We start from the raw sequence: 117,533 nt of genomic DNA, 5'->3' as shown, positions 1-117,533 counted from the left end.
AGAGCAAATGTTGTATGCACTTGCTTGACAGATGTGTATTAAAGTACACAACAAAAATATAAACGCAACATGTAAAGTGTTGGTCCCATGTTTCATGAGCTGAAATAAAAAATCCCAGAAATGTTCCATACGCACAAAAAGCTTATTTCTCTCAAATGTTTTGTACAAATTTGTTTAAATCTCTGTTAATAAGCATTTCTCCTTTGCTAAAATAATCCATCCACCTGACAGGTGTGGTATATCAAGATGCTGATTAAACAGCATGATCATTACACAGGTGCACCTTGTGCGCGGGACAATGAAAAGCCACTCTAAAATGTGCAGTTTTGTCACACAACACAATGCCACATATGTCTCAGGTTTTGAGGCAGCATGCGATTGGCAGGAATGTCCACTAGAGCTGTTTGCCAGAGAATTTAATGTTAATTTCTCTACCATAAGCTGCTTCCAATATCATTTTAAAGAATTTGGCAGTATGTCCAACTGGCCTCACAACCGCAGACCATGTGTAACCACGCCAGCCCAGGACCTCCACATCCAGCTTCCTCACCTTCATTATTGTTGGGAGGGGGTGAGTAATATTTCTGTCTGTAATGAAGCCCTTTTGTAGGGAAAAACTCATTCTGATTGGCTGGGCCTGGCTGCCAAGTGTGTGGGCCTATGCCATCCAAGGCCCACCCATAGCTGCACCCCTGCCCAGTCATGTGAACTGTAACTCAGTATGAGTCATATGAACTGTAACTCAGTCAAATCTTTGAAATTGTGGCATGTTGCGTATATAATTTGTGCAGTAAGAGAAAAGAGCAACATGTTGACAAGCTTTGTCAGGACCTACACAGGTCATTATTTCAACTATTTGTCTTATTTAAGCAATTTCACCTGGCACCTATCTTTTGGTTTCTGTATATTCAGTAGCCTAAATAAAATAGAAGTTCAGTCAAGGAACATATGGAAAGTTGCTTTTTAAAGTTAAAAAAACAGACACATAGCTATAGTAAGTACTGTTTTGGTAACAGATTGAGGTACTAGCAGTCTAACTTCACACATCCACCAGTCGTCTAAAACACACTTTTGGTTTTATATGTACAGACATGTTTGGATTCTCTTTGTTTGTGTGTACCTGGTTGACTGCCAGGACTTGTCTTGGCTGGACTCCTGCTGTCTGTGGTCTGCCAAGAAATGGATAAAGATGTGGAAGAGACCAATGAACCTTCAAACCCACAAGAGAAAAAGGAGCTGATGGACTTTTTGGGCACAAAAAAAGGCAAGGTCATCAAAACATTATCCCGTAGGTGGCAAACATGTAAAGCAATTCAAAATGTAGCTGGGGGTGGCATACACTAATATACACGAAGATTGTACTGTGTTGTACTGTACAGTATTGCACTGTGGGAAACTTCTAGATAAGGACATGCATATAGCTCTACGGCTCTGCCACTAAGTTTCATACCGTACTTATATTTACCCCTGAATCATGGGATGCATCCCAAATGGCACCCTATTCTGTTTTTAGTGCACTACTTCTTTTGACCTGGGCCCTGATAATGCACTATATAGGGAATAGGATGCCATTTGGTACGCTGTTGATCTTTCTCTCCACTGCCCTGGCTCAGGTACACCTGTTCCTTGTACACTCTGGGAGCCAGACATGAGGCTGAGGTCCTTTGAGACGGTGAAGACGGACCGTCAGCTGCACTGCAGTGACACGCTGGCCCAGCTCTGTACCTCCCTCTGCTTCTCCAGTGTCATGGAGTTCATGAGCAACCAGCCGTCTCACTGACCACTTCTGTCATCACCGGGGAATGAGATCATAATTAACATACATTTTATATATATATATATATAATATATATATATATAGGTAATGAAACAAAAAATATAGCTTTTTTATGTCTACCAAAAAGATCCCATTCCAGAATGTTACCAACAGTCACAGGTTCCCAAACCCACCACTTCCTGACCATGTATGGTAAAATAATAGTTCCTGCTGTTGGTGTGTCTGTCCACCAGGTGGAGGTGGTTATCCAGAGTGCTCAGTGCTTTCTGCCCAAAGTGATCTGGCACACCAAGTACAAAGTCACATGTGATGGCCATTATACAGGCAGTGATGTTTGAAGAGATGGGTACAGAGTAGACTGTTCATCAACATCACACACAGACCACGGATCTACTAAAACTCTTCACTTCTTCTGGACACTTCTTCTGGACACCAATAAACTCTGAATACTCATCATTGCACATTCTTTAATTGTGGTTAATGTTAGGATGAACATTCATGTCATGGAAAATTGTCATATCAAATATAAATAATGGAGTGAGTAAACTTGTTGTGGTTGTTGTGATTAATTAAACAGAAAATAAGTGTGTTTTGACTGATAATAATCATATTTGGGTTGTATGATTATCATTAATATAACATTTGATCAACTTGTTCAGCAGATGTTTACAAAAGCTTCTTCATTCCTATATATTTCAATATAAAATGTCTGATTATTCTAGATTACACATCACATGCACAGTATATAACATAAAACGCAACAACGTTATTTGAACTGTGGCAGGTTGAAGACTTTCTCTCTGTCGTTCTCATTTCAGCACAGTCTTTGCTGTGGTTAGCATTCTTAGTGGCAGTACATCCTCCACCCATTCATTTGGAGAGGTCATCATTCGTTCCCATAGAGCTACCTCGTCAGCATTCGAGTCCATCCAATTCACCAACGCCCCATAACTTCTGCCTGTAGGGAGAGATGGAGAGAACCTAGGCTTAGCCAATGAAGTCAATTGAATAAAATGAATGTACAGAACTTGTGTTTCTGTGGAGAAATCTAGAATATAAAATAAAATCATATAATAGAATAGAATAGTCCATTAGTACCTGTGCCAGGCCCCAATCTTATACCCCCTAGGAGGTTACTGGCCAGCTTGTCACGGTCCCACACAGTCAGCTCCACGCAGGCCTCCTTCAGGTCCTCCTGTCTGAAGCCATCGTACACCATGGTGTGGTTAAACACCGGCTCCACCGTCCTCCTCAGCACCCGAGTTTTCTGTCGACTCTTTCTGCTCGTGTCCGGGAGCACAAAGCTACAGAGGAGTCAGGCAGTCTCACAAGTCAGGCAATTGTTTCAGAAATATTACATATACTGTCATGCAGGTGAAAGAGGACCCAAAAGCGACTTAACAGAAACAGAGTTTATTCAAGTCCAAACAGAAAACGACAAATCCTGAATCCTTAACAGGAAATGTCCAAACAGGGAATAACAGAAATCCTCTAGTCTGTAGAGGGGAATAACAGGAGAAGCGGCCACAGACTGCAGGTCGCTTCGGGTAGGCGCAGGCCGTAGCTGACAGAGACACCTGCTCACACGCAGCATCTGATGAAGGCAAAAACACGACAGGACAGGGCGATACACAATCACAGCACGGTGAATTCTAAACAAGGAACCGACAGGACAGGAACGGAACACAAAGGAAGAAATAGGGACTCTAATCAGGGGAAAGGATCGGGAACAGGTGTGGGAAGACTAAATGATGATTAGGGGAATAGGAACAGCTGGGAGCAGGAACGGAACGATAGAGAGAAGAGAGAGCGAGAGAGTGAGAGAGGGAGGGGAGAGAGAGGGATAGAAAGAGGGAAAGAACCTAATAAGACCAGCAGAGGGAAACGAATAGAATGAGGAGCACAGGGACAAGACATGATAATAAATGACAAACATGACAGTACCCCCCACTCACCGAGCGCCTCCTGGCGCACTCGAGGAGGAATCCTGGCGGCAACGGAGGAAATCATCGATGAGTGAACGGTCCAGCACGTCCCGAGACGGAACCCAACTCCTCTCCTCAGGACCGTAACCCTCCCAATCCACTAAGTATTGGTGACCCCGTCCCGAGAACGCATGTCCATGATCTTATGTACCTTGTAAATAGGTGCGCTCTCGACAAGGACGGGAGGGGGGAGGGAAGACGAACGGGGGTGCGAAGAAAGGGCTTAACACAGGAGACATGGAAGACAGGATGGACGCGACGAAGATGTCGCGGAAGAAGCAGTCGCACAGCGACAGGATTGACGACCTGGGAGACACGGAACGGACCAATGAACCGCGGAGTCAACTTACGAGAAGCTGTCGTAAGAGGAAGGTTGCGAGTGGAAAGCCACACTCTCTGGCCGCAACAATACCTTGGACTCTTAATCCTGCGTTTATTGGCGGCTCTCACAGTCTTCCCCGCAGACAAAGGCAGACCGGTAATGAAGTCTAAGGCGATGTGAGACCATGGTCGAGAAGGAATGGGGAGCGGTCTGAGACGACCGGCAGGAGGAGAGTTACCCGACTTAGTCTGCGCGCAGTCCGAACAAGCAGCCACGAAACGGCGCGTGTCACGCTCCTGAGTCGGCCACCAAAAGCGCTGGCGAATAGACGCAAGAGTGCCTCGAACACCGGGATGACCAGCTAACTTGGCAGAGTGAGCCCACTGAAGAACAGCCAGACGAGTGGAAACAGGAACGAAAAGGAGGTTACTAGGACAAGCGCGCGCGACGCAGTGTGCGTGAGTGCTTGCTTAACCTGTCTTTCAATTCCCAGACTGTTAACCCGACAACACGCCCATAAGGAAGAATCCCCTCGGGATCAGTAGAAGCCACAGAAGAACTAAACAGACGGGATAAGGCATCAGGCTTGGTGTTCTTGCTACCCGGACGGTAAGAAATCACAAACTCGAAACGAGCGAAAAACAACGCCCAACGAGCTTGACGGGCATTAAGTCGTTTGGCAGAACGGATGTACTCAAGGTTCTTATGGTCTGTCCAAACGACAAAAGGAACGGTCGCCCCCTCCAACCACTGTCGCCATTCGCCTAGGGCTAAGCGGATGGCGAGCAGTTCACGGTTACCCACATCATAGTTGCGCTCAGATGGCGACAGGCGATGAGAAAAATAAGCGCAAGGATGAACCTTATCGTCAGACTGGAAGCGCTGGGATAGAATGGCTCCCACGCCTACCTCTGAAGCGTCAACCTCGACAATGAATTGTCTAGTGACGTCAGGAGTAACGAGGATAGGAGCGGACGTAAAACGTTCTTTAAGAAGATCAAAAGCTCCCTGGGCGGAACCGGACCACTTAAAACACGTCTTGACAGAAGTAAGAGCTGTGAGAGGGGCAGCAACTTGACCGAAATTACGAATGAAACGCCGATAGAAATTAGCGAAACCTAAAAGCGCTGCAACTCGACACGTGACCTTGGAACGGGCCAATCACTGACAGCTTGGACCTTAGTGGAATCCATCTGAATGCCTTCAGCGGAAATAACGGAACCGAGAAAAGTAACGGAGGAGACATGAAAAGAGCACTTCTCAGCCTTTACGTAGAGACAATTCTCTAAAAGGCGCTGTAGAACACGTCGAACGTGCTGAACATGAATCTCGAGTGACGGAGAAAAAATCAGGATATCGTCAAGATAGACAAAAACAAAGATGTTCAGCATGTCTCTCAGAACATCATTAACTAATGCCTGAAAAACAGCTGGCGCATTGGCGAGACCGAACGGCAGAACCCGGTACTCAAAATGCCCTAACGGAGTGTTAAACGCCGTTTTCCACTCGTCCCCCTCTCTGATGCGCACGAGATGGTAAGCGTTACGAAGGTCCAACTTAGTAAAGCACCTGGCTCCCTGCAGAATCTCGAAGGCTGATGACATAAGGGGAAGCGGATAACGATTCTTAACCGTTATGTCATTCAGCCCTCGATAATCCACGCAGGGGCGCAGAGTACCGTCCTTCTTCTTAACAAAAAAGAACCCCGCCCCGGCCGGAGAAGAAGAAGGCACTATGGTACCGGCGTCAAGAGACACAGACAAATAATCCTCGAGAGCCTTACGTTCGGGAGCCGACAGAGAGTATAGTCTACCTCGAGGAGGAGTGGTCCCCGGAAGGAGATCAATACTACAATCATACGACCGGTGAGGAGGAAGGGAGTTGGCTCGGGACCGACTGAAGACCGTGCGCAGATCATGATATTCCTCCGGCACTCCTTTTAAATCGCCAGGTTCCTCCTGAGAAGTAGGGACAGAAGAAACGGGAGGGATGGCAGACATTAAACACTTCACATGACAAGAAACGTTCCAGGATAGGATAGAATTACTAGACCAATTAATAGAAGGATTATGACATACTAGCCAGGGATGACCCAAAACAACAGGTGTAAACGGTGAACGGAAAATCAAAAAAGAAATAGTCTCACTGTGGTTACCAGATACTGTGAGAGTTAAAGGTAGTGTCTCAAATTTGATACTGGGAAGATGACTACCATCTAAGGCAAACATGGGCGTAGGCTTGTCTAACGGTCTGAAAGGAATGTTATGTTTCCGAACCCATGCTTCGTCCATGAAACAACCCTCAGCCCCAGAGTCAATCAAGGCACTGCATGTAGCACCCGAACCGGTCCAGCGTAGATGGACCGACATAGTAGTACAAGATCTAGATGAAGAGACCTGAGTAGTAGCGCTCACCAGTAGCCCTCCGCTTACTGATGGGCTCTGGCCTCTTACTGGACATGAATTAACAAAATGTCCAGCAACTCCGCAATAGAGGCACAGGCGGTTGGTGATCCTCCGTTCCCTCTCCTTAGTCGAGATGCGAATCCCTCCCAGCTGCATGGGCTCAGTCTCAAAGCCAGAGGAGGGAGATGGTTGCGATGCGGAGCAGGGAAACACCGTTGATGCGAGCTCTCTTCCACGAGCCCGGTGACGAAGATCTACCCGTCGTTCTATGCGGATGGCGAGAGCAATCAAAGAGTCCACATCTGAAGGAACCTCCCGGGAGAGAATCTCATCCTTAACCACTGCGTGGAGTCCCTCCAGAAAACGAGCGAGCAGCGCCGGCTCGTTCCACTCACTAGAGGCAGCAAGAGTGCGAAACTCAATAGAATAATCCGTTATGGACCGTTCACCTTGGCATAAGGAAGCCAGGGCCCTAGAAGCCTCCCTACCAAAAACTGAACGGTCAAAAACCCGAATCATCTCCTCTTTAAAGTTCTGGAACTTGTTAGAGCAATCAGCCCTTGCCTCCCAGATAGCTGTGCCCCATTCTCGAGCCCGGCCAGTAAGGAGTGAAATGACGTAAGCAACCCGAGCTCTCTCTCTAGAGTATGTGTTGGGTTGGAGAGAGAACACAATCTCACACTGCGTGAGAAAGGAGCGGCACTCAGTGGGCTGCCCGGAGTAGCAAGGTGGGTTATTAACCCTAGGTTCTGGAGGCTCGGCAGGCCAGGAAGTAACAGGTGGCACGAGACGTAGACTCTGGAACTGTCCAGAGAGGTCGGAAACCTGAGCGGCCAGGTTCTCCACGGCATGGCGAGCAGCAGACAATTCCTGCTCGTGTCTGCCGAGCATGGCTCCTTGGATCTTGACGGCAGTGTAACGAGCGTCTGAAGTCGCTGGGTCCATTCCTTGGTCGGTTCCTTCTGTCATGCAGGTGAAAGAGGACCCAAAAGCGACTTAACAGAAACAGAGTTTATTCAAGTCCAAACAGAAAACGACAAATCCTGAATCCTTAACAGGAAATGTCCAAACAGGGAATAACAGAAATCCTCTAGTCTGTAGAGGGGAATAACAGGAGAAGCGGCCACAGACTGCAGGTCGCTTCGGGTAGGCGCAGGCCGTAGCTGACAGAGACACCTGCTCACACGCAGCATCTGATGAAGGCAAAAACACGACAGGACAGGGCGATACACAATCACAGCACGGTGAATTCTAAACAAGGAACCGACAGGACAGGAACGGAACACAAAGGAAGAAATAGGGACTCTAATCAGGGGAAAGGATCGGGAACAGGTGTGGGAAGACTAAATGATGATTAGGGGAATAGGAACAGCTGGGAGCAGGAACGGAACGATAGAGAGAAGAGAGAGCGAGAGAGTGAGAGAGGGAGGGGGAGAGAGAGGGATAGAAAGAGGGAAAGAACCTAATAAGACCAGCAGAGGGAAACGAATAGAATGAGGAGCACAGGGACAAGACATGATAATAAATGACAAACATGACATATACCTACAACTATCACCAGCAAAGTAAATGTGAAAGGCTGGAAATTGAGGCTAAGGGGACATGTCTTATGATAGGCCTCCACATTTTCTGTTCTCCCCAGATGCTGTAGTTGTCCTTGATCATATTGAGCAATTCATACATTGCAAATGTTGATATTATTTACGGCATGTGTTGTACGTACCACTTGACATATGGGTTGATGGTGGCCCCTCTGATGAGGGGAAGGTTCTTGCAGTCTTTCATCCAAATATGAACCTCACCTTTGTTAGAGGGGGGATCCTTTCCTGGGCCTAGTGGTTATAATCAAGCGTGATTCAGTGAACTTGTGTACACTGTATCTTTCTGTTGCACAAAATTGATATTTGACTGTATGGTAACTAGTTACCGAAAGCAACACATTTTCTTTATAAAATATACCCTTTCTATTTAATGAATTGCTTATAGACACTGGTGATGGTTAAGACATGTGAGGCGTGCAGACTCTTACTGTGGGAGACATGAGGCAGGAAGCGTATGGCCAGTTTCATCTCCCCTCTGTAATCTGAAGGCTGCAGACTGGAGGTGGGCTGAGGAGACCAGGCCGCCAGCACAGAGAGTAACAGTGAGAACACTCTAATTTACTAAATAGCACCACCACCTTACTGGACACACTCCAAACTATACTCACACCTCCACAACCCACTGTGTATAGCATGTCATGTCACACAATTATATTTTATTTAATTTAACCTTTATTTAATTAGGCAAGTCAGTTAAGAACAAATTATTATTTACAATGACGGCCAACAATGCTAACATGCACAGCATGTCATGTCACACAATGCTAACAGGCACAGCCATTGAAATAAATAGCAAAAGCATAGAGATGGATTTCAGTCTTGGATGAATGTTTTGGCACAGTACTGAGACCATTACACAGACAAAGCAGGTGTGACGTTGTCTCACCCTGGATTTCAGAGCTAAGTAGTTCATCTGGGTGTGGTCAAAGTCCCATTTGGACAGGTCCACATCCACCTCACCCAGAAAACTGTTCCTGCCAAAGGTGTCGTGGTGCCAGACAGAGAGAATGAGGGTCTGAGTACGGAGGTGCTCCATACGAAGCCGATACTGATAAAGGAACAGGAAATACTTTTTGTTAAAAGCACTTTATGTCAGACCTGATGTACATGTAATGATACATTTCTCTATTCAACTTAAATTATATATAGTTTTTAGAAACTCTCGTACTCTGAGGAGCTCGTTGAAAATGGGGTTGAGAGTCTTCTTCTTCACAGATGTTTTCCTCTTCCCTATATTGGCTTTGTCAGGTACCAGGTAACTTTTAACATACCTACAACAAGAAACACAAGACTCATACACACAAAGCACCATGTATTTCAGCAGTGTCCAATCAATCATGGAGGAGTAAATAAGAAAGCAAAGGCTATATAAACGCAGCAAAAAAATAAACGCCCTCTCACTGTCAACTGAGTTTTTTTTCAGCAAACTTAACATCTGTAAATATTTGTATGAGCATAACAAGATTCAACAACTGAGACATAAACTGAACAAGTTCCACAGACATGTGACTAACAGAAATTCAATAACGTGTCCCTGAACAAAGGGGGGGTCAAAATAAAAAGTAACAGTCAGTATTTGGTGTGGCCACCAGCTGTATTAAGTACTGCAGTGCATCTCCTCCTAATGGACTGCACCAGACCTGCCAGTTCTTGCTATGAGATGTTACCCCACTCTTCCACCAAGGCACCTGCAAGTACCCAGACATTTCTGGGGGGAATGGCCCTAGTCCTCACCCTCCGATCCAACAGGTCCCAGACGTGCTCAATGGGATTGAGATCCGGGCTCTTCGCTGGCAATGGCAGAACACATTCCTGTCTTGCAGGAAATCACCACATAATCAGCAGTATGGCTGGTGGCACTGTCATGCTGGAGGGTAATGTCAGGATGAGCATGCAGGAAGGGTACCACATGAGGGAGGAGGATGTCTTCCCCGTAACGCACAGCATTGAGATTGCCTGCAATGACAACAAGCTCAGTCCGATGATGCTGTGACCCTCCACCTCCAAATCGATCCCGCTCCAGAGTACAGGCCTCTGTGTAACGCTCATTCCTTCGACGATAAAAGCAAATCCGACCATCACCCTCGGTGAGACAAAACCGTGACTCGTCAGTGAAGAGCACTTTTCTGCCAGTCCTGTCTGGTCCAGCGACGGTGGGTTTGTGCCCATAGGCGACGTTGTTGCCGGTGATGTCTGGTGAGGACCTGCCTTACAACAGGCCTACAATGCCTTAGTACAGCCTCTCTCTGCGTATTCCTGGTGTAACTCGGGCAGTTGTTGTTGCCATCCTGTACCTGTCCCACAGGTATGATGTTCAGAAGTACCAATCCTGTGCAGGTGTTGTTTCACGTGGTCTGCCACTGCGAGGATGATCAGCTGTCCATCTTGTCTCCCTGTGTCTTAGGCGTCTCACAATCCGGACATTGCAATTTATTGCCCTGGACACATTTGCAGTCCTCATGCCTCCTTGCAGCATGCCTAAGGCACGTTTACGCAGATGGGCAGGGACACTGGGCATCTTTCTTTTGGTATTTTTCAGAGTCAGTTGAAAGGCCTCTTTAGTGTCCTAAGTTTTCATAACTGTGACCATAATTGCCTACCGTCTGTAAGCTGTTAGTGTCTTAACGACCGTTCCACAGGTGCATGTTCATTAATTGTTTATGGTTCATTGAACAAGCATAGGAAACAGTGTATAAACCCTTTACAATGAAGATCTGTGAAATTATTTTGATTTTTACAAATTATCTTTGAAAGACAGGGTCCTGAAAACAGGGGAAGGGGCCTCGTATAATAGTTGGCACTGTACTCACGGGTCAGAGCGGCCCCTCTTAGGGTCGACGGCGGCCAGGTCTCGGCATTGAGCCACGAAGATGTGGAACTCCCTGAGCTTCTGAACGTAGTTGATGGAGAACTGGATGTTCCCCTGCACCTCCACACCTCCATAGTCCCCACTGTACATGGTCATCACACTGCCACTCAGCTAACACACACACACACACACACACACACACACACACACACACACACACACACACACACACACACACACACACACACACACACACACACACACACACACACACACACACACACACACACACACACACACACACACACACACACACACACACACACAGTTAAAACCTTCTAAACAGTTTACATAAAACCTTAGCCTTTCAGGCAGTTCTCATTAATATCATGATGTGAAAAACTATAAAATGTGTGGTTAATGGGACAATTAAGAGATTTAATAAGACTGTTAATATTGTATAATCATGATAGTTGCCAATAGAAAATGCCAGCTAAGTTTGGTTAGGCAGAACATGTGCGTGCTTTGAATGTGAACAGTGGTTGCGTGTTAGCAGAGCATGCGTGAAGTGAACATACAGAGGACACAGATGCCATGCCAGAGGAGCTGCTGAGGTTAGTCATAGATCTGCCCGTCTTCTGCCTGCCTCCATGGTAACTGTCTTCAGAGGCGGAGTCAGTTTCTCTGCAATCACTCTAGAATACAGACCGCATCGCTAGAATGCCCCGTGCACATACAGACATACAGTGTTCTTTGACCTAAAGAGCTCGCATGGAATAAAAATGTTTTGGCTTTACCTCGTTCTGTAGGAACGACGGAACAGACTTGCTCATCTTCTTCAAATGTTCAGGGTCAGAGTAGAGGGATGAGGAGGGAGAGGGGATGGTGGATGCTGAGGGAGGACAGAACAGAGAGAAGGATGAGATGCTAAAGGTTCCATAATACTCTCATAACCTTATTACAGATCACTTACTGTAGCTATTGAATTACCCAGCAATGCTAGCATTCTACAACACAGAATAAAAAGCCTGTATTCTATATTATATTTGGTATAAACTGTCTAACCCAATATCGACCCAAAGGCTAGTTACATTTCCAAGAAAAGTACAAAACAATTATTAACCATCACTGCTTCGCCTGAGGACATCAAGGGGAGCCAGTCTTCTTTCTTGTCCTGTTGGGAATTATGTAAAACATAGACAACATTACGTTTTCATCCCAACATGCATTAATTATGGTATCTGAGCCAACCTGACAGCACCACTATAATGCTGGTATAGTGGTTGAGGAGACAAGGGACATTTCTCACGTGGTGGCATGGATGCTGTGATATCCTCAAGACTTTTGGCCAGATTTTGTGAGCGGGCCTGAGCTCTTTTCAATGCCTTCTGTATAGGGTCTTGATCCTCATCATTATTGTCACCTAAAACATCAGACATTAGAGAAATAGTTGCTCATACTGTACATGTAGATGCCTTCAACAAAGACAACACATAGACATGTTAAAAAAACATTACATGTGGCCTCTTTACACTGATCATTTACAAGGAGTATATAAAACATTAAGAGCACCTTCCTAATATTGAGTTGCAACCCCTCCTGCCCCCTCCCCCCTTTTACCATCCGAACAGCCTCAATTTGTTGGGGCATGGACTCTACAAAAGTGCCATTCACCCTCCGAATGCCACACAAACACAATTCATGTCAAAATTGTCTCAAGGCTTAAACATCCTTCTTTATCCTGCCTCGTCACCTTCATCTACACTGATTGAAGTGGATTTAACAAGTGACATCAATAAGGGATCATAGATTTCAACTGGATTCACCTAGTTAGTCTATGTCATGGAAAGACCAAGTGTTCATAATGTTTTGTACACTCAGTGTATGTAGTCTGTTGTTTAAAGATAGCCAAAGTGTCTCTGGAGTTAAGTTGGAAGAGAGAAATATGTTTGAAGTTGTAGAATTTCTTTTTTTTACTGGCTATATTATATCATTACTCATAAAAGTAAACTCCGGAATGTATCCTGGAGAGGAATGACTAACTCAAACAAAGCAAAACTTGGCTACTTAGTTGCTGGCTCTATCAGAGCATGATGTGATGTCAATAAAGTTACAAAAGAGTATCGTCCAACCCACAAATGAAACACAGGCAGCTGATTCCCTGCACACACTCTATTTACAATGAAACAGATAGGACACTGCATTCTGGATGCTGCCTGAAAAACATCTATCAGAAGATTACTTCACAGGGAACCCAGATAAACAAATAACTATTATATGTTTTCATGATATTTCACAGGTCACATAACACTCGTACTAAAACAACAGGGCGCTACCGTATTGATCATCAAAACTCACGGTTTGAACTGGTCCTGGAGTTGGACCAAGTTTCAGACGCGCTACTCGATGCTATTTCAGATGCACTTAATGATGACTCCCGTCCAGTGTCAGTGCTGCCCTGGTTTGACCAGAGGGCCAGGGGCCGCTGGGTTATCTTGCTGCTCCTCCTACTGTAGCGTTCCTCTGAGTCCACAAGGGTGCTGGATCTGACAAGCCCACCACTCAGGTCAAGTTCAGCCGCAGGCGGGCCTGCTTCCGGGGCCAGAGCAGTGTGGACGCTGGTCTCTGAAAACTCCAGGTAATAGGGGTAGTCTTTAGGAACAAAGACCTGAGTGCGAGGGGTCAGAGATTCAGACTCGTCCAATGATTTTGAGGACCTCCTTGGACCAGGAGGAGCGTGCTTGTCACCACTCTGTCGTCTACCCTGTGTTCTCTTGGGCTGGACATGACTAATATCCAGTGTCTTTTCAGGGTACAACATAGAAGTTTGGGCCTGTTCCTCATTCATGTCTAATGTGTACATACTGGTGGTGCGCTGAAGTGAACTTGCACGTCCACTTCCACTTGAGTTTCCAAAACTGTCTTTTCTAGCTTTATGAGACCGAGATTCCTTTCCTGAGGTGCTTTGGGGCTTCGGGGCCTTTTTATCTTTGGTGAAGTCCCGTTCTGAGCCCCTTGTGACCTGGGGGACACCAGGGGCTCTTTGCTGCGCTGACTCTATGGTGATATGAGGTGGGAAGTTGGGTTTAGTGTCAATCATAGCTCCTGAACCCAGTTCAATCGATATAGACTTTGACTGGTGCTCTCTGTCTTTGTTCCCCCTGACTAAAGATGGTAGAGGAGATGGAGAAGATGGTGAAGAAGGTGAAGATGTTTTCTTGAGCTGGTTCTCATCCAAAGGTAGTGTAGCACTGACCTTTTGTGGCTGGCTGGGGGCAGATTTGCTGTAGAAATCAGGGTCAACACATTGCTTTAACTCCAGTATTGAGTTCTGGGCATCCATTGGCTCCATATTTTTGGGGCTTTCGAGTTCGTCAGAAGAGATCGGCCCTCTGTTATTCGAAGTGGCCTCACCCCAGAAGTTGCAGAGATTCTTAAACTGTGAGCGTTTTGCACCGAGGCTTGGGGACGACCTCTCCAGTCTCTGATCCATCGTGAAGACTGTGAAATTCTGTATTTTTCTGTCAGAGGAAAGGTTGGAATCCCCTTCATGGTCGCCGTCAGATTCGTTGCAGATTGACCTCAGGTCAAACTCAGACTTGGTGTACCTTTTATTCAGCTTTTCTATGGCTGATGATGGAATTTGAATCACGCTGGCGTCGCCTGCTTCCTTTGATTCACCCGTGTAAAATATAGGCCTGTTCTTCTCCTGCTCCCAGAAGGACTTGAGCTGCTTTATACGGTATGCTTTGCTGTCCTGTTGAGGGGGAACCTGTTTCAGGGTGTGTGGGCTATTTCCTTGATCTTTAATGGTGTGGCCTTGTTTTTTAGTGGACACACTTGACTGTACATTGACATTGCTTTGCTGAGTTTTGGGGGAAAACTGTTCACTTTCTTTTCCAACCTTGTGTCTAAACTTCTCAGAGTCTAGGCTGTTTGTAGGCTGGGAGAGTAGTTCAGGCAGTGGGCTGGGACTGGCCCTGGATGGCATTTCAGGTTGGGGTTTTGGTATGGCAGGTGAGAGCTTCACAGGCTGAGGGTTGACTGTGGGCTGGATGAGCAATTCAGGCTGAGGACTGAGTGTTGATGGGGAGAATCTCTGATGTTCTGGGCTGAGTCTGGACTGGGACAGCGTGTCAGGCTGAGGATGGAGTCTACTTAGGTAGAGTATTTCTGCCTGTGAGCTTCTTCTGTCTACTGTCATTGGGGATCTTCTGAGATCTTCTTCTGTTAAAGTCAAATTGTCCTCCTCACTTTGAGCCCCATGAGTGTAGCTATCATCCCAGGTTGGCAGTGTACGTATCTCTATAGAGGGAGCAATAACAACACTGTTTTGGGGTCTGTATACCTCCTGTTTGTAAGGGCTAACACTCGGCTGAACACTTCTCATATCTCGACTAGCAGTGCTTTGTTGAGTATCTAGGTTTAACTGTTCATCTCCTTTTTCATCCCTGAGATTCTTCCTCAAAGACCCCTCCACACCGTTCGACTCTGGGACAGAAACAGTTCTATGAGACTTCTCTGCTAGTGCTCTCTCTTTCTCTTTCTCCATTGGTTTCTGTCTTTTATCAATGATTGATCTACTGATGAGTATCTTGGGCCCAGTGTTGCCCTTCTCCCAGAAGGACTTCAGGTGGGTGATTTTGGGTGGTTGGTTCTCATCTTGGACCTCTTTCTGTTTGACTTCTTGTGTTGCGACCTGTGGTCCAACAGCCTTGGCTGGAGGGCCACTGACCTTCTTCACATTCTCTTGCCTATCTATCACATCCTCTTCTCTATCTAACATCACTTGCTTGAACTCCTTCCAATATGCTGCTCTCAGCCCCTCAGACTTGAGCTGGTATGATCTTAATGTATTCAAAGGTGACTGGTCCGTAGGTTGATCCATAGAGGATTCCGACTGAGATCCATCCTTTAGCTCTGGTGTTAAACACACTGACACTCCTCCTCCAATACTTTGCATATCCAGGCTGGGATCAACATGTAGGAGCTTTCTCTTCACCTTATGAGCTTTCCTCTCCGTCTGCTGAGACCTGCTCTCAAAGGTAGGCCGGTCATCTGTATCTGTTTTCACAGAGTTAATCACGTCTTCCTCCATGTCTGGTTGATCGCTCTCAGTCTTCAGCCAGTCGTTGCTGTCTGTGCTGCGGCTGAACCACTCTAAGACTTTAGAAATGGAGTCGCCCTGCTCCGCTGTGGGCTGGGGACTACGAGGGGCTGATTTAGAGGCAGGTTTGGGGTTTACTGTTTTTTTATGAACATGCTTATCAGGCTTATCCCCAGAGTTATGGAGATCATGATGTTTCCATTGATCTGAAGAAAGAAAAAGTTAATAAAAGTGTTATGATGCATGAAAAAATAAGCTGAAGAACTAAAGATTAGACATTTCAACAGTGGTCTAAAAATACCCTCCATTGATTGATCACGTTCATGTATAACAATACCCTTGGGCCAAGAACTTTAATGAATTTGAATTCATTTTCACACTGGTTTTAAATTGTAGTGTGGGCTCCATGAATTTTCACTTTCTGTCTTTGGACTTACCCACAGTGGTTGGAGGCAGACTAGGGTCCTCCTGTCTGATTGCGGTGTCCACATTGCGGGTTCTTATCACCTCCTTGTCCTGCATCTCAATGAGTTGAAAGGCTGCATGCTGTGAAGGCTGGTGGTGAGTAGGGGCTGTTAGTTCTGAGCCCGGAGAGAGTGGTATGGACAGAGGTTTTGAAAATGGACCATCAGACCTCTCTCTGCCCTGAGGAGGACCCTCACTGACAAACTCTCTCTGGATGAGACCATCGCTACCTTCACTCTTCTGATGACCTGTGTAGGATGTATCTGTGTGTCTGTCATTATCAGAGTGTGTGGCTGGTCTAAGGTTCAACAGTCGGAGAGGCTTTGGCTCACTCAAGGGCCTCAATGGAACTTTGGAACTCTCAGTTTCCCTAAGATGAGAAGGGGTTCTCACTAGGTGTCTGACAAGTGAGTTATCTGAGGGCTCTGCTCTCCTCTCTCTTTCATGGGCCTCTTTCGCTCTCTCAAAATCAGTATTGGCGGAGACTAGGGTTAAAGGCTTCAGTGGCTTGTGGGAGTGGTGACTCAAAGTATTCAGTTGTTGACTGGAGGGAGATACTGGAGTTGCATTGTTCTGTAACTCAGAGATGGGAGTTGGATACATTTTCTGTGACTGAACGTCCAAAGCCCCCTGGCTAGACTGGTTTGAGCCACAGCTGGAGCCATGTTGGAGACTTCCCTGAGAGGCAGGGGCGATGACCTTTGACCCAGCTGGATGACCCTGCAGCCCAGGAATGGAGACATCACTGCCCGTGAAAGAGCTCTGCGAGTGCCGGGAGAGGATGGTTATTTTCTTGGGCACGGGCCTGAATCCTAGAGAGGACTCCTCGGAGGTGGCAGAGCCTGCTGAGTTGTGACTGGTGGAGTCTGCTGTCATGAGCATGATCAGGGGAGATAAGGGCTCTGTGTGTGTGAGAACACAATGGTGGAACATGAGGAGATGTGATACTGTGATAAATTATTTCCATGTCACAGGCCTGGTTAGCATCAGTATCACCTTACTCCAGATGTATGATCTTAATTTTACCTATATTGCCACATCAAAAATAATCCAGCAGCAACAGAATTTGAACATTTAGTCCATAATGTTGCTTGGTCATGATTATGCTATTAGCTAGCCAAAAGTAGGCTAAATGAAAACTGCAATACTGTTAATATAGCCATGTGTTTTTTGTGAATTTATGCAAAATTACGAAGCTCATCTGCAGTGCAGGAACATTCTCAGCAAATTATTATCAAATTATGATCAAATTAAGATCCTACATCTGTAAAGCACTATTGTGAACCAGCCAAAAATTGTTCTCACAATATCCTGAAAGATGATGTTATTCAATTTGACTCAACCTCCTATTCTTCATTGTACCATAATGCTTTATTGTGTAAAAAGGAATATGCACTGCACTCGAACCTGCTTCAGATGCTTTCTCAGTCTCTTGATTTCCATTGGACTGTTTTTCTGTCTTCTCTACCTCTAGAATAAGGGATGCTCGATTGAAAGGATTGTGCCTTGGCTGGAATGAGAAGAGAAGAAAATATATATTTCACTATATTTCACAATACTCTAAAAGTCATACTGTGATATGATGATTGGAAAAACAGAAAAAAAATCAGAACAGCATGAAAATACTTTGTTGGTTTATTCTGTTCATGCTTCACATATATTCTCTGCAAATGAAATCTCACCTACCCTTCCCGGGGACTGCACAACTGAATTCAGCCTCTCTTTCTCTGCATCTGATACATTGAGGCTTTTGCTGCAAAGGAGACAGAATGATCACTATCAGAATATAATAGGAATTTGGGTTTATACTATAGATGAGTAGCCCTCAGAGCACCAGGATAAAATAAAAATTAAACGTTTTTAATTCACTTTTATTTAAGTAGGCAAGTCAGTTAAGAACAAATTCTTATTTACAATGACGGCCTACCCCAGCCAAACCCTCTCCTAACCCAGACAGCGCTGGGCCAATTGTGCGCCGCCCTATGGGACTCCCGATTACGGCCGGTTGTGATACAGCCCGGTATCAAACCAGGGTCTGTAGTGGCGGCTTTAGAACTGTGCCACTCGGGAGCCCAGATACACTCTACTGGATGTCAAATCAGATGGACATTGGAGACCACTGTTACACTGTGGCCTTGTAAGGAAAGGGCTTAGTATCTGCACTTCCTCATACAATTCCTGAGCACCTCTGTGACCGGCTGTTCAGTGAACAAGCCTCCTGCATAACTGATGCCTGCTCACATGTGATTCATTGTGACATCAAAGGGAGGCAGGGCTGTGGAAGAGTCGACTCACCTAGAGATCTGGCTGCTGCCCGCTGGGAGTCAGGGAGGTCAACACAGCCCATATGACCTCATGCACAGCATGCCAAACACACCAAGCTTCACTACAAGACTTATAGAAAGCTTCACTTTGTATTTACTTTAGGAAGTGATGTAAGTTATAATACAAGTGACTGGGCAGAGAATAATACTGGCACATTTACCTGTACATTAACAGCCACACATAAAATTACAGGCCTCTCTAGTTGAATTACTTGCTTCTCAAAAGAATAACTTTTTGTAGCATTCCCATACTGACTGACTCCTAGCCTCGTGAGACCACATCCTGTAAATATAATAGAGCAGATAGATTCCATGTAAGCGTGAGCACCACCTATGTTGACTCAAATTGAGATTGAGTCACACCTAAGACACACACACGTGCATCCCTGCGCCCACACACACACACACACACACACACACACACACACACACACACACACACACACACACACACACACACACACACACACACACACACACACACACACACACACACACACACACACACACACACACACACACACACACACACACACACACGCACACGCACACACACACACACACACACAGGACTCACTCTGTGCAGGCAAGTGCTATGATTGATCACTCATGCTGAACTGCTATACTGACCTGTCCTCAAGGCATGGTTATGAGACTGGGTAGAGTAATGGGGTACAGCAGAGAGAGGGATGGGTTAGGAAGGAGGATGGAGGGGTGGGAGGAGGAGTGCAGTGGAGCAGTGGATCACCTGTTCTTCTGGTGTTGTGTTGGCTGTGTTGGTGCCTCCAGGAGCCTGGCAGGTTTTGGAGGGGGGGTGATGTCTGAGACTTTACCGCAGACTGCTCTGGGTCTGGAAAGAAACCCATCTGCAGGGCAGACAGACATACAGATACAGACAGACAGACAGGGAATACAGTAAGTGCTTACAGTATACTCTCTATAAACTCAATAACCCATGTCTGCTGATGATCTGAACATACTGTACAAACCCGATAGCATAAACTTGACATATTAATACAACGTTTAGCACTTTTTAACCAGGTAGGCTAGTTGAGAACAAGTTCTCATTTGCAACTGCCACCTGGCCAAGATAAAGCGAAGCAATTCGACACATACAACAACACAGAGTTACACATGGAACAAACAAAACATACAGTCAATAATACAGTATAACAAAAGAAAACAAAAAGTCTATATACAGTGAGTGCAAATGAGGTAAGTTAAGGAAATAAATAGGCCATGGTAGCGAAGGAATTACAATATAGCAATTAAACACTGGAATGGTAGATCGGCAGAAGATGAATGTGCAAATAGAGATACTGTGGTGTAAAGGAGCAAAATAAATAAATAAATACCAGTATGGGGATGAGGTAGGTAGATAAATGGGCTGTTTACAGATAGGCTAAGTACAGGTGCAGTGATCTGTAAAATGCTCTGACAGCTGGTGCTTAAAGCTAGTGAAGGAGATGTGAGTCTTCAGCTTCAGAGATTTTTGCAATTCGTTCCAGTCATGGGCAGCAGAGAACTGGAAGGAAAAACGACCACAGGAGGAATTGGCTTTGGGAGTGACAAGTGAGATATACCTGCTGGAGCGCGTGCTACGAGTGGGTGCTGCTATGGTGACCAGTGAGCTGAGATAAGGCGGGGCTTTACCTAGCAGAGACTTGTAGATAACCTGTAGCCAGTGGGTTTGGCGACGAGTAAGAAGCAAGGGCCAACCAACGAGAGCGTACAGGTCGCAATGGTGGGTAGTGTATGGGGCTTTGGTGACAAAACGGATGGCACTGTGATAGACTGCATCCAGTTTGTTGAGTAGAGTGTTGGAGGCTATTTTAAAGATGACATCACTGAAGTCGAGGATCAGTAGGATGGTCAGTTTTACGAGGGTATGTTTGGTAGCATGAGTGAAGGATGCTTTGTTGCGATATAGGATGCTGATTCTAGATTTAATTTTGGAGATGCTTAATGTGACTCTGGAAGGAGAGTTTACAGTCTAACCAGATATTTGTAGTTGTCTACCTATTCTAAGTCAAAGCCGTCCAGAGTAGTGATGCTGGACGTGCAAGCAGGTGCGGGCAGCGATCGATTGAAAAGCATGCATTTAGTTTTACTTGCGTTTAAGAGCAGTTGGAGGCCACGGAAGAAGAGGTATATGGCATTGAAGCTCGTCTGGAGGTTAGTTAACACAGTGTCCAAGGAGGGGCCAGAAGTATACAGAATGGTGTCGTCTGCGTAGTGGTGGATCAGAGAATCACCAGCAGCAAGAGCAACATCATTGATGTATACAGAAAAGAGAGTCGGCCCGAGAATTGAAACCTGTGGTACACCCATAGAGGCTGTAAGAGGTCCAGACAACAGGCCCTCCGATTTGACACACTGAACTCTATCAGAGAAGTAGTTGGTAAACCAGGCGAGGCAATCTAAAGTATATAAATATCTCCCTCTCTAACTTTAAGCATCAGCTGTCAGAACAGCTTACCAATCACTGTACCTGTACACAGCTAGTCTGTAAATAGTACACCTCATCCCCATATTATTACTTACCCTCTTGCACTCCAGTATCTCTACTTGCACATCATCATCTGCACATATATCACTCCAGTATTAATGTTCAATTGTAATTATTTCTGCCTCAAAAGCCTATTTATTGCCTACCTCCCTACTCTTCTACATTTGTACATGTAACAGTATAACTTTAGACCGTCCCCTCGCCCATACCCGGGCGCGAATCAGGGACCCTCTGCACACATCAACAATAGTCACCCACGAAGCATCGTTACCCATCGCTCCACAAAAACCGCGGCCCTTGCAAGGGGAAACACTACTTCAAGGTCTCAGAGCAAGTGACGTCACCGATTGAAACGCTATTTAGCGTGCACCACCGCTAACTAGCTAGCTATTTCACATCCGTTACATACACACTGTACATAGATCTTTCTATTTTTCTTTTATTGTGCGTTATTGACTGTACGTTTGTTTATGTGTAACTCTTTGTTATTGTTTTTATTGTACTGCTTTGCTTTATCTTGGCCAGGTCACAGTTGTAAATGAGAACTTATCAACTGGCCTACCTGGCTAAAATAAAAAAAATAAAAAAATAACATTAAAAAAATATATATATATTTATTTTACTCTGATGTATGGCTTTTTCATTATACTGCAGTATGTGTGAACTGCACACATACTTATCTTGCGTGAGAATGACTTACTGTATGCAGCGCTCAATTAGTGTTTGAACAGTGTTTTTGACCCACCTAAAGAACCTGCTTTCCTCTGCTTCATGGAGGCCAGGATTACTTCGGAGCCATGGATCTTTTCCCGGTGTCTCAGAGACTTGGCCTCGTAAAACCACTCCCCTGTCAGGTACTTGAGCCTGCTGTCCACTGGGGCACTGGTTTTCTGCAGCTGCCTGATGGGAAAAACACACCCAGGTACATCACAGTATACAGGGTACGGTACAGTTACCCATTAAACACATTACATAAGCACAAGAGGTGGAACACAGTTCAGTCAAGGATGTGATTCTGAATAATTACCTTTAGGTAATGCCATTGATTTATTCTGGTTGAGAGACACACTATAGGTTAAACGTTGACGGGAAAGGTATATTTACCACCACATGAGTTAACAATCTAACCCAATGGAACACAATGCAGTGCTTGTGCTAAATAGTTCACATTCTTTTTGAGGAGAAAACACTTATTTAATTCAATCAATATTAAATGAGGAAAAGCTCAACAGTGATTTCTGTTTGAATTAGTTGTTGGTGAGTAAGCAAGATGTTTATTCTGGGGGATTATTTAAGATACTCTTTGAAGAGGTAGGGTTTCAGATGTTTATTCTGGGGGATTATTTAAGATACTCTTTGAAGAGGTAGAGTTTGAGATGTTTATTCTGGGGGATTATTTAAGATACTCTTTGAAGAGGTAGGGTTTCAGATGTTTATTCTGGGGGATTATTTAAGATACTCTTTGAAGAGGTAGAGTTTGAGATGTTTATTCTGGGGGATTATTTAAGATACTCTTTGAAGAGGTAGAGTTTGAGATGTTTATTCTGGGGGATTATTTAAGATACTCTTTGAAGAGGTAGGGTTTCAGATGTTTTCAGAACATGGGCAGGGACTCTGCTGCCCTAGCTTCAGGAGGAAGTTGGTCCCACCATTGGGGTGCCAGGACAGAGAAGAGTTTGACTGGGATGAGTGAGAGCTGCCATCCTGTAGGGGTGGAGCATTCTGGATAAATTTCAGGGGTTTGATGGCACAAGTGGGGAGCCCAGTCAACCTCGAGTTACAGTAGTCCAGACGGGAAATTACAAGTGCCAGGATTAGGACCTGCGCCACTTCCTGTGGGAGGTAAGGTCGTACTCTACGGATGTTGTAGAGCATGAACCTTCTACCAACTCGACTCCTCTGATGTCAAAAACTACAACCGGTATCTCTTCTTTGGGGTGGCAGGTAGCCTAGTGGTTAGAGCATTGGGCCAGTAACCGAAAGGTTGCTAGCTTGAATCCCCGAGCTGACAAGGTACAAATTTGTCGTTCTGCCCCTGAACAAGGCAGTTAACCCACTGCTCCTAGGTCGTCATTGTAAATAAGAATTTGTTCTTAATTGACTTGCCTAGTTAAATTAAATAAAAAAACCTGCAGGAGTGAGTCACTGCTTTGATGTTTGCAGAGAACAACAGGGTGTTGTCCAGGGTCACACCAAGGTTCTTTGCACTCTGGGAGGGGGACACCGTGGAGCTGTCAACTGTGATAGAGAGGTCTTTGAGCGGGAGGAGGAAGAGCTCGAGGTGGTGGGCTGACATCCAAGCTGAGATATCTGCCAGGCTCGCAGAGATGCATGTAGCCACCTGGGTGTCAGAATGGGGCTATCCTCATTCTGTGTCATCCGCATAGTAAAGATAGGAGAGACCTTGTGAGGATATTATGGAGCCGAGTGACTTGGTGTAGATAGAGAAGAGAGCCTAGAACTGAGCCCTGGGGGAAACTAGTAGTGAGAGATACGTGGTGTAGACAGAGATCCTCTCCACGTCACCTGGTAGTAGTGGCTTCCAGGTAGGATGAAATACAAAAGTGTGCAGAGCCTGAGATGCCCATCCTTGAGAGGAGGATCTGATTGTTTATGTTGTCGAAGGCAGCGGATAGATCTAGGGGGATGAGAACAGAGGAGAGAGAGTCAGATTTCGCAGAGCGGACAGCCTACGTGACACAGAGAAGACTAGTCTGGTTGAGTGACCCGTCTTGAAGCCTGTGTAAAGAAGATCGTTCTGAGAGAGATAGCGAGAGAGTTGGTCAGAGACAGCAAGGTCAAGTGTTTTGGAAAGAAAAGAAAGTAGTGATACCAGTTGTAGTTTTTGAATCAGAGTCGTCGAGTGCTGGTTTCTTGAGGAGGGGGAACGACTTGGGACATTTTGACGTCAGAGTGGATGCAGCCAGTGCTCAAGGGTGAGTTGATGAGGGAAGTGAGAAGTTCTCCAGAGATGGGGTCGAGGAATCGCAGGATTTCATCTTGAGAGAGAGTGGGAGTGAGACCAGTGGACTCAATAGGCTGAATGAATGAGGAGCTGATGTCGTCAACCTTCTTTTCAAAGTGATTGACAAAGTAGTCCACAGAAAGGGAGGAGGGAGTGTGTGGCAGATTCAGAAGGGAGGGGAGGGTGGAAAAGAGAAGGTAAACAACCCTGGTCATGTGAAAGAGGGGTGCTTCTTCACCTGCATTGCATGCTGTTTGGGGTTTTAGGCTGGGTTTCTGTACAGCACTTTGAGATATCAGCTGATGTACGAAGGGCTATATAAATAAATTTGATTTGAAATGTGATTTGGGTAGCACATTAATACATATGATTGGTGTTAATCCTTTTACACTAAGGCCATGGCTGAACACAGACAAGTCAACCATACAGAGTCAGTCTCCAGTCTTCTACTGTTAGAAATAGACTTGCCTAGCCAACTCCATTACAGAATCAAAATGAATAGGCCTTTGTTTCTCAACTTTTTTCTCACTGTGGAACTGCTTTGACAAGAAGGCTTAAGACTGAAGCTAATTTAAGACCCAGTTCTCCTTAGTTGGCACATCTGAATGTGTAATGACATGACAAGAAATTCTAAGACTGTCTGAGTATACATCAACATGACGTTGTTTATGTAGTGGATGTGCCTCAGGATTCCATGGTTAAATGCAGTGAGGTGTATCTCTGTGTTCTACCTCTGAGGGTATCTATTTCAGACCATTGAGCCCGCATTTTTCTCTCCCACGTGGTTCTGTAAAGTTGAATCGGAGGGTTAATCTAATTGCTTATCTCACATTGAGGCCTCTCTGTGGTGGAGGCTGTGTCCATATCTGGCTGAGTTGTTATTATATTACAGACAGACGAACATCACTTCACCAACCTTTTTACCTCTCCCACACAGGTGGGGGGAGGTTGACAGAGAAACCACTCTCCTCATAGAATGAAAGGGAACGAATAGGCACTAAAAAAATACAACAATATTGAATACATTACATTATCTAAAACAATATAGCGTATTTACATGCAATACACAAAGCATGTATTTGATTACATAACTATAATTTCAGCTAGAGGGTGGAGAGGCTAAGTGGGGCAACACTAATGTTTTATCAAAATATGTGGAAACTAGGAAATACACTAATGACACAGTCGTGGTTCAGAGCTGTGAGAATAGGGCTATCACAAACTCACTTGATCCTCTCCTCCTCTGCTTTCTTCAGCTCTTCATCTCTCTTCAGCACAGTCATGATCATCGACTGTTCCTCCTCCGTCAGATGGCTCAGGTCTATCATGGTGACTCAGGTTCTCTCTTGCCAGGGCTGGTGTGGAAAGGGCTTGGAGTTGGGCCCTGAGGCCTGTTGAGGCAGTCAGTGATGGGATGTGATGGGCAGCGTCTGTCTCTAAGCTCGGAACTCCAGAGGCATCGCTCAGGTAGCTGGCACCTGCAGAGTTGATAAGAATATTCAAGGTGTGAGCTCCTGGAGGCTTTGTTTTCATCTTCCCATAATTCACACATTGCTCATCATAGTAAAACAGTGCCTCTAAGCAACAACAGACACATGACCAAAGGCTTGAGTATGTGATCATAACATGGCTTTGCTCTTGGGGAAAAAATTTCAAAGCAGGTGCTTTTGTACTGATGCTACATTACAGTATAGTATATTTTGTCCTTAGGTAAGGTTGATAAAACTGTTCATGTCAAGGTTAGGCTCTATATGGAGAACGTTGACTGTAAATGAACAGTGAACAGTGAATCATGCTGGATCAAACACTAATTCAGTAAATCATGCTGGATCAAACACTAATTCAGTAACTCATGCTGGATCAAACACTAATTCAGTAAATCATGTTGGATCAAACACTAATTCGGTAAATCATGCTGGATCAAACATTAATTCAGTAAATCATGCTGGAACAAACACTAATTCAGTAAATCGTGCTGGATCAAACACAAATTCAGTAAATCATGCTGGATCAAACACTAATTCAGTAAATCATGCTGGAAAAAAACACTAATTCGGTGAATCATGCTGGATCAAACACTAATTCAGTAAATCATGCTGGATCAAACATTAATTCAGTAAATCATGCTGGATCAAACACTAATTCAGTAAATCATGCTGGGTCAAACACTAATTTGGTAAATCATGCTGGATCAAACACTAATTCAGTAAATCATGCTGGATCAAACATTAATTCAGTAAATCATGCTGGATCAAACACTAATTCGGTAAATCATGCTGGATCAAACATTAATTCAATAAATCATGCTGGAACAAACACTAATTCAGTAAATCGTGCTGGATCAAACACTAATTCAGTAAATCATGCTGGATCAAACACTAATTCGGTAAATCGTGCTGGATCAAACAATAATTCAGTAAATCATGTTGGATCTGTCATGTTTTGTCTTATATTGTCTTGTCATTTTGCTTTTCCTTCTGTTCGTTTTCCCCCTGCTGGTCTTTTTAGGTTCGTTCCCTTTTTTCTCTCTCCCTCCCTCTCTCTCTTCTCTCTATCGTTCCGTTCCTGCTCCCAGCTGTTCCTATTCCCCTAATCAATCATTTAGTCTTTCCACTCCTGTTCCCTATCTTTTCCTCTGATTAGAGTCCCTATTTCTCCCCTTGTCTTCCGTTTCTGTCCTGTCGGATCCTTGTATATTGTTCACCGTGCTGTGTCTTTGTATCGCCCTGTCGTGTCGTGTTTCCCTCAGATGCTGCGTGGTGAGCAGGTGTCTGAGTCTGCTACGGTCAAGTGCCTTCCCGAGGCAACCTACAGTTTATGATCGAGTCTCCAGTCTGTTCTCGTCATTACGAGTGGAATTGTTTTTTATGCTTTATTTACCGCTCCGATTTGTCTAGGAGTATTGCATATTTCCTTTACTGGATTAAAGACTCTGTTTTCGCCAAGTCGCTTTTGGGTCCTCATTCACCTGCATAACAGAAGGATCCGACCAAAGAATGGACCCAGCGACTACAGACGCTCGTAACACTGCCGTCGAGATCCAAGGAGCCATGCTCGGCAGACACGAGCAGGAATTGTCTGCTGCTCGTCATGCCGTGGAGAACCTGGCTGCTCAGGTTTCCGACCTCTCTGGACAGTTCCAGAGTCTTCGTCTCGTGCCACCTGTTACTTCCTGGTCTGCCGAGCCTCCGGAACCTAGGGTTAATAACCCACCTTGTTACTCCGGGCAGCCCACGGAGTGCCGCTCCTTTCTCACCCAGTGTGATATTGTGTTCTCTCTCCAACCCAACACATACTCTAGAGAGAGAGCTCGGGTTGCTTACGTCATATCACTCCTTACTGGCCGGGCTCGAGAGTGGGGCACAGCTATCTGGGAGGCAAGGGGTGATTGTTCTAACAATTACCAGAACTTTAAAGAGGAGATGATTCGGGTTTTTGACCGTTCAGTTTTTGGTAGGGAGGCTTCTAGGGCCCTGGCTTCCCTATGCCAAGGTGATCGATCCATAACGGATTACTCTATAGAGTTTCGCACTCTTGCTGCCTCTAGTGACTGGAACGAGCCGGCGCTGCTCGCTCGTTTTCTGGAGGGACTCCACGCAGTGGTTAAAGATGAGATTCTCTCCCGGGAGGTTCCTTCCAGTGTGGACTCTTTGATTGCTCTCGCCATCCGCATAGAACGACGGGTAGATCTTCGTCACCAAGCTCGTGGAAGAGAGCTCGCGTCAACGGTGTTTCCCTGCTCCGCATCGCAACCATCTCCCTCCTCTGGCTCAGAGACTGAGCCCATGCAGCTGGGAGGTATTCGCATCTCGACTAAGGAGAGGGAACGGAGGATCACCAACCGCCTGTGCCTCTTGCGGATTTGATGGACATTTTGTTCATGTCCAGTAAAAGCCAGAGCTCATCAGTAAGCGGAGGGCTACTGGTGAGCGCTACTACTCAGGTCTCTCCATCTAGATCCTGTACTACTATGTCGGTCCATCTACGCTGGACCGGTTCGGGTGCTACATGCAGTGCCTTGATAGACTCTGGGGCTGAGGGTTGTTTCATGGACGAAGCATGGGCTCGGAAACATGACATTCCTTTCAGACAGTTAGACAAGCCTACGCCCATGTTCGCCTTAGATGGTAGTCATCTTCCCAGTATCAGATTTGAGACACTACCTTTAACCCTCACAGTATCTGGTAACCACAGTGAGACTATTTCTTTTTTGATTTTTCGTTCACCTTTTACACCTGTTGTTTTGGGTCATCCCTGGCTAGTATGTCATAATCCTTCTATTAATTGGTCTAGTAATTCTATCCTATCCTGGAACGTTTCTTGTCATGTGAAGTGTTTAATGTCTGCCATCCCTCCCGTTTCTTCTGTCCCCACTTCTCAGGAGGAACCTGGCGATTTGACAGGAGTGCCGGAGGAATATCATGATCACGGTCTTCAGTCGGTCCCGAGCCAACTCCCTTCCTCCTCACCGGTCGTATGATTGTAGTATTGATCTCCTTCCGGGGACCACTCCTCCTCGGGGTAGACTATACTCTCTGTCGGCTCCCGAACGTAAGGCTCTCGAGGATTATTTGTCTGTGTCTCTTGACGCCGGTACCATAGTGCCTTCTTCCTCTCCGGCCGGGGCGGGGTTTTTTTTGTTAAGAAAAAGGACGGTACTCTGCGCCCCTGCGTGGATTATCGAGGGCTGAATGACATAACGGTTAAGAATCGTTATCCGCTTCCCCTTATGTCATCAGCCTTCGAGATTCTGCAGGGAGCCAGGTGCTTTACTAAGTTGGACCTTCGTAACGCTTACCATCTCGTGCGCATCAGAGAGGGGGACGAGTGGAAAACGGCGTTTAACACTCCGTTAGGGCATTTTGAGTACCGGGTTCTGCCGTTTGGTCTCGCCAATGCGCCAGCTGTTTTTCAGGCATTAGTTAATGATGTTCTGAGAGACATGCTGAACATCTTTGTTTTTGTCTACCTTGACGATATCCTGATTTTTTCACCGTCACTCGAGATTCATGTTCAGCACGTTCGACGTGTTCTCCAGCGCCTTTTAGAGAATTGTCTCTACGTGAAGGCTGAGAAGTGCTCTTTTCATGTCTCCTCCGTTACTTTTCTCGGTTCCGTTATTTCCGCTGAAGGCATTCAGATGGATTCCGCTAAGGTCCAAGCTGTCAGTGATTGGCCCGTTCCAAGGTCACGTGTCGAGTTGCAGCGCTTTCTAGGTTTCGCTAATTTCTATCGGCGTTTCATTCGTAATTTCGGTCAAGTTGCTGCCCCTCTCACAGCTCTTACTTCTGTCAAGACGTGTTTTAAGTGGTCCGGTTCCGCCCAGGGAGCTTTTGATCTTCTAAAAGAACGTTTTACGTCCGCTCCTATCCTCGTTACTCCTGACGTCACTAGACAATTCATTGTCGAGGTTGACGCTTCAGAGGTAGGCGTGGGAGCCATTCTATCCCAGCGCTTCCAGTCTGACGATAAGGTTCATCCTTGCGCTTATTTTTCTCATCGCCTGTCGCCATCTGAACGCAACTATGATGTGGGTAACCGCGAACTGCTCGCCATCCGCTTAGCCCTAGGCGAATGGCGACAGTGGTTGGAGGGGGCGACCGTTCCTTTTGTCGTTTGGACAGACCATAAGAACCTTGAGTACATCCGTTCTGCCAAACGACTTAATGCCCGTCAAGCTCGTTGGGCGTTGTTTTTCGCTCGTTTCGAGTTTGTGATTTCTTACCGTCCGGGTAGCAAGAACACCAAGCCTGATGCCTTATCCCGTCTTTTTAGTTCTTCTGTGGCTTCTACTGATCCCGAGGGGATTCTTCCTTATGGGCGTGTTGTCGGGTTGACAGTCTGAGGAATTGAAAGACAGGTTAAGCAAGCACTCACGCACACTTTTCGTTCCTGTTTCTACTCATCTGGCTGTTCTTCAGTGGGCTCACTCTGCCAAGTTAGCTGGTCATCCCGGCGTTCGAGGCACTCTTGCTTCTATTCGCCAGCGCTTTTGGTGGCCGACTCAGGAGCGTGACACGCGCCGTTTCGTGGCGGCTTGTTCGAACTGCGCGCAGACTAAGTCAGGCAACTCTCCTCCTGCCGGTCGTCTCAGACCGCTTCCCATTCCTTCTCGACCATGGTCTCACATCGCCCTAGACTTCATTACCGGTCTGCCTTTGTCTGCGGGGAAGACTGTGATTCTTACGGTTGTCGATAGGTTCTCTAAGGCGGCACATTTCATTCCCCTCGCTAAACTTCCTTCCGCTAAGGAGACGGCACAAATCATCATCGAGAATGTGTTCAGAATTCATGGCCTCCCGTTAGACGCCGTTTCAGACAGAGGCCCGCAATTCACGTCACAGTTTTGGAGGGAGTTCTGTCGTTTGATTGGTGCGTCCGTCAGTCTCTCTTCCGGGTTTCATCCCCAGTCTAACGGTCAAGCAGAGAGGGCCAATCAGACGATTGGTCGCATACTACGCAGCCTTTCTTTCAGAAACCCTGCGTCTTGGGCAGAACAGCTCCCCTGGGCAGAATACGCTCACAACTCGCTTCCTTCGTCTGCTACCGGGTTATCTCCGTTTCAGAGTAGTCTGGGTTACCAGCCTCCTCTGTTCTCATCCCAGCTTGCCGAGTCCAGCGTTCCCTCCGCTCAAGCGTTTGTCCAACGTTGTGAGCGCACCTGGAGGAGGGTGAGGTCTGCACTTTGCCGTTACAGGGCACAGACTGTGAGAGCCGCCAATAAACGTAGGATTAAGAGTCCAAGGTATTGTTGCGGCCAGAGAGTGTGGCTTTCCACTCGCAACCTTCCTCTTACGACAGCTTCTCGTAAGTTGACTCCGCGGTTCATTGGTCCGTTCCGTGTCTCCCAGGTCGTCAATCCTGTCGCTGTGCGACTGCTTCTTCCGCGACATCTTCGTCGCGTCCATCCTGTCTTCCATGTCTCCTGTGTCAAGCCCTTTCTTCGCACCCCCGTTCGTCTTCCCTCCCCCCTCCCGTCCTTGTCGAGAGCGCACCTATTTACAAGGTACGTAGGATCATGGACATGCGTTCTCGGGGACGGGGTCACCAATACTTAGTGGATTGGGAGGGTTACGGTCCTGAGGAGAGGAGTTGGGTTCCGTCTCGGGACGTGCTGGACCGTTCACTGATTGATGATTTCCTCCGTTGCCGCCAGGATTCCTCCTTGAGTGCGCCAGGAGGCGCTCGGTGAGTGGGGGGGTACTGTCATGTTTTGTCTTATATTGTCTTGTCATTTTGCTTTTCCTTCTGTTCGTTTTCCCCCTGCTGGTCTTTTTAGGTTCGTTCCCTTTTTTCTCTCTCCCTCCCTCTCTCTCTTCTCTCTATCGTTCCGTTCCTGCTCCCAGCTGTTCCTATTCCCCTAATCAATCATTTAGTCTTTCCACTCCTGTTCACTATCTTTTCCTCTGATTAGAGTCCCTATTTCTCCCCTTGTCTTCCGTTTCTGTCCTGTCGGATCCTTGTATATTGTTCACCGTGCTGTGTCTTTGTATCGCCCTGTCGTGTCGTGTTTCCCTCAGATGCTGCGTGGTGAGCAGGTGTCTGAGTCTGCTACGGTCAAGTGCCTTCCCGAGGCAACCTACAGTTTATGATCGAGTCTCCAGTCTGTTCTCGTCATTACGAGTGGAATTGTTTTTTATGCTTTATTTACCGCTCCGATTTGTCTAGGAGTATTGCATATTTCCTTTACTGGATTAAAGACTCTGTTTTCGCCAAGTCGCTTTTGGGTCCTCATTCACCTGCATAACAGGATCAAACACTAATTTCGTAAATCATGCTGGATCAAACACTAATTCGGTAAATCATGCTGGATCAAACACTCGTTCAGTAAATACTTTTTTTAAATTGAACTTTTATTTAATAAGGCAAGTCAGTTAATAAGAACAAATTCTTATTTACAATGACAGCCTACACTGGCCAAAACTGGAGGACGCTGGGCCAATTGTGCACCACCCTACGGGACTCCCAATCACGGCCGGTTGTGATACAGCCTGGATTCGAACCAGGGTGTCTGTAGTGACGCCTCTAGCACTGAGATGCAGTGCCTTAGACCGCTGTGCCACTTGGGAGCAGAAAACCATGTTGGATCAAACATTCTAATTCAGTAAATAATGCTAGCTCAAACCTAACTAATTTAAGTTGATGTGATTTGTCTCTGAGGTCACATGGACTAAGTGTACTCTGTATTATTTCATCTCAACTACAAAATACTCTGATGATGCAGTCAGTGGGTGGAGAGTTTAATTACTGTGCTTTAGATGTTTCTGAACACCGGGGTGATCAACGCCTTGTTAAATAAATTGCGTACAGTGAGTGAAATAAGGTAGTAATCATGATTTACAGTCATTGAGAAACAAAAGACGATGTTGAGTTGACAGTCAGCTGAAATTAGCATGAATATAATTTACCATACCTATGCTGGGTGTAATGAAGCCCCAAATAGATTAGGATATATTCCTTTGTAAACCATCTGACGAATAGGCTGTGTTCACACAGGCAGCCCAATTCTGATATTTTGTTCCATTAAGTGGTCTTCTGACCAAACACATCAGAAGTTTTTCAGAGCTGATCTGATTAGTCAAAAGTCAAATTATTGAAAACATTATCAGAATTGGGCTGCCTGTGTAAACGCAGCCACAGAATTCCATGTTGAAAACCCTAATTCAAACGTTTCTTTTTTCCTTCTCAATTAAATTCTGCTGACTTACCTTAGTTTAGATGGGTTGCCTACTTTACTTAAATCAATCAATAAAAATCTCTATAAGATTAGGGTCAACTCTGATATAAATTATGAATCATTTGTCCTCCATTACCAACAGTTAACATATTGTAGTGTCCACTGCCTTAATACAAACCCAGCAACCTTGTGAAGACTTCTGAGTGAAAATGACTTATAAATATTGGGCAAACAGCTAAAAAGCTTACAGCTAAACATTTGTCAGATAAAAAGATACATGAATATGGAAGCCTCATATGTGTGCTACCTGGGTTCTGTCCTGTCTCATGGATTTCGACATTGATGTTAGCTATTCACATTATGGTTGAATGTAAAACATTTCATCATTTCATATTGTGGGTGTGAATTGTCAGTAAATCAAAGAGATAGGCTTTAAAAAAAAGTTTTTATAGTAGCCTAAATAGTAGCAGAGAACAGTCGATAACCTATAAAATGGAAATGTTTTGTGCAATGTTATGTTTTTGCCTGCTTAATCCGTCTCATAACAATGTTAGTGTAATTGGATAATTAAATTGCATAGACACATGTCTTCTTCTCAGAAAGAGAAGCCCTAAAGCTGCAGTATCGTAGTCCTCTTTAAAATAAGTTTACATTTGTTGTATGTAGGAAAACAATAAGATCAGCCTCGGAAAGAAAAATAACATTTTATTTATATATTTTAATTGGCACCGGCACATGATGCTGGCTTGAAAAACACCATCCTAAAAAGTAGCCCACATAAAGAATAATAATTAATACACAGGTCTCTGAAGTCTAAATTCCCTGTATGATCATTTCTGACTAACCTTAGGATATGAGGCAGATCGTAATCATTTTCGTTCACAAGTGTTGCCTTCAGGACAGTGGGGATAGACAGCGATTAAAATGTCTGTGTTATGTCAATAACTTCAGTTTTATTGTTTCCCAAATGTCATTGTGGGTAAGGCTTCACAGCGCCTTCATGTTCTTCCTCATCAGACGTTAAAATCTGAAGAACAATAGATTGATATCTTACTTTGTGAATTTTTGGAGAGACAAATACAGGCCAAACAAAAAAATGTAAATAAAAAGTTTTACCTTGTTTTGGAAACTACCTCTGTCTGTAGAGAAATTCGGACATCCACTGGAGGTAGGTGGTCAGACTCAGGGAGGTGTGTGCTTCCTTCAAACGGGTTAAGTGCCCATAATGACTAGTGGTCACTGTTCAATGCCAGCAGTCAATGTTGATAGCAGCCTATACTGTAGAAACTTTAACAAGTGTATGAAGAGCAAACACCATTGAAAATAAAGTTGTCCAATAAAAATAGTGTTGTTGTATTTTCATACGGGAATCTTAAACGTATGCTAATGTAATCGTATTACACTGCGCCAATGGAAATATGTACAATTGTGTAAAAGGAACACGAACAAGGTGCTAATTTATTATCCGTGTCATGTGGCATATTCCCTGGCAGTTGTGAAATTCTTAACCTTAAGATCCAACCCACAAAGTAAAGATGATTGTTGAGATTATGGCAGTGAGTCTGTTTGTCAAGGAGGAGTGTAAGCCTGAGGCTTGATGGAGCACAGGTGTTTCAACACGCTGACCTGGACAAATGCAAATATGGATAAGTACAACACTGTAAATAGACTCCAAGTGGTTGCATACATTCTGTTGGAGTAAATTACCTTTCATCCAAATGCAGTATACAGGTATACAGTAAACTAGAATAACCACAATAGGTCAGTTTTATAGAAATTGGACACTGGGTGGCAGTCTTGTTCAGATAAAGTATACAAGGAAAGCGGCAAATCATTTTAGTGGAGGCTGAGGACATACATTATTAAAATACAGAATGCAAAAAGTCATCCAGAAGCTAAGAGAATCCACATATACTACATGACCAAACGTATGTGGACACATGCTTGTCACCATCTCATTCCAAAATCATGGGCATTAATATGGAGTTGGTCCCCCTTTTCTGCTATAACAGCCTTCACTCTCCTGGGAAGGCTTTCCCCTAGATGTTGGAACGTTGTTGTGGGGATTTGTTTCCATTCAGCCACAAGGGCATTAGTGAGGTCAGGCACTGATGTTGGGCGATTAGGCCTGGCTCGCAGTCGGTGTTCCAATTCATCCCAAAAGTGTTTGATGGGGTTGAAGTCAGGGCTCTGTGCAGGCCAGTCAAGTTCGTCCACACCGATCTTGACAAACCATTTCTGTATGGACCTTGTCTTGTGCACGGGTAATTGTCTTGCTGAAACAGGAAAGTGCCTTCCCCAAACTGTTGCCACAAAGTTGGAAGCACAGAATCATCTAGAATGTCATGGTATGCTGTAGCGTTAAGATTTCCCTTCATTGGAACTAAGGGGCCTAGCCTGAACCATGAAAAACAGCCCCAGACCATTATTCCTTTCACCAAATTTTACAGTAGGCACTATGCATTCGGTCAAGTAGCGTTCTCCTGGCATCCTCCATCCCAGATTCATCAGTATTACTGCCAGATGGGGAAGCGTGATTCATCAATCTAGAGAACACATATCCACTGATCCAGAGTCCAATGGCGGCGAGTTTTACACCACTCGGTATTGCACATAGTGATCTTAGGCTTGTGTGCGGCTGCTCGACCATGGAAACCCATTTCATGAGGCTTCCAACAAAGTTATTTTGCTGACGTTGCTTCCAAGGGCAGTTTGGAACTCGGTAGTGAGTGTTGCATCCAAGGACAGATGATTTTTAAACGCTGCACGCTTCTGCACTCGGCAATCCCATTCTGCGAGCTTGTGTGGCCTATCACTTCGCGACTGACCCGTTGTTGCTCATTGATGTTTCCACCTCACAATAACAGCACTTACAGTTGACTGGGGCAGATATTTGACGGAAAGGAGCCATGTTGAAAGTCACTGAGCTTTTCAGTAAGGCAATTCTACTGCCAATGTTTGTCTACGGAGATTGCATGGCTTGGTGCTCAGTTTTATACACCTGTCAGCAACGGGTGTGGCTGAAATAGCCAAAACAACTCATTTTAAGGGGTGTCCACATACTTGTGTGTATATAGTGTATATACTAACCGTAGTACCAAAGATGCCATCACGGTTGCAATATTCACCAACAAATTGTAATAAAAATGTTTAAGAACATCACTTTGTGGAAGCTGCTCTTTATTAAAAAAAAAAACCTGTCAATGTCTGCTACACGTTTTAATTACATAAACAAAAATATAATCCACGCAAGACAAACGCAGAAAATATCCTGAATCAAACGTAGGTAGAGTCAGATTGATTGAATTGCTTTCATATTTCATACATCTTTCACTTCCCTCTCCATTGAACAGTCAGGTTTATATACACAGAGCACCGATCAACAGTGCCCCCCTCTCACCCTGTCCCACTGGATCTTTATACAACTAATTTACATCAAAACTTTAACCCTTGTTTAGTGTCTGCAACACCCAGACACACTCTCGTCTGGCTTCCAGGGAGTCAGAGCTGAGGTGGTGCGGGTAGCATGGAAAAATATGTTCAACATGAAAGCAATTCTTTCACATTCAGAGTAAAGGCAGCCATTAAATGGTCAGTGAGTCAATGGCATGCCAAGCTTAAAGCAAAATGGATTCCACCCCAGTGTGATGCTTCAGAAACGTGGATGAAGTGTTTTTAAACTAGACAGAAAAGTTGTTCCATTGCAAAAAATCCTAGGCACAGAATTGACTATATAGATTACTGACTCATACTGGAACCCCCTACTCCACTTGCACAGGGGAGATCATGAGATTTGACCTAGTAAAACTGTTCTTATCACAAAACTTGAAGAATATTTAGTGCTCTATCATTCCGTTTATAGGTGTATTTTATATAATATCTATTTTATTTTCTCTACATCTCCAATGAAACCATCCAACATCCATGTTAAATGCTGAGGCACTCCCACAGGTACTATAGATTACACTATAGATTTTCTTCCTCAGTTTTAAAACCATAACATAAATAAATAAACACACAAGGAATGTCTACTGTAAACACAGTAAAAAAGACAAACTAAAACAGGTGTAAACGTCATTAGCATCACTACTCAGTGTCAGTTAAATAACTAGGAAATGGATCACTGATGATCGAATCAAGAGATGGAAGGATTCCTCTCCTCTTTTTCGTCTTGTCCCCCCCCCCCCTCACACTAGATTAGAACACCAAGCTGTTACACCCAACCACAGTAGTATTTCCAAATACATAATATCAAAGTTTCTCAGCACCCATAGCAGAGGATACAATGGATGAGGAACCCCTATAGGTACTTTTAAAAAACAGCAGCATCACTTGACGTCTTGGACAAATGACAGAATAACGGGTGGTGAATTATTTTCTTCCCATCGTCAGTTGGACATGGTTTCCATGGTTTTCCTCCAGTCATTGCACTGTTCGTTGTGTTCTTGACATGTCTGTATTTGGGGTGGGGAGAGGGTGAACGTTTCTCTGAAGAGTTAGACTGGCAATGAAGACAAAGCTTTGCTGCTAAGTACTTCATTTTCTGAGACACGTCATATTACATGAACTGCATCTGTGGATGGAAATCAACATACAAGGATTTATTAGAAAATAATTTTACCAGCCCGCTCATGGTGGTGCTGAAATAGTCAACTGAATAAATGCAATGAAAAGGCATCAGAATGTCCCCAGAGCAAAAGCAACTGTCACATAAGATACAGCTGATGAATCAAGATTTCAGCAATGACAACCTATATCAGCAAAGACTTACTGGTTAGTGTAATTGAAAGTTTAAAAACATCCTGAAATGCATCTGCCAATTGTTTAAGCGAGCAAGACACAAATCAACTAATCAAGCCCATATAAAGCGCAAGAGATATAGCGAGAGGAAATAAACAGCAGTGGTTGATCAGATGGAAGAAGCAGTGTGTTTGCAAATGAAGGAAGAGATGATAACAGTAAGAGAAGAGAAAAAAAGAGAAGCATTAATGTGAAGCCACGCTGCGCATGCATGTATATCCGCAAGCACACAGCATGCTGTACCTAAGAGACGCTCTACAAGAAATCCTTGAGAGAAAGCTGTGCAAATGGGTCCTGTCCGGGGGCTTTGAGAGGACTCTGGCTGGAAGGACTAGAGGCTGCAGAGGGCTATTTCAGGGAGAGGGAAAAACACACAGGAGGAGCAGAGGTCAGAGAGAGGAAGACAGTGTGTGTGTGTGAGAGAGAGGGGGAGCGATCAGATTGAATGAAAGAGAGAAGTGAAGGGTGAAAGAGAAGTTTCACCAAGATGGGAAAATAATTGGGGACTCTTGAGGAAACTGATGACAGACAGATGTCCCTCTCCTCCTGAGGAGGTAAGAGTAAACTGGAACATTGTTGTTTTCACAGGGGGTAGTACACACACACACAGAACGGATACTGTAACTATACACCACACAGCACTGAATAGACCTGAACACTGAACTCACACAACCCTCCAATAGACATTTACCATCACACACGTCTGATTATTGTACAAACACACACCTGGGCACTGGAAACAGAGCCAAAGGGGTTGGGCGGCCTCATGATGGGCTGGTTGTACATCATGTTGGGTTGGTTCATCATACCCATAGAGCCAAGCTGTTGGGGTGGCTAAAGAAAATATCATAGAGAAACATCAGGCATAATAGACATGTTACAGTAGATTGCATAGCACAGAAGGATGTATAGCACTTATTACTGTTACTCCAATTACTACTGCATGGCTATTAGTTCTCAATGCTAGCTATACTGTATGGGTATTAGCTCAGTGCTAGCTATACTGCATGGCTATAATGTTCTCATTGCTAGCTATACTGCATGGCTATAATGTTCTCATTGCTAGCTATACTGCATGGCTATAATGTTCTCATTGCTAGCTATACTGCATGGCTATTAGCTATCATTGCTAGCTATACTGCATGGCTATTAACTCTCAGTGCTAGCTATACTGCATGGCTATTAGCTATCATTGCTAGCTATACTGCATGGCTATTAACTCTCAGTGCTAGCTATACTGCATGGCTATTAACTCTCAGTGCTAGCTATACTGCATGGCTATAATGTTCTCATTGCTAGCTATGCTGTATGGCTATTCCCTCTGTAAATAATAATACATTTTATTTAGCGGACGCGTTTCAAGATCCTCAAGGGCATCTTAGATTAAAAGTAGGCCTACATAAAATACAGTATAGTACGTAAAATGTATCAATTAAAAGTATTTGTGTGTGTGTGTGGGGGGGGGGGGGGGGGGTAGATCAGAGTCAATCTCAAAGAGTTGTGATTTGAGGAGTTTTTTTAAACGACATGACTGTGTCTACATGTTGCATGTGTGGGGGAGAGTGCTAACTACTGCATAGCTAAGTCCTTCAGTACTAACTACTGCATGGCTATGTCCCTCAGTGCTAGCTACTGCATGGCTATGTCCCTCAGTGCTAACTACTGCATGGCTATTTCCCTCAGTGCTAGCTATTGCATGGCTATGTCCCTCAGTGCTAACTGCTGCATGGCTATGTCCTTCAGTGCTAACTGCTGCATGGCTATGTCCCTCAGTGCTAACTGCTGCATGGCTATGTCCCTCAGTGCTAACTGCTGCATGGCTATGTCCCTCAGTGCTAACTGCTGCATGGCTATGTCCCTCAGTGCTAACTACTGTATGGCTATGTCCCTCAGTGCTAACTACTGTATGGCTATGTTCCTCAGTGCTAACTACTGTATGGCTATGTCCCTCAGTGCATCCAGACATCTATCTGACAGATACTGACCATGCCATATCCCCCCACCATGCCTGTTGGTGTTGTGGCAGGGTAGGCCATGACTGGGGGGGTCTGTGGAGACACAAACACACCAATGAGAGCCTCCCGGGTGGCGCAGTGGTTAAAGGCGCTGTACTCCAGTGCCAGCTGTGCCATCAAAAACTCTTGAGTTCGCACCCAGGCTCTGTCGTAACCGGCCGCGACCGGGAGGTCCGTGGGGCGATGCAAAATTGGTCTAGCGTCATCCGGGTTAGGGAGGGCCTGGCCGGTAGGGATATTCTTGTCTCATCGCGTGCTAGCCAAGTTTGCAAGGTGTTTCCTCCGACACATTGGTGCGGTTGGCTTCCGGGTTGGATGCGCGCTGTGTTAAGAAGTGGCTTGAAGTGCGGCTTGGTTGGGTTGTGTATCGGAGGACGCATGACTTTCAACCTTCGTCTCTCCCGAGCCCGTACGGGAGTTGTAGCGATGAGACAAGATAGTAGCTACTAAAAACAATTGGATACCACGAAATTGGGTATAAAAATAAATACAAATATTTTTAAAAACACACCAATGAGGACACAACATCTTCTCTCACAGATAATCCAGCAGACCAATGTCAAGTCAAGACAACAACTTCTTAACATTGGTCTAAAACCAACACTAGAGTGATACAGTAGCTAGAACACTCATCACAGGCAGGTAAGAGCACCAGTACTGTAAGAGGCCAGTGTAGTGTGTATTACCATGGAGACGGGGTTCCAGGTGGTGTTTGGGGCTGCCTTGGGCTGCCAGTTGCTTCCGCCAGTCAGCCTCTTCTCCCCAGGCTGGCTCCAGTGGATGTCACTGTAGATTAAGACAGCTAATATTAGCACTGGCTCCTAACTGCTGCTGGCTATACAGAACAGTTCTTCATCTAGCACTGACCACAGAATGTTGAAGAGACTGAACAGCATGAACAGCTCACTTACTTTTTTGTTGTGCCATTTCCAATCCCGAGATCTACAAGAGATAGTAATATAAATATGAGATGTACACATCCAGAAACAGTTCATTCTACTGTTTCTCTACTGTCTACTTTCAACCGTTCGCTGCCTGCACCCGCACGCCTGACTAGCATCACCACCCTGGATGGTTCCGACCTTGAATATGTGGACATCTATAAGTACCTAGGTGTCTGGCTAGACTGTAAACTCTCCTTCCAGACTCATATCAAACATCTCCAATCGAAAATCAAATCTAGAGTCGGCTTTATATTCTGCAACAAAGCCTCCTTCACTCACGCCGCCAAACTTACCCTAGTAAAACTGACTATCCTACCGATCGTCGACTTTGGCGATGTCATCTACAAAATTGCTTCCAACACTCTACTCAGCAAAAAGCCAACACCTCTTTTGTCCGCCTTTCGTTCCAGTTCTCTGCTGCCTGTGACTGGAACGAATTGCAAAAATCGCTGAAGTTAGAGACTTTTATCTCCCTCACCAACTTCAAACATCTGCTATCTGAGCAGCTAACCGATCTCTGCAGCTGTACATAGTCTATCGGTAAATAGCCCACCCATTTTTACCTAAATCAAATCAAATTTTATTTGTCACATACACATGGTTAGCAGATGTTAATGCGAGTGTAGCGAAATGCTTGTGCTTCTAGTTCCGACAATGCAGTGATAACCAACAAGTAATCTAACTAACAATTCCAAAACTACTGTCTTATACACAGTGTAAGAGGATAAGGAACATGTACATAAGGATATATGAATGAGTGATGGTACAGAGCAGCATACAGTAGATGGTATCGAGTACAGTATATACATATGAGATGAGTGTGTAGACAAAGTAAACAAAGTGGCATAGTTAAAGTGGCTAGTGATACATGAGTTACATAAGGATGCAGTCGATGATGTAGAGTACAGTATATACATATGCATATGAGATGAATAATGTAGGGTAAGTAACATTATATAAGGTAGCATTGTTTAAAGTGGCTAGTGATATATTTACATCATTTCCCATCAATTCCCATTATTAAAATGGCTGGAGTTGGGTCAGTGTCAATGGCAGTGTGTTGGCAGCAGCCACTCAGTGTTAGTGGTGGCTGTTTAACAGTCTGATGGCCTTGAGATAGAAGCTGTTTTTCAGTCTCTCGGTCCCAGCTTTGATGCACCTGTACTGACCTCGCCTTCTGGATGATAGCGGGGTGAACAGGCAGTGGTTCGGGTGGTTGATGTCCTTGATGATCTTTATGGCCTTCCTGTAACAACGGGTAGTGTAGGTGTCCTGGAGGGCAGGTAGTTTGCCCCGGTGATGCGTTGTGCAGTCCTCACTACCCTCTGGAGAGCCTTACGGTTGAGGGCGGAGCAGTTGCCGTACCAGGCGGTGATACAGCCCGCCAGGATGCTCTCGATTGTGCATCTGTATAAGTTTGTGAGTGCTTTTGGTGACAAGCCGAATTTCTTCAGCCTCCTGAGGTTGAATAGGCGCTGCTGCGCCTTCTTCACGACGCTGTCAGTGTGAGTGGACCAATTCAGTTTGTCTGTGATGTGTATGCCGAGGAACTTAAAACTAGCTACCCTCTCCACTACTGTTCCATCGATGTGGATAGGGGGTGTTCCCTCTGCTGTTTCCTGAAGTCCACAATCATCTCCTTAGTTTTGTTGACGTTGAGTGTGAGGTTATTTTCCTGACACCACACTCCGAGGGCCCTCACCTCCTCCCTGTAGGCCGTCTCGTCGTTGTTGGTAATCAAGCCTACCACAGTTGTGTCGTCCGCAAACTTGATGATTGAGTTGGAGGCGTGCGTGGCCACGCAGTCGTGGGTGAACAGGGAGTACAGGAGAGGGCTCAGAACGCACCCTTGTGGGGCCCCCGTGTTGAGGATCAGCGGGGAGGAGATGTTGTTGCCTACCCTCACCACCTGGGGGCGGCCCGTCAGGAAGTCCAGTACCCAGTTGCACAGGGCGGGGTCGAGACCCAGGGTCTCGAGCTTGATGACGAGCTTGGAGGGTACTATGGTGTTGAATGCCGAGCTGTAGTCGATGAACAGCATTCTCACATAGGTATTCCTCTTGTCCAGGTGGGTTAGGACATCCCCATACTGTTTTTATTTATTTACTTCTCTTTTGCACACCAATATCTCTACCTGTACATGACCATCTGATCATTTATCACTCCAGTGTTAATCTGCAAAATTTTAATTATTCGCCTACCTCCTCATGCCATTTGCACACAATGTATATAGACTCTTTTTTTTCTACTGTGTTATTGACTTGTTAATTGTTTACTCCATGTGTAACTCTGTGTTGTCTGTTCACACTGCTATGCTTTATCTTGGCCAGGTCGCAGTTGCAAATGAGAACTTGTTCTCAACTAGCCTACCTGGTTAAATAAAGGTGAAATAAAAAAACTAAAATATATTTAAAAAACTGCTATAGCTGTGTGACATATTGTGTGACATATTGCGATCTAACATATGAGTCAAAATATCAATAGACACCATTTTAAGGTACACAATGATTCAATCAGGCAAAAATGAGAGTTGATCTATTTTAAATCTGAATTAAATATCCTAGTGTGACTTTGTGACACTTACTGCCCACCAGGTTGGCCAGGGAGGAGTCCAGGTCATCTCCGACCAGTTTGTCTGACAGCTGATTGATGGAGCACAGGGCCTGATTGGAGCCGATCATGGTGGGTTTCAGGATGTCTAAGGAGGACAGAGAGGTGTACATTGGTTGGATGTGAAACGCCATGTGCATCAAACAGTAAAATATTCAACACCTCACCATCAGAGTCAATGTTGTTAACGCCGGTAGCTTTGGCTCCAAAGACTGACTCGAAATCCACCTGGAGTGCTCCTGGGGGGGGGACCTGTGATGCTGTGGAGTACCCTGTAAAGAGGTCAAAGGGGAGGCTGCTCAGAACACAGCAGGTGCAGTGATGGATAAGCATTATCCATCGGTGTTAAAGTCAGACCTGTTACAGTACATCTACAGATTCTCCAGTACTCTACCTCTGAATAGACCTGCTATAGTACAGCTACAGATTCTCCAGTACTCTACCTCTGAATAGACCTGCTACAGTACAACTACAGGTTCTCTAGTACGCTACCTCTGAATAGACCTGCTATAGTACAGCTACAGGTTCTCTAGTACTCTACCTCTGAATAGACCTGCTACAGTACAGCTACAGGTTCTCTAGTACTCTACCTCTGAATAGACCTGCTATAGTACAGCTACAGGTTCTCTAGTACTCTACCTCTGAATAGACCTGCTACAGTACAGCTACAGGTTCTCTAGTACTCTACCTCTGAATAGACCTGCTACAGTACAGCTACAGGTTCTCTAGTACTCTACCTCTGAATAGACATGCTACAGTAGAGGGCTCAGTGGGGTAGGGAGCCTGGTGTGGAAGGTGCTGGGCCATGGACACTGGACCACTACAGAAGGAGTCTGACAACGTTAAAGGAGGAGCAAGAAGAATAAGAGAAGGCATTTCAAGGCACAGCAAGAAAGGCAGGCAAATTGACAGTACAGATAGAAAGGAGACAGTTAACAGAAAATAGTTAGCAGTTGTATAGGGACACTAACAGGTAACAAGTAAAACTAATTCTAACAAAGTCAAAACAGGAACTGCTGAGTACATGGTATACAAATATCCTATTGACACTAAATTCCTTAAAATCGTCAGACTACCCTAACCATAGAGTTATTATTGGGCCACTAAACACATTACATGGGTTGAGGGGCGTATGTTTGCCTATGGGCTCAGGAAACATAGGCTGAGATGGTGAGCCATCGTAGTACCTGAGATGGAGTGTTCTATCCGCACTGTGCGTTTGTAATTGGTTGAAACGGACGAGTTTGTGTCAGTAAAGGGATTATAACGATCTAGAGAATCAAAAATAATATTGGTAAGTGAAACAGATTTCAACTTATTATTAAGAGGATACTACAACAGAAAATAATACAATTATTGGTTTGAAAAATCAGAATCTAGAAGCAATAGCCTATTTTAATACACTATGAAACAATATATACCAGCAGCAGGAAAACCATCATTTGAACATAACCAACTTGGTCAGAATTAACTTAGACATGGGTTTACTAGACTGTAAAATAAATTTGAGACTCCAATGGATGAAGCGTCATATTAGACTGGGAGCCTATCAAAAGAACATAACCAGTAACTCCACCGTCACAGTGTTAGCTTGTGGTTCTATCCTTAGCACAGTCCTATAATGGAAACATGGCATGTGGAGGCCTTACATTTTAAGGTACACAACAAACATTTAACTTTAGACAGCTATGAGATGATTTACATACAGACAGAAGTAACAACAGTACAGCTTATGGGAGACTTCCTTCAAACAGTCCCAGAGAGAGACACATGAAGGGTATTTCAGGAGGAATAAAGTATCTTTACCACCAAACATTTCATGACCAGACGTCCTAGAGGAATAGCTAACACCGTCGGAGGACACGACAGGCAAGTGAGCGGCGGCATCGACAACAACTTTTGAGAGGAAAGGGTTAAGGTTTGGCATGGAGTCATCTCCAGCTTCAGCAGAGGTGAAAGGATCTAAGCAGGCAGAGGAGAGAAAGAAAGAGAATAGATAGAGAAGAGAAGAACAGGAGGATATCAGAGTCAGACGCAACAGGAAGAGAGGGAGAGCATGCAGAACAGGTCATGGTAGAAGACAGCAGACAATAGAGGGGTCCTGAGGTGGTGGCTGTTTCTCCTACCTGCCCATGCTGTGGCCACAGGAAGCCCTGTCGAACTGGCCTGCACTGCAGGGTTAAAGGTCTGCTGAATGTCAAACAGGTCACTCTCCATCTTCAGAGCACTGAGGAGAGAAGACAGCAGTGACGCAATACTTGAATCAACACTGGGAATGTAGCTGAACATTAGAATTACCAGATACACACAGACGTATAGGTTCCCTCTAACCACCTCTAAATCCTAAACTTAACCACTAGGAGGACAAAGAAATATCAGTGGTTATCAGCAACTTCTAAATAATCCACGCTAACCTCTCTGGTCAACCACATGAGTGGGTAAGCTTCACAGCTCATAAGTGAAAGTTTACCCATTGGAGCAGCTGGGTGTGGAGAAGAGGTCGATGGCCGGGGCTGTGCTGATAGTGCCCCCGGTGGTGGAGACCGGAGACGTGTCTGTGGTGGCGAAGGAAGGCCTCTTAGAGAGCTCCTTCAGCCTCTGTTCCTGGGTGGAAAGAGTCCAAGTCAAATACAGACACTACAGATGTAGAATGTAGAGCGTAGACTGGAGGTGATGGTTGTAGTTATGTACAGTACCAGTCAAAAGTTGGGACACACCTACTCATTCAAGGGTTTTTATTTTTTACTATTTTCTACATTATAGAATAATAGTGAAGGCATCAAAACTATAAAATAACACATATGGAATGATGTAGTAACCAAAAAAGTGTTAAACAAATCAGAATATATTTTAGATTCTTCAAACTAGCCACCCTTTGCCTTGATGATAGCTTTGCACACTCTTGGCATTCTCTCAACCAGCTTCATGAGGAATGATTTTCTTGAAGGAGTTCCCACATATACTGTGCACTTGTTGGCTGCTTTTATCTCACTCTGCGGTCCAACTCATCCCAAACCATCTCAATTGGGTTGAGGTCGGGCGATTATGGAAGCCAGGTCATCTGATGCAGCACTCAATCACTCTCCTTCTTGGTCAAATGGCCCTTACACAGCCTGGAGGTGTGTTGGGTCATTTTCCTGCTGAAAAATAAATGATAGTCCCACTAAGCGCAAACTAGATTGAATGGCGTATCGCTGCAGAATCCTGTGGTAGCCATGCTGGTTAACTGTGCCTTGAATTCTAAATACATCACAGACCGTGTCACCAGCAAAGCACCCCCACACCCCCTCCTCCATGCTTCACGGTGGGAACCACACATGCAGAAATAATCCGTTCACCTACTCTACATCTCACAAAGACATGGCGGTTGGAACCAAAAATCTCAAATTTGGACTCATTAGACCAAAGGACAGATTTCCACCTGTCTAATGTCCATTGCTCGTGTTTTTTGGCACAAGCAAGTCTCTTCTTATTATTGGAGTCCTTTAGTAGTGGTTTCTTTGCAGCAATTCAACCATGAAAGCCTGGTTCACACAGTCTCCTCCGAAGAGTTGATGTTGAGATGTGTCTGTTACTTGAACTCTGTGAAGCATTTATTTGGGCTGCAATTTCTGAAGCTGGTTATCTAATGAACTTATCCTCTGCAGCAGAAGTAACTCTGGGTCTTCCTTTCCTGTGGAGGTCCTCATGAGAGCCAGTTTCATCACAGAGCTTGATGGTTTTTGCGACTGCACTTGAAGAAACTTTAAAAGTTCTTGAAATGTTCCGGATTGTCTGACCTTCTAAAGTAATGATGGATTGTTGTTTCTCATTGCTTATTTGAGCTGTTCTTGTCATAATTTGGACTTGGTCTTTTACCAAATAGGGCTATCTTCTGTATACCACCCCTACCATGTCACAACAGAACTGATTGGCTAAAATGCATTAAGGAAAGAAATTCCACAAATTAACAAGGCACACCTGTTAATTGAAATGCATTCCAGGTGACTTCCTCATGAAGCTGGTTAAAATAATGCCAAGAGTGTGCAAAGCTGTCATTAAGGCAAAGGTTGGCTACTTTGAAGAATCTCAAATCTAAAATATATTTTCATTTGTTTAACCCTTTTTTGGTTACCACATGATTCCATATGTGTTATTCCATAGTTTTGATGTCTTCACTATTATTCTACAATGTAGAAAATAGTGAAAATAAAGAAAAACCCTTGAATGAGTAGGTGTGTCCAAACTTTTAAATTATACTGTATGTAGGCCATACTGGATGGACCAAACGAGGCTTTGAATTGTTCAAATCATTGTCTGCATACTGCAACATATCAGTGTCCTTCACATCTAGATGGGACAGGCAACACAAAACCATGTCCATTCTCATCAAATTCATGTTGTGATCCACGCATCATGACGGCTGTACCTTCAGTGCTTTGAGACGGGCCTGTTCCTCCTCCAGAGCAGCCTGCTTCTCCCGCTCGTCTACTTTAGTAAAAGACATCCCTGTACTGGCCAGCGAGGACACTGCGTTGGATAGAGTACTAGCCCTGAAAAAACACACAACAGTAAACACCCCTCGGCAGAATACTACAGCAACCCTGGCTGAAAACATCAATAACCATTACCATCAATAATAATTTAACCAATATTGGCTTAAGAGCTTGGTGCACAAAGCAAATCAGTTATTATACCGGCAGCCACTTCTAGGCTACCTACAAGGGGAGTATTGGACTCAGTGCCAAAGACACTCCAGTGTAAGATGTAGGATACTTCCCAAATGGCACCCTGTTTCCTATGCACTACTTTTGACCAGGGCCCATAGGGCTCTGTTCAAATGTAATGCACTATGTAGAGAATAGGGTGCCATTTGGGACGTAGCCCATCCTGTACATACCTGCTGGCAGCAGTGGAGTCTTTGACTTTCTTCCCCTCTAGAGAGGCCAGGTGCTGCTCCAGAGCTTCCAGGAGGCTACTGGGAGCCTATTGTAATGGAGAACAGCAGTTAGTTTGGGCCAGGGTTAGAAAAATGCAGTTAGACAGTACTGTACAAACACAACCATCTAAGGCAGTGATGGGCAACCTGGTTACTGTACTGTGCATACACTAGATTTTTCCTGACAACATTTTCTGAAAACGTTTAACTGGTCATGTCACGTGGTGAGGAAAAACTCAGGTCCCTAACTATACTGTCCCATATACCACTATACCTTAGTTAATGGATTCTAGCTAGCACTTAGTTTACTGGGAAGTGTTTAGCTCCTCAATATGGGACAAATAATAACTCGAAACTTCAGCTGAAAGCCACATTGGATGAGTGATTTTGAAATGTGTGTAGATGACACGGCACTTTCAACATCCTACAGTATGTGGTGTTGAATTGGCAATGTCTAAGCACACCTGGGCAGTATGTTGGATGGGATATGTGACAAAGAGAACTGTGTATACAATTTGTTTCACTCCTATAAAACACAATATCAATGAGATACAAAGTCAGAGTAGAAGCATGCAAAGACAACAGCAAAGCAAGTCACAGACACAGAAGAAGAGTGAGATGAGAATACTTACACAAACTGTGAACTAAAGGTGGAAAGATAAGGGGAAATACAGAATATAAAGGTGGTGATGGTCAGAGATCAATATCTATATTGAACTGTAACTATAATGTATTTGAAGGGTATAACACTGTTGCAGGTGCCTCATAAAACATACAATAGGGGACATAACACACAATTAGTGTAATTGTACTTTCAAGGAAACGTATGATCCTTGGTCGAGGAGGGATTTCCCATGGAAATACTGTAATATAACCAGTGTCACTGCAAAGACTGACTATAGCACAACAGGTGTGGGGGGACATCTATTCAATTTCCTGTACATTGTGTGAAATCTGAAGTACTGTAAGATACAGTCAGTTTGGACTCTTAACAGCTTAACACCTTTATTTACTGTAGATAGAGCCTAATCAAGAGGGAAAGAAGAAAAAGTGAGAAATATGCCTCAATTGGCAACATGCGCTAGAGGACTTCATGCACTGAGCAGTGCCTTATCTCTGGGAGACGTGTGCAGGGTGGAGTAAATAGTGTGGAGGGACAACAGAGCTGATTAAATAAGAGGAGTTACTACTGAGATAGAGAGACACAAAGAGAATACAGAATGAGAGAAGAAAATAGAAAGTGATAGCAAGAAATAAGGGAGAGAAAGTGAGAGCCAGAGAGAGAGAGATGGAGACAGTAGGAATCTAACTGTCTTTTCAGTAGACAAACGGATAGAGTAAGTTCGGTGTGTAGGTGTTTTGTGCAGAGAATGTGTCTAATGGGTTATACCAGCAGAAGTAAAGCCATCATTCAGTTTGGAGTGTAAAGTCTTACCTGGGAAAGGTCTGGAATGTCTCCTCGATCAATCCCCACCTGCTGTCAAATGATTATGTGCAAAGTTATAGTGGTGCTTCTAAATTAAAATGGTTTTTTTTCTACCACTATCCAATTTATGCCACCATAATTTTCTCACAAAAATGTAAACATATCAGAGGTTTTCCCCTTTAATGAATGGTATTGAATGAATGAATAGCATCAAACTCAAAGCAGGTAAAGAAGAAATCACCTCTGCCACTTTAAGGAACTCTGAGATTCGGGTCATTCGGGTCAGGAACTTCTTGTAGATATCCAGGCCCTCTTTACACTGGGTTTTCTTCATGTCAAAGTACTTCTCTGTGGAAAACAAATTACAATTAAAAATAACAGCGGGTATTAGCGCTGAAAATCTGTACACACACTAGTGATAAACTCTGTAGAGAATTTAGTCTCCATTAGTACAATTTAGTTCTGTACATATCAAAAGATCTACAGTACAAGGATCTACAAAGTACTTCTCCAGACTAAACATTTTAAAAGAGTATTGATCAGAAAATAGTGGAGTAAATCAAGTTGGAGTTGATGTTTTACCCAGCAGGTTGATGATGCCTTCGTTATATGCAGCGAAAAGCCTAATGGAATCTTTGAAGAGGAGCATGAACCCTGCATTGATCACTCCGTTTGTTAGCTCATTGGCATTAACCTGAAGAAGACATATCATTCAGTTTCACATAAGCCATAAGTTGCCCTTTTAACACATAATGACTTTGGCATTGCTGACAAACAATAAAAGAGCAGGTCAGTGAGGGGGAAAATAGCCTGTATCCATCTCAGGTTTCAGCACTGTCCATTCAGTAATCAGTATGGCTGACAATATGTTAGCCCCAGGAACCCTCTCATATTACAGTACATGAGCAGCACGGTTCTGAGGAGGTTGACCTCAGACTCACATTGAAGTCGAGGAGGGCGTCCATCTGGCTTTGTATGATAGGGATGGTCTTCAGTAGCTTCTCTGTATTCATGGTCCTCATCACCCCATCCACCCTGTTGAGATGTGTGTATGTGTAGTGTTAGATAGATATTAGAAGCACAAAGGACAGAGAGGGAGGGAATCAGTGAGAATAGCCTCAGCCAGTCAATTTCTACTGCATGTTAACAAATCGTTCCCAGAGTTACAAAAATACTGTGATTACTTGATGGGATATAAAAAGCTTTGAAAATGTTGAAAAAATGATGACATTCTGTTGTTAAAATTGACAGGAATCTTCTTAACTAAATATTTGAGCTGTCAAATTTTTTTTTTTTACACCAGCTAGCGGCTCTGTAAGGGGAAAGTGTTTATTGTAAGAAATGGTTTGAGCCTTTGAACTCCATTGACATACATTCGGGTCAGTCAAAAACAAACACACCACTTTCTTCTGTTATATGTTGGGAATTTCTTACCCTCGCTTTACTTTAGTGAAGTCAAAGGCAACCTGTCTGTATGACACAGCCTTTTCATTCAGATATCGACTGTACCTCCGGATAAATGTGGACATATCGTAGCCTGGGAGAGAGAGACCTGAGAAGTGATATAAATCTTACATTTGTCATGAAAACCTACTTGAGAATCATGCTATATTCGTTCAAACGTTATATTGTTTCCTCTTATAAGTATTTGTCACTGTAACAGTTAAGGATGAGTTTGAGAAAAGCATTTGAGAGCCAAGGCCTCATACTTTACCTTGTAAACCACTTTTGTCCAAAAAATTACTGAGGTTGAATAATGTGTTCCTTGAAGCCAAGTACTGCACAAAACGCTGTATCAAAGAAAAAGAGCGGTATCAATACATGTTCTTACATTTTCATTGATCTACAGAAATAGAATAGGACTGGAGTACCAGAGTAATTTCCAGATGATTATTAAAATTGCCTGGTTAGCAATTGATTGTCTTATTGTCTGTGACCTGAAAACTTCAACACTATAGCATTGCCATTATAGATGTAATATACTGTATATTACAGCAAATAATGGAATGAGTGATGAATGTAGCCATAGACAATGTTTTATTGAGTGGTGATTGTTAGCCCAGCTCACCTCATTACCATAGACCATAAGGTGGTGTGTGGCGATGAGCGACTTGAAGACCACCACCCAGCTTGTGCTGGTGGTCCTCTCAAACAGTGAGTCAGCCAGCTGGGGAATGTTCACATTCATCTCATTGGTGCAATGGATCAGGTCTAAAGATGAGAGACAGACAGAGAAGGAGAGAGAGAGAATGTTAGCGATGTATAGGAAGACCATGGATAATTGATGTCAAGTAGTGACTTATAGCCACTGGCCAGTAGAGGTTAAAACAACTGTGGATACAAGGCATTTCCTCTATGGGGGAGTTGAATTTTGGGGTAAAGTTAGTAAATATTCTATGAATGACAATGTTTTGAAAATCTGTGTAAACAGGGACTCAGGCACTCTGCCCTCAGCTGCAATCTCATTCAATTAGCTTTAATTCAAGGTCTGGCTTGTATCCTAATTAACTACACCCAAGACACTTAATTACTATGCTACGGTACTACAGGCTGCCTCTCTTTTTTGGCACGGTAATTCCTCAAGAGGGTCTACTGAAGTTCAATAGATGAAAGCCTGATGAATAAGTCACCATCTCTAAATCAAACCATATATTTTTGGTCAAATACACTATAGATACAAAGGTATGTGGACACCCCTTCAAATGAGTGGATTTAGCTATTTCAGCCACACCCGTTGCTGACAGATGTTTAAAATCGAGCACAAAGATATGAAATCTCCATAGAAAAGACATTAGCAGTAGAATGGCCTTACTGAAGTGCTCAGTGACTTTCAACGTGGCACCGTCATAGGATGCCACCTTCCCAACAAGTCAGTTCGCCAAATTGCTGCCTCGGTCAACTGTAAGTGCTGTTATTGTGAAGTGGAAACTAATTATTAGAATCAGGTGCGCTAGATTAGGGTCGGATTGAAAACCTACAGGACAGTAGCATTCCAGGAACAGGGTTGGAGAGCCCGGATGTAGAGATTGGGGGATGCCAGTCAAACCTGTGCAGTCTGCCCATTCCTATTCAGAGTTAGACTGAGTGATGAACAGATTGACAGTATAATAACCAGGCCTGGCTTTCTGGCCTATATTCTCATGTTTTCAAAGGAGGGGGGTCTAAGTAGGACAGCATAACCTTCCAGAGCAGCAGTTAGCATGGCTAGTTGATTATCCAGGGAAGACTGGGACTGGGGTGGGGGATGACAGTGCTGTCATGTTATAGACACTAGACAGCCTGCTAAATATTCACTGGAGTTCGCATTGATGATAGCACCTTTTTTAACTGCACCTTGATGGTGTCCTTGCAACACTGCTCAAAAAGTAGATCTAACACAAATCATTCTGTATGCAACACTGTACACGAAGACTGTAGCACAACAATTAATTGCAATTGTGTTGCAATCTCTAACGATATCTGGTATATTGTCAGGTAAAGCAGCCACACAGAGAACTCCAAAATATTACTGTGTGGACAGTGGGCCAGAAACGATGACAGTGTTATTTTAACAGCTCTTTACATAAGTCCTAGGCGGCCTACTCTTCTGTCTGTGTATGAGAGGCTGTAAGTGAGTCTAGGGTACAGTGCATTCATAAAGTATTCAGACCCCTTGACCTTTTCCACATTTTGTTGCGCTACAGCCTTATGCAAAAATGTATTATAGTTTTTTCCCCTCACCAATCTACATTTACATTTACATTTAAGTCATTTAGCAGACGCTCTTATCCAGAGCGACTTACAAATTGGATCTACACACAGTACCCCACAATAACAAATCAAAAACAGGATTTTAGAAATGTTTGCAAATGTATTAAAAATAAAAAAAACTGAAATATTACATTTACATAAGCATTGAAGACCCTTTACTCAGTACTTGAAGCACCTTTGGCAATTACAAACTTGAGTATTCTTAGGTAAGACGCTACAAGCTTGGCACACATGTATTTGGGGAGTTTTCCCATTCTTCTCTGCAGATCTTCTCAAACTCAGGTTGGATGGGGAGCTATTTTCAGGTCCTTCCACAGATGTTCAATCAGGTTCAAGTCCGGGCTCTGGCTGGGACCCTCAAGGACATTCAGAGACTTGCCCCGAAGGCAATCCTACATTGTCTTGGCTGTATGCTTAGGGTCGTTGTCCTGTCGCAAGGTGAACCTTCACCCCAGTCTGAGGTCCTGAGCAGGTTTTCATCGAGGATCTCTCTGTACTTTGCTCTGTTCATCTTTCCTGCGATCGTGACTAGTCTCCTAGTCCCTGGCGCAGAAAAACATACCCACAGCATGATGCTGTCACCACCACCATGCTTCACCGTAGGGATGGTGTCAGGTTTCCTCCAGGCGTGGCACTTGGCATTCAGGCAAAATGGTTCAATCTTGGTTTCAGCAAATCTGATAATCTTGTTTTTCATGGTCTGAGAGTCCTTTACGTGCCTTTTGGCTTCCATCTGGCCACACTACCATAAAGGCCTGATTGGTTGTCCATCTGCAAAGTTCTCCCATCTCCACAGAGGCACTCTGGAGCTTTATTAGTGTCCATTGGGTTCTTGGTCACCTCGCTGTCCAAGGCCCTTCTCCCCCGATTGCTCAGTTTGGCCGGGCGGCCAGCTCTAGGAAGAGTCTTAGTGGTTCCAAACTTCTTACATTTCAGAATGATGGAGTCCACTGTGCTCTTGGGGACCTGCAATGCTGCAGCAATGTTTTGGTACACTTCCCCAGATCTGTGCCTCGACACAAGTCTGTCTGGGAGCTCTATGGATAATTCCTTCGACCTCATGGCTTGGGTTTTTATCTGACATGCACTGTTAACTGTGGGACCTTATATAGACAGGTGTGTGCCTTTCCAAATCATGTCCAATCATGTACAATCAATTAAATTACATTTACCATAGGTAGAATAATCAAGTTCTAGAAACATCTCAAGGAGGATCAATGGAAGCAGGATGCACCTGAGCTCAATTTCGTGTGTCATAGGAAAGGTCCTGAATACTTATGCAAATAAGTTTTAAATTGTAATATCTAAAAACCTGTTTTCACTTTGTCTTTATGGGGTATTATGTGTAGATTGATGAGGGGAAAAAATGTCATACATTTTAGAATAAGGCTGTAACGTAACAAAATGTGAAAAAATTCAAGGGGTTTGAATACATTCCGAATGCACTATATTTCACATTGGATGGCTGATCGGGTTTGGGTGAGCCAACAGACTTCTGAGCCAACTTTCACTCATCCTGTCATATAATGGCTCCTGTACCTCAGGAGAGTACTGTAGGCCTAAGCTCAACTAACAGGTGTGAAACAACAGGCTGGCTGGCTGAATTAATTCACAACTTTAGCATAGATAGTCCATAGATTCAAATGTGATTAGAAGTGGGCACTTTCAGATCACACAGTTTTCCAGTTGTTCCAGAGGTCAATGTCTGCAAAAGGAACCTAGGAAAAGCAATACAATATGTAGCTAATCTACTACATTCTTCAGTTGGGGTCTGAACCAGCAACCTCCATGTCATTGTACCTGTGTCATGCAATATGCTCCTATAATCATGATAACAATGACATATGAAAGGTAACTTATTATCCATAATCTGCTTGCAGAAGAGATACAAAATCCTTGAGATTTAATCACATATAATTAAACAAATTATAGTTGGAATTAATTAATGGACATTTACTGCATTCACTGTTACTTTTGCAGTGGCAGGTGCTCTGCTTTGTAACGAGTAGCGTTTCTGAGGATGGTCACACAGATTAAAAAAAGGTCTGATGTTGCCATCAGGGTTAAATATGCAGTACCAGTCAAAAGTTTGGACACCTACTCATTCAAGAGTTTTTCCTTTTATGTTTACTATTTTATAGAATAATAGTGAAGAAATCAAAACTATGAAATAACACTTATGGAATTATGTAGTAACTGCAAAAAAAAGTGTTCAACAAATCCAAATAGACTTTGATCTCCATCACCAACTTTAAACATCTGCTATCTGAGCAGCTAACTGATTGCTGCAGCTGTACATAGTTCATCGGTAAATAGCCCACCCAATTTACCTACCTCAACCCCATACTGTTTTTATTTATTTACTTTTCTGCTCTTTTGCACACCAGTATCTCTACCTGCACATGACCATCTGATCATTTATCACTCCAGTGTTAATCTGCAAAATTGTTATTATTCGCCTACCTCCTCATGCCTTTTGCACACAATGTATATAGACTTTCTTTTTTTCTACTGTGTTATTGACTTGTTTATTGTTTACTCCATGTGTAACTCTGTGTTGTCTGTTCACACTGCTATGCTTTATCTTGGCCAGGTCACAGTTGTAAATGAGAACTTGTTCTCAACGAGCCTACCTGGTTAAATAAAGGTGAAATAAATAAAAAATATAAAAAAATGAGATTTTTCAAAGTAGCCACCCTTTGCCTTGATGACAGCATTGCACACTCTTCGCATTCTCTCAACCAGCTTCATGAGGTAGTCACCTGGAATGCATTTCAATTAACAGGATGTGCCTTGCTAAAAGTTGATCTGTGGAATTTATTTCCTCCTTAATGCGTTTGAGCCAGTCAGTTGTGTTGTGAGAAAGTAGGGGTGGTATACAGAAGATAGCTCTATTTGATCTTTATTTTTGCCTTGATGACAGCTTTTCCACATTCTTGGCATTCTCTTAACCAGCTTCACCTGGAATGCTTTTCCAACAGTCTTGATAGCAGTTCCCACATATACTGAGCACTTGTTGCCTGCTTTTCCTTCACTCTGCTGTGAACTCATCCCAAACCATCTCAATTGGATTGAGGCTGGGTGATTGTGGAGGCCAGGTCATCTGATGCAGCACTCAATCACTCTCCTTCTTGGTCAAATAGCCCTTACACAGCCTGGAGATGTGTTGGGTCATTGTCCTGTTGAAAAATAAATTATAGTCCCACTAAGCCCCAACCAGATGGGATGGCGTATCGCTGCAGAATGTTGTGGTAGGCATGCCGGTTAAGTGTGCCTTGAATTCTAAATAAATCACAGACAGTGTCACCAGCAAAGCACCCCACACCACCTCTTCCATGCTTTACGGTGGGAACCACACATGCAGAGATCATCTGTTCACCTACTCCGTCTCTCACAAAGCCATGGCGGTTGGAACCAAACATTTCAAATTTGGACTCATCAGACCAAAGGACAGATTTCCACCGGTCTAATGTCAATTGCTCGTGTTTCTTAGCCCAAGCAAGTCTCTTCTCCTTATTGGTATCCTTTAGTAGAGGTTTATTTGCAGCAATACTACCACAAAGGCCTGATTCACGCAGTCTCCTCGGAACAGTTGATGTTGAGATGTGTCTGTTACTTATGAAATATTTATTGGGCTGCAATTTCTGAGGCTGGTTACTCTAGTGAACTTATGCTCTGCAGCAGAGGTACCCCCGGTCCTCATGAGAACTAGTTTCATCATAGCACTTGATGGTTTTTGCGACTGCACTTGAAGAAACTTTCAAAGTTCTTGAAATTTTCCGGATTGACTGACCTTCATGTAAGATGGCGCCGGAGCAGAAGGCAGACATTTTACGCCTTAAAGTAATGATGGACTGTCATTTATCTTTGCTTATTTGAGCTGTTCTTGCCATAATATGGACTTGGTCTTTTACCAAATAGGGCTATCTTCTGTATACCACCCCTACCTCATCACAACACATTGGCTAAAATGCATTAAGGAAAGAAATTCCACAAATCAACTTTTAACATGACACACCTATTAATTGAAATGCATTCCAGGTGACTACCTCATGAGAGAATGCAAAGAGTGTGCAATGCTGTTATCAACGCAAAGGGTGGCTAGTTTGAAGAATCTCAAATTATTTTGTTTAACACTTCTTTGGTTACTACATGATTCCATATGTGTTATTTCATAGTTTTGATGTCTCCACTATTATTCTACAAAAACTTGTGGCAAAGAAATTCACGTTATGTCCTGAATACAAAGAGTTGTGTGTTGGATTTGCCCCAAACATCACTGAGTACCACTCTTTATATTTTCAAGCACGGTGGTGGCTGCACCATGTTATGGGTATGCTTGTCATCGGCAAGGACTAGGGAGTTTAGGATAAAAGTACATGGAAAAGAACACAGGCAGAATCCTACAGGAAAACCTTTCCAACAGACACTGGGAGAGAAATATTAACCTTCCAGCAGGACAGTAACCTAAACAACAAGGCCAAATATACACTTGAGTTGCTTACCAAGACAACATTGAATGTTCCTGAGTGGCCTAGTAACAGTTGACTTAAAATGGCTTGAATATCTATAGCAAGACTTGGAAAAATGTCTGTCAGGCAATTACCAACAACCAACTTGACAGAGCTTGAAGAATTTTAAAAGGAGAATAACATGCAAATATTGGTCAATGCAGGTGTGCAAAGCTCTTGGAGACGGACACAGAAAGACTCACAGCAAACGTAAACACAGTAAATGCTGCCAAATGTAATTCTAACATGTATTGACTTAGGGGTGTGAAATGTGAATACATATGTAAATTAGATTTCTGTACTTCATTTAATACATTTGCTAAAATGGGGTGTTGTGTGTAGATGGGTAAGACTTTTTATTTATTTAATCAGTTTTGAATTCAGGCTGTCACACAACAAAATGTGGAATAAGTCAAGAGGTATGAATACTTTCAAAATGCACTGTACATGCGTTTCCCTCAGCAGTGACAGACACACCTAGTAATGATAATAATATGGAATACACTTTGCATATTGGACTGAAAGCATTATCCTTGATACTTCCTCTAGGCCTACTGTGAAATATGAACAAGGTAGTTTCTACCTCTGAGCTGTTCAAAGGTGTTTTTTATACCCTTTCCTATGGTAAATATATCAAATAGACCTAATGAATTTACTCCCTGGAACATATATTTTCGGGGGCATTTTTGTATAGCCAAAACGTTTATGTACTGTATCATGGAGAACTGGTCAATTGTAAGATAAGATACACCGACTGATAATTACATGATAACTGTTTAGACCAGGGAGCCTAAAGCTATGCGAAATGAATTAAACCGCTATACAGACGGCTAGAAAGCTTGCTAATTTGACAGTAATGTTAATGATGAGTAGGAATACCCTGAAACTATACAAAATATATCTAATATTAAAAGTACTGTTGTTAACGTCCAGTTAAATAATGTTACGAGAATTCTCATTGTGCGATCTCGTTTTTCTACAATATAACGTTATCCTTGATAAATTTTGACAGTAACTAGCAATAACATTAGCCTATCCATTCAGCCTTTGGGCCTTGTGTAACCATCGCCATAATTCAAGAAATGCAGAACTCTGACTGGTTTTAATGAAGAATGACATATTATATCAGAAACACTTGATTACTTCGATACTTACAATCCAAATGTTTCTTTTTCGGGCCCATTATTTCATGTGTGGTGGCCTTGCATACTGTTTTCGACACAGCAGATCCAGTTACACTGTGCTGGGCTGCAGTTATCCTGTCAGTAATGCTCTGCCCCGACATCTTCGTTTATTGATGCAACAAAGAATTTGAAAAATCACAATACGTCTATAAAGTTCCAAATGAATTGAATGATATAATCTCTACGGTTGACACCTCCTGTCCACCGCCTATTTAAAAATAAAATAAAGAAAGGGGGAAAACAAAGAAAAAGACAGGGCGACGAGGCGGAAGAAAAATGATACAAAGAAATTCAAACAACGTATCCAACGCTTGACTATTTCAGTCTTATGTTGATCCAACTGACGCCTTTGATCAAATAGATTTCATAAATAAAGATGCGGCGGTAGATTTGGTGGGTTCTCTCGCTGACTCATTCTCTGCCCATCTCTCATCCCGATCTCTCGCTCACTGGATCCCTGTGTGTCTCCTGTCTTCGTATTGACACTCCTGCTGTGTTTAAAGGACTAGAAGCATTCAGGGAAATGGCGGGCCTGCTCTGCTCTCAGAAAGGTTAGGATGTATGACGTTATACGAAGCATGCCGACCTCGAATCAGATTTTACATCCATAATCCATAACATTTTATTCTGTGCAGGTGTCCACAACTGATTGTGGTCTTGGTGGGAAATTAATATGCCAGACCACAGCAGTTAGGCCTAAATCAATATTCTGCAATAATTTCATAATATTTTCAAATTATGCCCACAGTTATTTTTCTTTTTTCTTTCTTGCAACACATTTGTCCAAGTCCCACTCCCTGCATGCTGCTATTGAAGCTTTAGTGTTGATTAGGCCTAGGCTGCACTGGCTGTGTTGTTCTTCTTCTTCTTTGAGGTTAACTGGCAGACTACACTCATACGGTGTATTGCCGCCACCTACTGTACGGGGTAGTAAAAAATACCCCCAAAACAAAATCTGTTTTGTATGAACAAATTCATACCATATACCGAAAAGTAAAAACACGAACCAACGCTACTACCCTGAATTTCAAACCAAAAACTGTACTATTCAGATCCCTACACAGGCTCAGGAACCTGAGAGGGGAACCTCTTTCAGTAGTATTCAGTACTCCCTGTAACATTTCGGCTGTAAAGTCCTGGAGATCCAGAAATCTATTTGCCGCCTTCACAATGATGTCCAGCTTCTTTGATTTTTTTATTCGTTTGACTATTGCAGTTTATCACTTGCGCTATAAACCCAACAAAGTCCACCTTCTTCACAATTAGTGTGTCGGGATCCTTCTCCTGCATGGCATTCACTGCAGACTGTGGGACATCCACTACCATCTCCTCTCTACTCACTCCTTCAGCTATTTTCACTTCCTCCACATAGAAGACCTGCTGGATGGCCCTGATCCTAGCTGCTGCGACCTCCTTCATCCATGCAAGGCACTCTGGGAACATGATTCCCATCACAATTACAACAACATACTTTATCTTACTCTTCAACTACTACATATTTATTCCTTCGACAAACACTTGCCACGTGTCCAAACGTTTTATAATTGTAACACTGCAGCGGCTTCTGTACATACGGTCTCACCGCATATCTCACATACCCAAGGTTTACATCAGTTGGAAGAAATACTTCATGAAACGACAGTAAGACCGATAGGCTTCGCTCCTTCTTTCCGTTTATCAGACGATTCAAGGGAAGTGCATCTACCACTCCTGGAATGTCCACACAGCCTCTATGTCCAACGAGACACCAGAGATTACATTTAACTGGTGCCCGACTCTGAAAATCAGAGCTTTCCACATCATACGTCAACATCTTGTTTGAGCCGCAGAGCTTTCTCCTTTTGCACTTTTGAAACACACAAAATCAACATCATACCGCTCCTGGTCACTCTGAACGATTCCACTTCATCTAATTTGTCCTTCACCATCTTCGAGACTGCAAACGGGTCACCCCAAAAATATCCTTCCTTGTGAATCACTCTCCAACCATAAACTGCTGTTCATTTCCAACTTTAGCCCTTTTTACTCTACTGTTCTTCACCATCGTCCACTCATTCTCACCAACTGTACTCGCGACAAGAGAATCGCACAATACTTCCGCTTCCGCCATTGCTCATCCAGTCATCCCCCGGACTCCCTCATACTTTGCTGTGATAGATGCAGGAGTTTGTGTACACTGGCTGTGTTGAGTGTGTTCACACAGGCTGCGTTGTGTGCGATCTGATTGGTCAAAATACTAATTTGTGGAAAAATATCAGAATTGGATTTATGTCTCATATATAAATAGTTTAGAGCCCTTTCGATAACTAAATTACTGTTAAAGTTATTTGATAACTTCATGTTAGATTTATTTGAACCATTTTGCATGTCCTCTATTCTCACTGCACTAGATATGTAGCCCATTATTCATTTCTCTTATCCTGCTTGCCTTTCTTCTCTATTTTCAATGAAGACAGATGACTGATAGACCTTACCGTAAAATGCTTACTTATAGGCCCTTAATCAACAATGCAGTTTTAAGAAAAATACCAAAAAATAAATGGAAGTAACAAATAATTAAATGCAAATAGTCTGGGTAGGCATTTGATTAGCTGTTCAGGAGTCTTATGGCTTGGGGTTAGAAGCTGTTAAGAAGCCTTTTGGACCTAGACTTGGTGCTCCGGTACTCCTTGCCGTGCGGTAGCAGAGAGAACAGTCTATGACTGGAGTATTTGACAGTTTTAGTGCCTTCCTCTGACACCACCTGGTATAGAGGTCATGGATGGCAGGAAGCTTGGCCCCAGTGATGTACTGGGCCGTGCGCACTACCCTCTGTAGTGCCTTGCGGTCGGAGGCCGAACAGTTGCCATACCAGGCAGTGATGCAACCAGTCTGGATGCTCTCGATGGTGAAGCTATAGAACCTTTTGAGGATCTAAGGATCCATGCCAAATCTTTTCAGTCTCCTGAGGGGGAATAGGCTTTGTCGTGCCCTCTTCACAACTGTCGTGGTGTGTTTGGACCATGATAGTTTGTTAGTGATGTGGACACCAAGGAACTTGAAGCTCTCAACCTGCTCTCAACCTCCACTACAGCCCTGTCGATGAGAATGGGGGCGTGCTCGGTCCTCCTTTTCCTGTAGTCCACAATCATCTCCTTTGTCTTGATCATGTTGAGGGAGATGTTGTCATCCTTGCACCACATGGCTATGTCTCTGACTTCCTGCCTATAGGCTGTCTCACTTTTGTCAGTGATCAGGCCTACAACTGTTATGTCGTCTGCAAACTTAATGATGGTGTTGGAGTCGTGCCTTGTCATGCAGTCATGGGTGAGCAGGAAGTACAGGAGGGGACTGAGCATGCACCCCTGATGATCCCCCGTGTTGAGGATCAGCGTGGCAGATGTGTTTTTACCTACCTTTACCACCTGGGGAAGTCCGGTCAGGAATTCCAGGATCCAGTTGCAGAGGGATGTGTTTAGTCCCAGGTCCTTAGTTTAGTGATAAGCTTTGAGGGCACTATGGTGTTGAATGCTGAGTTGTAGTCAATGAATAGCATTCTCACGTAGGTGTTCCTTTTGTCCAGGTGGGAAAGGGCAGTGTTGAGTGCAATAGAGATTGCATCATCTGTGGATCATTTGGGGCGGTATACAAATTGGGTATAGGGTGGGTATAGGGTTTCTGGGATAATGGTGTTAATGTGAGCCATGACCATCCTTTCAAAGCACTTCTTGGCTACAGATGTGAGTGCTATGGGTCAGTAGTGTCATGTTTGTCATTTATTATCATGTCTTGTCCCTGTGCTCCCCATGCTATTCGTTTCCCTCTGCTGGTCTTATTTGGTTCTTTCCCTCCTTCTATCCCTCTCTCTCCCCCTCCCTCTCTCACTCTCTCGCTCTCTCTTCTCTCTATCGTTCCGTTCCTGCTCCCAGCTGTTCCTATTCCCCTAATCATCATTTAATCTTCCCACACCTGTTCCCGATCCTTTCCCCTGATTAGAGTCCCTATTTATTCCTTTGTGATCCGTTCCTGTCCCGTCGGTTCCTTGTATTGTATTCACCATGCTGCTGTCCTGTCGTGTTTTTGCTGTGATTGTGTATCGCCCTGTCCTGTCGTGTTTTTTTGCCTTCATCAGATGCTGCGTGTGAGCAGGTGTCTCTGTCGACTACGGCCTGCGCCTACCCGAAGCGACCTGCAGTCTGTGGCCGCTTCTCCAGTTATTTCCCCTCTACAAGTCTAGAGGATTTCTGTTATTCCCTGTTTGGACTTAAATAAACTCTGTTTCTGTTAAGTCGCTTTTGGGTCCTCTTTCACCTGCATGACAGAAGGAACCGACCAAGGAATGGACCCAGCGACTTCAGACGCTCGTTACACTGCCGTCGAGATCCAAGGAGCCATGCTCGGCAGACACGAGCAGGAATTGTCTGCTGCTCGCCATGCCGTGGAGAACCTGGCCGCTCAGGTTTCCGACCTCTCTGGACAGTTCCAGAGTCTACGTCTCGTGCCACCTGTTACTTCCTGGCCTGCCGAGCCTCCAGAACCTAGGGTTAATAACCCACCTTGCTACTCCGGGCAGCCCACTGAGTGCCGCTCCTTTCTCACGCAGTGTGAGATTGTGTTCTCTCTCCAACCCAACACATACTCTAGAGAGAGAGCTCGGGTTGCTTACGTCATTTCACTCCTTACTGGCCGGGCTCGAGAATGGGGCACAGCTATCTGGGAGGCAAGGGCTGATTGCTCTAACAAATTCCAGAACTTTAAAGAGGAGATGATTCGGGTTTTTGACCGTTCAGTTTTTGGTGGGGAGGCTTCTAGGGCCCTGGCTTCCTTATGCCAAGGTGAACGGTCCATAACGGATTATTCCATTGAGTTTCGCACTCTTGCTGCCTCTAGTGAGTGGAACGAGCCGGCGCTGCTCGCTCGTTTTCTGGAGGGACTCCACGCAGTGGTTAAGGATGAGATTCTCTCCCGGGAGGTTCCTTCAGATGTGGACTCTTTGATTGCTCTCGCCATCCGCATAGAACGACGGGTAGATCTTCGTCACCGGGCTCGTGGAAGAGAGCTCGCATCAACGGTGTTTCCCTGCTCCGCATCGCAACCATCTCCCTCCTCTGGCTTTGAGACTGAGCCCATGCAGCTGGGAGGGATTCGCATCTCGAATAAGGAGAGGGAACGGAGGATCACCAACCGCCTGTGCCTCTATTGCGGAGTTGCTGGACATTTTGTTAATTCATGTCCAGTAAAAGCCAGAGCTCATCTGTAAGCGGAGGGCTACAGGTGAGCGCAACTACTCAAGTCTCTCCATCAAGGTCCTGTACTACTTTGTCGGTCCACCTACGCTGGACCGGTTCGGGTGCTACATGTAGTGCCTTGATAGACTCTGGGGCTGAGGGTTGTTTCATGGACGAAGCATGGGTTCGGAAACATGACATTCCTTTCAGAGAGTTAGATAAGCCTACGCCCATGTTCGCCTTAGATGGTAGTCATCTTCCCAGTATCAGATTTGAGACACTACCTTTAACCCTCACAGTATCTGGTAACCACAGTGAGACTATTTCTTTTTTGATTTTCCGTTCACCGTTTACACCTGTTGTTTTGGGTCATCCCTGGCTAGTATGTCATAATCCTTCTATTAATTGGTCTAGTAATTCTATCCTATCCTGGAACGTTTCTTGTCATGTGAAGTGTTTAATGTCTGCCATCCCTCCCGTTTCTTCTGTCCCTACTTCTCAGGAGGAACCTGGCGATTTGACAGGAGTGCCGGAGGAATATCATGATCTGCGCACGGTCTTCAGTCGGTCCCGAGCCAACTCCCTTCCTCCTCACCGGTCGTATGATTGTAGTATTGATCTCCTTCCGGGGACCACTCCTCCTCGAGGTAGACTATACTCTCTGTCGGCTCCCGAACGTAAGGCTCTCGAGGATTATTTGTCTGTGTCTCTTGACGCCGGTACCATAGTGCCTTCTTCTTCTCCGGCCGGGGCGGGGTTCTTTTTGTTAAGAAGAAGGACGGTACTCTGCGCCCCTGCGTGGATTATCGAGGGCTGAATGACATAACGGTTAAGAATCGTTATCCGCTTCCCCTTATGTCATCAGCCTTCGAGATTCTGCAGGGAGCCAGGTGCTTTACTAAGTTGGACCTTCGTAACGCTTACCATCTCGTGCGCATCAGAGAGGGGGACGAGTGGAAAACGGCGTTTAACACTCCGTTAGGGCATTTTGAGTACCGGGTTCTGCCGTTCGGTCTCGCCAATGCGCCAGCTGTTTTTCAGGCATTAGTTAATGATGTTCTGAGAGACATGCTGAACATTTTTGTTTTTGTCTATCTTGACGATATCCTGATTTTTTCTCCGTCACTCGAGATTCATGTTCAGCACGTTCGACGTGTTCTACAGCGCCTTTTAGAGAATTGTCTCTACGTAAAGGCTGAGAAGTGCTCTTTTCATGTCTCCTCCGTTACTTTTCTCGGTTCCGTTATTTCCGCTGAAGGCATTCAGATGGATTCCGCTAAGGTCCAAGCTGTCAGTGATTGGCCCGTTCCAAGGTCACGTGTCGAGTTGCAGCGCTTTTTAGGTTTCGCTAATTTCTATCGGCGTTTCATTCGTAATTTCGGTCAAGTTGCTGCCCCTCTCACAGCTCTTACTTCTGTCAAGACGTGTTTTAAGTGGTCCGGTTCCGCCCAGGGAGCTTTTGATCTTCTAAAAGAACGTTTTACGTCCGCTCCTATCCTCGTTACTCCTGACGTCACTAGACAATTCATTGTCGAGGTTGACGCTTCAGAGGTAGGCGTGGGAGCCATTCTATCCCAGCGCTTCCAGTCTGACGATAAGGTTCATCCTTGCGCTTATTTTTCTCATCGCCTGTCGCCATCTGAGCGCAACTATGATGTGGGTAACCGTGAACTGCTCGCCATCCGCTTAGCCCTAGGCGAATGGCGACAGTGGTTGGAGGGGGCGACCGTTCCTTTTGTCGTTTGGACAGACCATAAGAACCTTGAGTACATCCGTTCTGCCAAACGACTTAATGCCCGTCAAGCTCGTTGGGCGTTGTTTTTCGCTCGTTTCGAGTTTGTGATTTCTTACCGTCCGGGTAGCAAGAACACCAAGCCTGATGCCTTATCCCGTCTGTTTAGTTCTTCTGTGGCTTCTACTGATCCCGAGGGGATTCTTCCTTATGGGCGTGTTGTCGGGTTAACAGTCTGGGGAATTGAAAGACAGGTTAAGCAAGCACTCACGCACACTGCGTCGCCGCGCGCTTGTCCTAGTAACCTCCTTTTCGTTCCTGTTTCCACTCGTCTGGCTGTTCTTCAGTGGGCTCACTCTGCCAAGTTAGCTGGTCATCCCGGTGTTCGAGGCACTCTTGCGTCTATTCGCCAGCGCTTTTGGTGGCCGACTCAGGAGCGTGACACGCGCCGTTTCGTGGCTGCTTGTTCGGACTGCGCGCAGACTAAGTCGGGTAACTCTCCTCCTGCCGGTCGTCTCAGACCGCTCCCCATTCCTTCTCGACCATGGTCTCACATTGCCTTAGACTTCATTACCGGTCTGCCTTTGTCTGCGGGGAAGACTGTGATTCTGACGGTTGTCGATAGGTTCTCTAAGGCGGCACATTTCATTCCCCTCGCTAAACTTCCTTCCGCTAAGGAGACGGCACAAATCATTATTGAGAATGTATTCAGAATTCATGGCCTCCCGTTAGACGCCGTTTCAGACAGAGGCCCGCAATTCACGTCACAGTTTTGGAGGGAGTTCTGTCGTTTGATTGGTGCGTCCGTCAGTCTCTCTTCCGGGTTTCATCCCCAGTCTAACGGTCAAGCAGAGAGGGCCAATCAGACGATTGGTCGCATACTACGCAGCCTTTCTTTCAGAAACCCTGCGTCTTGGGCAGAACAGCTCCCCTGGGCAGAATACGCTCACAATTCGCTTCCTTCGTCTGCTACCGGGTTATCTCCGTTTCAGAGTAGTCTGGGTTACCAGCCTCCTCTGTTCTCATCCCAGCTTGCCGAGTCCAGCGTTCCCTCCGCTCAAGCGTTTGTCCAACGTTGTGAGCGCACCTGGAGGAGGGTGAGGTCTGCACTTTGCCGTTACAGGGCACAGACGGTGAGAGCCGCCAATAAACGCAGGATTAAGAGTCCAAGGTATTGTTGCGGCCAGAGAGTGTGGCTTTCCACTCGCAACCTTCCTCTTACGACAGCTTCTCGTAAGTTGACTCCGCGGTTCATTGGTCCGTTCCGTGTCTCCCAGGTTGTCAATCCTGTCGCTGTGCGACTGCTTCTTCCGCGACATCTTCGTCGCGTCCATCCTGTCTTCCATGTCTCCTGTGTTAAGCCCTTTCTTCGCACCCCGTTCGTCTTCCCTCCCCCTCCCGTCCTTGTCGAGAGCGCACCTATTTACAAGGTACATAAGATCATGGACATGCGTTCTCGGGGACGGGGTCACCAATACCTAGTGGATTGGGAGGGTTACGGTCCTGAGGAGAGGAGTTGGGTTCCGTCTCGGGACGTGCTGGACCGTTCACTCATCGATGATTTCCTCCGTTGCCGCCAGGATTCCTCCTCGAGTGCGCCAGGAGGCGCTCGGTGAGTGGGGGGGTACTGTCATGTTTGTCATTTATTATCATGTCTTGTCCCTGTGCTCCCCATGCTATTCGTTTCCCTCTGCTGGTCTTATTTGGTTCTTTCCCTCCTTCTATCCCTCTCTCTCCCCCTCCCTCTCTCACTCTCTCGCTCTCTCTTCTCTCTATCGTTCCGTTCCTGCTCCCAGCTGTTCCTATTCCCCTAATCATCATTTAATCTTCCCACACCTGTTCCCGATCCTTTCCCCTGATTAGAGTCCCTATTTATTCCTTTGTGATCCGTTCCTGTCCCGTCGGTTCCTTGTATTGTATTCACCATGCTGCTGTCCTGTCGTGTTTTTGCTGTGATTGTGTATCGCCCTGTCCTGTCGTGTTTTTTTGCCTTCATCAGATGCTGCGTGTGAGCAGGTGTCTCTGTCGACTACGGCCTGCGCCTACCCGAAGCGACCTGCAGTCTGTGGCCGCTTCTCCAGTTATTTCCCCTCTACAAGTCTAGAGGATTTCTGTTATTCCCTGTTTGGACTTAAATAAACTCTGTTTCTGTTAAGTCGCTTTTGGGTCCTCTTTCACCTGCATGACAAGTAGTCATTTAGGCAGGTTACCTTAGTGTTCTTGAACACAGGGACTATGGTGGTCTGCTTGAAACATGTTGGTATTGCAGACTCAGTCAGGGACAGGTTAAAAATGTCAGTGAAGACACTTGCCAGTTGGTCAGTGCATGCTAGTAGTACACATCCTGGTAATCCATCTGGCCCTGCGACCTTGTGAATGTTTTAAAGGTCTTACTCACATCAGCTACGGAGAGCGTGATCACACAGTCGTCCGGAACAGCTGATGCTCTCATGCATGCTTCAGTGTTGCTTGCCTCGAAGCGACCATAGATGTAATTTAGCTCGTCTGGTAGGCTCGTGTCTCTGAGCAGCTCGTGGATGTGCTTCCCTTTATAATCTGTAATAGTTTGCAAGCCCTGCCACATCCGACGAGCGTTGGAGCCGGTGTAGTGCAATTCAATCTTAGTCCTGTATTGACACTTTGCCTGTTTGATGGTTCATCGGAGGGCATAGCGGGATTCCTTATAAGCAACCCTTGCTGTGTCTACTACATATATCAATTACTTTGTGTATATTAAATAACTCATGGGACAGGCTCATATAAAGTTGTTTTAAACACGCTATAACCTTGGTCCAATGGTAGAATGACGTTATGGCTTTTTAGAAATATTACTCACTGAAGATCAAATGGCAGAGCAGTCTTTGATGAGGGCTAGGTTTCCATGGTGGTGTTAAAGCTGGAAAGTCTAATTAGACTGAAACTCTCACCAGTTTTGCGATGAACTCAGATTGTAAGATTTGCGTGTCTGTTGGGCCAGGTTGTGTTTAGAAGGTGATCCGATAGAGACTGTAATATCTGGCAGATCTCACAACTCACCTAAGTGACCTTGGAGATTTCAGAACACTATAAAAAAAACATTCTCCTAAAGCCCAGAGGATGAACCTCAGGGACATAGGGTCAGCTATGGTACAGTGTAAGAGCATGACATAATCTCACGAGGCAAATGTTTCATTCCAGCATAAAAATTAATGACCTTAAAAGGTGGTTTTAACAATATATGCTTCTTATTAAAAGTCATGACTCAAGTGGAACGCATGGCCTGTCATGTTTTGTCTTAGATTGTCTTGTCATTTTGCTTTTCCCTCTGTTCATTTTCCCCCTGCTGGTCTTTTTAGGTTCGTTCCCCTTTTTCTCTCTCCCTTCCTCTCTCTCTTCTCTCTATCGTTCCGTTCCTGCTCCCAGCTGTTCCTATTCCCCTAATCAATCATTTAGTCTTCCCACACCTGTTCCTTATCTTTTCCCCTGATTAGAGTCCCTATTTCTTCCCTTGTTTTCCGTTCCTGTCCTGTCGGATCCTTGTCTATTGTTCACCGTGCTGTGTCTGTGTATCGCCCTGTCGTGTCGTGTTTCCCTCAGATGCTGCGTGGAGAGCAGGTGTCTGAGTCTGCTAGGTTCAAGTGCCTTCCCGAGGCAACCTGCAGTTCTTGATCGAGTCTCCAGTCTGTTCTCGTCATTACGAGTGGAATTATGTCTTATGTTTGTAGAATTACTTTACTGGATTAAAGACTCTGTTTTCGCCAAGTCGCTTTTGGGTCCTCATTCACCTGCATGACAGAAGGATCCGACCAAAGAATGGACCCAGCGACTACAGACGTTCGTAACACTGCCGTCGAGATCCAAGGAGCCATGCTCGGCAGACACGAGCAGGAATTGTCTGCTGCTCGCCATGCCGTGGAGAACCTGGCCGCTCAGGTTTCCGACCTCTCTGGACAGTTCCAGAGTCTTCGTCTCGTGCCACCTGTTACTTCCTGGCCTGCCGAGCCTCCGGAACCTAGGGTTAATAACCCACCTTGCTACTCCGGGCAGCCCACGGAGTGCCGCTCCTTTCTCACCCAGTGTGATATTGTGTTCTCTCTCCAACCCAACACATACTCTAGCGAGAGAGCTCGGGTTGCTTACGTCATTTCACTCCTTACTGGCCGGGCTCGAGAGTGGGGCACAGCTATCTGGGAGGCAAGGGCTGATTGTTCAAACAATTACCAGAACTTTAAAGAGGAGATGATTCGGGTTTTTGACCGTTCAGTTTTTGGTAGGGAGGCTTCTAGGGCCCTGGCTTCCCTATGCCAAGGTGATCGATCCATAACGGATTACTCTATAGAGTTTCGCACTCTTGCTGCCTCTAGTGACTGGAACGAGCCGGCGCTGCTCGCTCGTTTTCTGGAGGGACTCCACGCAGTGGTCAAAGATGAGATTCTCTCTCGGGAGGTTCCTTCCAGTGTGGACTCTTTGATTGCTCTCGCCATCCGCATAGAACGACGGGTAGATCTTCGTCACCAAGCTCGTGGAAGAGAGCTCGCGTCAACGGTGTTTCCCTGCTCCGCATCGCAACCATCTCCCTCCTCTGGCTCAGAGACTGAGCCCATGCAGCTGGGAGGTATTCGCATCTCGACTAAGGAGAGGGAACGGAGGATCACCAACCGCCTGTGCCTCTATTGCAGATTTGATGGACATTTTGTCAATTCATGTCCAGTAAAAGGCCAGAGCTCATCAGTAAGCGGAGGGCTACTGGTGAGCGCTACTACTCAGGTCTCTTCATCTAGATCCTGTACTACTATGTCGGTCCATCTACGCTGGACCTGTTCGGGTGCTACATGCAGTGTCTTAATTGAATCGGGGGCTGAGGGTTGTTTCATGGACGAAGCATGGGCTCGGAAACATGACATTCCTTTCAGACAGTTAGACAAGCCTACGCCCATGTTTGCCTTAGATGGTAGTCATCTTCCCAGTATCAGATTTGAGACACTACCTTTAACTCTCACAGTATCTGGTAACCACAGTGAGACTATTTCTTTTTTGATTTTTCGTTCACCTTTTACACCTGTTGTTTTGGGTCATCCCTGGCTAGTATGTCATAATCCTTCTATTAATTGGTCTAGTAATTCTATCCTATCCTGGAACGTTTCTTGTCATGTGAAGTGTTTAATGTCTGCCATCCCTCCCATTTCTTCTGTCCCCACTTCTCAGGAGGAACCTGGCGATTTGACAGGAGTGCCGGAGGAATATCATGATCTGCGCACGGTCTTCAGTCGGTCCCGAGCCAACTCCCTTCCTCCTCACCGGTCGTATGATTGTAGTATTGATCTCCTTCCGGGGACCACTCCTCCTCGGGGTAGACTATACTCTCTGTCGGCTCCCGAACGTAAGGCTCTCGAGGATTATTTATCTGTGTCTCTTGACGCCGGTACCATAGTGCCTTCTTCCTCTCCGGCCGGGGCGGGGTTCTTTTTGTTAAGAAAAAGGACGGTACTCTGCGCCCCTGCGTGGATTATCGAGGGCTGAATGACATAACGGTTAAGAATCGTTATCCGCTTCCCCTTATGTCATCAGCCTTCGAGATTCTGCAGGGAGCCAGGTGCTTTACTAAGTTGGACCTTCGTAACGCTTACCATCTCGTGCGTATCAGAGAGGGGGACGAGTGGAAAACGGCGTTTAACACTCCGTTAGGGCATTTTGAGTACCGGGTTCTGCCGTTTGGTCTCGCCAATGCGCCAGCTGTTTTTCAGGCATTAGTTAATGATGTTCTGAGAGACATGCTGAACATCTTTGTTTTTGTCTATCTTGACGATATCCTGATTTTTTCACCGTCACTCGAGATTCATGTTCAGCACGTTCGACGTGTTCTACAGCGCCTTTTAGAGAATTGTCTCTACGTGAAGGCTGAGAAGTGCTCTTTTCATGTCTCCTCCGTTACTTTTCTCGGTTCCGTTATTTCCGCTGAAGGCATTCAGATGGATTCCGCTAAGGTCCAAGCTGTCAGTGATTGGCCCGTTCCAAGGTCACGTGTCGAGTTGCAGCGCTTTTTAGGTTTCGCTAATTTCTATCTGCGTTTCATTCGTAATTTCGGTCAAGTTGCTGCCCCACTCACAGCTCTTACTTCTGTCAAGACGTGTTTTAAGTGGTCCGGTTCCGCCCAGGGAGCTTTTGATCTTCTAAAAGAACGTTTTACGTCCGCTCCTATCCTCGTTACTCCTGACGTCACTAGACAATTCATTGTCGAGGTTGACGCTTCAGAGGTAGGCGTGGGAGCCATTCTATCCCAGCGCTTCCAGTCTGACGATAAGGTTCATCCTTGCGCTTATTTTTCTCATCGCCTGTCGCCATCTGAGCGCAACTATGATGTGGGTAACCGTGAACTGCTCGCCATCCGCTTAGCCCTAGGCGAATGGCGACAGTGGTTGGAGGGGGCGACCGTTCCTTTTGTCGTTTGGACAGACCATAAGAACCTTGAGTACATCCGTTCTGCCAAACGACTTAATGCCCGTCAAGCTCGTTGGGCGTTGTTTTTCGCTCGTTTTCGAGTTTGTGATTTCTTACCGTCCGGGTAGCAAAAACACCAAGCCTGATGCCTTATCCCGTCTGTTTAGTTCTTCTGTGGCTTCTACTGATCCCGAGGGGATTCTTCCTTATGGGCGTGTTGTCGGGTTGACAGTCTGGGGAATTGAAAGACAGGTTAAGCAAGCACTCACGCACACTGCGTCGCCGCGCTTGTCCTAGTAACCTCCTTTTCGTTCCTGTTTCCACTCGTCTGGCTGTTCTTCAGTGGGCTCACTCTGCCAAGTTAGCTGGTCATCCCGGTGTTCGAGGCACTCTTGCGTCTATTCGCCAGCGCTTTTGGTGGCCGACTCAGGAGCGTGACACGCGCCGTTTCGTGGCTGCTTGTTCGGACTGCGCGCAGACTAAGTCGGGTAACTCTCCTCCTGCCGGTCGTCTCAGACCGCTCCCCATTCCTTCTCGACCATGGTCTCACATCGCCCTAGACTTCATTACCGGTCTGCCTTTGTCTGCGGGGAAGACTGTGATTCTTACGGTTGTCGATAGGTTCTCTAAGGCGGCACATTTCATTCCCCTCGCTAAACTTCCTTCCGCTAAGGAGACGGCACAAATCATCATCGAGAATGTGTTCAGAATTCATGGCCTCCCGTTAGACGCCATTTCAGACAGAGGCCCGCAATTCACGTCACAGTTTTGGAGGGAGTTCTGTCGTTTGATTGGTGCGTCCGTCAGTCTCTCTTCCGGGTTTCATCCCCAGTCTAACGGTCAAGCAGAGAGGGCCAATCAGACGATTGGTCGCATACTACGCAGCCTTTCTTTCAGAAACCCTGCGTCTTGGGCAGAACAGCTCCCCTGGGCAGAATACGCTCACAACTCGCTTCCTTCGTCTGCTACCGGGTTATCTCCGTTTCAGAGTAGTCTGGGTTACCAGCCTCCTCTGTTCTCTTCCCAGCTTGCCGAGTCCAGCGTTCCCTCCGCTCAAGCGTTTGTCCAACGTTGTGAGCGCACCTGGAGGAGGGTGAGGTCTGCACTTTGCCGTTACAGGGCACAGACTGTGAGAGCCGCCAATAAACGCAGGATTAAGAGTCCAAGGTATTGTTGCGGCCAGAGAGTGTGGCTTTCCACTCGCAACCTTCCTCTTACGACAGCTTCTCGTAAGTTGACTCCGCGGTTCATTGGTCCGTTCCGTGTCTCCCAGGTCGTCAATCCTGTCGCTGTGCGACTGCTTCTTCCGCGACATCTTCGTCGCGTCCATCCTGTCTTCCATGTCTCCTGTGTCAAGCCCTTTCTTCGCACCCCCGTTCATCTTCCCTCCCCCTCCCGTCCTTGTCGAGAGCGCACCTATTTACAAGGTACGTAGGATCATGGACATGCGTTCTCGGGGACGGGGTCACCAATACTTAGTGGATTGGGAGGGTTACGGTCCTGAGGAGAGGAGTTGGGTTCCGTCTCGGGACGTGCTGGACCGTTCACTCATTGATGATTTCCTCCGTTGCCGCCAGGATTCCTCCTCGTGTGCGCCAGGAGGCGCTCGGTGAGTGGGGGGGTACTGTCATGTTTTGTCTTAGATTGTCTTGTCATTTTGCTTTTCCCTCTGTTCATTTTCCCCCTGCTGGTCTTTTTAGGTTCGTTCCCCTTTTTCTCTCTCCCTTCCTCTCTCTCTTCTCTCTATCGTTCCGTTCCTGCTCCCAGCTGTTCCTATTCCCCTAATCAATCATTTAGTCTTCCCACACCTGTTCCTTATCTTTTCCCCTGATTAGAGTCCCTATTTCTTCCCTTGTTTTCCGTTCCTGTCCTGTCGGATCCTTGTCTATTGTTCACCGTGCTGTGTCTGTGTATCGCCCTGTCGTGTCGTGTTTCCCTCAGATGCTGCGTGGAGAGCAGGTGTCTGAGTCTGCTAGGTTCAAGTGCCTTCCCGAGGCAACCTGCAGTTCTTGATCGAGTCTCCAGTCTGTTCTCGTCATTACGAGTGGAATTATGTCTTATGTTTGTAGAATTACTTTACTGGATTAAAGACTCTGTTTTCGCCAAGTCGCTTTTGGGTCCTCATTCACCTGCATGACATGGCCATGTAGGACATGTGTTAGATGGTAATGGTTTCACTATATGTACAGATGTAGGATCTTAATATACTACAAGAAAATTATCTGCAACAAAAGTAATCAAATGAAGATCCTATATCTGTATACAGGTGTAGGATCTGTATACAGATGTAGGATCTTCATGTGATCACTCTTTTGTTGCTAAGAATCTTTAATTTCCACTTAAATGTTAGACTTGATTTGCCTTTGTCACGCCCTGTGATGTGGGTGGGTATTCTATGTTTTGTTCTATGTTTGTATTTCTATGTGTTTGACCTGGTATGGTTCCTAATCAGAGGCAGCTGTCAATCGTTGTCTCTGATTGAGAACCATACTTAGGCAGCCTGGTTTCGCCCTTGAGTTGTGGATAGTTGTTTTCTGTTTTGTGTGTATCACCTGACATAACTGTTTCATTCTCATTAGTCCTTGTTGTTATTTTGTTTAGTGTTCAGTTTTGATTAAATTTGCAATTGTGAACACGTACCACACCGCACCTTGGTCCTCACCTTCTTCCACTTATGACGATCGTTACAGCCTTAAAGAAAAATGTATCAAACCCTACAAAAAGATGCCAATTAATTAAAGTCCACATAATAATTCACAGTTCCTGTCGCTGCAGGATTATTTTCCTGCTTTAGTAAACTGGCTCAAATTGAGATCCTACATCTGTCCATTTATTGTGTTCATGGCCATCTAATCCGATTTGTTCTCAATGGCAGTTGTGTTCTTGTGTGCGCTTCATATTTCATTACAGCCCAGGGTCATCATATGGACAGATGCTAATGAATAGCAGATTCCCCTTGTCTGTTGTGTGCAGAAGGTTTTGTGAACAGCAGTGGCCTGGCGTCAATCTAGCACAGAGTGTGGCACTTGAGGGAAGCATGCTATCAATACACTGATGGTCTATTGGGGTGCATAAAGTATTATGGGGTATTGACAAACAAACAAACACATGATAAACACACACACACAAGGAAAATACACACATACAGATCTGTGATCTTAATTTGATCACCCTGTTGCAGGAGAACTTTCCCGCAATGCAGGAAATGTTAAACTTGTAGTGTATTTGTGGGTTAAAAAGGCTTCTGAAATGTGTAATTTCACACACACAAGAAAACATTGATCCAAGGCGGAAATACACCAGACATATTTCATGAGTAGCCTACAACATGACACACTGCTCTTCATAAGTGAATCAATGTAAACACCAATGTTATCTTGCTAGTAACTTTAGATATTATGCTCTTTATATTGTATGCCATTACATAAGCATGTTATCTAACAAAAAATTGAAAAGCTAAAATGATGTAACAAATAGCCAAAAGCATGTTATGTTACAAAAACATTCTCTAAAGTTGCCATTTCCATTCTGTTCTAGGGGTGTTTCAGGAGAGATAGGTTAATGGGTGAGGAACCAGAGAGCACATGACCCCACACTCACACTAGGCCCCAGCTCATCTGGAGAGAATGCCTTGAAGTAGCCCAATATTAGACCTCTGATTAGTTATTTCATTCATCTGAGGTATAATATTGGGCTTTGAAGAAGCCTGTCAGATCAGGTTGAGAATCACAGTATGTTCCCAAATAGTATTCTGTCGGATGATAACACATAACAGCCGATGAAGCTGTTAGGGAGATGTGGTGTAAAAATGTATCAAAAACATAATATTGTAATAACTTCTAAATTGGGACCATTCTGGTCGCAAATGCTCTTAAATATTTTGCTTTGCGACCTGGAGTTTTGATTTCACCAACATAACACATTAATTGAATGGCAACATGATGGCTGTGTCTATACAGAAAGCCCAATTCTGATTGCCTGCCCAATTATTGGCAAAAGAGCTGATCTGATATGAGTGGCATCACTGAATTTTTTCAATGGAGGAGAGAGAGGACGGAAGAGAGAGGACACAGGAGTTGAGCAAATCAAATTAAGAAAAGGGCATTGTATCATTTCACCTCACCCGTGAGAGTTAAGAGGAAATTCTGCAATTTTCAGAAGACAGTAGAAGTTGATAAAAGTGCTTCAGGAAGTTATAAAGTAAAACATTGGTCATCAGTATATAGACCATCTTTGCTTAATTGCTTTAGTTTTAAAGATGAAATTATTAAGGGGGCTGTTATATATTTCAAATAGGTTCAGGGGCCAATCACAATGGGAATACAAAAAAAATGATGTGATTGGTAAATGCATTAAAAAAATCAGACAGATGTATTCCCATTGTGATTGGTTCATTGACAGAGGCAATATATAGTTTTATATTTAAATCTTATCTTTTCTGTTTGCTCCTCAATTCATGCACCTTGGTTGGATCTAGGAGAGTGAGGTAGAGGCAATGTTAAATTCACTTCACTTACACCTGAGAACTACGAACACACTGCCAAGTCTCGTCTGATGATGATTCACTGTACCAAGAGTATTGTAATGAAACAGCAGGGAGCAGGTCTCGAACCCTCGACCTTCTAGCCTGAGGTCTGGTGCGCTATTGACTATGCCGCAAAAGCATGCTCGTGCGGCAGGGTCGAATTTCGCGCTTATAAACCCAGGGTCGTTACATACTGTTTTAATCTACTTGCGGGTCGCTAACTATTTGTTCGATAGCAAAACAACCTTGTCCAGTCATGTTACCTTGCTGGCTAATAACCTGGTAACTTGACCTGTATGGTTTAAGATGGCACTGGAAAAAATAAAGAGGCTTCTGTATAGCTTCAAAATAAGGATTCATATAGGCCTAGTGTAGGCCATATATAAATCAATTTAAATTCATCTATTTTCTGGTGATCCTAAATACTGTTTGGTGTGCTCCTAACTTCTGTTGGGAGCACCAGTGCTATCAATGACAAAAGTTAATTTGGAGCCAAAGTCATATAATCTCATGTTAAAGACTTTCAAAATAAAACTTCCAAGTCTAAGTAGGTCCAAACTACACCATAAACTCTTAAAATCATTTGTTAAAATCATTGAATTAACTTTACCCTAAGTGATACCCTGTGCATCACAATGACCTACACACAGCTCTGCATTAGACCATGCAGACCAGACGTGAGTTGACTTTTATGTCCATGTGAATGTAGGCCGCGGCCTGCTCTCCTCAGCACCTGATGACAGCTTAATTCCCAGGCTGGGCCCCCTGCTGAGGAGGCCGTTTGTGTGGGATGACAGACGGAGATCAGGCCAAGGGGAGATGAGTGGGAACCCTGCGAGTCCGCTCAGGTTTCGTGCACCGTGAAAAGATTTGTCCAGGCCATTCACCTCTGATGGAGTTTCCCATGTTCTGCTGGGAAGCATTTTTTGTTGAAGTGTTTCCATAGCGAGTCCCCGTTTCTGTCTATCTCTGCGTGGGCACGCACATATGCATTCACTCACGTATGCACATTGGCACACACACATTTTGTGGAGAGAGCTGGCCCGTCCATTCGGTTGTTTGCTGCAGCCGAGATCACATGGCGCACCGGTGAGCTGGCCACTACACAGACCAAGGTAAGATGGTTTCAGGCCCAGAGCAAGAGGATAAGAAAAATAAGGGAACAGGATAAAAAGGGGTTGGGTGGTCTTGGAAAGAGGGGACTTGTGAGAATAGTTAGGGGATTAGAGTAAAGTAAAGGAGGGGCAGTAACGTGACCAGGGCAAGAGGGTTTATGTTATGAGGAGGTCTAGATGTGACGTGTTGGAGGACTTTGGGGGCTTTAAAGGGCTTTTAAATAACTTGAAGGTACAGTACAGTTTCAGACATTCTTGCAACACAATAGACATTTTGAGGGTTATAAGTTGTGACATTCTGAAGGATGGAAATGTGTGAACCTCGCTCTCTAGGTGGTAAGATGGAGCGCTTATGTTTGATCCTCCTGCTGATGGGTAGGACCACTTCAGTCTTGGCACAGTTTAATGGATACAACTGTGATGCCAACTACCACAGTAGGTTTCCCGGTGAGCATGACAGTCATTTCATCTATATGTAAATTATCCTCTCAAATCATTTTTACTTATTCTTAGGTCTGAGAATTGTTGTTAGAATCACTGTTTATCCTTTATATCTCTCTCTCTTTAGCGGAGCGCGACATCAGTGTGTACTGTGGGGTTCAGACCATGACCTTGAAGATTAACTTCTGCCCAGTGCTGTTCTCCGGCTACACAGTTGCAGATCTGGCGCTCAACGGTCGCCATGGCGATACCCACTGCCGGGGCTTCATCAATAACAACACGTTCCCCACGGTAGTACTGTTCAGCATCAGCCTCAGCACACTGGAGGCCTGCGGCAACAGCCTGGTGGTGAGGAACACACACACACAGACGGACATACTCGCGCACACACATATATACAGTTATGCTTTGTACTCACACAGGTGTATGACCAGCAGAATGTAATGTGTTTTATAATGTGGGAGCACGTCTTGCTTGAGTCTATGGTAGGTGTTGTACCAGATTGTGTATTTAGAGACAATGTCCCTGTCCTCAGGTCACAACATCCTATGGGGCTAATGCCTATAGGAACATGTCACTGGTGCAGATTGGGAATATCTCAGGGTACATCGACACTCCAGATCCGCCATCCATCATCAGCTATCTGCCTGGCCTGCTGTACAAATTCAGCTGCAGCTACCCCCTGGAATACCTGGTCAACAACTCACAGCTGGCATCGTAGGTGCCTGTCATAAACACCTGAAGAGCTTATTTTGAATAAAACTGAAGTATTGAGTACATAAGTAGGGATATTTCAGTATTTTCATATTCAGTGCAGACTTCAATAAGCAAAAATTCAAAAAGCAAAAGCATGTTTACCTGTCTGAACTGTACTAAATAATTTGAACCTTTTCTAGATCATCTGCTGCAATATCAGTGAAGGACAGCAATGGTACCTTTGTGAGCACATTGAGTATGATCCTTTACAATGTGAGTACACAACATCAGTGTTTTTTTTAGTTCACACAAAGACTTCATAACAGGTCCCTCATAGTAGGAATCCAATGTCAAATAATAGCTAGAACATGCTCCTGTCAAAATACCAAACAGATGACGAGACATTTCTATTAGGTAGAAATAGGCATATAATAAAAATAGGCAACTTTTTTTATTCATGGACAAAATCATGTTTGTGCAGGACTCAACCTACAACCAACAACTCTCTATCCCAATGGCCGGACTGGCTTTGAAAACCCGAGTGTTTGCTGCAGTGAAAGCCACAAACCTGGACAAACGGTGAGAGAAGGAGATCTTCAGATATTAAAAAGTTATATTTTTTGTTCTTGTTTCTATTATTCACAATACAGATGGGGATATGATCTGAGAAGCACAAAGATTTCCAACATAATGTGAACAGAAAACTATGATTCCTCCATGATACGTGCTGTTTTCAAAACTAATTGAATTGCTGCAACCTGCTGGGACTTTCTCTCACATAACCTGGATGGCATAGAATTCTTATAGTAGTCAAGTACAACTGCACTATGTCATGCACACTATGCCATACACATACGCTATAATTTAAGACCAATCCTCTATGCCCCATACCAATTCAGTTCTATCCTCTTTGGTTCATTGCCATTCAGCTGTCCTCTATGACTGTGTGAAGGCGCCAGTGGTGGTGCTAAGAATGTCTGATCTGTCCTGTTGTGTTGTGTGGTTAGATCTCTATCCTGCATCAGCCCCGTACTGTTTTGTCTCTCTCTAGATGGAATATCTTGATGGACTACTGTTACACCACTCCCTCAGGGAATCCCAATGATGAACTGCGCTATGACCTTTTCTTTGGGTAATCACACTTTTTCTCAAATGATGCCTGGATAAACGACAAAAGTGTCCCATTACCCATTCACCCTCAACCACTTATCATAGAGGCTCTACAATGGGTTCTCATGATGACTGATAGGACATTTTTCTCATTGAGCAGTTAAAACAGGTCTAGATGTTTCAGTAGTTTCAGTGCATTTTGTGTGTGTGTGTTTGTGTGTGCGTGCATCCTTGCATGCGATGCTCTTTCCAAACAGCTGCTATAAAGACCCACAGACCACTGTTTTTGAGAATGGGAAGAGTCAAATGGGTCGTTTCGCCTTCGAAGTGTTCCGTTTCGTCAAACACAGACACCAGAAGATGTCCACTGTGTTTCTGCACTGTGTCACCAAGCTGTGTCGGGTAGATGACTGTGTCCTGCTCATGCCGGTAAGAACATTTGACACCTTACCAAATGATGTGTTCAACATCAGCACAGTCAATAGGGTGAACTACAATGCTCTGCAAATATCAGAAAACATGTACCACCTATCTTGCCTTCTGATCAATATGAAGCTTCACATAGTCCAGTAATACCTGAGCACAATTTACTATTCCCTATTGAATACAGTATATTATAAAGAGGTATGTGTCTGTCATTTTATATTGATCTAATATTGCCAGATCTGTGGGCGTCGGCGTAGGAGGGACATAGAGGATAGCCTGGAGTCTCGGCCGTCGTCTGGGGATGCCATCATCACCGCTGGACCCATCATCACCAGGATTGGTACGCAGTACACCTCTTCATCCATAACCACTTAGACTATAGTTTTGTCTGACTTTAATTCGATTATTTTGATATCCATGATATAGTTGTAGAGTAAGTATTAAAACTGTATGATGTGATGTAGCCTATACACGATAAATCCTTTCGATTATATACTGTATGGTCTTGAAATATATTGATGGAGGGTGAGGTGGGATTTGACAGTATAATCAGTGGTTATTCAGTACATTTTATATTAAAATAAATGGTTGTTTTTCTCAATAATGTTGAAACTATGAAAGCATCAATGATTAATTTAGTTTCTTTTCAGATGAAACTCCAACAAATAACTCACAACTTGGTAAGCTCTCTCGCTTTGTCACTGCTTGTGCAATGCCTTGAGAGGTGATATATATTTCTAATCTATAAACTCTATGACCTTTATACATTATTTCTACATTATTGATACATTCTCTAGCTTCAAAATAACATTTTGACATCCATGGATTTACAGCGGAAGTGACTCATACAAGTTTTACCACTAACTGTGGTAATTTTAGCCTATATTAGTGAGTATTTGTGTCGGACCATACTTACTCTTTGTGTGTGTGTGTGTGTGTGTGTGTAATCCAGCTTCATCGAGTGGCCCCTCCCTAACGTTGAACCCAGTGACCAGTGCTCTGCTGTCGGGTGTGGTCATTCTGGGCGTGTTCAGTCTGGGATTCTTCCTGCTCTCGCTCCGCCTCCTCCGCAGACCCCCCCTCCCTACAGCCACACCATCAGAAGCATGGAACCCTGGCTTCAAATAAACCTTTGGTGTGCGTGTGCTCTCTCTCTTCTCTCTCTTTCTCTTTCTCATTATTGCTCTCATTCTCCCCCTCACTTTTTTTCTCTCTCTCTTATCCATCTAACTATAACTAATACCTACAGTATGTATATGCATGGCAGTTAGAATAGGCAGGTGCATATAAGCTCCCAGTAAAGATAACTGTGATCTAAAAGAATGATTCTAGAGTAAGAGGAGGATTAGCCACAAGCAATAGTTTCACTCTGTAACTACCAAGTAAATAGATCAATACATAATAGGAGCAGTTATTGTAGAGCGGGACCTGTATTTCCTGAAATGTATACTTAGGTACTCTATCTTTCCTGAACGTGTACTTACTCTCCATTTCTTACTTACTCTTATCCGGCAGCTGTAACAGTCACTGTCATGCCAAACTCTCAGTCACATATTCACATGTACATACACATAGTTAAGCACATATTGATACTGTAAATAGTTAATTCCTCCTTTGTGTACAAGGGTACAGTATATGTTCAATAACAATTTAATGAATTGTTTTCCTGTTCTTTATTTTGATCTATTGATAGACCAGTGTATTGTTTTTTACAGGTAGTGTGTAATAAAACTGACCCAGGTCAGTATGTAAGGCTCATTTCCCATCTATTCAATACCTTAGTGTCTTTTTGTCATCAATTGGGGCGGCAGGGTAGCTAGTGGTTAGAGAGTTGGACTAGTAACTGAAATGTTGCAAGTTCAAATCCCCCAGCTGACAAGGTACAAATCTGTCGTTCTGCCCCTGAACAGGCAGTTAACCCACTGTTCCTAGGCCGTCATTGAAAATAAGAATTTGTTCTTAACTGACTTGCCTAGTTAAATAAAGTTTATTTAAAAAAATGTTTTTAATTGCTTGGCACAGGATCAGTTACATTAAAGAAATGAAGGGTCATACAAATAACCCTGACACACCATCTACTATCCTCTACAAAGACCAACACCAAAATGTTACTTGTTGTAGCTATTTGATTTCTATAACATACTACCTGTCTTAAGTATAGTACTAACACATGAGGAGAATTGAAGAAGTCATCCATTTTATATATATGATCAGGATGAATATTTATATACCATATGTACTTATTGGTATTAATTATGGCTGACATATTGACTTCCACATAACTTGAATATTTGTGACATCAATGCTTAATTTAAAAAATAACATTTCTTGCTCAAGTCATGATTTTTTATTTGAGATAAATTTGTTTTTTCCTCTTTTTAGGGAATTTGCTATTTGACCTTCACTAATGTGGAAAGTTTAAAAAAGAAAGCAAACAATGTACTGTAATTGCCTAAATTCGTATTATGTGTTTAAAGTTATAATCATGTTGAAAGGAGTTGCATGTGGGGGTTATTTTTCAAATAAATCTTTTACATATCAGTCTGCCTAATGATATTATTTACTGGCCTTATTTAGAGTGTATCAGAATTATTTTTAACACTGATGTTGTGCCATGTTTTAAACTTCAAGCTAGAATTCAAATCGAACCTGATTGTGCCTTTTACCCATGGTCAAATAAAATCACAGAAGGTTTCTAGCTATTGTAGAAAGTAGAGGTAGACCCCCTTAGATGTTTCCAGTTTTCAGAATAAGTGCACAGGCAGTCTGTAAACAAAGATACAGCATACATATTGCTATTTTTGATTGTATTCCAGCAATTGCAATTAGATTCTATGATGATTGTGATCTATTTTCCACCATAATACAGGCATATGGTCGCAGTGGCCTGCTATCACATGTCTAACTCCATGCTAATTGTCGAAATGTAACCTACACAACAATCCTGTAATCTGGGCCCTTTATTGCGCTAATCCCATATTTCAGCAGCTATTATGCATTATATTCTCTGTCCACAATGGTCGCGGATGACTGAGAGGAGAGAAACAAAGGCAGTCATCACCCTCTGGATTTACTATCTTTGATAAGCTATTATGCTTTTTTTTCTTGGACATTCAATATTCAACCCAAGTTCAGGTCACTGCCAGGTCCAAACCCAGGCTGCGTTTAAACAATAAGGCCTGAGTAGGTGTGGTATATGGCCAATATACCTAAGGGTTGGCTAAGGGTTGTTCTTATGTACGACGCAACACGGAGTGCCTGCAAACAGCCATTAGCCGTGGTATATTGGCCATATATCACAAACCCAGAGGTGCCTTAATGCTATTATAAACTGGTTACCAACATAATTAGAATAATAAAAATTACTTTTCATCTGTACTGGAAAGCGCTATCGAAATTGTATTTATTATTATTGTTTATTATTAATCAGAATAAATGTTTTCCCTTCAGAGGTTGCTCACCTGACAAGACCAGGTTACTACTTTCCTTCATGCAGTTCCATTCAGTCCCACTTCTGATTCCAGACCAAAGTAGAAGGGCCCCTAGATGTAGACATGATGAATAATATGTATGTGTACTCACTCTTCAAAGTAACACAGGGCACATTTTTTGGTGATATTTCTTGGTGACATTTACATCATATTTGGTTTTATTTGCATTGGTGTCACATGATAGTATCCCCTCTGTCACATGTGTGAGTGAATCACAGTGGCGTCATTCCATGGTGAATCATATTTGTCTACTTTCCCCAACACTGTCAGGAAGAATTTAATTTGTTCAAAATGTTTTTGATAACTGTAATCAGTACTTGCTCAATGTAATGTATTTGAAATTATCATATTAACAAAGGGATTCACTTGATTAGCATAGGGGATTTAATATGACGTTTTTAATCAGAGTATTGTAATGTGATGTAAATTACCCATCCACCATAAAATAAAATAAGAACACAGATGAAAGCAGAGCCTTCAGACGATCCCTCATTTATCAATTTATCTAATTTTAATGGCCATATACTATAGTGCTGAAGCTCCCTCCCTTAAAAGTGGATGAAAACACTTTACTGTGTCGACAGTAGACAAACATTATTCAGATAAGAGACTAAAGAGGTAAGGTCTAAGCTATTAGAAAAGACAACTTGTGCTACAGATTGCACACATCTAGGAATACGAAGTCATCCCATAGTATTTTATGCTAGTCTTGAAATTGTATTTTACACCTTGGTTTAGATTTTTAAATGTTATACTTGACATTGAAATCTGTGTGTTTTGCTGCAGATCTTCAGTGAAACAGATTGGTGAGATGGCTTTATCCAGCTTCCTCATTCTGATATTGTGGGACATGATCAGGCCCTCACCCCTGCTGAATGTGGGTTTTGTAACTACCAGGCATAGTAACTACATTGACTCTCCATTTCACCTCTTGTTTACTGTAGCTAAGCCTCACCATCTTAGCTTTATATAAGACAGTGTTTATGATAAAAGGATTTGAGACGGTTAGGGTTAGAGTCTTGTTAAGTTGTTATTTGAATCATGTCTAAAACAGCTAGATTGCTTCAGAGCAGGGACACTTAAACTACAGTGGTTTATCTGTATGTATTGGCTCAGAATTCATTTGAATGTCTTCAATCTCATTCAGTGTCTTCCTGCATCTTTCAGAATACACAGCCATCTCTGTGGTCTGTGGGACCTCCTCCATTGACCTTGCTACTCAAATCTGCCCTGCCATCTACACTGAATACAATGAGAGTCTGTTGATCCTGAATCAGATCATGGATAACATAGTCTGGAAGGGAACTCTGGACACCAGAGTGAATCCTCCTGTCCTGAGATTCAGCTTTCCCATTCGCCAAGGGGATGCCTGCGGGAGTGTCTTCTTGATTATTAATAGGAGAATGTTTCAGTATGCTCTCCTTCTGCCCTGGAGGAGTGTTGTGTTAAAAATGTATATATTTATATAGCCCTTATGGGCTAGGGCAGGCCTGCCCAACCCTCTTCCTGGAGATCTACTGTCCTGTGGGTTTTCAGTCCAACCCTAATTTAACACACCTGATTCTACTAATTAGCTGCTCAACAAGACCTTAACTAGCTGAATCAGATACGCTAAATTAGGGTTGGACTGAAAACCTACAGGACAGTAGATCTCCAGGAAGAGGGTTGGGCAGCCCTGTGTTAGAGGGAACACTCACAGCACCACTAACCTTGACTGAGGGGAATGGGGGAGCAAAGAATGTAGGTTTCTCTGAGAGGTTTTGACCCCTGTGAATCTTTTAAAACTTTTGAAACGTACCTTATCATGAGCTAGAAAGTAACACTAACTTGAAAGTCCATTTAGACTAATGTAGCTGAGTTGAACAGGTGATGGCTTTCAGTCTAAAATAAACTTCAAGGGAATAAGAGATCTCATTGTTTGGTTTGCTTGTACACACTATTGCACACAGCAACCTTCAAAGCCACATAGTCAACATACTTCGTCAACAACACCCAGGTGGACATTTAAGTGAAAAGATTTACTGGATATATCGCTTACATTTGAAAATCAGACAGCAATTGAAATTGGGTCAGGATGTGACTAGGGGGGTGTTCCTATCTAGGTTGTTGATTTCTATGTTGGCCTGGTATGGTTCCCAATTAGAGGCAGCTGTTTATCATATTTAGGCAGCAATCTCCCCACTGTGTTTTGTGGGATCTTGTTTTTGTGTTGTTGCCTTTGAGCACTTCATGTACATCACGGTTCTTTATTTTGTCTTGTTCAAAGTTTCACATCAATAAATATGTGGAACCTAGATCACGCTGCGCTTTGGTCCGAGTATGTTTCCAACGACGATCATGACAGAAATGGCAAAGTGCCAATTTTCCAACGTGCTGCCACCTTATAAAATAACTGCAATCCCATTCCAACATTTGTAAACCTGTCTGATCTTATGTAAGTGTGCTTTTATAATGGTGCCATCTTCCTTTCTTCCTTCACCAGGATGCAAACTATACCACACCCCTGGTTATCCATCCTCTGGGTATTGAGCTGAGGACTAATGTCTACGTTCAGGTTTTAGCTGCCAACCTGACTTCCTAGTAAGAACCTTCTCGTTGTGTTCCCTCTTAGCCTTAGTAATAATTACTGTCAGTTCTGGACCAAACTGTTAAATATGTATAGAGGGTTCTACATGTGATCTGAAATGTTTGAGTCTGTTCTGATGACCTCACTCTTTCTCTACAGATACCATGTGCTTCTGGACCGACGTTACGTGTCTATCTTAACATTCATTAATTTCTTTGTATTGTTAGACAAAAAAAATAACCCTCTTCAATCAAATTTGGAGAAAGTGTTAGTAGCGAAATTCATATCAAATGGTTAATCATTTTAAGACTGGGCTTGATTAAATGTCTTTCCTCCTTTGCATTCAGACACAGTGTACCTTCTCACTAAAGAATTTAACTATCTCCATCCATGTTCTTTATCGAGTGAGCTCAATGCAAAACAGAGGAGTAGCCACTTTGTCTAGGCACCAAGGTGCCTTATAAATAACATTCATATGATTTTTAGATCAATCATTAATACTCTTTCTGTATCCATCGGTGTGTTGTCCTGCCTGTGTGTGGGCAATTGTGAGGTTCACCTTTTTTGTAAAGGTGCTCCATAGATCAGATGACCACCATGCTGGAGAATGGAGACAGCCATAGGGCCATTTTCTACTTCCCTGCCTTCTGCTTTATTGAGCAGGCAGCAGAACCAGACCGTCCCCACCTACTACTTGCACTGAATCACACACCTCTGTGATTGCAGGACCTTCAAGGTACAGTACCATTGATCTGACCACACAACGTTATGCACCATCCATCCATAACATGTCACAGCTTTGGTTGTTGGCAGCTTTACAAATTCAAAATAAAGAGAAAAGGATACAAAGAAAGTTAGAAAATGACCCTTTACTAGTGGGTTGCCTCCAGAAGTCACATTTGAGCTGTCTAAATTTGCAGCCTGGTCTCATAGACTAGATGGAACATAGTAAATGAAAAACCGGTACACTGAAATTATTTTGATGTTACATGAGACAGAAGGTTATTTAAGGCAAAAATAAAAGGAGGGTGGTTGGTCGGGGTGGATAGGTAGGAGTATAATGCAAATGTCTAGCAACCAAAGTGTTCTATTTCTAACATAGCATGAAAATAGTAACTTGTAACATCATATGAAATGGATGATGAACTTCCACAAAATAATACATGTATCGTACATGTCAAACGTAACATATCATACAAATTTGAGTGTCCCAAATTGTATTATACTATGTTACGTCTACCCTTGAGTCCAGGTTGCAGCATACAGTTTGTTGCTATATGTTAGGTATAGATAACTGTACACCTGGTGTTTCACTGTATAAACAATTATTGAGGAATAGCATGGTCACTATACCAGCACGATACTCTTCTGTACTCTTTCTTTCTCTCCCACCACATAGCAATTCAACAGGAAGCGGAGGAGGGCTGCAGAAACCCCCATTGGCCAGGATGGGATTTCAGATGAAGCTCTCTTCACCTCAGGACCCATCAAGACCATGGCAGAGAGCTGTATGTCTACTCTCTATGTATCTATGTTATATTATATGTACCAATATGCCCATATTAGGACCACATAGCTTTTCTAAAAGACGTGTTAATGTAAAGATAATTTCACCATGTTCACTAGGCATATCTATTGTTTTCCATTTCCAATACTCGCATGTAATGGCAATTTATTTGGAATAATCTTATGAATACTGTTTCTCTTTTTCAGCCTCTCTTACTTCCAAAGAAGAGGGTATGTTTTTTCTTTATCACATTAACTCTGTCATATGACAGCAAACCTTTCACTTTTAAAGTGGTGAACATCATTCTAACAGGAAGGCCAGAACTGCTCAGAAGCTCTTCCGTTGGCTGTTGGTGTAATTTACTGTATCATGTTGCTCCCTCTCCCCTTTGTGCACAGCGCTTTCTGCTGGCCAAGTGAGCGGCCGGGGTGTCTCTGTTGGTCTGGAGATTGCCATGGCAGTTGTCATTGTGGTTGGTGTGGCTGTTCTAATGATGGCTGCAACCTTTTATTGCAAAAGGATGTGGTTAAGCTAATGCCAGTGCCAGAATGCCATGCCAAAGCCCTCATCAGGAGACGGAGACATGACATGAGTTCAACAGGGTTACATTTCAGTACTGCTGTATTTGATTTATGTATTTTTATTTAAGCTTTATTTAACTAGGCAAGTCAGTTAAGAACAAATTCTTATTTACAGTGACTGCCTACCAAAAGGCCTCCTGCTGGGACGGGGGCTGGGATTACATTTTTTTATTTCTATATAAATATAGAACAAAAGAGTAGTGTTCTCTTGTACTCACTCAACCTTGACTATTGATTTGGCGTCGTTTGTTTCTTTGGGCCTGTTACAGGCTCGGTAACATGAACATTCTCATTGGTTTAAAACCTTATGGATATCCCAGGTAATAACTGTGCTAACAAGTAGGGTGGACCGTGACTATTGTAAACACAGATAGTTGACTACTGACCCTGTGAGAAACCTAAGCTTTATATGTACAATCCAGAGCTGCATTTTAAAGTTTTGTTCATCTTTAGGTTATTGTAATCTTGATCTTTGTTGTGCATGTTATATGGAAAGATGGGACATGTATAATTAAATATTGGTAGCAAATGAGTGTACCCTGCATTCAAGTGATCTAAGATGCCATAAGGATGAGAAAGTGGCATGTGTATGTCTTTAAAAAAAATCCATATTCCAGAAATATGAAGATTAATTTGGCTATTTATTTCCAAGAAATGCATGCATGTGAAGTCATGATTTTATATCCAAATTAAGTGAGACTAAGGACTGCAAGCGTTCCTTTCTAAAATAGGACTCTTTCAAATAATCTTACACGTATGACGTCCTATAACTTTCAGGCTTGTGTGCTTCTTGTCTTATGGATACTCAGGTGTATTTCTGTGGCTTTACTTATGGATTGATGTTTAAAATGTATCTTGTGAAAATTGTTCTGTGAAACCTTTGCTTATTTCCAAGACGTGAATGGTTTTAGATATGTACAGTGGGGCAAATAAGTATTTAGTCAGCCACCAATTGTGCAAGTTCTCCCACTTAAAAACGATGAGAGGCCTGTAATTTTCATCATAGGTACACTTCAACTGTGACAGACAAAATGAGAAAAAAAATCCAGAAAATCACATTGTAGGATTTTTTATGAATTTATTTGCAAATTATGGTGGAAAATAAGTATTTGGTCAATAAGTTTATCTCAATACTCAATACTTTATACTTTATTATATACCCTTTGTTGGCAATGACAGAGGTCAAACGTTTTCTGTAAGTCTTCACAAGGTTTTCACACACAGTTTCTGGTATTTTGGCCCATTCCTCCATGAAGATCTCCTCTAGAGCAGTGATGTTTTGGGGCTGTTGCTGGGCAACACAGACTTTCAACTCCCTCCAAAGATTTTCTATGGGGTTGAGATCTGGAGACTGGCTAGGCCACTCCAGGACCTTGAAATGCTTCCTACGAAGCCACTCCTTCGTTGCCCGAGCGGTGTGTTTGGGATCATTGTCATGCTGAAAGACCCAGCCACGTTTCATCTTCAATGCCCTTGCTGATGGAAGGAGGTTTTCACTCAATCTCACGATACATGACCCCATTCATTATTTCCTTTACACGGATCAGTCGTCCTGGTCCCTTTGCAGAAAAACAGCCCCAAAGCATGATGTTTCCACCTCCATGCTTCACAGTAGGTATGGTGTTCTTTGGATGCAACTCAGCATTCTTTGTCCTCCAAACACAACGAGTTGAGTTTTTACCAAAAAGTTATACTTTGGTTTCATCTGACCATATGACATTCTCCCAATCTTCTTCTGGATCATCCAAATGCTCTCTAGCAAACTTCAAACGGGCCTGGACATGTACTGGCTTAAGCAGGGGGACACGTCTGGCACTGCAGGATTTGAGTCCCTGGCGGCGTAGTGTGTTACTGATGGTAGGCTTGTTACTTTGGTCCTAGCTCTCTGCAGGTCATTCACTAGGTCCCCCTCATGTGGGTCTGGGATTTTTGCTCACCGTTCTTGTGATCATTTTGACCCCACGGGGTGAGATCTTGCATGGAGCCCCAGATCGAGGGAGATTATCAGTGGTCTTGTATGTCTTCCATTTCCTAATAATTTCCCCCACAGTTGATTTCTTCAAACCAAGCTGCTTACCTATTGTAGATTCAGTCTTCCCAGCCTGGTGCAGGTCTACAATTTTGTTTCTGCTGTCCTTTGACAGCTCTTTGGTCTTGGCCATAGTGGAGTTTGGAGTGTGACTGTTTGAGGTTGTGGACAGGTGTCTTTTATACTGATAACAAGTTCAACCAGGTGCCATTAATACAGGTAACAAGTGGAGGACAGAGGAGCCTCTTAAAGAAGAAGTTACAGGTCTGTGAGAGCCAGAAATCTTGCTTGTTTGTTATTGACCTAATACTTATTTTCCACCATAACTTGCAAATAAATTCATTAAAAATCCTACAATGTGATTTTTCTGGATTTTTTTTCTTCTCATTTTGTCTGTCATAGTTGAAGTGTACATACGATGAAAATTACAGGCCTCTCATCTTTTTAAGTGGGAGAACTTGCACAATTGGTGGCTGACTAAATACCTTTTTGTCCCACTGTATATGTTTCTGCCATTTCTTCATGATTGCATGCACTATATCAAAGCTTGCAGGATCAATATGGCTGTGTCTAATTCATCTACATCAGTAGAAACCTTCGCTATAGCATGATATCAACAAACATACGGACCAGAGTTCAGGTGGGCCTTCACATTTCAGCAAACAAAGGAAAGGAGGGGTGCACAACAACAATGACAGAAATCACCAGGATGGCTTACCAAGAAAAACTTCCAAAAGGACTAATTCGAGGTAAAAAGGAGTTGGAGCACTCGACACAAAAGGCAGAGATTGATTTGTTATTGCTCACTTTAATCCATTGTACAGGATGCAGACAGGTGACTAACGTTTTGACGTCAAGCTGACGTTTTCCTCAGAGTGACCTGGCTATTGCACTTAGCTCCTATTTATAGCCTAGTGGCTCATTGAAACACAACAATATAAAACAAATTATAGTGATGAAAGGTAAATGGCAAATTATAGCTCAAGCATGCTGACAACTTTAGATCTTACTCATTTTACAGCCGCTTGTAGAGCGAAGGCTACTATACTCGAAACCAGAGATCCTTGTCTCGTTGCAGAGTTGTGGTCAGTTCTATTTCATGTGAAAATCAGGAAATGATTGAAAGTTCTGTTAATTTAAACTTTCAATACTCACAGAAAATGATGGCCAATTACACATTGATTGAATGGGATGAAATGGAAATGACCCTAATTCAACTCGTAATATAAAAATGTAGGGCTACAAATCTGGGTGAGAAGTTAAGGAGCCTATTTGATGGAACGCGCAAACAGACTGCCTATTCATTATCATACAGTAAACATTTGATATCTGTTCATAGCAGTATGTGCTGCTCTTCCAGCATCTTTCCACTAGGGGGTATCTAACCACTATTTTCAGTTTTTCAGCATAGGGTTGATGTTGGAGAGTCTCTTCGCTTACTCTAACAAAGGATATTGTGATAGGTAAGAATCCTCAAAGATAAGCAGGTGCTGTCTGCAATGCAGTGGTATGGAGTGCCTTTGTTTAACTGGCATTTCAGTCCATAGCACCTTTAAATTAGAACATGATTCACTAGGGATGTCTCTTTAAAGTAATCTTAGCACCATATTCTTCACAGGTAAAGTGAGTGGCCTGCCTTTGTTTGATAATGGTGTCCTAAAAAATACAAGGTGAATATGTGGTGTGACCCTATGAAAAGTGATCTGCCTGAAACGAGGGGGGGGGGAAAGTTTAGGAACTGACCTCAGCCTTGTTAGAAAATGATCTAATTATGAATTCACACCCAGTTAAGTAGGCCATCACAAACTCTGTGACAGGATGACCCATTTTAAAACAGCAGAGGATAAATCAGTTAGGTAAGTATCCTCCATAATGATTAGTGTAATTGTGTGTTAGGTATAAATCTCCCCTCTCTTTATAAGGGCTTCTTTATAAGTGAATTAAAACAACAAGGACAGGCGTGTGCTTCTCTAATAGCGTGGACATTAACCTTTAGCTACAGATGGGCTCTCTAAAATGTTAATGCTCTGGGGAGAGGGATCTAGTCTGGAGAGTGGTTGGTTTGGAACTCTGTGTTCTGTTTGGTTGCTCTGATCATGTTGCTACTGTATTTGTCTGGGCCTAACTTGACAGGCCAGATGGAACACATGACCATTACAGTAACACAATAATGCATGTTCGTGATGTGATTTGTGTTAGGTATGTGCCTGTTAGTATTGTTGGGGGAACCAGCTGCCTGTAACCAGTGCCTTGCCTTCCACAGATTCGTGTTGCTTTATATAAAGCACAGAATAGAAAGAAATCATGCATTCAGTTGAGATTCAATTTTGCCAATGTGGGAGCTTTATAGGAAATCTTATGTGGTTATAGAGACACTCAAAACAAGAAACAATCACTATCTCATGTGCTGCACTGTGCTCGCGACAAATAAAGAGCAATCCCACTAGGCACAGGCCTCAATTCAACATCTATTCCACGTGGGTTCCACGTCAACAACGTTGACTCAACCAGTGTGTGCCCAGTGGGGTGAGACATGATTCTATTGATCCGTCTGTAAGGATAATAATACACTAATTCAGCTGTACATTATTTGGGGGATTATATTACTGAGTAAACATTTGCATGGCACTGTGTTTGAATTGGTCAGACAGGACATGTATGAAGGATTGACCAACCTGGCCTGCTGTAATTCTGGTCAGCCGTATGAAGAGTTAGTCCATCATTTTCCCTTATGAAATTAACAAAGCCTTCTCTGTGTTTGCTTTCTTTATTTACAGACACATCGCCAAGGTCTCTGTCTGTCATAGAGCTCTGTATTTGAAAAGAGTGTTCATGTTGGCATGGATACCAGGCAGGTAAAACTCATGGCCCTTAGATCAGATATGATCAGCTGAAGATACATTAGATGTGGCCCCAGAGACACTAGTACACCAGATTTAGATGTTTGAAAGTTTTATAATAGAGGAAAAGAAGATTGTGTGTGTGTGTGTGTGTGTGTGTGTGTGTGTGTGTGTGTGTGTGTGTGTGTGTGTGTGTGTGTGTGTGTGTGTGTGTGTGTGTGTGTGTGTGTGTGTGTGTGTGTGTGTGCGTGTGCGTGTGCGTGCGTGCGTGCGTGCGTGCGTGCGTGCGTGCGTGTGTGTGTGTGTGTGTGTGTGTGCGTGTGCGTGTGCGTGTGTGTGTGTGTATATACAGTGCCTTCGGAAAGTATTCAGACCACTCGACTTTTTTCAAATTTGGTTAAGTTACAGCCTTATTCTAAAATCCTCAGCAATCTACACACAATAGCCCAATGACAAAACAAAAACAGGTTTTTAGAAATGTTAGCAAATTTATTAAAAATAAAAACATAAAAACCTTATTTACATAAGTATACAGCCACTTTGCAATGAGTCTCGAAATTGAGCTCTGTTGCATCCTGTTTCCATTGATCATCTTTGAGATGTTACTACAACTTGATTGGAGACCACCTGCGGTAAATTTGGAAAGGCGCACAACTGTTTATAAAAGGTCCCACAGTTGACAATGCGTGTCACAGAAAAAACCAAGCCATGAGGTCGAAGGAATTGTCCGCAGAGCTCAGAGACAGGATTGTGTCGAGGCACAGATCTGGGGAAAGATACCAAAAAACATATGCAGCGTTGAAGGTCCCCAATAACACAGTGTCCTCCATCATTCTTAAATGGAAGACGTGTTGAACCACCAAGACTCTTCCTAGAAGAGTTTGAGAGGATCTGCAGAGAAGAATGGGAGAAACTCCCAAAATACAGGTGTGCCAAGCTTGTAGCGACGTACCCAAGAAGACTCGAGGCTGTAGTCGCTGCCAAAGGTGCATCAACAAAGTACTGAGTAAAGTGTCTGAATACTTATGCAAATGTGATATTTACATTTTTTTGTGAAAAATTAGCAAACATTTCTAAAAATCTGTTTTTGTTTTGTCATTATGGTGTATTGTGTGTAGATTGATGAGGGGGAAAACAATTGAATCAATTTTAGAATAAGGCTGTAACATAACAAAACGGGGGAAAAAATCAAGGGGTCTGAATACTTTCCAAAGGCACTGACTGTGCACACGCAAGGTGTGTGTGACTGACATCTCTTTCAAAGAGAAACCTGACCCATAGCTCTGGAGGTCGCCGTGGGCATCTGTTTAGATACAGAGCCGAGACTCTGTTTTGACCAGGAGAAGTGTGAGAAGGAAAAGGCTAAAGGTTTACGGTCACGCAAAGGGGATTTCTAATCTTATGACCCAAGCACCTGGTTTAGATTTGAAATTCCTCAAATTGTTCCCTATTTTCAGCAGGTATGTGGATTTGAGACAACAAGAGAGCTTGGTTTCTGGCGTTGTCTTTATGCAAACAGTACAGCAAACAAAGAAAGACAGAAAGAATATTAAATCCCAAAAGACAGGGTAATACTACTATAGAGGAATAGCCCTATTTGTCTTCTTGACCGGTACACAAACTCTTAACACATATTTTAAGAGGTTACTAGAATATTATTAAACGATAGGTACCTACAGCAGAGTGCAGAAAACTCCTGTGGAATTACTAGGTGAAGTGGTGGCCCAAGAAACAGGATTTGAGTGTCAGATTCACAACCCATCAGGAGTCCTCTACACTAAACCCCCTTTAAAGGATGGTGAGGCTTATCTGTTGAGTCTGGTTTGAGACTTCTACTTGTTTCAGAATAACCCTGAGCAGCATTGATCTCTTCCTGTCTCTCTATTAAATACATTTTTATTCACAGAAATTCCCCTATTCCCTTCTTGATATATTCCTTAGTCTTAAATACATCTTCTGAAATGGGAAAGGTCATCATCACCCTGTCCTGTTACGTCTTAACATATTTTTCAAGCTGTCCACCATTCTCTCAACATTGGGCTACTTGTTAATGATTGATGTGAACACCTCTTAATGTGATGGATGAAGCCCCCGCTGCATGCCGGGATAGAGGGCAGAAGGCTTCTCTTGACTACTCTGTGAGTGTGAATGAGGGGAACACGCCTTGTGTCTGTCTCTCATGGAACAAAGGCACATTTAATTTAAACCCCATCAATAATGCATTGCTAGACAGACAGAAAGCAGGGAGGGGCTGAGGCAGGGAGGGGGCTGAGGGGCTGGGAGAGCATTGAAGAGCACCAACCTCCATTTGGTAGAGGCAATATTTTCTTGAGAATTTATCTGTCAGAATTGTACACAGTAAAGTCTTAGCTTTGGTTTTATCAACACGTATGGCTCATTGCTTTTGCAAAAATATTCTGGTGCATGCCCTACAACCTATATTGTCAGCAAAAGGGAAATATGTAGAACAGAAAGTGCTGACATGTCTAGCCAGTGCATATATTATGGCAGACCCCCTGATTTTGCAATCACTGAGTTAGTAGTCAACAGACTTGGAGGCAGAGAGGCAGGACAGGAGGGGGAGTGGTTGAAGTGAAAATGTTGTGTGGTGTAATCAGCAGAGAATTGAGACCGGGACTATTAGTGTGGAGTGTGTGGCTGGCTGGCTCTCTGTACCCACACCCTGTCTCCTATCTATTCTACTGGAGGAATGCATGCCCACTTAGCCCTGCTGACCCAACACTAATGCAGTCTACAGGGGGGCGTAGGGGGAAGCAGGCCAGCCACGCCCACATGGCATTATCAGAGACACCCTTGGTGCACTCACACAACACAAATGCCCTCTGACACTCCGGCTGAGATGGGCCAACGTGCCCAAATCCCTGTGTAGGCCGCTGGGAGACCTGAGGAGCAGGATTACCTTTCATAATTCATAGAGGGAACCAGACATCCCCAGACTGGTGGCAGACTGCCTGGGGCGAGGGCCTGCAAGGCTAAACCAACCTGTTTCATAATGTATGCAGTACACAGCATATCGTGACCCAAACTCACAGACAGATAGGCAAACCCTCAGATATTCACAGGCCAAAGATGTGTATTTAGCTTAGCCATACCCTCATACTTGTACATTGGCACTTTAACCTGCCAGGCACAGCCACCAAGTTGATGGGGTCCATGTAATTGCATTTCCTCCCTGGTGAAGAATGAAGAAGCCCCCCTTTTGGTCTCACTCAGGTATTTTAAGTGATTAGGCATGAAGGCGGAACTGGCAAGCTGATCAGGCATAAAGCGCTGGCAAACAGCACGGCACTAAAGAGTTAGGAGAAATCCCCCCTCAGTGCAGTCAAGCGTCAACTCTCAAGGCAAAGCCCTGCAGAGCAAATTGTAATGAGTTAAGTGCAGCGGTGAAGCTAATTGCAAGGCAGAAACCCCTGCAAAAAAACACTTTCCTATTTCTCCTTTGGGTTTCTCAAATTATGGTCTTGACTCTTTAGATTGGTCTCAGGTTGTCCTGAAATGTCAGAACTGTCATTTATTGTAATTGCCATATTATGATTATTTGGATAAAATGTAAGAAATGCTGCCTGGTGCATGGCTGCAATCCAATCCATGATATTTGTGCCTACTCACTCAGTCTCAGACATTAGCACAAAATGTAACTGAGTTTCATTGTTTCCCCTTGTGTTGTTGTAGTTTTAATGTATTTGGTCATTATTTGTTAATACTGTCGGTCACACTTTAATGGATAGTCCGGATTTTCATACTATCAGCAAATTTTTGATAAACAACTGCTTCCTAAGGGATTTGGAGTGAAAACCTACAGGATAGTAGCTTTCCAAGAACAGGTTTGGAGTGAAAACCTACAGGACACTAGCTCTCCAGGAACATATTTGGAGTGAAAACCTACAGGACGGTCGCTCTCCAGGGTCAGGGTTGGAGTGAAAACCTACAGGACGGTCGCTCTCCAGGGTCAGGGTTGGAGTGAAAACCTACAGGACGGTCGCTCTCCAGGGTCAGGGTTGGAGTGAAAACCTACAGGACGTTCGCTCTCCAGGGTCAGGGTTGGAGTGAAAACCTACAGGACGGTCGCTCTCCAGGTTCAGGGTTGGAGTGAAAACCTACAGGACGGTCGCTCTCCAGGGTCAGGGTTGGAGTGAAAACCTACAGGACGGTCGCTCTCCAGGGTCAGGGTTGGAGTGAAAACCTACAGGACGGTCGCTCTCCAGGGTCAGGGTTGGAGTGAAAACCTACAGGACGGTCGCTCTCCAGGGTCAGGGTTGGAGTGAAAACCTACAGGACGGTCGCTCTCCAGGGTCAGGGTTGGAGTGAAAACCTACAGGACGGTCGCTCTCCAGGGTCAGGGTTGGAGTGAAAACCTACAGGACGGTCGCTCTCCAGGGTCAGGGTTGGAGTGAAAACCTACAGGACGGTCGCTCTCCAGGGTCAGGGTTGGAGTGAAAACCTACACGACGGTCGCTCTCCAGGGTCAGGGTTGGAGTGAAAACCTACAGGACGGTCGCTCTCCAGGGTCAGGGTTGGAGTGAAAACCTACAGGACGGTCGCTCTCCAGGGTCAGGGTTGGAGTGAAAACCTACAGGACGGTCGCTCTCCAGGATCAGGGTTGGAGAGCCCTGCTGTAGAGCATCTACAGATGGACTATCGAAATACTTTATTTTTTGTTGTTGTCAATGCGCTGTTCGTTTTCAATGCCCTGTATAGTTTTCAATGCCCTGTGTAGTTTTCAATGCCCTGTGTAGTTTTCAATGCACTGTGTAGTTTTCAATGCCCTGTGTAGTTTTCAATGCCCTGTGTAGTTTTCAATGCCCTGTATAGTTTTCAATGCCCTGTATAGTTTTCAATGCCCTGTGTAGTTTTCAATGCCCTGTGTAGTTCTCAATGCCCTGTGTAGTTTTCAATGCCCTGTGTAGTGTTCAATGCCCTGTGTAGTTTTCAATGCCCTGTGTAGTTTTCAAGGCCCTGTTGTTTGCACAGCCTTTGAAATGCAGCTCCATGTTTTCCCAGACTGACTCCTATTACTCCATCTGATAGAATGTGAAAGAATAGAGGTGCTTAATGTGCCCTACCTCATTTCTGACTCCTCATTTCAGGTGAAAAAATAAATGCATGTGCTATTACTTATTTTCTTCGCAGTCATTCTTCTGCCTGCGGGGTTGAGTTGCACATGCCGGGAGCACACTCTCACTAGCTCTTGCTTATTTATCATTCACACAGCCTCTCACCGCCCACTCTCTGTCTGTCATTCTGTTAACCTTTGATGAGTTCATCTAACAAGATATTTCTATGAATAAATGAAAGCTTAAGCATAATTTTACTCAACACACCCCCCACCTGTTAGACATAATTGTTCAAGACAATAAATTAGACATCTGTACAGCATGGTTTTCATTGGTGAAAAAATGGTTCCAAAAGGGGTCTTCGGCAGCCCCATAGGAGAACCCTTTTGTGTTCCATGTAGAACCCTTTCCACAGAGGGTTCTATATGGAACCCAAAAGGGTTCTACCTGGAACCAAAAGGGTTCTTAAGAGAACCAATAAGAATTCGTCAAAAGGTTATCCTATGGGGACAGCTGATTAATGCTTTTTTTCTATGGGTGTAAAGTCAGCTAAAGTAAATAAGGCTGCTGACATTAAGCCCCAGAGATCTCTTATCATTGTGTGAAGCTTCAGCAGACCTCTTGGATTAGCTACAGGTGGCTAAATGCCATATTTTAGTGGTGGTGAAAAGGGCATTATTTTAGTGGTACATGAGGGGAGTAAACCCGGACTCTCGCTTCTCCAACCAAATAATATTCTATAACCATTCAGTTCTTGTGAAGTATGGTGTTTTCTTTTTAGCATTTTCAAAAAGCTTCTAGGTTCAGTGAGCACCATTTTTAGATGGTGATATCCCTCAAATCCAATGGGAAAACCACAAAAGCAACCTGCAAATATCTGAGTAAAACTACTCTCTGTCAAGATGTTTCTGAAAGGCATCAGAGAGATTGATGTGTGTTTCAGATCATTAACTGGAGAGTAAAATTATTTTAAAATGTGCGTGTCTACCAACTGTTCTCCACCCTGTTTAGAATGCAGTGGAAAGATGAGATCCCTGTGGGAGCTGAGGAGCTGGAAGCCCAAAACACAAATAAACCTTTCCCATGACACATCCCTGAAAATAGAGAGAAATATCTGAGCTCTCTGCATCATCCTTCAACCCGCATTTTCCTGTGAGTGCTGGAGGCAAGGCACATCACCACCATTTGATTAAAGATTTATACCCTTTCTGACATGTTTTCTCTCACTTTCTGAGGGCCTTATGTGAGATGGTCTGCTGGGAGACGTAATTTAAGAGAGGGGTGTGGCCTCGTCTCATTTGTTTTGCTGTAGTTGTTGTTGTGGTTGTGTACTTGTGGCTGGGTTGCCAAACAACAAAAGTAGTCATGAATATATTCAGCGTGGCTCATTTGGTTACATGGGTTATGAAGGATTAAATGGCCAACATAAACAGAACCTGACTGTGCGGCTTCCTTCTGTAGGTGTCAGTCCGTCTTTTCCCTGAAGCACTGGACAGCAGCCGTCAGACACTTCTAATTGGTGTCTCTTTTTCTCTGAGAGTGGAAACATCAAGAATGTTTCAACCTTTTCATTCTCCACTGAGCTGTGGTGGTGGGAGTAGAAAAATGTCCTTGTTTCATGGTCATGAAATTAAAATTAATGAATAATGGGATGAAGGTGTGTTCTGGAAAATTTCACATTAAACATTCAATGGGTTTGGCTAATCTTTTGATGACGCACAAAGAGAGAAGGTGCAGAGAGAAATAATCTGTTCTTTAATTAGTTCATCAATATTGTATCTAAGAAGAGAGAGAAAGGGCAGTACGATCCTTTCAAATAGTGTGAGATTATTTTTTAGAAGATCTAATGAACCTCAGTGTATTATTTTAATGTTTTATACTGTACAGTCAAGTGTTTTGGAGAATTTGAGGCCTATATCTTCCACTTTCTGTTTAATTTTGTTTACATGGTTGGGGTATGTGGGTGTATGTGTATTTTGGTTTGTGTGAGTGGACTTGTGCGTACATGTGTGTGCATGCTCATGTGTTTGATTGTAGATGGATAGTCATGGCTGTAGAGACATGATGGACTGACTTACAAATGCCTCATTGTCAAAAACAGAACTCTGGACATGAGGTTTCATCTTTGAATAGAAAGTGGGTACCGGCTCGGGAGATTGTGGGAAGGTTGGAGGCCTGACCTCTGACCTTGTGGTGGAATGGGGCCCGGTGCTGGCGGGATTAGAGCCCTGTTCTGTTAAAACGGAGAGAAAGTGCCAGAAGGCTTCATGGAGCCAGGAGTACGAGCCAGACACAGTCTGAGTAATACTAGAACTCAGTGAGTTCGTCATCGCAAGAAGCTGCAGTACCAACAAGGGAAATCAACCAGTTACAAGAGGTTTACTGGAGCTAATTTCCTGAGCTAGCACTGCTGTTTTGGCCTGGGGCAAAACAACATTGTAGCAGTTAGTAAATACGCTATTAACATATGTAATTGTTGTACTGTATGTGTGTCTATAGTTTTGTTCAATGTTGTGTTAGTGTATGTGAGTTGTTTTGTATGAAACTTTGTTCCCTCTGCTGCTGTTGGACCAGGTCTCTCTTGAAAAATAGATTTTATCGCAATAAGAAACACCTGTATAAATGAAGATAATTTATAAAAAGTGGAATCTTTAAAACTGAAAGATAATTATTGTTAATTGAGAGTGCTATGATACAGCTAAACATAGCCTGCTATGTAGTTCCACCTCCAATTCCACCTCCTTCACTTACTCTGAGTAGAGATGGAAAAGAGACTTCCTCTATTTCAATGTTTTTTTGTCATCAGAGATGGGCCAACCCACTCATTATCAGTCCAGCAGATTCTCTGGGTGAGAATAGTGGAAGGCATCAATGAATAATGGTATTAACCCTCACCTCTGACTCCCTCATGTACCGAAGCAGCATTGTGCTGCTGTGCCGACAGATAATAAGAAGGACAATAAGCCTCTGGTCTATTTTCACGGAAGAGAAGACAGTTTGGAAAGCAAGCATGCCTCAATGTAACAGACACACCTTGAAATCTGACAATGCCTCTTTGAGAGCTCCACAAGCTTTCATTTCATGCTCCTTTTCGATTCTCTTCTCTCCATTTTTCAATTTCGATATTTCCAGTACCTCTCTTTATTTTGTACATTTTGGTGTTGTTGGAGGTGGCCATGGACATGGTCCACAAAAACAGTTGTTCCTCAAGTAAAGAACCATTGCAATAGGAAGCAGATGGTATGCATGGTGGGGGCATGGTGGATCCATCCATTAACTGTTCCTTCCAGCTTGCACACATACCTGAATGATGTCAGAGGGATTTGTGTATTCTTTGTCATTTGAATGTTTGTTCATAGCAAGATGGAAGTTGTGCAATGCAGGGTCATTTCCAGTGATCTAAGATAATGAATCAATAATACATTTAGAGTTCCGTAATAAAGGGGACTATTATGGTGTCATGAATTGTTCATGTGTTATGAATGCAAGAGCAAACCCCCTTCAAGTTGTGTTTGTCATTTTCACTCTTCACCTTAGCCTTCTCAGAAGGTTAAATCAGCAGTGCCTTGTTGCAGGCCGTATAACATTATGGGACAAAACAAAGACACAGGCAAATACACAAGACCATTTGGATGAACCAATTTATTATGCACATAATAAATTGGCCTCTCAAGCTTGATGAAATTAATCTTCCTCTGAATTGCCTCTGAAATGTCATAATTGTCTAAGTTTGCCTCTCACACATCAGTTTGGTTATGCTGAGTCGATCTGCAACAGTTTCATTTATTGAGGAGTAAGAAGTCGAACCACACTATTTGGAATCTCAATAGATTGCCGATGAAATGCTAATTGTCTACCAGTGCAGACATCATTGTACATAATTCATCATACATCCATGTGTAGCCATCCACTAACACAAGACTGTTTTGTTACTGTAGTCTGTTGTGCAGTTGGTGCGATGTTCGACGTGTGGAGAACATGGAGCCCTTTCAATTTGGCCTTGAAAACTACACCTGATCCTTCATTATATTGATGTAAAGTATTGGGTGGCAGGCACACAATGCATCAGTTTGAGCACTTTAAGTCACTATCATGGTGCTGGCCATGGGCCTCTGCTGTTGTGTAGCATAGGAATCCGATCACAGTAGTACCACACTCTTCAACACATTTACCAAGACCTGAGTCAGAGAATTAAAGAGGGTTCAAATAGATGTAATTTACTTTGGGCAAAACATCACAGTGTTAGATATTGGAATTGATCAATTCAAGTTGTTTTCATACAGCAAACATCCGTAAATAATCGTAATCGGGAGAATATATTGGATTCCATTTCTTGTCAGCTATTTCAAAATCAGAACATATTTCCCTATGAATGAAACTCCCCAGTTTGAGATGAAACAAGATTGCACAAAATAACAGTTTAAAAAGAACATCAAATAAAATAAACCGTTTACCCATGTATAATACTTACATACAAGACTTTATGTGACTACAGGCTACATGTAAATGAATTGATTATTTTCAGATGTCTTATATTGTCTGGATTCCTACAATAGGCCTAGATATCAAACATTTACATATGCTGCTTCAAAACCACTATACCATCACAAGGATTATCAAAGGTATTGCTATGGGGAGGGAAATATTGCCAAGATGGCCTTCACTGTTACCTGCTACTTTTCCAGAGACAGGTCATCAATTTCATAAAGACTAGTTAGGTTTGGTTAGGTTTGAATGGCACAGTTAGATAACCTACACATGAAATAAATGCAACAAAGTATAAAAATAAGGCCCAAAGTGAAATAGTTTCAAATAGGCCATTGCGGGAGGCAGTGGAGGGTGTGATGAGTGAGAAGGCACCATAGCAGGGACACAGGGGCTTGCCCAGTCCAGTGCTGACCCCCCCCCCCCCATTTGTTCCTGCACCGAAACCTTTCCTACCAAAGGTAATTAAAATCCGCAGCAAGCACTTAACAAGATTAATGCCATCTTTATTTCCAAAATAAGCACCACATTCAGGATTTAATGAACTGCAGCTTCAACAATTTTTTTCTACGATGAATCAATAACTGAAAGGCAAGATGATTCAAGATGATTCATTCAAGTCAATAGGGTCTTAGCTCTGTCTTCTGACATCACACACAGTTCTTCATCAGGGGGGGGGTAAAATATGTGGCTCAGGATCTCAAAATATGTTTGTGCTAGGAGGCATTGCACTCTAATAAATTCCCAGGTTTTCGAGAATAACACAAACAATGTTCATCAAAGTATATCTCCAGGCTTATGATGCTTAGTTTAAAAGTGTAAACTGCAGTTTGTGTTTACTCTTAAACATCAATATATCACCACACAGAACATTTGCTGTACACACACATTATGTGCACATCACCTGCTGAACAGTCTCTTTTAGGCCATATAGCAATGCTTTGTCATGGGCTCTCCGCATGAGTCAGTGGCGCATTTGTTTAGCAAACGGTATTCATTGCTAATCTTAGTTTGTTTGGAGCAGAGGTGTGAAAGGGGCCCTCCAAATTGTGTTCTTGTAGGTTATAAGAGGGCAGTCAGAGCATGAAGGTACTGGTCATCATGTTGTTATTCAGCGCCCAGGGCAGTCAGAGCACAAAGGTACTGGTCATCATGTTGTTATTCAGCGCCCAGGGCAGTCAGAGCATGAAGGTCCTGACCACCAAGTTGTTATTCAGCGTCATGGGCAGTCAGAGCACAAAGGTACTGGTCATCATGTTCTTATTCAGCGTCATGGGCAGTCAGAGCATGAAGGTCCTGGCCATCATGTTGTTATTCAGCGTCATGGGCAGTCAGAGCATGAAGGTCCTGGCCATCATGTTGTTATTCAGCATCATGGGCAGTCAGAGCACAAAGGTACTGGTCATCATGTTGTTATTCAGCGCCCAGGGCAGTCAGAGCACAAAGGTACTGGTCATCATGTTGTTATTCAGCGCCCAGGGCAGTCAGAGCATGAAGGTACTGGTCATCATGTTGTTATTCAGCGTCATGGGCAGTCAGAGCATGAAGGTACTGGTCATCATGTTGTTATTCAGCGCCCAGGGCAGTCAGAGCACAAAGGTACTGGTCATCATGTTGTTATTCAGCGCCCAGGGCAGTCAGAGCATGAAGGTACTGGTCATCATGTTGTTATTCAGCGTCATGGGCAGTCAGAGCATGAAGGTCCTGGCCATCATGTTGTTATTCAGCGTCATGGGCAGTCAGAGCACAAAGGTACTGGTCATCATGTTGTTATTCAGCGTCATGGGCAGTCAGAGCATGAAGGTCCTGGCCATCATGTTGTTATTCAGCGTCATGGGCAGTCAGAGCATGAAGGTCCTGGCCATCATGTTGTTATTCAGCGTCATGGGCAGTCAGAGCATGAAGGTCCTGGCCATCATGTTGTTATTCAGCGCCCAGGGGTTGTCAGAGCATGAAGGTCCTGGCCATCATGTTGTTATTCAGCGTCATGGGCAGTCAGAGCATGAAGGTCCTGGCCATCATGTTGTTATTCAGCGCCCAGGGGTTGTCAGAGCATGAAGGTCCTGGCCATCATGTTGTTATTCAGCGCCCAGGGGTTGTCAGAGCATGAAGGTCCTGGCCATCATGTTGTTATTCATTGCCCAGTGCAGTCAGACCATGAAGGTACTGGTCATCATGTTGTTATTCAGCACCCAGGGCAGTCAGAGCATGAATGTCCTGGCCATCGTGTTGTTATTCAGCGCCCAGTGCAGTCAGACCATGAAGGTACTGGTCATCATGTTGTTATTCAGCGCCCAGGGCAGTCAGAGCATGAAGGTCGTGGCCATCATGTTGTTATTCAGCGCCCCGGGCAGTCAGAGCACTAAGGTCCTGGCCATCATGTTGTTATTCAGTGCCCAGGGGTTGTCAGAGAGAAAGAGATAACATCAGCCTGGCCAGGGCCATCTTTAAAACCAAACACACTCTGGCTCCTCTCTTCCACATGACCGTTGTAGAAAAACAAAACTGGAATTTCTACTAGTAACAGGCCCTGGGGCTTAAGTCAAACAAATCCCCCAGATTCAAATGTCACAGGGCTTACGTTCTCTGCTGTTCTGCTCTGCCCCTTAGGCCAACCATCAGTGGTGTGTATTCATGGATGCCAAGGGAAGCCAGGCTTCCCCAATAAATCTGCAAAAAAAAGAAATGTTTGCATCTCTATTTTCATAATTTTCATTCAATTGCCAAGAGGCTGAATGTATCTCACCTGAGAAAGCCTCAGAGCGAGCGAAACAGCAACCCCCTGGGCCTCTACGTGTAGGCCATCTATCTGATGCTGTCTGGTTATAAAGAGTATGACATTGTTACCGCCCGTAGCATTGAACGCAAGGGAAGCCAGAGAGCATTTGGCCTCCCTTGATAACAAAACATGTAAAATAATAGACAAATGGCGGTGAATTTAACTAAGTGAACTCATCTGTGAAGAGAAGTACATTTTGATTTTGGCTTCACTCCAATCACATCGCATCAAAAGAAATAAGTCATTGACAGAAACAACTTGAATTGTTGCATCTCGTTGTGTTGTTGTCCTCCAGTGGCTCGCTAGCTAGCTACAATTGTCCCTTTCCTAAATTAGCCATGGATGAGACAGGGATTTGGACTTGTGATTTTACTTCATTCTCCGTGACTATAATGGTATATTTTAGTTGTCACTGTATTAGACTAACATGTTGACCAGACCGGACAAGTTGCGTGATCCATGTTATTCAATTATTGCACCCACACTGCTCGCGCACACCAAATCAAATCAAATTTATTTGTCACATACACATGGTTAGCAGATGTTAATGCGAGTGTAGCGAAATGCTTGTGCTTCTAGTTCCGACAATGCAGTAATAACCAACGCGTAATCTAACCTAACAATTCCACAACTACTACCTTATACACACAAGTGTAAAGGGATAAAGAATATGTACATAAAGATACATGAATGAGTGATGGCACAGAACGACATAGGCAAGATGCAGTAGATGGTATCGAGTACAGTATATACATATGAGATGAGTAATGTAGGGTATGTAAACATTATATTAAGTAGCATTATTTAAAGTGGCTAGTGATATATTTTTACGTAAATGTCCATCAATTGACATTATTAAAGTGGCAGGAGTTGAGTCAGGGTGTTGGCAGCAGCCACTCAATGTTAGTGGTGGCTGTTTAACAGTCTGATGGCCTTGAGATAGAAGCTGTTTTTCAGACTCTCGGTCCCTGCTTTGATGCACCTGTACTGACCTCGCCTTCTGGATGACAGAGGGGTGAACAGGCAGTGGCTCGGGTGGTTGTTGTCCTTGATGATCGTTATGGCTTTCCTGTGACATCGGGTGGTGTGGGTGTCCTGGAGGGCAGGTAGTTTTCCCCCGGTGATGCGTTGTGCAGACCTCACTACCCTCTGGAGAGCCTTATGTTTGTGGGCGGAGCAGTTGCTGTACCAGGCGGTGATACAGCCCGACAGGATGCTCTTGATTGTGCATCTGTAGAAGTTTGTGAGTGCTTTTAGTGACAAGCCAAATTTCTTCAGCCTCCTTAGGTTGAAGAGGCGCTACTGCGCCTTCGTCACGACGCTGTCTGTGTGGGTGGACCAATTCAGTTTGTCCGTGATGTGTACGCCGAGGAACTTAAAACTTAGTACCCTCTCCACAACTGTTTATTTTATTTTTTTGTTTTAATTTTACCTTTATTTAAGCAGGCAAGTCAGTTAAGAACACATTCTTATTTTCAATGACGGCCTGGGAACAGTTGGTTAACTGCCTGTTCAGGGGCAGAACGACAGAGTTGTACCTTGTCAGCTCGGGGGTTTGAACTCGCAACATTCCGGTTACTAGTCCAACGCTCTAACTACTAGGCTACCCTGCTGTTCCGTCGATGTGGATAGGGGGGGGGGTGCTCCCTCTGCTGTTTCCTGAAGTCCACAATCATCTCCTTTGTTTTGTTGACGTTGAGTGTTAGGTTATTTTCCTGACACCACACTCAGAGGGCCCTCACCTCCTCCCTGTAGGCCGTCTCATCATTGTTGGTAATCAAGCCTACCACTGTAGTGTCGTCCACAAACTTGATGATTGAGTTGGAGGCGTGCATGGCCACGCAGATGTGGGTGAACAGGGAGTACAGGAGAGGGCTCAGAACGCACCCTTGTGGGGCCCCAGTGTTGAGGATCAGTGGGGTGAAGATGTTGTTACCTACCCTCACCACCTGGGGGCGGCCCGTCAGGAAGTCCAGTACCCAGTTGCACAGGGCGGGGTCCTATGGTGTTAAATGCTGAGCTGTAGTCGATGAACAGCATTCTCACATAGGTATTCCTCTTGTCCAGATGGGTTAGGGCAGTGTGCAGTGTGGTTGCGATTGCGTCGTCTCTGGACCTATTTGGGCGGTAAGCAAATTGGAGTGGGTCTAGGGTGTCAGATAGGGTGGAGGTGATATGGTCCTTGACTAGTCTCTCAAAGCACTTCATGATGACGGAAGTGAGTGCTACGGGGTGGTAGTCGTTTAGCTCAGTTACCTTAGCTTTCTTGGGAACAGGGACAATGGTGGCCTTCTTGAAGCATGTGGGAACAGCAGACTGGGATAAGGATTGATTGAATATGTCCATAAACACACCAGCCAGCTGGTCTGCGCATGCTCTGACGAGCGTCTGCGATGCCAAGAGCTCTGCGATCACCATATACGTTCAAAGATGAAAAGGCCTGGAAGGAGGAGAGTTGACTAGAATCGATTCGGTTGACTGTTCCATGTGTGGATTAATTGTCGAAGTAGAGGCATTTCAGGTAAAATAACAACTCAATGTTTATATCCCAGGACAAATTAGCTAGCAACAGCAAGCTAGTAAATAGGACAAATTAATGTTATCTAGCAAGTATTTTTTTTTATTTCACCTTTATTTAACCAGGTTGGCAAGTTGGGAACAAGTTCTCATTTACAATTGCGACCTGGCCAAGATAAAGCAAAGCAGTTTGACACATACAACAACACAGAGTTACACATGGAGCAAAACAAACATACAGTCAATAATACAGTAGAAACAAGTCTATATACGATGTGAGCAAATGAGGTGAGATAAGGGAGGTAAAGGCAAAAAAAGGCCATGGTGGCAAAATAAATACAATATAGCAAGTAAAACACCTGAATGGTAGATTTGCAGTGGAAGAGCAAAGGAGCAAAATAAATAAATAAAATAAATACAGTAGGGAAAGAGGTAGTTGTTTAGGCTAAACTATAGATGGGCTATGTACAGGTGCAGTAATCTGTGAGCTGCTCTGACAGCTGGTGCTTTAAAGCTAGTGAGGGAGATACGTGTGAGATTGTGTGAGATTTTTGTAGTTCATTCCAGTCATTGGCAGCAGAGAACTGAAAGGAGAGGCGGCCAAAGAAAAAATTGGTTTTGGGGGTGACCAGAGAGATATACTGTACCTGCTGGAGCGTGTGCTACAGGTGGGTGATGCTATGGTGACCAGCGAGCTGAGATAAGGGGGAACTTTACCTAGCAGGGTCTTGTAGATGACATGGAGCCAGTGGGTTTGGCGACGAGTAAGAAGCGAGGGCCAGCCAACGAGAGTGTACAGGTTGCAATGGTGGGTAGTATATGGGGCTTTGGTGACAAAACGGATGGCACTGTGATAGACTGCATCCAATTTGTTGAGTAGGGTATTGGAGGCTATTTTGTAAATGACATCGCCGAAGTCGAGGATCGATAGGATGGTCCGTTTTACAAGGGTATGTTTGGCAGCATGAGTGAAGGATGCTTTGTTGCAAAATAGGAAGCCAATTCTAGATTTAACTTTGGATTGGAGATGTTTGATGTGGGTCTGGAAGGAGAGTTTACAGTCTAACCAGACACCTAGGTATTTGTAGTTGTCCACGTATCCTAAGTCAGAGCCGTCCAGAGTAGTGATGTTGGACAGGCGGGCAGGTGCAGGTAGCGATCGGTTGAAGAGCATGCATTTAGTTTTACTTGTATTTAAGAGCAATTGGAGGCCACATAAGGAGAGTTGTATAGCATTGAAGCTTGCCTGGAGGGTTGTTAACACAGTGTCCAATGAAGGGCCAGAAGTATACAGAATGGTGTCGTCTGCGCAGAGGTGGACTCACCAGCAGCAAGAGCGACATCATTGATGTATACAGAGAAGAGAGTCGGTCCAAGAATTGAACCCCGTGGCACCCCCATAGAGTGCCAGAGGTCCGGACAACAGACCCTCCGATTTGACACACTGAACTCTCAGAGAAGTAGTTGGTGAACCAGGCGAGGCAATCATTTGAGAAACCAAGGCTGTCGAGTGCCGATGAGAATGTGGTGATTGACAGAGTCGAAAGCCTTAGCCAGATCAATGAATACGGCTGCACAGTAATATTTCTTATTGATGGCGGTTAAGATATCGTTTAGTGCAAGCTAGCTAGCTAAATTGCCATACATGTTTAATGCTTTTCGACCTGTACCCAAATTAATGTAATTGATTCAGAGTTTGTTTTGATATTTTAATCTGCGTGTCGTGATCGCGTTTGGTGTGGGGGGGCAAAATACATGTATGCACGATAGCGCACGATGGTGCACACGCACAGCCGGTTTGGGTTCCGTGTAAGCATAGCTGATTTGATGATGTTGAAGTTGAAATGGGGCTGAAATAGTGTAGGCAGCTCCTGTTTTCTTTGCAACTTGCAGTAACTCTCCGTGGTTCTAAATCAATAGTTGTTTAGTAGTTTGAAAACGTCGGAAACATTAACTTGCTTAACCATGCTGTAGGTCATGTAACTGTTTGTTACATGCAATATGCTGTGTCGACTTCACCGGACAGTGGTTGCTCTCCATTTTTTGTGATGAAAGAAAGGTGTGGTTGAATTTGTTCTGTCACTGTGTCTTCTTATTGTCTTGGCCTTAGGTCTATATATCACGGTGGCAAGGCATATGATCTAACAGGTTATAAAGCAAACAATGCAATTATCACAACACATAGGTTTTAATATGGCTTTTTTCTGGCTTGGCTTCCTTAGTGATTTTACCCACACACCGCTAATGCCAACCATAGAGTCAACTGCCTCTGTTGAACCAATCTGTCAGTCTGTTATTTTTGATTGAGCCATTGACAGAAAGTTGAACTGGATCAGGTGTTACCTGGCTATAAATTGACAAGAGGGTGTTGGAGGACAAGAGTTCTGTACAGTCATCCCTTCTGGTGCTGGACAACATGCTCCACAGGTTCTCATCTCACCTCTTGTCATGACAGTAACAGAATACTTTTGCCTGTCTTGTTTCGTTTGACTTTGCTACTTTGGAATTGCTGTTACCTAACCATTACATACAGTGGGGCAAAAAAGTATTTAGTCAGCCACCAATTGTGCAAGTTCTCCCACTTAAAAAGATGAGAGAGGCCTGTAATTTTCATCATAGGTACACTTCAACTATGACAGACAAAATGAGAAGAAAAAATCCAGAAAATCACATTGTAGGATTTTTAATTTATTTATTTGCAAATTATGGTGGAAAATAAGTATTTGGTCACCTACAAACAAGCAAGATTTCTGGCTCTCACAAACCTGTAACTTCTTCTTTAAGAGGCTCCTCTGTCCTCCACTTGTTACCTGTATTAATGGCACGTGTTTGAACTTGTTATCAGTATAAAAGACACCTGTCCACAACCTCAAACAGTCACACTCCAAACTCCACTATGGCCAAGACCAAAGAGCTGTCAAAGGACAACAGAAACAAAATTGTAGACCTGCACCAGGCTGGGAAGACTGAATCTGCAATAAGTAAGCAGCTTGGTTTGAATAAATCAACTGTGGGAGCAATTATTAGGAAATGGAAGACATACAAGACAACTGATAATCTCCCTCGATCTGGGGCTCCACGCAAGTTCTCACCCCATGGGGTCAAAATGATCACAAGAACGGTGAGCAAAAATCCCAGAACCACACGGGGGGACCTAGTGAATGACCTGCAGAGAGCTGGAACCAAAGTAGCAAAGCCTACCATCAGTAACACACTACGCCGCCAGGGACTCAAATCCTGCTCCCCCTCCTCCCCCTGCTTAAGCCAGTACATGTCCAGGCCCGTCTGACGTTTGCTAGAGAGCATTTGGATGATTCAGAAGAAGATGGGGAGAATGTCATATGGTCAGATGAAGCCAAAATTGTACTTTTTGTTAAAAACTCAACTTGTCGTGTTTGGAGGACAAAGAATGCTAAGCATCCAAAGAACACCATACCTACTGTGAAGCATGGGGGTGGAAACATCATGCTTTGGGGCTGTTTTTCTGCAAAGGGACCAAGACGACTGATCCGTGTAAATGAAAGAATGAATGGGGCCATGTATCGTGAGATTTTGAGTGAAAACCTCCTTCCATCAGTAAGGGCATTGAAGATGAAACGTGGCTGGGTCTTTCAGCATGACAATGATCCCAAACACACCGGGCAACGAAGGAGTGGCTTCGCAAGAAGCATTTCAAGGTCCTGGAGTGGCCTAGCCAGTCTTCAGATCTCAACCCCATAGAACATCTTTGGAGGGTTTTAAAAGTCTGTGTTGCCCAGCAACAGCCCCAAAACATCACTGCTCTAGAGGAGATCTGCATGGAGGAATAGGCCAAAATACCAGCAACAGTGTGTGAAAACCTTGTGAAGACTTACAGAAAACGTTTGACCTCTGTCATTGCCAACAAAGGGTATATAACAAAGTATTTGTCACAGTTATGAGTGAAGAGGTGTGGAGTCAGGCGTAGAGAGCAAAGATGTGGGAAAAACAACACGCTTTAATGTCCCGAAACACAACATGTACAAAGTGAAAACACAAATGAACAGAAATATAACCGGACAGCGTGTAACCCAAAATACAACAAAATACACTCAACCAACAAAACAGACGAACAAGCCCGCACGAAACAGAGGCGGGGTAAACAGACTATATATACCCTATCCTAACAATCAAACTAGAAACAGGTGCTACCAATTAGACAAAACTAAACGAACACAGAACAACGGATCGGCGATAGCTAGTAGACCGGCGACGACGACCGCCGAGCGCCACCCGAACAAGAAGGGGAGTCACCTTCGGTAATATTCGTGACAGTACCCCCCTCCTGACGCGCAGCTCCCGCAGCGCGCCGACGTCGGCCTCGGGGACGACCCGGAGGCCGAGGCGCTGGGCGATCCGGGCGGAGGCGATGAAATTCACTCAACATGGATGGGTCTAGAATATCCCTTGCCGGAACCCAGCACCTCTCCTCCGGACCGTACCCCTCCCAGTCGACGAGGTACTGCAAGCCTCTCACCCGGCGTCTCGAGTCCAGAATAGCTCGTATCTTGTACGCCGGGGACCCCTCGATGTCCAGAGGGGTGGAGGAACCTCCGGTACCTCATTCTCCTGCATGGGACCAGCTACCACCGGCCTGAGAAGAGACACATGAAATGAGGGGTTAATACGATAATACGAAGGAAGTGATAATCGATAACAAACCTCATTTATTCTCCTCAGGACTTTAAATGGCCCTATACACTGCGGACCCAGCTTCCGGCAGGGCAAGTGGAGAGGCAGGTTACGGGTCGAGAGCCAGACCCTGTCCCCAGGTGCAAACACGGGGGCCTCACTGCGGTGACGGTCAGCGATCTTCTTCTGCCTTATACTAGCTTGGCGTAATGACTCCTGGACTGCCCTCCAGGTCTCCTTAGAGCGCTGTACCCACTCCTCCACCGCAGGAGCCTCAGTCTGGCTCTGATGCCACGGTGCCAAGACCGGCTGGTACCCCAACACGCACTCAAATGGTGACATGTTGGTAGAAGAGTGGCTTAGTGAATTCTGGGCTATTTCTGCCCAGGGAATATATCTTGCCCACTCGCCTGGCCGGTCCTGGCAATACGACCGCAGAAACCTACCCACCTCCTGGTTAACTCTCTCCACCTGACCATTACTCTCCGGGTGATACCCTGAGGTAAGGCTGACCGAGACCCCCAGACGTTCCATAAATGCTCTCCAAACACGGGAGATAAATTGGGGGCCCCGATCAGAAACTATATCCTCGGGCACCCCGTAGTGCCGGAAGACATGGGTGAAAAGAGCTTCCGCAGTCTGTAGGGCCGTAGGGAGACCGGGCAATGGGATAAGACGGCAGGACTTAGAGAACCGATCCACAACGACCAGGATAGTAGTGTTACCCTGAGAGGGGGGAAGGTCAGTAAGAAAATCCACCGAAAGATGGGTCCACGGCCGTTGTGGAATGGGAAGAGGTTGTAATTTACCTCTTGGCAGGTGTCTAGGAGCCTTACTCTGGGCGCACACCGAACAGGAGGAAACATAGAATCGCACATCCCTCCTCAAAGTGGGCCACCAGTACTTCCTCTCAAGACCTCTCACGCTCCTATAAACACCTGGGTGACCCGACGAGGGTAGACAATGAGCCCATCGAATCAATTGATCACGAACAGCCAGCGGCACGTACCTACGACCCTCCGGACACTGTGGAGGCGTAGGTTCCCCCCTTAGTGCCCGCTCGATGTCCGCGTCCACATCCCATACTACCGGTGCCACCAGCTTAGCTGCCGGAATGATGGGAGTAGGATCGATGGACCTGTCCTCAGTGTCATAAAATCTTGACAGCGCGTCAGCCTTAGTGTTGAGGGAACCTGGTCTATATGAGACAGTGAAATTAAATCTGGTGAAAAACATGGCCCACCTTGCCTGACGAGGATTCATTCTCCTAGCTGATCGGATATACTCCAGGTTACGATGGTCAGTCCAGATAAGGAAAGGGTGCTTAGCCCCCTCAAGCCAGTGTCTCCACACCTTCAGGGCCTTAACCATAGCCAACAACTCCCTATCCCCCACATCATAATTCCGCTCCGCTGGCCCGAGTTTCTTAGAAGAAAAAGCACAGGGGCGGAGCTTCGGTGGCACACCCGAACGCTGTGAGAGCACAGCTCCAACCCCAGCCTCGGATGCGTCCATCTCTACTATAAACGCCAAAGAAGGGTCCGGATGTGCCAACACCGGCGCCTTAGTAAACATCGCCTTCAACTTATGAAAAGCTCCGTTCGCCTCTGCTGACCACTGTAAACGCACCGGTCCCCCCTTCAGCAGTGAGGTAATAGGGGCAGCTATCTGACCAAAACCCCGGATAAACCTCCGGTAGTAATTGGCAAATCCCAAGAACCGCTGCACCTCCTTTACCGTGGTCGGAGTCGGCCAATTACGCACGGCCTTAACGTGATCACCCTCCATTACCAAACCAGAGCTAGAAATACGATAACCCAGGAAGGAAACTGATTGTTTGAAAAACTCACATTTCTCCGCCTTCACATACAGGTCATGCTCCAGCAGTCGTCTAAGAACTTTACGCACAAGAGATACATGCGCAGTGCGTGTAGCGGAGTAGATCAAAATATCGTCAATATAAACCACTACACCCTGTCCGTGCAGGTCTCTGAGTATTTCATCCACGAAGGATTGAAATATAGCTGGAGCATTCTTTAAACCGTATGGCATGACGATACTCATAATGGCCCGACGTAGTACTAAATGCAGTTTTCCACTCATCTCCCTTCCGAATACGCACCAAATTATAAGCACTCCTGAGATCCAGTTTAGTGAAGAACTGCGCTCCGTGAAATGATTCCACTACAGTAGCAATGAGAGGTAGTGGGTAACTAAAACCCACTGTGATGGAATTTAGACCTCTATAATCAATACACGGACGCAAACCACCATCTTTTTTCTTCACAAAAAAGAAACTCGAAGAGACAGGTGACATGGAGGGCCGAATGTACCCCTGTCCCAGAGCCTCTGTGATATAATTTTCCATAGCCACCTTCTCCTCCTGAGACAAAGGATACACATGACTCCTGGGAAGTGCAGCGTTAACCTGGAGATTTATCACGCAATCCCCCTGCCTATGGGGTGGTAATTGGGTCGCTTTCTTTTTACTGAAAATGATAGCCAAATCATCATACTCAGCTGGAATGCGCACGGTGGAAACCTGGTCTGGACTCTCCACCGTTGTAGCACCGATGGAAACCCCTACACACCTGCCTGAACACTCATCAGACGACCCCTGTAGAGTTCCCTGTTTCCACGAAATCGTAGGATTATGAATAGCCAACCAGGGAATCTCCAGAACAACTGGAAACGCAGGTGAATCGATAAGGAACAAACTAATTCGCTCCTTGTGATTCCCCTGCGTAATCATCTCCAACGAAATTGTGGCTTTCTTCACCAGCCCTGACCCTAATGGTCAACTATCTAAAGAGTGCACGGGAAAAGGGGGGTTTACTTTAACTAACGGAATCCTCAACCTCTGAGCGAGTCCGCGATCTATAAAGTTTCCAGCTGCGCCTGAATCTACCAGTGCCTTATGCTGGAGAGAAGGAGAATAATTTAGGAAACAAATTAATAGAAACATGTGACCAACAGGAAACTCTGGGAGAGTGTGGTGCTTACTCACCTGGGGTGACCGATGAGTATTCTGCCTGCCCTCATGATTCCCAGATGAATTCCTCCAGCACCGACCAGATGTGTGCCCTCTCCGGCCACAACTGGTACAGGAGTAGCTTCCTCCTCCGATCTCCCTTGATGCGGTACCTCCTAACTCCATCGGAATAGGGGCAGGAGGATCAGGAGGTAGAACTGACAAGACCCTTTCAGAACGTCCACGAGCAGCTAGCAGATGGTCCAACCGGATCGACAGGTCTATCAGTCCATCCAGGCCAAGTGTAGTATCCCGACAGGCCAGCTCCCTACGGACGTCCTCTCTCAGGCTACACCTGTAATGGTCTATCAGGGCCCTGTCGTTCCACCCTGCTCCCGCAGCCAAGGTCCGGAACTCCAGCGCGAAGTCCTGCGCGCTCCTCTTCCCCTGTCTCAGATGGAACAATCTCTCACCTGCCGCACGACCCTCTGGAGGGTGATCGAACACGGCCCTGAAACTGCGGATGAACTCTGAGTAGTTGTCTCTTGCCGAGTCGGGCCCGTTCCAGACCGCATTAGCCCACTCCAGGGCTCTACCAGACAGGCAGGTGATGAGGACCCCTACTCTCTCCTCCTCTGAGGGGGCCGGTCGAACGGTGGACAGGTAGAGGTCTAATTGCAGCAGGAATCCCTGGCACCCTGTCGCTGTTCCATCGTATTTCCTCAGAGGCGTCATGAGCAGAGCGCTGGAACCGGATCCAGATGGGGCAGATGGTAGAGTTGCTGGTGGGAGGGTCGGTGGAGTAGTAGGGAAACCATTCCTCTCCCAACGATCCATCCTCTCCATCATCCGTTCCATCGCTGATCCTAGGCGATGGAGGATGGATGTGTGATGTTGGACTCTCTCCTCCATAGTGGGAAGAGGAGTGGTCGCTGCTCCTGCTGACTCCATATCGTGGTGCGGGTTTCTGTCACAATATTGAGTGAAGGGGTGTGGAGTCAGGCGCAGAGAGCAAAGATGTGGGAAAAACAACACGCTTTAATGTCCCGAAACACAACATGTACAAAGTGAAAACACAAAATGAACAGAAATATAACCGGACAGCGTGTAACCCAAAATACAACAAAATACACTCAACCAACAAAACAGACGAACAAGCCCGCACGAAACAGAAGCGGGCTAAACAGACTATATATACCCTATCCTAACAATCAAACTAGAAACAGGTGCTACCAATTAGACAAAACTAAACGAACACAGAACAACGGA

At 44.3% G+C, this 117,533-nt stretch overlaps 3 protein-coding genes across 19 annotated transcripts; 1 reads left to right on the top strand and 2 right to left on the bottom strand.

The window, feature by feature from the left end:
• Window positions 1–2,227: 2,227 nt before the first annotated feature.
• On the bottom strand, window positions 2,228–34,458 carry LOC123992700. Of its 2 annotated transcripts, none has more exons than XM_046294129.1 (19): window positions 34,063–34,458; window positions 25,497–25,747; window positions 22,050–22,204; window positions 19,544–19,661; window positions 18,158–18,224; window positions 17,879–17,981; window positions 16,444–17,373; window positions 13,258–16,212; window positions 12,209–12,322; window positions 12,023–12,073; window positions 11,697–11,791; window positions 11,478–11,594; window positions 10,901–11,070; window positions 9,259–9,361; window positions 8,977–9,138; window positions 8,519–8,597; window positions 8,213–8,321; window positions 2,876–3,081; window positions 2,228–2,735 (listed from the first exon to the last, which is right to left on the bottom strand). In XM_046294129.1, exons 2-19 carry the CDS (start codon window positions 25,595–25,597, stop codon window positions 2,587–2,589), a joined length of 5,784 nt encoding a protein of 1,927 aa, XP_046150085.1. In that variant the 5' UTR covers window positions 25,598–25,747; window positions 34,063–34,458; the 3' UTR covers window positions 2,228–2,586. The 2 variants fall into 2 exon arrangements, with proteins under 2 accessions (XP_046150085.1, XP_046150086.1); XM_046294130.1 differs by lacking the exon at window positions 34,063–34,458 and adding an exon at window positions 33,792–33,987.
• A 1,651-nt stretch (window positions 34,459–36,109) lies between these two features.
• LOC123992699 (phosphatidylinositol-binding clathrin assembly protein-like) lies at window positions 36,110–61,238 on the bottom strand. 16 transcript variants are annotated; one of them, XM_046294120.1, is made up of 24 exons: window positions 60,981–61,238; window positions 51,728–51,870; window positions 51,374–51,449; window positions 51,094–51,211; window positions 50,601–50,694; window positions 50,242–50,353; window positions 49,901–50,007; window positions 49,669–49,710; window positions 48,866–48,877; window positions 48,195–48,280; window positions 47,724–47,847; window positions 45,786–45,919; window positions 45,442–45,542; window positions 45,122–45,277; window positions 44,503–44,586; window positions 44,053–44,148; window positions 43,483–43,587; window positions 43,290–43,403; window positions 40,673–40,703; window positions 40,448–40,547; window positions 39,732–39,794; window positions 38,473–38,580; window positions 37,990–38,094; window positions 36,110–37,519 (listed from the first exon to the last, which is right to left on the bottom strand). In XM_046294120.1, exons 1-23 carry the CDS (start codon window positions 61,030–61,032, stop codon window positions 38,002–38,004), a joined length of 2,151 nt encoding a protein of 716 aa, XP_046150076.1. In that variant the 5' UTR covers window positions 61,033–61,238; the 3' UTR covers window positions 36,110–37,519; window positions 37,990–38,001. The 16 variants fall into 16 exon arrangements, with proteins under 16 accessions (XP_046150076.1, XP_046150067.1, XP_046150071.1 ...); XM_046294111.1 differs by having other exon boundaries at window positions 59,076–61,234; XM_046294115.1 differs by having other exon boundaries at window positions 51,094–51,196; window positions 59,076–61,234.
• Window positions 61,239–78,441: 17,203 nt separating this feature from the next.
• Window positions 78,442–82,081, top strand: LOC123994266 (zona pellucida-like domain-containing protein 1). Its single transcript, XM_046296801.1, has 10 exons — window positions 78,442–78,547; window positions 78,669–78,889; window positions 79,077–79,258; window positions 79,438–79,510; window positions 79,719–79,816; window positions 80,289–80,369; window positions 80,605–80,776; window positions 81,011–81,113; window positions 81,424–81,453; window positions 81,726–82,081. The coding sequence occupies exons 1-10, from the start codon at window positions 78,442–78,444 to the stop codon at window positions 81,899–81,901; spliced, it is 1,242 nt and encodes a 413-aa protein (XP_046152757.1). The 3' UTR covers window positions 81,902–82,081.
• Window positions 82,082–117,533: the final 35,452 nt, after the last annotated feature.

Source organism: Oncorhynchus gorbuscha, linkage group LG13 (genome assembly GCF_021184085.1).
Source record: "Oncorhynchus gorbuscha isolate QuinsamMale2020 ecotype Even-year linkage group LG13, OgorEven_v1.0, whole genome shotgun sequence".
NCBI lineage: Eukaryota > Metazoa > Chordata > Actinopteri > Salmoniformes > Salmonidae > Oncorhynchus > Oncorhynchus gorbuscha.
Note: the sequence above shows the minus strand (reverse complement) of the source record. Positions and strands in the feature narration are given on the sequence as shown.

What these genes read in the sequence shown, in the direction of transcription:
- LOC123992700 (XM_046294129.1), bottom strand. Translation starts at nt 25,597, where the DNA reads ATGATAGACCTGAGCCATCTGACGGAGGAGGAACAGTCGATGATCATG. An exon ending in CTCCAGGACCAGTTCAAACC is followed by an intron (nt 12,323 to 13,257) that starts GTGAGTTTTGAT and finishes CTGATGTTTTAG; the next exon opens with GTGACAATAATGATGAGGAT. An exon ending in GCATGGCATCTGTGTCCTCT is followed by an intron (nt 11,071 to 11,477) that starts GTATGTTCACTT and finishes TGTGTGTGTTAG; the next exon opens with CTGAGTGGCAGTGTGATGAC.
- LOC123992699 (XM_046294111.1), bottom strand. Translation starts at nt 59,205, where the DNA reads ATGTCGGGGCAGAGCATTACTGACAGGATAACTGCAGCCCAGCACAGT. An exon ending in ACACCCAGCTGCTCCAATGG is followed by an intron (nt 45,543 to 45,785) that starts GTAAACTTTCAC and finishes TTCTCTCCTCAG; the next exon opens with TGCTCTGAAGATGGAGAGTG. An exon ending in TAACAACATTGACTCTGATG is followed by an intron (nt 43,404 to 43,482) that starts GTGAGGTGTTGA and finishes TGTCCTCCTTAG; the next exon opens with ACATCCTGAAACCCACCATG.
- LOC123994266 (XM_046296801.1), top strand. Translation starts at nt 78,442, where the DNA reads ATGGAGCGCTTATGTTTGATCCTCCTGCTGATGGGTAGGACCACTTCA. An exon ending in AACAACTCACAGCTGGCATC is followed by an intron (nt 79,259 to 79,437) that starts GTAGGTGCCTGT and finishes AACCTTTTCTAG; the next exon opens with ATCATCTGCTGCAATATCAG. An exon ending in TGAGTATGATCCTTTACAAT is followed by an intron (nt 79,511 to 79,718) that starts GTGAGTACACAA and finishes ATGTTTGTGCAG; the next exon opens with GACTCAACCTACAACCAACA.